This window comes from Schistocerca americana, chromosome 9 (assembly GCF_021461395.2).
Source record: "Schistocerca americana isolate TAMUIC-IGC-003095 chromosome 9, iqSchAmer2.1, whole genome shotgun sequence".
Classification (NCBI taxonomy): domain Eukaryota; kingdom Metazoa; phylum Arthropoda; class Insecta; order Orthoptera; family Acrididae; genus Schistocerca; species Schistocerca americana.
The window spans coordinates 24,239,978-24,384,156 of NC_060127.1; the positions used below are offsets into that span (position 1 = coordinate 24,239,978).

A 144,179-nucleotide genomic window follows, 5' to 3' on the forward strand; every position below is an offset into this window, starting at 1 on the left:
TGTTATAGAACGAGGATACCAGCCACCAACCAACACCCTCTCCTTGCTTCTCATGGTACAGCTCTACAGAGGCAGCGAGACGACATAAAAGCGGCTAGCGAGAATACAACACCGTGTGTTTAAATCTGTAATACAGGGTTATTGTAAATTACGGACCCATTTTCAAAACTTTGTATTTATTCAAGTACAAATCCAAAATGAACAAGCTTTATACCAATGAAAAGAGGAAATTTCAGAGTTTTTTTTTTCATAATGTCTGATATCAATTAAATAAATTTAATAATTTGTAATAATTTTTTATTAATTAGTTTTTATAATTAGAAATGTGGTAAATGTTATAAATGTTCAATGTGGCCACCGCTGGCTGCGCGGAAAATATCGATGCGGTACCCAAACTCGTCCCACATACGTGAAATCATATCTGCTGTTACTGAGTGCACTGCAGCAGTGATCCGATTCCACAGATCACTCACAGTGGTTGGTACAGGCGAGACGTAAACAGCTTCCTTCACATAAACCAGTAAGAAATAGTCTCAGGGTGTGACATCAGGAGATCTCGGTGGCCAGAAGTGCAGAGCCAGGTCCTCAAGTCCCCTGCGACCGATCCAGCGCTGAGGAAGACAGTGGTTCAAAAAGCCTCGTACATTGCGGTGTCAATGGGGCGGAGCTCCATCCTGTTGGAAAATGAAGTCCTCGGAATTTCCAATATGTCCAGGTACGTGATTTCCGTTACAGTTCTTTCCGCGAAGAAAAATGGTCCATAAACCTTTGTACGGGACACGGCACAGAGCACGTTATCTTTGGTCTGTCTCTCTTTCGTGTTGCAATGGTGAATGTGAATTTTCCATACCCCATATGCGAACATTGTGTGTCTGTTGACTTTTCCACTAAGGTGGAAATAACATGCTGTAGTAATGCGTTATCCTCCACTTTTGCTAGCACATAACCATAAAATGCGAGACGCTTTTCTTTGTCATCGGTGTTGACACCCTGCGCAAGTTGTAATCGGTAAATCTTGTACAGCAAACGCCGTCTCAGAACTTTCCATACAGTTGGTTGGGATATTCCAAGTTCCACTGGCTCTATTGCTAGACTTAATGTTACTGCCCACAAAACTTTTTCGAATCCGTCGGACATCATCCTCTGACACAGGCGGCCGGCCTGTGCTTTTTCCTTTGCACACACTCTCAGGCTGTTTAAACTGCTTAAACCAATGGCTAATGCTTCTGCGAGTTGGTGGTTGAACACCGAATGTGGTCCGAAATGCTCGCTGCACTGCAATTTGCGACTCACTTTTCGCGAACTCAAGAACGCAGAAAGCCTTGTGCTCCACAGTCGCCATCTCACTCACAACTGACAGTGAAACAGAACTACGGGGCCGGCCGTCGTGGCAGAGCAGTTCTAGGCGCTTCAGTCTGGAACCGCGCGACCGCTACGGTCGCAGGTTCGAATCCTGCCTCGGGCATGGATGTGTGTGATGTCCTTAGGTTAGTTAGGTTTAAGTAGTTCTAAGTGTAGGGGACTGGCGACCTCAGATGTTAAGTCCCATAGTGCTCAGAGCCATTTGAACCATTTGGATGTGTGGGAACAACAACTTGTTTTCATTAATGATGGTATTTGCACAACGAGGTCATTTAACAGCTTACAAGGATCCCCTGTATTGGATTCAAAATGTTTATTGACCATCTACAAAGCTCAAAGACTCGGATCTTTAAAAATATTAAATATGCCAAACTGCATTCATCAGAAAATATTTCATAAAGAATTACCGCAGGTGAACACTCGTTTTTAATTCGTGTTATTTCAAAGTAAGTCGTAAGCTCTAACCGTTGGTCTGTAATTCTTGTTAGGACAATTATCGCGAAGCACCTGCGTGTGGAATTTTGAGAGACCGTACTCCTTCACTGATTGTCTGGTAAATGTCACGATATAACTGTTGGCGAGTGGAAGAATGCAAAAACCAATTACTTGTGTTTCTAACCAGGAAGTGAAAATTTCATGGTAGCTTTCACACGCATCAGAAATAACAAGGTGAAATGAATGGCATACACGTTACGTAATAATCAAATGCGGAATGTTTTTTCTCAACATCTGAAGAACACCGCCGGCCGCGGTGGTCTCGCGGTTCTAGGCGCTCAGTCCGGAACTGCGCGACTGCTCCGGTCGCAGGTTCGAATCCTGCCTCGGGCATGGATGTGTGTGATGTCCTTAGGTTAGTTAGGTTTAAGTAGTTCTAAGTTCTAGGGGACTGGTGACCTCAGATGTTAAGTCCCATAGTGCTCAGAGCCATTTGAACCATTTGAAGAACACCGTTATTATCACCTACCATTACATTCGAATTGGTGTCTATACCCTGCAACTTCTTTGGATCTAATTTGAATTTCTCAAGCGTGTCTTTATTTGCTGTTACAATAGAATGTGCATTACACTAATTTCAAACATGTTGAAATGATCGCATTGGTTGCAGCATTGTAACACTGTTATTCCTAAAACTTTGGTCACGACAATGCCTGTTTATTCATCAGTTAGAACGCTGTACATGCTGCCACTGATATCTTGCCACGATATAGGGCCTAACTCCATGTTTTATAACTCCATTGCGCTTTGTTCTGTGTACATGAATTTTCTGACAGCATAATTGTCTGTGAATCTAGACTTGCACTAATCGCTTAAGTGATAACATGACGTTACGGGACAAAGGTAGGAAACAAGTAATGGAACGAAACCGTCAGTCTGATTCACTTCTAAAGAGTCTTTCACAGTTCTGGAAAGTATTTTTGTTTGTCTCACGCTAGGAAATTGTGCTGCTGCTGCCGTGTCTTATTTTTATGTCGGCATAACGCGCTAACAAAGTACACTATGTGGTCAAAAGTATCCGGACACCCCCAAAACATGCGTTTCTCATGTTAGGAGCATTGTGCTGCCATCTACTGACAGGCATCGCATATAATCGACCTCAGTAGTCATTAGACATCGTGAGAGAGCAGAATGGGGCGCTCTGCGGAACTCACGGACTTTGAACGTGGTCAGGTGACTGAATGTCACTTGTGTCATACGTGTCTGTACGCGAGATTTACACACTGGTAAACATCCCCTTGTCCACTGTTTCCGATGTGATAGTGAACTGGAAACGTGAAGGGGCACGCACAGCACAAAAGCGTACAATCGGACCTCGTCTGCTGAGTGACAGAGACCGCCGACAGTTGAAGAGGGTCGTAATGTGGCAGATATCTTATCCAGACCATCGCACAGGAATTCCAAACTGCATCATTATCCGCTGCAAGTACTATGACAGTTACGCGGTGGTCACAAAATTTGGATTTCATGGTCGAGCGGCTGCTCATAAGCCACACATCACGCCGGTAAATTCCAAACGATGCCTCGCTTGATGCAAGGAGCATAAACGTTGGACAATTGGTGGGAAAACATTGTGTGGAGTGACGAATCACGGTACACAATGTGGCGATCCGATGGCAGGGCGAATGCCCAGTGAACGTCATCTGGCAACGTGTGCAGTGCCAACAGTAAAATTCGGAGGCGGTGGTGTTATGGTGTGGTCGTGTTTTACATGGAGGGAGCTGGCACCCTTTGTTGTTTTCCGTGGTACTATCAGAGCACATTGATGTTTTAAAAACCTTCTTGCTTCTCACTGTTCGAGAGCAATTCAGGGATGGCGACTGAATCTTTCAACGCGATCGAGCACCTGTTCATAACGCTCGGCCTGTGGCGGAGTGGTTACACGACAATAACATGCCTGTAATGGACTGGCCTGCGCAGAGTCCTGACCTGAATCCTATAGAACACCTTTGGGATGTTTTGAAGTGCCGACTCCATGCCAGGCCTCACCGACTGACATCGATACCTCTTTTCAGTGCAGCACCCCATGAAGCATGGGTTGCCATTCCCCAAGAAACCTTCCAGCACCTGATTGAACGTATGCCTGCGAGAGTGGAAGCTGTCATCAAGGCTAAGGCTGGGCCAACACCATACTGACTTCAAGCATTACCGATTGAGGAAGCCACGAACTAGTAAGTGATTTTCAACCAGGTGTCCGGATACTTTTGATCACATAGTATATTATGAAAACATTTACAATATGCCATTCATCGCCTTGAATTCCTTCTAGACAGTCTGCTAATTTACCATCTCATAACGAAATGTCTGGGTGTGCTGTGCCTTTACTTTGCCCTTGTTTAGCATTAAAATAACATCCACTGATGTAAAAAGCACGACATAAACATCGGCACTACAGGTCTGCATTACGCACGCAATTGCTGATTTATTAATACTAGAGCGCATAATAGTAAGGGCACATACCAATATGGTAACTAAGACGGAATACCGTGTATTATAAATACTGGGATGATATAAATTTATGAGCTACTATAGTAATTAAATACTCTCTCTGATGTGTGATGATTGGGTCAAGTGATATTTTTTTAAATTAATTTTAGCGTAAAACCACCAAAATAATTTTAAATTGTAGTTCCCACTAGTCACTAGACGCAAAATCTGTGTACACAAAACCATCAGATGTAGTGGGAAAACCGCTAACTTGGCAACATTGGCTTTAACCCTTAACTCACTAGGTGTGGACTCTCAGACCGCTCAAAAATGTTCGAACTCACTCTCCAAGTCAGTTTTGGTAGAATCCTTCTATACTCCCTCTACCCTCCTTGAATTAACAAACCTACAATCTTTTGTTGTCGGTTGCGTTATCGTCTTCTGTGTTTATTGACACGTGTTATTGATAGGTGTTGGAGTCTCCTACACCGCGCCTCGTGAACTACGTACCTGCTTTCTTCAGTTCGGTACCGTACAGCTCACACTGGGTTCACACGTATGTGTCTGTTTTAACTTTCCCGAGTTTGATGAAATTGTTCAAATGGCTCAAAATGGTTCAAATGGCTCTGAGCACTATGGGACTTAAGATCTGAGGTCATCAGTCCTCTAGACTTAGAACTACGTAAACCTAACTAACCTAAGGACAGCAAACACCATCTATGCCCGAGGCAGGATTCGAACCTGCGACCGTAGGAGCAGCGCGGTTCCGGACTGAAGCGCCTAGAACCGCTCGGTCACAACGGTCGGCATGAAATTGTTAGTCGGTTTATGGGGGAAGGTGTCAGTGATATAGATCAAGAAACAAACGAACAAGACGAAGATTTCACATTAGCGAGTGATCACAGTTCTGCTATCAAACAAGAGTATCATTCAGAGGAAGAACTTCAGGAAAGTTGTGATGGGAATCTGTCTGTTTCTTCAATGAAATACTTGAAGTGTCTGTTAAAACCGAATGTGTTCTGAGTGGTGATAAGAAAAATATAGTTACCAGCAATCCATGTGAATTTGACAGAGTTTCTTTTTGCAGCTGTCGGGTGGAATCTTTATGCGCAAATTTAAACCCTGGAATTGAGTTCTATATGGAAATTTATTTGCTACATAGATTGAATAATTTTTCAGAATGCAGAATTCAGTTCTCTAACAGTCCATTTATGTGTACTATTTGAGGTAGCCACTCAAAATTATGTGCTTTTATGTAAGAAATAGCAAAATGCTGTAGGCTTTGTTTAATGCAATAAAACAAATTAGAAGCATTTAAATAAGACTTGAATAATTGTGAAAATAAATGTTGTATAGCATAAATTAAAAATTTCATATGATTTTTGCCTTAAATCTGGGTTTAAAAGTAGTGGTCCCAGAAATTCAACCTCGTGGTATACGTTACAGAAAAGTCACCTCGCGAGTTAACGGTTGCACTTGCGGACTTCGGGAAGTGAAATTGAGCAGTCTTTGTTATGTAATTGTGACCAACAATGAGAGGCACATTTGTGCCATTGTCGGCACGGGTTAAGTGAGTGGGAAGGTAGGGATGTTTGTTTAACATTTTACAATAAAAGAGCTTGGGTGAAGGGCGTCTATACCCAGGGGCAAGTGGGAGGGGGGGGGGGGACTAGATCTCGGAGGAAAGAAAAATATGCCGTAGTCATGATTTAAAAGTTTGGATTGTGTAACTGTTTAACAGGGTCGGACATGGAGCTTTTTATGGCTACTTAGAAGTCGCTCTTCCAAAATATTAAAAATACTCCATACACCCAGATCTAGCCCCTACCCTCCCCTGCAAACTATGGGCATGGGCGCTCTTGCTTGGTGCGAGTGATATCCGGCACAGTAAGGCGACGATTCATTTCGCAAATAGTCTCTGATGTCAGTAGTCCAATTATCCGAACGAAACCCGTGACTCAGCGCGCAGCGAGGAAGTCTACGATGCAATTTGCGTGGTCACGTGCGTGTAATCTTATCGCCGCTGGAGACGGTACACACTCACTGCCGGACATAAACAATGAGAGGTCGTTGCCGCTAGATTAAATCAGGCCGGCGGGCTCAGAGGTCAGCTGGATGGAACAACGTGTGACGGGACCCTTGACACTGCCGACCAGCTCACGGCGCAGTTAGGACTCTGCAGTGGCGCTGAGATGCTGTTGCAAGCGTACTTGTTTCTGAGCTGCGTCAGCCTCGTGTGGAATGCGCGGGTATGTATGGCCGAGCTGCTGCGCGGGGTTAACTAGATAGGAGATGGCCCAAACTACGAACTGCATTTTCATTTCGTTATTACGAGGTTCAGCCTATATTTACACCAATATAGCTTACAGATAAATGAAGAGTGGTTCTGCAAAACGTTCCAAGTGCCATATTCTTGCAAAACGCGTTTTCATGTTTGGTAGGGTTCCTGCACTTAACTTAGGCTCCACTTAGCAACTAAATTTACCTTTATTGTAATTTTAATTAACGTGGAAGCCATAAAAAGACCAAACATGGAGGCAAAATGTACGCATCTAAAGGCTACTTAAAAAAAGGAATAAAATCACTTAAATTTGTTTCCACAAGATGAGAATACAACGTCCCAATTCGGACCTCGCTAACACTTACATTTGACTGACATTAAATATAACAAGATAAATAATCATACATGTGACGAGAACAAATGAATAACACTACCAATCTTTACAGGTGAGAATACGACTATATCCACGAAGGTACGCGCCCTGGCAAGGGAGATACTTAACTTCAATATATAAGGTGATTACAGTAAGCCCTAATTCCACCCGAGAAACGTAGTAACGATATAAGCGAGACAAATGTACTGAAGGAGGATAGCCGGATGTGCCGTAGTAAAAAGGGCCACTGTCAACCCCGTCAGGACGCGACCCCCGTGAACACGTCTGTTTCAGTTACCTGCTACATACACAGAGTCATTTGTAGCTTCTCAAAAATAATTAACAAGAAAAGGCACGACGCGTAACACACTAGTAAAATATAAACGACTACTTCACAGAACTAGCTCCTCTTTAGACAAAGCAAACAGCAGAATATTAATAACACGTAAAATACTTCTAACCTATAACAAACTAAGGTGCCACGTAATAGAATATCGTCTTGAGCTCATAGAATACTCAGTTCGACTTGCCTGTTTATAGGTCTTACAACTCAACAGTGTCAGCTTAAGCAAACCCGCGAATACAAAACTCGAAATATGACAGGAATAACGATTGAAGCCACTGACAATGCTATGCTGCCACACAGAGGAGACAATAGTAATTTACAGCGGCACACAACCGACCTTACATCTCCAATTTACTGTAATCAGAATAAACAATTTTGTGTATAATAATTACTTACAGTACCATGACAACCTCCGAATAACACATTACCCGAGGTAGGTGCTGGTATCGAAAGGCACCTTTAGTTCGACTGTATTCACTTATTGGAAGGGTTTCAACTTTACATCCCTTTCCACATAGCTCTCTGTTTACACACTTCTATAACTAAAGACGGGCATATAAATGCACATATAACTGACACAGATTTAAGCAGAATAAAACAGTACCTTCGTATGGCGCAAATGGCTTCATTTGCTTTACACGTGGGATATCTTCACCATTCAGTAATTCCGAAATATATTCAACAACGCGTGAGCGCAAGACGTCGCCGTAGTATCAGCTATTTACTTCACATAATTTCCTGCACAGACACAAGGCAGACGAAGCTTTTTCACATGCAACAGCAGTGAGCATCACACATTTCCTCCGTCATGCCATAAACACATCTCAATTTCAATGGCCAGTAACATGCCCTCGCAGCAGAAAAGCCCAAAAACACAACAGTGCACCACCGCGATACCAAACCCGAGGTCCCATCAAGTCACTGCCGGGATGTCTCGCTGACCCTGCCCATAGCGTACAGGTGTCGTACCACAGGCCTCAGGGTAAACGTCAACAAGCCACATCCGACCCTGCGAATCCAGTCCCCTGTCTCTTTTCTCTCCCGTTGACCACCCGACCACCGGCCAGAATCGCCGAAGGCAAAGATGGTGACCCTATAATCAATGGCAGCGATGCCATTCTAAGTAAGAGAACACTGGCGCGAGCCGCGCCGCGGCTCATTGTTGTGCTCTGTTGTACGTCCCTAACTAACAGGCGACTTACCATGCATTATTACGACTCTTTCAAACATGCATTAGTACGAGGGCGAGCTGAAAAGTAGCGTCTTCGATTTTTTTGTGAAAATTCTTAACGCTTCTTTAAATACACTCAGATGAAAATAGTCATGGGACAGTTATATTCACAGATGCAGATGGCAGTACTATCGCGTAAACAAGTGTATCTGGGCGGTGCGTGGATGGAACTGTCATTACATTTACTAAAGAGACTGCCTACACTACGGTTTCTGTCCTCTTTTAGAATACTGCTGCGCGGTGTGGGAGCCTTACGAGATAGGATTGACGGAGTGCGTCGATAAAGTTCAAAGAAGGGCAGCGCGTTTTGTATTATCGCGAAATAGGGGAGCGACTGTCACTGAAATGATACAGGATCTGGGGTAGACATCATTAAAACAAAGGCGTTTTCCGTTGCGGCGGAATCTTCTCACGAAATTTCAATCGCCAACTTTCTCCTCTGAATGCGAAAATATTCTGTTGCCGCCGATCTACATTCGGAGAAACGGTCACCGTAATAAAATGAGATATGGGTGTTCGTTTTTTCCGCGTGCTGTACGAGATTGGAACAATAAAGAATTTTTGTGTAGGTGGTTCGATGAACCCTCTGTCAGGCAGTTAAATGTGATTTGCAGAGTATCCGTGTAGATGTAGATGTAGATTTGTACTCAAGTGATTCATGTGAAAAGGTTTCCGACATGATTGTGGCCGTACGACGGCAATTAACAGACTTTGAACGCCGGAGGGTAGTTGGAGCTAGACGCATTTCGGAATCGGTAACGAATTTCTAAAATGGTTGGGAGAAGTGGCAACAAAACGACTATTCACGTTGGTGTATAGAATGGATGAGTCAGGCGACATACCAACTGATTTTCGGAAAAATATCATCCACACAATTCCGAAGACTGCAAGAGCTGACAAGTGCGAAAATTATCGCACAATCAGCTTAACAGCTCATGCATCCAAGTTGCTGACAAAAATAATGTACAGAAGAACGTAAAAGAAAATTGAGGACGAGCTAGAAGACGACCAGTTTGGCTGTAGAAAAGGTAAAGGCACGAGAAAGGCAATTATGTGTGGTTAATAATGGAAGCAGAATTAAAGAAAAATCAAGACCTGGAAAAAGCGTTCGACAATGTAAAATCGTGCAAGGTGTTCGGCATTGTGAGAAAAATAGTGGTAACTGTAGGGAGAGATTGGTAATATACAATATGTACAAGAGCCAAGAGGGAATAATAAGAGTGGACGACCAAGAATCAAGCGCTCCGATTAAAATGGGTGTAAGACAGGGACGTGGTCTTTCCCCCCTACTCTTCAATCTGTACATCGAAGAAGCAATGATGGAAATAAAAAGTTCAGGAGTGGAATTAAAATTCAAGGTGAAAGGATATCAATTATACGATTCGGTGAATACATTGCTGTCCTGAGTGAAAGTGAAGAAGAATTACATGATCTGCTGAACGGAATGACCAATCTAATGAGTACAGAATATGGACTGAGAGTAAATCGAAGAAAGACGAAAGTAATCAGAAATAGCAGAAATGAGAACAGCAAGTGAACATCAGGATTGATGGTCACGGAGTAGATGAAGTTAAGGAATTCAGCTACCTAAGCTCTAATATAACCAATGACGGACGGAGCAATGACGACATGAAAATCAGACTAGCAAAGGCAAAAAGGGAATTCCTGGCCAAGAGAAGTCTACTAGTATCAAACATAAGTCTTAATTTGTGGAAGAAATTTTTGAGAACGTATGTCTGGAGTACAGCATTGTATGGTAGTGAAACACGGACTGTGGGAAAACCGGAAGAGAAGAGAATCTAAGCATTTGAGATGTGGTGCTACAGACGAATGTTGAAAATTAGGAGGACTGATAAGTTAAGGAATGAGGAGGTTCTGCACGGAATCGGAGAGGAAAGGAATATGTGGGAAACACTAATGAGGAGAAGGGACAAGACGATGTGACATCTGTTAAGACATGATGGAATGACTTCCATGGTACTAGAGGAAACTGTAAACGGCAAAAACTGTAGGGAAGACAGAGATTGGAATACATCAAGCAAATAATTGAGCACGTAGGTTGCAAGGGCTATTCTGAGTTGAAGAGGTTGGCACTGGAGAGGAATTCGCGGCGGGCGGCATCAAACCAGTGAGAAGACTTATGACCCAAAAAAAGAAAGGAATTCAATATTCCGAAATCCACAGCGTCAAGAGTACGCCGACAATACCAAATTTCAGACGTTACCTCTCATCACAACGCAGTGGGCCTTTACTTAACGACCGAGGGCAGCTGCGTTTGCGTAGAGTTGTCAGTGCTAACACACAAGCAACACTGCGTGATCTAGCCGCAGAAATCAACGTGGGACGTACGACGAACCTATGCGTTAGGACAGCGCGGCGAAATTTGGCGTGAATGGGCTATGGCAGCAGACAACCGGCGCGAGTGCTTTTGTGTGGTGTTCGTACTGTAAGACCTTCGGTACACACACCATCAGATTATTTGTCCTGTCGCTCTAGAGAAGTAGGCGTCAGTAATATGTCTCGTGGTCTTATCGTGGCGTGTTTATCTTCTGCCATTAGCTCATACGATAGAAATGCCACTTGCATGCTTAGAGTGGCAGACTGACGGTGACCAACTTTAAACAGAACTTGATTAATTTTCACACACATTTATTAAAATAATAAAAATTATAAACCTTACTTAATTTGATTCTGGATGCTATTTACAATTGACAATCTGAAGTTCCTTTGGTCTTCGTAAGTTAATCTTATTCTCACATATCTCTGATACTTGGCAAAGTGTCTATACATTTATCTTCACGGCTATGTACAGGAATATGATAATCTTATTAGGCGCAGACTGAAACTTGTCTACAGACTAATGCAGACTGGTGCAGACGAATGCAGAGTGATTAATCGGAGGTCTGTACACTCGTTATAATACCTCGCGCGTTCAGGTAGCACTGCGCGAGTGTGATCCGCGAGGAGAAAAGGTTCTACATTAGCAGCAATCTCTTTGGCTGCATTACGTATTAATACGCAGATCGGCGGAAGCAGAATTTGGTCCGTCTCTATGGCAGCGCCATCTCGTAGTGCGGAGACGGACGAGCACTGCGCCTGCGCTGTTGTGCTTAGCGGGGCGCGCTCTATTGGGAAAGTTGTGTACGCGCTGACTACGCGGAACAATGTACACGACAGAATTCAATATTCCGAGATCCACAGTGTCAAGAGTACGCCGACAATACCAAATTTCAGACGTTACCTCTCATCACAATGCGGTGGGCGACGGCCTTTACTTAACGACCGAGGGCAGCGGCGTTTGCGTAGAGATGTCAGTGCTAACACACAAGCAACCCTGCTTGATCTAGCCGCAGAAATCAACGTGGGACGTACGATGAACCTATGCGTTAGGACAGCGCAGCGAAATTTGGCGTTAATGGGCTATGGCAGCAGACAACCGGCGCGAGTGTCTTTGCTAACGGCACGACATCATCTGCAGTATCTCTCCTGGGCTCGGGATCATATCGCTTGGACCCTTGACGACCGGAAAACATTGGCCTGGTCAGACATGGCCCGATTTCAGTGCGGCACAGACCCCAAGAAGCGCTGGACCCAAGTTGTGAACAAGGTACTGTGCGAGCTTGTGGTGGCTTGATAATGGTGTGGCCTGTGTTGTATGGAATAGACTGGGTCCTCTGGTCCAACTGAAGAGATCATTGTCTGGAAACGGTTATGTTATGCTATTTGGAGACCATTTGCAACCGTTCATGGACTTCACGTTCCCAAATGATGGTAATTTTGTGGATGACAATGCGCCTTGTCACTGAGCCACAATTGTTCGCGATTGGTTTGAAAAACGGTCTGAACAATTCTAGCGAATGCTCTGGCTACCTTGCACTGGGACCACTTTCGAAATTATGGACGGCTATAGAGGCAGCATTTTTTAATATTTCTGCGCGAGAATTCTAGCAACATGTTGAGACCATGCCTCGTCAAACTACTGTACTACGCCGGGGGGAAGGAGGTCCGACACGATATTAAGGGATATAATTTCAATCCCAAAGAAAGCAGGTGTTGACAGATGTGAAAGTTACCGAACTATCAGTTTAATAAGTCACAGCTGCAAAATACTAACACGAATTCTTTACAGACGAATGGAAAAACTGGTAGAAGCCGACCTCGGGGAAGATCAGTTTGGATTCCGTAGAAATATTGAACACGTGAGGCAATACTGACCTTACGACTTATCTTAGAAGAAAGATTAACGAAAGGCAAACCTACGTTTCTAACATTTGTAGACTTAGAGAAAGTTTTAGACAATGTTGACTGGAATACTCTCTTTCAAATTCTGAAGGTGGCAGGGGTAAAATACAGGGAGCGAAAGGCTATTTACAATTTGCACAGAAACCAGATGGCAGTTATAAGAGTCGAGGGGCATGAAAGGGAAGCAGTGGCTGGGAAGAGAGTGAGACGCCGATGCCATTCAATCTTTATATTGAGCTAGCAATAAAGGAAACAAAAGAAAAGTTCGGAGTAGGTATTAAAATCCATGGAGAAGAAATAAAAACTTTGAGGTTCGCCGATGACATTGTAATTCTGTCAGAAACAGCAAAGGACTTGGAAGAGCAGTTGAATGGAATGGACATTGTATTGAAAGGAGGGTATAAGATGAACATCAACAAAAGCAAAACAAGGATAATGGAATGTAGTCGAATTAAGTCGGGAGATGCTGAGGGAATTAGATTAGGAAATGAGATGCTTAAAGTAGTAAAGGAATTTTGCTATTTTGGGAGCAAAATAACTGATGATGGTCGAAGTAGCGAGGATATCAAATGTAGACTGGCAATGGCAAGGAAAGCGTTTGTGAAGAAGAGAAATTTGTTAACATCGAGTATAGATTTAAGTGTCAGGAAGTCGTTTCTGAAAGTATTTGTGTGGAGTGTAGCCATGTATGGAAGTGAGACGTGGACGATAAATAGTTGAGACAAAAAGAGAATAGAAGGTTTCGAAATGTGGTGCTAGAGAAGAATGCTGAAGATTAGATGGGTAGATCACATAACTAATGAGGAGGTATTGAATAGAATTGGGGAGAAGAGAAGTTTGTGGCACAACTTGACCAGAAGAAGGGATCGGTTGGTAGGATATGTTCTTAGGCATCAAGGGATCACCAATTTAGTACTGGAGGACAGCGTGGAGGCTAAAATTCGTAGAGGGAGACCAAGAGATGAATACACTAAGCAGATTCAGAAGGATGTAGGCTGCAGTAGGTACTGGGAGATGAAGCAGCGTGCACAGGATAGAGTAGCATGGAGAGCTGCATCAAACCAGTCTCAGGACTGAAGACCACAACAACAACAACCATGACTTTTGCCAACTCAGTCTTAAAAAAAAAAAAAAAAAAAAAAATCTTTCTTAACATTCTACATCTTTATCCTTCATGTCTACATATTTATTTCTCAACGTAGTCCCTCTAGCAACAAACTCATTTCTCCCAACGAGAGATTAATTTTTTTGGTACCGTTACTGTAGAATGTCTGACTTTGGTGACAGAGCCACGTCCTCACCTCTGCTTGTACTGCTTAATCACTATCAAATTGAAGTGCTGAAGGTACTCTTTAAGTTTTGGAAACACATGCGAAACAGATGGGGCCAAGTCAGCACTATATGGAGGATGATCTATGACAGTCGATCCAAGACGTCGGATCCAACGCTCGTGTGTTGTCATGCTGAAGATGTCGGTGCTCCTTGTGTGGACCAAGTTTTCTCCTGTTAGATACTCAATTAGAGCTCGCTGTTTATCACGCAGCGACGTACTTACGTTAGACACCGCCATGTTGCAATTAATAAAATATTCCGGGATATTATGCCGTGGTCGGAGGGATTTCACTTCCGCGAAATTCCGCACAGTGGCGTGACGTCATATGGTTTGAATACGCGAACGTAACGGGTCGCTGTCGACTGCCGTCGTCCGATGTTGCTGTCTTCCCATGGTGGAAGACTGGTGGACATCTTCGTCAGCAGCGAAATCCAAATTTCATTCAATTTCATGCCCTCTTCCTTCCTATTGAAATTCGTCTCCAAGCACAGAGGAGCCGTGTTATCCATCTAGCCCAAGGAGATTAAAATCACCTGATGGAATGGATTCTAAAATAACTTAACCTCCATGATCCAGTCAAATAGCTGAAGAAGGAGACGGGGCGCATTCTGAACAAGCTGTCGATCGATGCTATCGTGCAATCTCTGACGACGGAGTTTGGCGGTCGTTATAGGTGCCACTGTAAACGCACAACTAGCAGAGCAGCCAACAGAAAATGTGCTATTTCCCGTGGGCCGTCCTGTAAAAAGGAAAAAAATATCCCACGCGCCCTGTTATTACACTGAAGAACGAAAGAAACTGGTACGCCTGCCTAATATCGCGAGCAAGCACAAGTGCCGCAACACGACGTGGCATGGACTCGACTAATGTCTGAAGTAGTGCTGGAAGGAACTGACACCATGAATCCTACAGAGCTATCCATAAATCCGTAAGAGTACTAAGGGTTGGAGAGCTCTTCTGAACAGCACGTAGCAATGGATCCCAAATATGCTGAATAATGTGCATGTCTGGGGAGTTTGGTAGCCAGGGGACGTGTTTAAACTCAGAAGGGTGTTCCAGGAGCCACTCTGTAGCAATCCCGTACGTGTCGAGTGTTGCATTGCCCTGCTGGAATTGCCAAGTCTATCGGAATGCACGATGGACATGAATGGATGCTGGTAATCAGACAGGCTGCTTACGTACGTGTCACCTGTCAGAGACGTATCTAGACGAATCAGTTCCAGTTGCACAAGATCGACACCATTATAGAGCCAGCTTGAACAATTCGCTGATGACATGCAGGGTCCGTGGATTCATAAGGTTGTCTCCATACCCGTACACGTCCATCCGTTCTATACAAATTGAAACGAGACTCTTCCGACCAGGCAACATGTTTCCAGTCATCAACAGTCCATTGTCGGTGCAGAGGGGTCCTGGTGAGGCATAAAGCTTTGTGTCGTGCAAGGGTACAAGAGAAGGCCTTTGGCTCGGAAAGCCCATATCGATGATGGTTTCGTTTGGTTCGCATGCTGACACCAGTGGACGACCAAGAATTGAAATCTGCAGCAATTTGCGGAAGGGTTGCACTTCTGGCACTTTGAACGATTCTCTTCAGTCTCCATTGGTCCCGTTCTTGCAGAATCTTGTTCCGGCCGCAGCGTTGTTGGAGATTTGGCGTTTTACCGAATTCCTGTTATTCACGGTACACCCGTGAAATAGTCGTAAAGGGAAATTCCCCATTTCATCGTTATCTCGGAGATGCTGTGTCCCATCGCTCGTGCACCACCACGTTAAAACTCACTTAAATCTTGGCAACCTGCCACTGTAGCAGCAGTAACCGATCTAATAAGTGCTCCAGACATTTGTTGTCTTATACAAGCGTTACAGACCCCAGCAATGTATTCTGCCTATTTATATATCTCTGTATCTGGATACGCGTGCCTATACCAGTTTCTTTGGCGCATCAGTTTAATACCGTTCTCTTCAATATATTGATTTCTAATACATCTCGTACGGAAGCTCAACTAAAAGTCCCACCGAATATTGTCCTTTAATTCCGGGACACCTCGTTCGGTGTCCAGAGAACCCCGAGCTAATTTTCTCAAATCACGTGCTCTATAGCGTAGCATAAGCTCACACAAAATATTAAAAAAAAAAATGGGTCTTAACAAAGTCACAGCTTCTGTATCCTCAATTCAATCATGTTCCCAGATAGATATGAAATAAAGTTTATTGGGATATGAGGACTGCACCCCATACATTTCCTCTGCTCCCCTCTCTCTCTCCATCTTGTTCTCCTCCTCTATCAAATCCACCCTTTTCTCTCTGCATCTCTTCCTCCCCACACTCTCTATCCATCATCTTCTCTTCCCTTTTCGTCTACAACTCCTCCCTCTCTATCCCCCTTCTGTATGTCCACCTACTCCCCCCCTCTGATTCCGTCACTACCTTACTTGCGATTAGTCTTACGTCGCCATTGCACTTAAAATCGCTCCCTAAGCACAGGTCTACTCACACAAATTTTGTGGAACCTCCATTCCCTTTCTCTGTCCATCTCTTCGAGCCCTCTCCCTGTTCATCTCCTCCTCTCCCCTTCTCCTCATCCCACTCTTTCTGTCCGTCTCCTGCTCCCCGTCTACCATCTCAGAGGTTGTATAATAATTACAGGGTTTATAAATTTGAAAGCATCCAGCTAGAAGTGCAGTTTAAAAAAATTAAATTAAAATTTGCCATTATTTGCTTCGGATTTCTTCCTGATGAATGTTCACTTGGCTGGTACAGACTTCTTGCTGGGTCCTCACTTTGTAATCCACGTTGATTTGGTATACCAAGAGAATTTTTTTTTCTTTACTGTACTTCAATTCCCCATTAGGAGCGGGCTGGCAGCAGCATGTGCGCTGCTCTTCAGCTGAAAGACATTAATTATACAATAGAAGACTTTTAAAATTACAAAGGAGAAAATACGGCGCACATAAACATAAAAAGGGGGAACATAATGGAAGAGAACAGACAAAAAGGGGGCGACTGTAAAATGGAGATAAAAACCTTAAAAAAGTGTTGCACACAGAAAAACCTCACACTGGGACAAAGAACACAAGGCGAAATATGGCTGGAGCATTTAAGTAGCGACGGATGGCGTAGCACATAACGATCACCGACAGTAACACTACGTACAAGTCCAGCACACAACTAAAATCACAGCTCTGGACGCACAGGAGAACAGCACCAAACACAACACTGACTTAGCACACTGAAGACGATGAGCAAACACAGAATCTGCCAGGGGCATGGAGATGAGGAGGAAGGGAAGAAGGGAGAGAGGGAGGGGTGGAGAGGGAGAGATGGGTGGGATGGGGAGGGAAGGACGTGGGAGGGACACAGGAGAGGGTGCAGGGACTCTGGGGGGGGGGGGGGGGGGGGGGGAAGGGAAGAAAATCCGCTCTGGGAGAAGGAGGGGAGAGAAAAACGACTGCTTCTTGATTTCTCAAAAACATAGATGAAATGGTCTTCAGGTTAATATTGTGGTGTCACCGCCAGACACCACACTTGCTAGGTGGCAGCTTTAAATCGGCCGCGGTCCGTTAGTATACGTCGGACCCGCGTGTCGCCACTATCAGTGATCGCAAACCGAGCGCCGCCACACGGCAGGTCTAGAGAGACGTCCTAGCACTCGCCCCAGTTGTACAGCCGACTTTGCTAGTGATGGTTCACTGACTACATACGCTCTCATTTGCCGAGACGACAGTTTAGCATAGCCTTCAGCTACGTCATTTGCTACGACCTAGCAAGGCGCCATATTCAGTTACTAACAGATAATATTGTGAATCACGTACCGTCAAGAGCGACGTTCATCATTAATGGATTAAAGTTAAGTATCAAACTAATTACGTCCGCTTTCTGAATTCTCATTCCTTGTCATGTTCCAGACCTCACGTCAGTATAGTTCTTCCCTGCTCACGCCAGCCTGCGTGAGCTAAAACGCGTGCATTTCGGCCTCCTTCAGCCAACACTACAAATATGACACGAAACGTTGCTACAACTCTTATGGTTATATTTCTGTCCGATGCAACTGCCATTTACGAGGATTGTCCAGAAAGTAATGCAGTGCATTTTTTTTCTCAGCCGAAAAATGCGCTACGAATGCGAAACGTTACGTACGTATTATTTTCAGTCTCCTGAGTGAGCGCGCCAAGTTTCCGTCACTTCCGACAGACAGCGTAGCTGCAGGACAGTTTCAAAATGGCGTCTGCAGGTGATGTACGTTACAGGCAACGTGCCGTCATTGAATTTCTCCCAACAGAGAAAGAAACTGTGGGGAATATTCACAAACGCTTGTTCAAAGTCTGTGGAGCATCTGCTGTCGACAGAAGTACAGTTAATCGCTGGGCACGGAGGGTGAGGTCTTCAGAAGGCGGTTCGGCAGAGCTCCACGATTTGCAGTGGTCGGGGAGACCATCCACGGGTGTCACACTAGCCCCCTCGGACTTCCACTTGTTTCGGCCAGCAAAGGTTGCCATTCTTGGAAGACATTTTGAGGACGATGAGGAGGTGATTCACCGCCACCAGGACAAGGATTGGTATCGTCACGGCACACACTCCCTTGTTTCGCGCTGGAGGAAGGCTATAGAACGGGATGGAGACTATGTGGGAAAATAAAGTGTGTAGATAAAACACCATTCTTTCGTGTGTGTAATTCTCATTATGTTCAATAAAGAATTGTTGAAGAAAAAATGCAGTGCATTATCTTCTGGGCAACCATCGTATTTCTACTACACATTTTGAACTTACCAAATTTATGCACTTGCGCTATGCGAGCGACGACCTAGGTCGCCAATTGTTCCTGCACCTCCTGCATCTTTATGATCAGTATCCTATGGACACATCGTCTTGCAAAATGAAAACAGCTCTGATCCTAAAGTGGCACGCATACAGACTGGAGTTACTGGTACACAAAGATAACACTCGAAATTCAGTTAGACAGTTACTTTCCAAATAACTACAGTATGTTCATCATTCTCGGTGAGTGAGTACTCCTGGTTGTTCCACATGTCCTTGATGAATATGCTGTGGCCACGTCCGTCTTCCAGAGAGACAAGAGTCAGGTTCACATTGCTTCATTAATACGTGCCATGTTGACGAATGAAATGACTAGAAATTAAAATTGCAAAACACTCATTTATTCAACAACACAGTACTCAACTTCAGCAGACCGCTTTATATGACTCGTAGTCTGCGTCAGTCACCTTCAGGGACTAAGTCCAGATCGGTGAACTCCAACGTCTCCTTTCCCATTTTACAAAGAGTACTCTACAGCATTCGCCCCTTACCTAGCTTACCTAGCATTTGTCGTGAAGCTCTCGCCCAGCACAAAGTCCCAAGCGACTGGAAAAAAGCGCAGCTGACTCCAGTGTATAAGAAACGTAAAAGAAAGGTCCCACAACATTATACACCAATATCCCTAACTTCGGACTGCTGCAGAGTCTTCAGTCTGGAACCGCGCGACCGCTACGGTCACAGGTTCTAATCCTGCCTCGGGCGTGGATGTGTGTGATTTCCTTAGGTTTTCCTTAGGCTAGTTAGGTTTAAGTAGTTCTAAGTTCTAGGGAACTGATCACTTCAGATGTTAAGTCCCATAGTGCTCAGAGCCATTTATTTTGCTGCAGAGTCCTTAAACATATTCTCAATTCGTATGTAATAAACTTTCTTAACACTGAGACGCTTATGCCCACGAATCAGCACGGCTTTAGAAAGCATCGCTCCTGCTAAACTCAGCTTGTCCTTTTCTCACAGATACACTGCGAGCTATGGATGAAGGGCAACAGGCACAGTCCATGTTTCTAGATTTCGGGAAAGCATTTGACAAGGTGCCACATTGCAGGCTGTTCAAGAAGGTGAGAGTATATGCAATAAGGTCACAGATATATGAGTGGCTCGAAGACTTCTTAAGTAATAGAACCCAGCATGTTGTCTTCGACAGCGAATGTTCATCAGAGACGAGAGTATCGTCAGGAATGGTCCAGGGAAGTGTGATAGGACCGCTATTATTGTCTGTATACAGAAATGATTTGGCGGACAGGATGGGCAGCAATCTGCCGTTGTTTACTGACGATACTGTGTTGTACGGTATGGTGTCGAAGTTATGTAGGAAGGTAGAAGACGACTTAGATAAAATGACAGCTAGCGCTAGATTTGGAAATAAGTTAAAGCGAAAGAGAAGGAAGAACAAACCTGTAAGGTTCCGTTACAGTATTACTAATGTTGTGCTTGACGCAGTCAAGTCGTTTAAATATATGGGCGTGACGTTACAAAGCGACATGAAAAGGAACGAGCATGTGAGAAGTGTTGTAGGAAAGGTGAACGGTCGACTTCCGTTTATCGGGAGAATTTTGGGAAACAGTAGTTCATCTGTAAAGGAGGCCGCATGTAGGACGCTGCTGCGACTCCTTCTTGAATACTGCTCGAGTCTTTGGGATCCGTACCAGGTCGGATTGAAGGAAGACATCGAAGCGATTCAAAGGCGGGTTGCTAGATTTGCTACCGGTGGGTTCGAACAACATGAAAGTGTTACAGAGATGCTTCGTGAACCCAATTGGGAATCCTTGAAGAGAAGACGACGTTCTTTTCGTGAAACACTACTGAGAAAATGTATCGTGCCGGCATTTGAAGATGACTCTCGAACGATTCTATTGCCGTCAACATACAGTCCGTGTAAGGACCACGAAGATAAATTAGGGCTCATATGGAGGCACATACGAGGGTTGTCCAGAAAGTAAGTTCTGATCGGTTGCTACACGGAAACCACAGTGAAAATCAGAAACATTTTATTTGCAGAGTTAGCTACACTTTCCACATACTTCTCTACATAATCGCTGCTCCAACTTAGACATTTGTCGGAGCACTAAACCAAATTTTCAACAGCATCATCATAGAAGGTGCTTTTCGATCATTCTCTACGCTGGTCTATAGTGCGTAGCTTGCGCCCAGGTGTTGTCTTCGTATCCAGCGTTTCATGTGAACAGAGATGATACTCAGGATGAGCCAATTAAGGCTGTGTTGTGGGTGATCGAACACTTCCCATCGAAAAGGCTGCAGGAGCGTCTTCACTGCCCCTGCAGAGTGCGGCTGAGAATTGCCATGAAGAAGGAAGTGCGTGGCAGTTGTGTTAGGTGGGCTGCATTCATTAAGGCGAAGCCTCTCAGCGGGCCCTCCTACTTGGCGGGAGACATCGTTGTTGTAGGCACCTTTACTCGCTCCCAACTGAAAAGAGCGCCTTGATGCGATCGAAAGTCATACGAGAGACGCTAACCAATCCATCTGTGCAAAGCTTCATCGGGTTTTCACTGTGGTGTCCATTTCGCGACCGATCGGAACTTACTTTCTGGATAACCCTCGTAGACAGTTGGTTTTGCCTCGCTCTGTTTGCGTGTGGAAGAGGAAAGAAAATGACAAGTGGTGGTACAGGTTACCCTCCGCCACGCTCCGTAGGTAGCTTGCGGAGTATCTGTGCAGATGTAAGCACTTTTCTGTGACGGTGTCGTGCGTTGATGATTAGCGGTTGATTCCAAGTCGGATTCGTTGTCGGCATGCTGATGAGCTGGAGCTATAGCTGCGATTGCGACTAGAATTGGAGCAGGAACTCTGCTGGTTAAGCCATGGAGTCTGGCTTGTATCCTGATGCGCAGCATTGCGAAGCTCCGCACTATTTGCTAAACATGCCCCGAGAAGCGTAACGTAACAACAGCTGCAGTATGCCGCTAGAATTTAGTGTGCGGTCTCGCTCCGTCTGTCTGGAACCTTGCATTATTGGCGGGACGTCTATCTTGCAAGACTCGCGACATTCGGTCAGTCTGGTATATCGACTGGCTGCAAAACCGCACGATCTTAACGTCACATAATTTTTCGGTCTATTTACGTAGAACAGCAGGCGATACACAGCAGTCAAATGGTTCAAATGGCTCTGAGCACTATGGGACTTAACATCTATGGTCATCAGTCCCCTAGAACTTAGAACTACTTAAACCTAACTAACCTAAGGACAGCACACAACACCCAGCCATCACGAGGCAGAGAAAATCCCTGCCCCGCCGGGAATCGAACCCGGGAACCCGGGCGTGGGAAGCGAGAACGCTACCGCACGACCACGAGATGCGGGCATACACAGCAGTCAAAATGCCCTTAATTCGGTACATTTGTGGGACATAATCATCAACGAGTGGTTTCAGCTTGATAAAGCGTACCTAAGGAAACTTGTGGCCTCGCCGAATTTAAATTAGTTATCAAATCCGGAGGGGGTACTAAACACTATTAACGAGATGTCTTCTGGAAGAGGCGAATTTTTTAATGAGTTTGCTTTCACAACGAATGTTTTATACAGATTGACGGCTCTGTTTACGACCTCATTACATTTTTAATTACCATGTAACATCTGGTTTTTTTTGCCTTTATTGGCTCCCCTTGTCGTAGGTTCGAGTCCTCCCTTGGTCATGGGTGTGTGTGTTGTCCTTAGTGTCACTTAGTTTAAGTTAGATTAAGTAGTGTGTACGGTGACCTTAGCAGTTTGGTCCCATAGGAACTTACCGCAAATTTTTCCAAAAATTTTGGCCTATGTTTTGAGCGAACTGGTACAACGAAAAGCGAATTTCAGGAAACACGATATCATACCATCGATAGGTATCCTGATTTGCACTAATAATGAAATATATGTCACCAATTAACAAAATGGATTTTTCTTTTAAAGTAAGAATACAGTGACGTGAAATGTTTTATAACAAGTTCAAGATGTGCGTTGTTTTATTGCATGTAATTTCGAGCTGTCACCTAGTCATTGTGATGTAGGAAATTTGTTTGAGCTAGGATTGCTGTGCCTATGCCATTAGTGCCAGTTTTGTTTAGTGCCGCATTGTGTGGCACCAGATTCGGCAATTATCCTTAATTTATGAGCATGAGCGTAGGTAACTCTCGGACGGTACTTGCAGCCCGTTTTCCCCACTCGTTATTTATTCTCTTTATTGAGTAATTGAAACAGCTAACTGTTCGTGTAACCCTCTCAAACACAGCTTTTAATGAGATTTTGGCTTCCTTGTTTGACTTTTTCGACAAAAATTTAAACAAATGAAACCAAATGGTTCCAGAGACGTTTTCAAGTCTCAGACATCTATGGTGTATATATGCAGACTGGAGCGACGAACGAAAATTTGTATCAAGGTGGAATAACAAGCCGGGTCTGTTCTCCGTTCCTCACCAGGCAGATGCGCTAACCACTAACCACTACACCATCCTGGCACAGCCGCTCTGGACAACTGCACGAACTACTCCCAGTCCAAGTTCCCGTTCACACCTCAGCCTGCCTGGTATTCCCCTGAACTCCACCAGTACTGGGGGCGGAGTACCAATCGGGCTGAGGCGTGCATGAGAATCAATTGAAGGCATCAAGTCTGAAAATGAAGCCGTAATAATACTTTGGCACTTTATTTTACAGGTACGTCTTGATCACTCAAACTTTCACACTTCACTATTACCAGTTTCGGCTATTGCTATTTCCAGAAGTGTTACAAACAAAAACAGGATTTAACCAACTAAGTTCAGTTTGCTGACGCTAAATCTATAAAAGCTCTGGGGCTACATAAGAAAGATAAGTGTTTACAGAATCAGCAGCCGTGCATACAAGCCATACATATCACTAAATATTTTGATGTAGTATCAACTTCAAACTAAACATGTAAATACATAGTAAGTGCTGGCGATATTCAGAATGCCTCTGGTATTTAAGCGAAAGAACAGAGGCCAGCAGAAATCACTATAACTGGGCTACATGATTAACCAGTATCGCAATTGTAATGGTTAAAATGTGGTATGCGTAGTCAGTAATTAAAATTACTTCACATGGCAAAACGAGCGTCTCATAATAAAACATGTACTGACATACTTCAAGTGGAATTGGATCCATAGTTAAAATGCACATAAAAAGTGCAAATACTAATAATGTGAAGCTTCTAGCCTGCCAGGGTAAAACATACAGTTGTACGAAGCAAGTATAAAAGGTATAAGATTAAAAACACCTATAAAATAAAATCTTCCAGCCTGACAGATCAATTACCTTAAACGTAATTGTAAAGTAATTAACGAAGCAGTGACTATTAATTAAAAATTAAAAATCGATAGTCGATTAAACATCTGGAGTGTGGTCTCAATGGCGACAAGCCGTGGCTTCTCTGTTTGACGTTCTTGTTTTCTTGCGGCGGAACTTGCGGAGGAGGGCCCAGTCTCCTCGCCGGCGGCGGCCGGCGCACACGACCGCACGCCAATCCGCTGGGACGCTCGACGCTGCTCAACTGGTCAAACCAGTAGTTTTCTGAATAAGCAGTCAGGTTAAACTCATTCTGTTCGTTCAGCGCGCGGCCCCTTCCGCCGGAGGTTCGAGTCCTGCCTCGGGCATGGTGGTGTGTTTTGTTCGTAGCATAAGTTAGTTTCTTCTTCTTTTAGTGTTCAACCCTGAGGTTGGTTTGCAGCGGAGCGCCATTCCTCTCTTCTGCCTTCCTCTTCATTTCCACGTACAGGGTGTTTCAAAAATGACCGGTATATTTGAAACGGCAATAAAAACTAAACGAGCAGCGATAGAAATACACCGTTTGTTGCAATATGCCTGGGACAACAGTACATTTTCAGGCGGACAAACTTTCGAAATTACAGTAGTTACAATTTTCAACAACAGATGGCGCTGCAAGTGATGTGAAAGATATAGAAGACAACGCAGTCTGTGGGTGCGCCATTCTGTACGTCGTCTTTCTGCTGTAAGCGTGTGCTGTTCACAACGTGCAAGTGTGCTGTAGACAACGTGGTTTATTCCTTAGAACAGAGGATTTTTCTGGTGTTGGAATTCCACCGCCTAGAACACAGTGTTGTTGCAACAAGACGAAGTTTTCAACGGAGGTTTAATGTAACCAAAGGACCGAAAAGCGATACAATAAAGGATCTGTTTGAAAAATTTCAGCGGACTGGGAACGTGACGGATGAACGTGCTGGAAAGGTAGGGCGACCGCGTACGGCAACCACAGAGGGCAACGCGCAGCTAGTGCAGCAGGTGATCCGACAGCGGCCTCGGGTTTCCGTTCGCCGTGTTGCAGCTGCGGTCCAAATGACGCCAACGTCCACGTATCGTCTCATGCACCAGAGTTTACACCTCTATCCGTACAAAATTCAAATGCGGCAACCCCTCAGCGCCGCTACCATTGCTGCACGAGAGACATTCGCTAACGATATAGTGCACAGGATTGATGACGGCGATATGCATGTGGGCAGCATTTGGTTTACTGACGAAGCTTATTTTTACCTGGACGGCTTCGTCAATAAACAGAACTGGCGCATATGGGGAACCGAAAAGCCCCATGTTGCAGTCCCATCGTCCCTGCATCCTCAAAAAGTACTGGTCTGGCCCGCCATTTCTTCCAAAGGAATCATTGGCCCATTTTTCAGATCCGAAACGATTACTGCATCACGCTATCTGGACATTCTTCGTGAATTTGTGGCGGTACAAACTGCCTTAGACGACACTGCGAACACCTCATGGTTTATGCAAGATGGTGCCCGGCCACATCGCACGGCCGACGTCTTTAATTTCCTGAATGAATATTTCGATGATCGTGTGATTGCTTTGGGCTATCCGAAACATACAGGAGGCGGCGTGGATTGGCCTCCCTATTCGCCAGACATGAACCCCTGTGACTTCTTTCTGTGGGGACACTTGAAAGACCAGGTGTACTGCCAGAATCCAGAAACAATTGAACAGCTGAAGCAGTACATCTCATCTGCATGTGACGCCATTCCGCCAGACACGTTGTCAAAGGTTTCGGGTAATTTCATTCAGAGACTACGCCATATTATTGCTACGCATGGTGGATATGTGGAAAATATCGTACTATAGAGTTTCCCAGACCGCAGCGCCATCTGTTGTTGAAAATTGTAACTACTGTGATTTCGAAAGTTTGTCTGCCTGAAAATGTACTGTTGTCCCAAGCATATTGCAACAAACGGTGTATTTCTATCGCTGCTCGTTTAGTTTTTATTGCCGTTTCAAATATACCGGTCATTTTTGAAACACCCTGTATGTGTTACATCCAACGTCATTCATGATCTGTTGCATGTATGATATCCTTGGTCGCCACCGCCGATTCCTTCCCTCAATAGCTCCTTCTGCTATTGTTCCAGTGATGTTGTTGTGTTGTAGTATGTGCACTACAAGTTTGTCTCTTCTTGTTTGGATGTGCCTCCACAGAGATCTGGTTTCCTGTACTCTTCTAAGCACCTCTTCATTTGTTACTTTGTCTCTCCAGCTGATCTTCATCATCCTTCTATAGCGCCACATCCCCAGGGCCTCTAGCCGTCTTCTCTCTTCTCTTCCAATTGTCCAAGTTTCACATCCGTATAGGGCTACACTCCAAATGAAACCTTTCATGATACGTTTCCTTATTTTCACACTGATGTTGCTGGTGAGTGAGTTCCTTCTCCGATTAAATTCAATTTTGGTCTTTTGTATTCTGGTCGCAATTTCTTTCCGGCTTCTACCATATCTTGTGATTTTGCTTCCCAGGTCAGTAAATTTCTCTATCACTTCCAGCTCCTCTCTTCCAATTCTCATTCTCAGAGGTTCATATTCTGCTCCTGTATTGTATACCATCACTTTAGTCTTTTTCTTGTTTATTCTCATTCCATACTGACTGAATAGAATTTTTTCCATTGTTCTGAGGACTTCCTCTAGATCTTTTGTCTCCGTGACTATAGCAATATCATCTGCATAAGGTAGCATGTCTATCTTCTGCCCATTAATTTTGATCCACAACACAGTGGTTTCTCGGACTTGGTCTATAGCTTGCTGGATGTAAGCGTTGAATATAAGAGGAGAGAGAGTACATCCTTGCCCTACCCCTTTTCTAATATTTGCTTCTTGTTCATGGTGACAGTTCCTAATCACTGGCACCTCATTCTTATAGAAGCTGAGTATCACACGGATGTCTTTGTACTTTGTTCCACTTTTCCTCAGCACTCTGAACATCTCTTGCCAGATAACGTTATCAAATGCCTTTTCCAGATCTACAGAGGCAATATAAGTTGGTTTATTTTTCCGTAATTGCTTTTCGACAACGAGTCTCAGAGCCAGAATCGCCTCTCTTGTTCCCAATCCCCTTCTGAAACCAAACTGATCTTCACTCAGCATATCCTCCACCTTCTCTTCAATGCTCCTCAGAACTATTTTTATGAGAATTTTTGATGCATGTGATATTAGACTTAGAGTTCGGTACTGTTCGCATTTTGTAGCTGCTGCCTTCTTTGGTATAGGAACAATGACACATTTCTAGAAGTCTGTCGGTATCTCTCCTGTGTTACAGATGGACCTAATAAGTTTAAGCAGCATCATTTTCATGCTGTCACCAGCGTTCTTTATTAGTTCTGCAGGGATGTCATCAATACCCGTTGCTTTGTTGTCCCTTGGTTTTTTTGGAGCTCTGTCAAATTCTTCTTGCAGGATGTCATCTCCCTTGTAATCTTCGTCTGGTTGCTCTTCTCTTCCTATTAATTCCTCTGAAAGAGGTGTTCCGGCATACAACTCCTCTACGTATTCTTTCCATCTCTTCACCATGTCTTCACCAAACAGCATTTTCCCCTCTTTATCTTCTATTGTGCCTGAGACTTTTGTTTTAAGTTTGTTAAAAAATTGATTTGCTGTTCTGTAGGCTAAATCAGTCCTTCCGTTTTGCATATTATCTTCCACTTCTCTGCACATTTCTTCAAGAAAATTTTCTTTTGCTTTCCTAGCATCTCTATTAACTAACTACCTTAGTCTTCTGTATTCAGCCTTCCTTTGTTCATCAGTTGCATTTTTCTATATTCTCCTGTTTTCTATAAGCTCAATAATATCTGCTGTAATCCATTTCCTCTTGTTTTTGGCTTCAGTTCTTCCAACTATCTTTTCTGCTGCTTTGTATATAGCAGGTTTAATTTCATCCCAGTCTTCATTTACTCCACCATGTTGAAAATTCTTAGCTAGGTTGTCTGTTTCATGAGCATAGCGCTTTGCCAGTCCCTCAGTTTTTCTAGATCCCATTTAAGTTTTACTGGCTTTTTCTCTAGTTAAGTTAAGTTAGTTTAAGTAGTGTATAAGTGTAGGGACCGATGACCTAAGCTGTTTGGTCCCTTAGGAATTCACACACATTTGAACATTTGTTCGTTCAGCAGTAATTCCAGTTGCCGTTTTCTGTGTACATAAATCTCCATTTCCTTGAGTAGGTTCAGTAGATGCCCCTTTGGCGCCCTATTCAACACTTTCATATTATTCTCAATGTTTCCTGCCGAATGTTTTGTCTCTGCCTCAATGTGTACCGAAAGTGCTCTTATTTTTATACTGGATTTTACACAATTGTATGTTTTACTTTTCCAAGCTAGGAGCTTCACATTATTAGGATTTGCACTTTTATGTGGATTTTAAGTATGGATCTAATTCCACCTATAGTACGTTAGTACATGTTTTACTGTCAGGGGCTCGTTTGTCATGTGAAGCAATTTTAATTAATGACTGAGCACACTGATTTTTAACCATTAAATTTGTGATACTGGTTAATAACGTTTTCTAGCTGTAGTGCCCTCTGCTAGCTTCAGTTTTTGTATAAACACCTGACGCATTCTGATCTTCACCACGGTTATTATGTACCTTGATGTTTAGTTTGACGTTGATACTACATCAAGATATTTTGTGGTATGTATGGCTTGTATACACGGCTGTTAATAATGTTTAGTTTGCCACGCGGGGTAGCCGCGCCATCAGGGGCGCCTTGTCATGGTCCGAGCGGCTCCCCCCATCGGAGGTTCGAGTCCTCCCTCGGGCATGGGTGTGTGTGTGTGTGTGTGTGTGTGTGTGTGTGTGTGTGTGTGTGTGTGTATGTGTCGTCATTAGCGTAATGTGTAACCTTAGGGACCGATGACCTCAGCAGTTTCGTCCCATAAGACCTTACCACAAATTTCCAAATGTCCATGTGTAGTTTGACGTTCATACTACATCAGGATATTTTGTGGTATGTTTGGCTTGTATGCATGGCTGTTAATCATGTAAACACTTTTATCTTTCTCATGTAGCACCAGGACTTTTGTAGATTTAGCGTCAGCAAACTGAACTTTTTGTTTACACCCTATTTCTGTTTGTAGCACATCTGAAGCTGGCAGTAGACGAAACTGGTAATAGGGAAGTGTAAAAGTTTGAGTGATCAAGACGGATCTGTAAAGTAAAATGCCAAAATATGATAACGGATTCCTTCTCAGACTTTGTCTTCAATTGATTCTCATGCGCACCTCAGCCCACTTTGTATCCCCCGGCCCCTATTACTATTCGTGTTCAGGGGGAATACCAAGTCGGCTGAAGTGTGAGGTGTGAACGAGAAATTGGAGGGGGGGGGGGGGGGGGGAGTGTAGTTGTGCAGAGCCACTACGGTCACAGGTTCGAATCCTGTCTAGGGCATGGATGTTTGTGATGTCCTTAGGTTGGTTAGGTTTAAGTAGTTCTAAGTTCTTGGCGACTGATGACCTCAGAAGTTAAGTCCCATAGTGCTCAGAGCCAAGCCAATTGGCTGTGGGGCCCACCCATTCAGAACTGCAGGGTGGACTCAGCCAGTGCTCAGAACGAGAAAGCGTCTATGTGCAGGTGCCACGTTATTTTGCTTGATCTGCAATCACTCTGATGCACACATTCCACTTTGCAGGCTTCGGCGATGGTAGTCATCACCGCCGAGGGCTACGTGCGCCCCGTGGAGGTGGGGGTGTACTACGAGTCGCTGTGCCCCTGCTGCCAGTCCTTCATCACGGGTCAGCTGGCGTCCGCCTACACAGAGGCGCCCGAGCTGATCAACCTCACCCTGGTCCCGTACGGAAACGCACAGGTGAGTAAACCGTTTGCTGCGTGCACCTATCCTGCCCATAGGTACCTCTGATTGTCGAACCTGAGGAAGGAGATTCGGTTCCACATAGCATCACGAGCATGGTTCTCGCTCTTACTTGCATGAGTAACTCAAATAATTAGGCAGACCTAGGTCCAGGCCGTCGGGTGATGCTGAGGGAATTAGATTAGGAAATGAGACACTTAAAGTAGTAAAGGAGTTTTGCTATTTGGGGAGAAAAATAACTGATGATAGTCGAAGTAGAGAGGATATAAAATGTAGACTCGCAATGGCAAGGAAAGCGTTTCTGAAGAAGAAAAATTTGTTAACGTCGCGTATAGATTTGAATGTCAGGCCGGCCGCGGTGGCTGTGCGGTTCTAGGCGCTTCAGTCCGGAACCGCGGGACTGCTACGGTCGCAGGTTCGAATCCTGCCTCGGGCATGGATGTGTGTGATGTCCTTAGGTTAGTTAGGTTTAAGTAGTTCTAAGTTCTAGGGGACTGATGACCTAAGATGTTAAGTCCCATAGTGCTCAGAGCCATTTAAATGTCAGGAAGTCGTTTCTGAAAGTATTTGTACGGAGTGTAGCCATGTATGGAAATGAAACGTGGGCGATAAATAGTTTAGACAAGAAGAGAATAGCTTTCGAAATGTGGTGCTACAGAAAAATGCTGAAGATTAGATGGGTAGATCACATAACTCTTAAGGAGGTATTGAATAGAATTGGGGAGAAGAGGAGCTTGTGGCACAACTTGACTAGAAGAAGGGATCGGTTGGTAGGACATGTTCTGAGACATCGAGGGATCACCAATTTAGTATTTGAGGGCAGCGTGGAGGGTAAAAATCGTAGAGGGAGACCAAGAGATGAATACACTAAGCAGATTCAGAAGGATGTAGGTTGCAGTAGGTACTGGGAGATGAAGAAGCTTGCACAGGATAGAGTAGCATGGAGAGCTGCATCAAACCAGTCTCAGGACTGAAGACCACAACAACAACAACAGGTCCAGGGGTTCGCTTCTTGGGGGAGCGGGGTTGGGGGTGGTTGATTTTGTAGCTGCCTCTTCTTCCCCCTCCTCCCCTCTCTAGAAACCCATCAGTCTAGTGACACAGCTGGTCTGGTACCCAGCTGGTCTGGTACGCTCTTATTTTGATCATTATGCGGCAGTGGGAACTGTACTGAAAGCCGTCCAGAAATCAAGGAATACGGCATCAACCTGAGAGGATGTTACTGCTTTCTGGATCTCGTGGGAAAATAGAGAGAACTACCACATGATTGTCGTATTCAGAACCCATGTTGATTCTTGCCAAGATTCTCAGTTGCCATAAATTTTACATTATGTGAGCATACAGATTATTCCATAATCATACAACAGATCGACGTCAGAAACAAGACCTACAGTTTTGCCCGTCTGTTTGATGACTCTTCGTGGAAACGGGAAGGACCTGTGTTGTTGTTTTTTTAATTTTTTTTTCACCACTAGGAACGCTTTACCTCTCCAGCGGCGTGCAGTAGGGTAGAGTCTAGTACCTAGAGAATAGTGTAACTAGGAACACACGATGTTTTTTGGTCGGTAGTTCACTCGAGTGACGGATTTTAGAATCACATGGAGTAATATCCAATAAAGACACCATAAGCAGTTTCCGTCGTCTTCAGCAGTTTTTGTTGTTTTCAGACATGAGATTGACTTTAGCGCAACATTTGTACATCTTTCCTGTTTTACACGTTTAAGCCCTATACAGGGTGAAAAGTATTTAAACCGACAAACTCTGGGAGGTTGTAGGGGACATCAATACAAATGTTCTTCCCTAATGTCATTTTTTCCTATAAGGAGTATTTAAACCGCTAGAGGAAGATTTCTCTGGCGACAAATTAATTAAACCAACAAAACCGTCCAGAGGGGACATATCTGGGAATCGAGCAGGCCGTGGTACAGGACCACCTCTACCAATCCACGTTTCTGGGAACCGTCGGTCCAGGAATCGACGCACACGACGACTGAAATGTGCCGGCGCCCCGTCATGTCGGAACCACATGCGTTGTCTTGTAGGGAGCGGGACGTTTTCCAGCAATTCTGGCGAGAAAATTGTAATAGTGCCTGCCATTTAATGGCCTAGGTAGCAGATACGGCCCACTTAAACAGTCCCCAACAACACCGACCCACACGTTAACGAAGACCCGCACTTGATGAGCGCTAGTAACTGTGGCATGTGGGTTATCCTCACTTCAAACATGCGAATTGTGCATGTTGAAGACTCCACCACGCCCGGACGTTGCTTCATCGGTAAACAACACAGAGGATGGAAATGTAGGATGCATTTCACACTGTTCCAAGAACACTACGAAAACTGTGCTCTTGGTGGATAACCAACTGGTTCCAGGTTGTGGACACGCTGTAAGTGAAATGGACGTAACAATTGTTCTCGAAGGACTGTTCTTACATTCGTCTGATTCGTCCCCATGTTACGTGCAGCTGCACGAGTGCTGATTGAAGGATCCCGCTCCACATGCTGCAAGACAGCTTCCTCAAACTGCAGCGTTCTTACCGTGCGACGGCGTCCCTGTCCAGGTAATCTGCTAAATGACCCGGTCTCACGCAGACGTTGGTACACAGCAGCAAAGGTCGTATGATGCGGGATGCGGCGATTAGGATATTGTTGTTGATAAACCCGCTGTGCAGCTCGTCCGTTGTGGTGCGCTACGTAGTACGCACCAAGCATGTCAGTGTACTCACTCCAGGAGTATCGCTCCATTAGTAAACAGAGACAGTGGACTACTACACTGGTGGACAGCAGTTGCCTACAACTGCAGAGCGTAATACGCCCTCTACAACTGAATATCGTAATACGGCCTCTAACAACTGAAGAGCGTAATACGGCCTCCACCGGTTTTTCCTCATAGGAAAAAATGATATTAGGGAAAAATATTTGTTTTGATGTCCTCTAAAACCTCCCAGAGTTTGTCGGTTTAAATGCTTTTCGCCCTGTATTATGTATTAAAACTATTCTGAACATTTTTTAATCCTCCATGCACAGAATTTTACCGATAGTGGAACGCTATACTTTTCGAACTACCGAATAATACTGTACTCTGTACATCTTGTACCTTGAAACAAAAGAAGGTCTTTAATCATGAAATGTGTGATATTTGCTAGTGATCTGAGTTTCTTTAAGTCTTATCTGTTTAACTTGTATCGAAAATGGACATTTGTGTTACTTTCCAATATCTTCCGTTTGAAAACGTATTTGATTGCAATTTGAACTGCATTTTAACCATTTGAATCTGATTCTGCATTTCCTGGTTCAGCGCTTGTTCGTCCACTAATATTTTGAATATCTGTTGTGACGGCTCATGGGCATCACAGTCTGTCCAACCATAGTCAACTGCAGTGGGCATGATCGAGTCCAAGTCGTCACTTTGATTTAGAAGACTTAGCACCTCATCTTTTGTAAACGGGCACTAACGCCGTGTAATTTTTGTCCGATAATGAGGAAAGCACACCACACCAACTAGATAATGTTGCGATACCAATGACCTCTAAACAGAATTCAGTATTCAATAAGTCGTTCGGGTAATTCCCAGTATTCCAACAATTAGATCGCATATACTTCTGCAACAATCATCTCCGACTCTCTGACCGTATAGTAGACGTTATACATATCTATGTCCGCCCCCGGTAGCTGAGTGGTCAGCGTGGCAGACTGTCAATCCTAAGGGCCCGGGTTCGATTCTCGGCTGGGTCGGAGATTTTCTCCGCTCAGGGGCTGGGTGTTGTCTAGTCCTAATCATCATCATTTCATCCCCATCGACGCGCACGTCGCCGAAGTGGCGTCAAATCGAAAGACCTGCACCAGGCGAACGGTCTACTCGACGGGAGGCCCTAGCCACACGACATTTCATTTTACATATCTATATAACTGTGGCAGGGAACAGCTGTAAATATTTTTCATAGCAAGTCGTATATATACGCCTGGAGCACTGAAACAGATTTGGAAACACAGGGTGTTTCCGTAAGAGTGTGCAGAAATTTAACAGGACGTATAGGATGCTCTGCTGAATAATTTGAGGTAGGGAACCCAGAGTTGGAGAAGACAGCTTAAGGAGGTAATAGGAATAAAATCACAGTACTATGTACTTTTTCACTTACATTAGTTACAGTTAACTGAAAATACCATCATTGACACAATGAACGTACCATTTGTACTGTATCTTACAAAATGTTCTGAAACCGACCGTCATCAACCTTAATGCAAGCGAACAAGATTCTGACACACCCTGGTGTGCTTCGAATTACACCACAGACAGCTGCAATTCTGGCAACTAATTCTATCTCTGTATTCACTGGGATCTCATACACAAGTGACTTTAGATTTTAGATATCCCCATAGAAAATAATCAAGGATCTTCAGGTCAGGTGACCTCGCAGGCCATGGAATAGGACCCCCCGCCCCCCCCCCCCCCCCCCCCCCCCCGCCAATCCAGTGACCAGGAAATACTTACTAGTAATCAAACTCATCTTCCTCGTTTCATTGCAGGAAATAAGGAATGCACATGTAAATGAATAGCACAGTACAAGTAAACTTGTACACATGTTAGTTGTAAATAAGGTGGAAAATAGTAATGCTAGACAAAGCGATAGACGAGTTAGTTCTATATTTCCTTAAGCTTGAGTCTCCGAACCCCAGGCCCCCTACCTACAATTGTTCAGTGGAGCATTATCCTCTTAAATTTTTGCACGCACTTACGGAAACATCCGGCTATAGAAGCGCACGCGAGTCCATAGCAGGATATCACCTTCTTCACTATATGCCAAGTTACAGCAACAGCATTCCGAAATCGGGCCTCCACACCCAGCACACACCTACTTCAATCAATGCCCGACACCGAAGCGCTTATCCACGCGAACTTGCCACTTAACAATATATACTCGTATAACTCCGGAAACGAGTCTCCTTTATACATATACTCAGGAAAATCATTTACTGTGGCAAATATTACATACAAAGCTGCCATATCTCATAGTGTAACAACGTTTCATAGGGCTACGTGAATGTGTAAATGAAAGGAATGCTGTTTATTTCTGTCGTGTCCACCGACCTTCGGGAAGTGAGCCTTTCTGTTGTTCCTTTCTTGTTAGTGGAGGCTCTTTCCCTTTTTCTCTCAACTTACTGTGGTTTTCCGCTTCTACCTGAGTATTCGGGAACCGTGTCGAATTTGCCATCGAATGACAGCCTGAGAATAAATGCCTCCAACTAACTGCAGTGTTCCCCAAAGTAAGTCAAACCGCAAGTCCATTCACTTTGGCCAGGAATACTAAAAGTATCCTTTGTTAAAACAGAGCTCATAGTTTCTTTGAGACTTTTAGATTTCATTCTACTCTATTCTCCAAAAGTTAGCTAAGAAACTTGGAAACTTACATATGCGACAACACAAGTGCTTTACTTTTTTGGGGAGGAGGGGAGGGGAGGAGAGGAAGGTTGGTTGGTTGGTTGATTCTAGAGAGGGGACCAAACAGAAAGGTCATCGGTCCCATCGGATTAGGGATGGATGGGGAAGGAAGCGGCCGTGCCCTTCCTAAGGAACCATCCCGACATTTCCCTGAAGCGATTCAGGGAAATCATGGAAAACCTAAACCAGGCTGGCCGGACGCGAGTTTGAACCGCCGTCCTCCCGAGCGTGAGTCCAGTGTGCTGACCACTGCGCCAGCTCGCTCGGTTGGGAGAAAGGTCATGAACAGCTTGACTCCCCTGCCTCCTTGCTTATAAGCCTGACCCAAGGAACGAGAATCCATTCTGCGAAGCCTCCAAAGACGTACCCAATCCTTCTAAGAGGCATGAATCGAACAGTTGGTTGAAACGTTAATTGAACGACGTTAACTATTGGGATATCAGGGAAGACGGATGTAGTAACACACCAGGAAGGAACCAAATTTGAGTCAATAATTGGAATACACTGGCTGAGAAAAAAGTAAGGCAGGCTCCCAGAAGAACAGGAGGAAATGAAATGAAACTTCACGTGTTGAGAGGGTATATGACGTTAATTTGTTGATTAGAAATCAAGCCAAATTTACAAACAACTTAGTAGTATGAGCACACTTATCGGTATAGCGTTGCAAACCCTCTGGTCTGGATGAATGCAATGATTCGGTTGGGAGTGGTGTCATGAAGTTGTATGCTTTCCTGAAGTAAGCTGGCCAACAACTGTTGTAAGTCTCTGTATGTCCGTCATTCCGCAGATGGTCGCGAGACCTCGGCTGTTCAGTGCTGATACCTTTCAGACGTCTAAATTTCCAAATTGTTATTTTATTGGGCTACCAGTTTCGGAAATATATTACGCCATCTTCAGGCCTCCTGACCGACATGTAGGAAGATTCCCAACTTTCTAGTCGAAACAGAGGCCGGCGTTCAAAGACTGATATCCGCAGAGTTTTGATGTTTGAAGTGATCACTGTCTCAAAAATCTATAGATACCAGTCTCCGAACACTGGGCCCTATTTCGACTGGAGCAGAGGTTGGAATCTTCCTGCATGTTGGTCAGGGGGCCAGAACATGGCGTAATAAATCGCCAAAACTGGCAGCCCAATAAAATAACAATTTGGAAATTTAGACGGCTGAAAGGGGTTTGATCTGACATACTGTTGATATCCTGGGTACTGGAATTGGAACGGAGCTGACATCCCAGCTGGTCGCACACATGTTCTATTGGCGACAGATCTGGGGATCTTGCTGGCCACTGGAGTGCCTCAACAGCTCGCAGGCAGCTCATAGAGACGCATGCCATATCTGAACGAGCGTTGTCCTGTTGAAAAATGCTTCGAAGATAATACTGTCACATGAGAGGTGGCGCAGGACGTCTGTGACGTACTGTTGTACTGTCTATCATTACCAACCGTGACCTGATGTCATACCAGACAGCTTTCAACACCATTACTCCGGGAGTAAGGCTGGGTATATACGCGAAGGTTTTTCACTCTCAGAAAGCTTTTTCGGGAAATAAGTGTCGAGTAAACAGCGCCGACTGTCCTCTCGCTCGCAGTGTCCGAGAGTGGGCAAGGTCTCAGCCGCGCTTTGCGGGTTTACACATCCCATGTAGACGGCAATTCCCATCTCTCGAGAGCTGCTTGCGGTACCTCTCAGACAACTGTACTGGCATTGCAGGGAGAGCTCAGAATGCCGAGCAGCTGTATTGCATCCACAATTTGCGCCGTGTTTTACATTTTTTACGCTACCACATCTTGGTAATACACTCATATTTAGGGAAAAAAAACACTTTGAACGACTAGAGATTCACAGGACATGCACATTAATATGTTCTCCAGAAATGATCAGCACTGCAGTCACCTGAGTTCAGCATGTCTTGTTGCCTAGTAGCCACTGGGTCTGCCATGGGCCCTGATAACATGTTCCATGCGTGACGGCGTCGACTCGTATAAGGCTCGAACCGCATCCTGTGGAATAGCCATCCATGCTGCATTCACTTCCTTCCAAAATTCATCCATGATGGTTGGCATTGGGTCACATCGATGCACCAGGCATTTCACCATATCCCACACATTTTTTAATTGGCGACAAGTCTGGTGATCTGGAGGGCCAGAGCAATAGGCTGACATCCAGTGACACCAAGAAAGCACGTGTTCATGCAGCAACATGTGGTGGTGCATTGTCTTGCTGAAAAATGGCGTTGGGGTTGTTGTGCAGAAAGGGTATGGCCACAGGCCGCAGGATGTCATTCATATAGATCACCCTGGTCACAGTGCCCTGGGCACGCACCAACTGTGATTTGTGGTTGTACTCCATAGCACCCCACACCATAAGGCCCCGAATTGGCGCTGTATGTCTTGTGCAAATGTAGTCACTGTGATACCGCTCCCCCGTCTGCGGCGAACTAAAATGCGGCCATTATTTTGAAACAGAACCTGGATTAGTGCGAATACACTATCTGATACCATTCCCGTCACCAGCGACGTCGTTCCATACACCATTGCCGTCTAGCGTGTTTCCACACGATCGTCACAAGTGGGTAGAGAAGTGGATGACGCGCAAGTAACCCATGCCGCAATAAACAGCAATGGACTGTCACCCCCGATAATTTACGATGTGTTACAAAACTAAAAACTAAACCCCTCCTGAACAGGCCATGAAGGTCCAACCTTCTGGAACCGTGCGGCCGCTACGGTCGCAGGTTCGAATCCTGCCTCGGGCATGGATGTGTGTGATGTCCTTAGGTTAGTTAGGTTTAAGTAGTTCTAAGTTCTAGGGGACTGATGACCTTAGAAGTTAAGTCCCATAGTGCTCAGAGCCATTTGAACCATTTGAAGGTCCAACCGCGCCGACCGGCCGCTGAGTCATCCTCAGTCCATAGGCGTCACTGGATGCGGATATGGAGGAGCACGTAGTCAGCACACAGCTCCTCTGGTCATGTGTCAGTTTCCGAGACTGGAGCCGTTACTTCTTAATCAAGCAGCTCCTCAGTTTGCCTCACAAGGGCTGAGTGCACCCCGCTTGCCAACAGCGCTCGGCACATCGGATGGTCACCCATCCAAGTGCTAGCCCAGCCTGATAGCGCTTAACTTCGGTGATCTGACGGGAACCGGTGTTACCACTGCGGCAAGGCTGTTGGCCTTACAATGTGTTACATCGTTCCACTATTGCGCCAGAACCGACGAGGACGCAGATCTATCCTGCAATGCCATTCGGATGAGGTGTCGATCTTCTCGGGGGGTGATCTGTTTGGTGCGACCTGACCCATCTCGTGTTGTTCTATCGCCTTCTGTGAACCATTTTGCACACACCCATTGCAGTGCCTAAACAATTCGTACCACGAGCAGTAGTTTTCCGGATGGATGCACCACATTCTCGCCTGCCCATAATGCGCCCTCTTTCAAACTCACTGATTCGACTGGACAGTTCGTGCGCACGCCTGTGAGTCATCCTGCACGTTGCTCGAGTCACATTGTTCCATTAACTTCGGTTTACAGCGGCAACACAGCCGCAGGCACATTTTACCTGTTGGTGGTGTTGCATTGAGATATCGATGTTGATCTTGAACAACTGGGCCGACATGATTCAAATGCTAACCATTTCTGCACAACATACTGTGGTACATGTGCTATGAATGTGAACGCCCTATCTATAGTCGTTCAAAATGTTCTGTTTCTTCTGAACATGAGTGTACATTTTTCTGTACTCCTGCACACATAAAATGAAAGTACTCACGAAACTGTGAGTTTTGACTCATAATTTGTGGCAGTGGCATGTTTCTGAGCGAAGAAATCACCATTCTACTTCCTAACAGCACAAGCAGTTAGCCTTTTTTCGAAAGTTCTAGACTTAAACAGCGTAACACTGCAAAGAATTTATAAAAAGACCATAAACACATTACATAGAATTAATCAATGGAGAAAAAAATTGTCACCAAGACACTCGATATTACATTAGTGTGGATGACAGTGAAGCGCGTTGTTTGTTGCGCAACATACGCACCATGAGTCCACAAATGATTAATGTGTACCAGCATCATCGGGACAGTTACAGCAAGAAAAGAGATAAAGTAAGTGTCCAGGAAGCGGACTGTCAACGAAGTTGGGCATGTAATTAGTTTGTATGAGGAACACCTAGAGTTATGGAATCTACTTTCTGGACTACAGGAACCGAACTACGAAGTAAAGTTGGTTGGCTGAAATGGCTGCAGTTTTTAACACCCCCACAGGATAACTTATCAGAGTATTCACAATTTAAGGGATCGGATAAAGCAGTTTTATAACTCACATTAATTAACGTAGACAAACAAGTGAAATTACGGTTTGAAAGTAATTGGTTTGGCACAGGGGTAATTGCCATTTAGCTTCAAGTATAAGTCCATATTTTTTACAGCGTGGCATTTATTGATTATATCGTTATATTCATTTACTAGCTGTTGAAAAACGGACTGTCAGGATACTACGAGTGGTTTCTTAAACTAATACCAGTAAAAATGTTCAAACAAATGTATGCCCAGAAACGATTCATTTATCATATATATACGTTATTTGGCTCCTGAACAAGTAACAGTACCAAGATGAAATCTGGTGTAATGTTATTTCATTGTAAAACCAACTACACCAAATAATAAAATAAAATAATAAATAAAATGATGGTTTAATTCGTATTTAATTGGAAGAATGCAGAAGGTTGAAATTAACAATACAGATACTCTGCAAAAGTCAGTGGAGTCCTCTAACTGGGGAGGTATCAAGAACGGTGTCCCACCAGGTTCAGTCTTGGGCCCCTTATTGTTCTTAATATTACTTGCCACTCTATATTCATGAAGATGCAAAGTTAGTTCTTTTTGCTGCTGATACAAGTATGGTAACTACACCCAACAAACAAGAATCAGCTGAGGAAATTGTAAATAATGTCTTTCAGAAAATTATTAAGTCGTTATCCGCAAATGGACTCTCACTAAATTTTGGGAAAACACAGTTTAAACAATTCTGTACTGTAAACAGCATAACACCATTGATAAATATAGATTATGAACAGAAGTCTGTTGATAAGGCAAAATATTCAAAATTTCTGGATGTGTGCACTGATGAGAAATTGAATTGGAAGAAACAAATCGATGATCTGCTGAAATGGTTGGGTTCAGCTACTTATGCTATTAGGGTTATTACAAATTTTGGAGATAAATAAATCAGTAAATTAGCCTATTATGCCTATTTTCATTCACTGCTTTTCATATGGCATCATATTTTGGCGCAATTCATCATTAAGAGAGAAAGTATTGTTGCACAAAAGCGTGTAATCATAATAATAGCTGGAGCCCACCCAAGATCACTTTGCAGACATTTATTTAAGGAACTCAGGATATTCACAATACATAGGCAATACATATATTCACACATGAAATTTGTCATTAATAACCCATCCCAATTAAAAAAACAAAAAAGAGAAGTGCATAGCTACAACAGTACAAGAAAGGATGATCTTCACTATTCTGGATTAAATCTCACTTTGGCACAGAAAGGGGTGAATTATGCTGCCACAAAAATCTTTGGTCATTTGCCAAATAGCATTAAAAGTCTGACAGATAGCCAACCAACATTTAAAAGCAAATTAAAAGAATTTCTTAATGACAACTCGTTCTACTCTATAGGTGAATTTTTAGATATGAAGTAGTAACTGTAAAAAATTTAATTAATTAATTTAGGTGAAGAAAACTTTTGTTAAAGTGACATGTTTCTCATCACTAAATGTCGTATTTATGATCTATGGAACAAGGTTTAATGTATGTATGTATGTAAATAAAAAAATACCTAATAAATTTAGTCTACTCAAGCTGCAGATAGTTTCGATTTCGAAATAATCCAACAATGTTGACACTGTACAAAATTACCAAGAATAAGCTTTATTCTTGCGTTTTTAATGATATTAGTTTCAAACATACAGAAAAATTTATTGACACTTATTAATTTATAACACTGTACTGTTAGTTTTGCCGCAAAATCGTGGATTCAGTCTCACATTGAATTTTAACTGGATGATAAGCAAACAAAATGCGATATGGCTCCATACCAGAACATCTTTAGATGTACTTAAATTGCTTAATTCTGATGGTGGGTATTTATTTCACGCAGGCGCCTCGTCTCATCTATAAAATTTTCGTTGTTTTGATAAGATGTGAAATATATCACTACGTTAACATAAACTTTTATGACCCACTGAATTCCGCGAATACTACTATAAAAATTGCTTCAGTTGTACTTTTCCACTTGTGTAACAATGTCCCGTAAGTGTTCATGTGAAAACTGTTGACATAAAAGATTTGCAAGAACATATACTGGTACCTTATGACCACATGAACCTGGTTCGTTATTAGTAACCCTCTTCTGAAGTTCGTGACGTCGAAAAATAAGAGACTTTTTGTATCGCAGAAAGTAACTACTTTATAAGCTAATTATTTTTTTTATTTCCACAGACGACAAAAACTTCAAGAGGATATGAATTTGTATGTCAGCACGGTCCAACGGAGTGCCAAGGCAACAAAGTGCACTCATGTGCAATAAAATATGTAAAAAACAAAATGCAACTTGTGAACTACGTAGCGTGTATGATGAGCGATGAGAGTGACCCTGAAGCCATTGGCGAAAAGGTGAGTCTCAGAGCGTAATTCCTCTCTCTCTCTCCTATTTGTAACTGCTGCCAACACTACACGAAACTACAGTACCACAGAGAGTGATTGGAAAGCAGAAGGTTAGTGCATGCTTCCATTCACCTGTTCTATAATGAGCCTCTGTTGTATGTCTACAAATCACATTGGTAAAGTAGGTTAACAGGCATAAAGAAGTAATTCCGCTGCTCTCACTAGTAATCTTTATTTTCATATTTGTTCTGCTATTTTTTAAATATTTTAATATATTTATTCCAGAATTTATTTATGCTTATATTTCCACATACGCCGCGTGTTTAAAAAAAACGAACTTTTGAAATAGCGCACCAAACAGCAGAGAGAGCGCGCTGCGGCTAATGAGCGCACCTAGTGGCAGGTTTAGACAACAAACTGCCATTTGCCTCGTGTCTCTCGGACAATCAACAAGCGAACCACATCCGCTGAAGTAAGCACATGTACTGTCTGGTCGTTGGATTAGTGCATTGAAGGAACTTGAAGAACAACGTGTGTATGGGAAATTCTACTACAAACTTGGCAAAACTTCCACAGACACATTTCGAATGCTTAGCGAAGCATACGGGGAGGACTGTATAAGTCGCACGCAGTGCCACGAGTGGTTTAAACGTTATCAACAGGGCAGAATGTCGGTCTGTGACGTGGACGTCCTTCCATACCAACAGATGATGGCCATGTGAATAGCGTTCGTGCTGTCATTCGCGGAAATCGTCGTTTAATGTTTGGGAAGTTGCTGAGGAGGTGGACATCAGCATAGAATTGTGCCATTAAATTTTGAGTGAAAAACTTGAGATGCGTCGTGTCAGTGCAAAATTCGTACCGCTTTTGTTGACTGGAGATTAGGCGATGAGACATGGGTGTACAGCTATGATGCTGAAACGAAAATGCAGTCGTCGCTGTGGGTGGGCAAAGGGTGACCTCGTCCACAAAGAGTATACATGAGTCAGTCAAAGATTAAGGTGATATTGGTCGTGTTTTTTGATTACAAAGGCATTGCCCATCACGAATTTATACCACAGGGTCAGATAGTAAACAAGGAGGTCTACTAGGGAAACCCAGTGTGCATGAGGGATGATGTGCGCAGGGACTGGACATTCATCATTTATGATGGTTTTCATCAACTGAGGAAGGCCGAGCGCTTTACCTAGTCACGTCAACTGTTACTCTGCGGCATTCTGTAACAGTTCTCTATATAATATGACATGTCATTTATATACACCGGAAGATGCGACTTAAAAGCTGCCAAACCGGTTGTGTAGGACTCTAATCGACTTAAATAACTACAGCTGCAGAGGACTACTACACTTTTCATTCAGTTCTATATTTTAAGTTTTAACCCTTGTATTTAAACGTCCTTTGTACCGTAGGAATTGGTCATTCAATCAAGTGTAACTATTTTAGCTCTAAATTACAATGAAATGAACACCCTTAGCTGCTTACAGGCGTTGACATACGTCAACGGGGACAGATGAAAATGTGTGCCCCGACCAGGACTCGAATCCGGGATCTCCTGCTTACATGGCAGACGCTCTATCCATCTGAGCCACAGAGGACACAGAGGATAGCGCGACTGCAGGGATTGATCTCTGGCACGCCTGCCGGGAAACCCACATGTCCGAAAGAACAGATACCATCTTAGTATATATATATAAGGCTCACCGGCCACTTGACCATCTTCTTATTCTGTGCGAATGCACAAACAGCGCCCGAACTCTTACGGGAATCGGCAATGCGCCACGAGTAATGAATATAATGGTCGGGGGCACTACGAATGTAGTGCAGGACAATACGTTGAGAATGTGGGTTTCGCGGGAGGTGTGCCAGAGATCAATCCCTGCAGTCGCGCTATCCTCTGTGTCCTCGGTGGCTCAGATGGATAGAGCGTCTGCCATGTAAGCAGGAGACCCCGGATTCGAGTCCCGGTCGGGGCACACATTTTCATCTGTCCCCGTTGACGTATGTCAACGCCTGTAAGCAACTAAGGGTGTTCATTTCATTGTAATTTCATTCTAACGAGCTGCTTGGCACATCTTAGTGTATATATATATATATATATATATATATATATATATATATATATATATATATTAGCTCTATCTGGCCTAATTTTAAAATTATGTGTAACGATTTCGTCAGGACGATGAAGTCAAGTTATATGTACATTAATAATATGTTTTTTTTATTCAAAAAGAGAACTCTATTACCTTTTGGATGTCACAGATCTCATAAGGAGGAGGAAGGGGAGTTAGCTCAAGAAAAGATGTTTGTAAATCCTACTCGCTAACACGTGCAAAACTGTTGATATACACCCACCTAGATTACTAGGATTGTGAAAATCCACTGAAGAGATAACTTTTGTAACATTACAAGACTCCTTTTACAAGCTGAAACATAGACGCGAACATAATCCAGGAATTATAGGATTTCTTTCTTGAATTCCTGTGAATGACCACAAACATTGATTTCCTTTCAAAGTGGGATCATCGTAAGATATAAACAGAGTTGTGTATTACAATACAGTCAGTGTGACAGCGCTGCAGTTCACATCGTGATTTTTCTCAGCACTGTGGCCTGTCCTGCATTGTATTACTACACCTAACTTTGTTTACATTTCATTACGATACCACTTTGGCTTAATCAGGATAATATAAGACCTCTTGTGTTTTTTTTACGGACCTGGTTATTATCCATAGAAGTCTTACGACAATTTGTCTGTGATCGTTGACTGTAATTAAGGAAAGAAGTTATTACATAACGTTTCGGCTGGACAGCTTCGTAGATAAGACAAATTCTTAACACTGTAGTTGCGAAACTCAGCTCGCTCTGTACCTCCATGAGATGCGCAGTGCTGAAGACAACGGCGCTTAGGCTCTTGGCATCATGCCGCACAGCCGTTTAGTGAAAAAAGAACAAGCCCATCAAGTATCGGACTGGATTTGCAACTGGATTCAAAAGTTCCTTGCAGAGAGAATTCAACACATCGCTCTTAACGGAACGAAATCAACAGATGTAAATGTAATTTCCGAAGTACCTCAGTGAAGTGAGACAGGACCGTTACTGCTCAAAACATAAATAGACGATCTAGTAAAAAGCGTCGGAAGCTCTCTAAGATGGATCACAGATGACGTGGCTGTGCATAAGGAAGTAGCAAAGCCACGATACAGTGCCGAATTGCATAATGACCGGCAGAGAATTGATCCTGAACATAAATAAATATAACATATCGCGCATACATAGGAAAAGAAATCCACTGCTTCACAACTACAATGTTGACAACTAATTGCTGGAAACAGTAACATCCGTAAAATATCTAGGAGTAACTATCCAGAGCGACCTTTAGCGGAATGACCACATAAAACAAATAGTAGGCAAAGCAGATGCCAGAGTGAGATTCACAGGAAGAATGTTAAGAAAATGTAACTCATCCAAGAAGGAAGTGGCTTATAAGGCGCTTGTTTGACCAATTCTTGAGAATTGTTCATCTGTCTGGAATCCTTACCAAGTAGGACCGATAGAAGACATAGTGAAGATCCAACAAAGAGTGGCACGTTTCATCACGGGATCGTTATAGATATGCTCAGACATTACAAGAGAGGCGTTGGGCATCAACAGGGAGATTTACTGTTGAACTTTCGAGACAGCACTTTCCTCGAAGAGTCGGATAATATATTGCTTCCTCTCACATACATCTCGCGAAATAAACGATATGAGAAAATTCGAGAAATTGGAACTAATAGGAGGGGGAGGAGGAGGAGATTTAGTGTTTAACGTCCCGCCGACAACGAGGTCATTAGAGACGGAGCGCAAGCTCGGATTAGGGAAGAATGGGGAAGGAAATCGGCCGTGCCCTTTCAAAGGATCCATCCCGGCACTTGCCTGAAGCGATTTAGGGAAATCACGGAAAACCTAAATCAGGATGGCCGGAGACGGGATTGAACCGTCGTCCTCCCGAATGCGAGTCCAGTGTGCTAACCACTGCGCCACCTCGCTCGGTAATTAGAACTAATACAGAGGCTTCCCGACAATCATTCTTCAAACGCACCATTCGCGAGTGGAACAGGGAACAGGGCATCAAAATGGCTCTGAGCACTATGAGACTTAACTTCTGTGGTCATCAGTCCCCTAGAACTTAGAACTACTTGAACCTAACTAACCTAAGGACATCACACCCATCCATGCTCAAGGCAGGATTCGAACCTGCGACCGTAGCGGTCGCGCGGTTCCAGACTGAAGCGCCTAAAACCGCTCGGCCACAGCGGCCGGCAACAGGGGATCAGTTAGTGGTACCAGAAGTACACTCCGTCAGTACGATGTAGCTGTAGGTGTAGATCACTGTATTAACGAATGTCACCAACCATTGATTGTGTACAACAGCTTCTGCAACAAAAGCAGAGGCGTCATTAAAAATTTACGAACTAGCCAGCTACTGAAGGTATAGAATTATCGATAAGCAATTCAAACTCGATAATTTAGTTAATGTATAAATATTCGTGGACAGCTTAGATTAGATTAGATTAATACTAGTTCCATGGATCATGAATACGATATTTCGTAATGATGTGGAACGAGTCGAATTTTCTAATACATGACATAATTAGGTTAATTTAACAACATACTTATGCTAATATAACAACTTTATTTTTTGTGTTTTTTGTTTTTCTTTATTTTTGATCTTTATTTTTTATTTTTTAAATATTTTTTTTTCTTTTTTTTCTTAATTTATATCTAAAAATTCCTCTATGGAGTAGAAGGAGTTGTCATTCAGAAATTCTTTTAATTTCTTCTTAAATACTTGTTGGTTATCTGTCAGACTTTTGATACTATTTGGTAAGTGACCAAAGACTTTAGTGCCAGTATAATTCACCCCTTTCTGTGCCAAAGTTAGATTTAATCTCGAATAGTGAAGATCATCCTTTCTCCTAGTATTGTAGTTATGCACACTGCTATTACTTTTGAATTGGGTTTGGTTGTTAATAACAAATTTCATAAGAGAGTATATATACTGAGAAGCTACTGTGAATATCCCTAGATCCTTAAATAAATGTCTGCAGGATGATCTTGGGTGGACTCCAGCTATTATTCTGATTACATGCTTTTGTGCAATAAATACTTTATTCCTCAGTGATGAATTCCCCCAAAATATGATGCCATATGAAAGCAATGAGTGAAAATAGGCGTAGTAAGCTAATTTACTAAGATGTTTATCACCAAAATTTGCAATGACCCTTATTGCATAAGTAGCTGAACTCAAACGTTTCAGCAGATCATCAATGTGTTTCTTCCAATTTAATCTCTCATCAATGGACACACCTAAAAATTTGGAATATTCTACCTTAGCTATATGCTTCTGATTAAGGTCTATATTTATTAATGGCGTCATACCATTCCCTGTACGGAACTGTATGTACTGTGTCTTATCAAAATTCAGTGAGAGTCCATTTACAAGGAACCACTTAGTAATTTTCTGAAAGACAGTATTGACAATTTCATCAGTTAATTCTTGTTTGTCAGGTGTGATTACTATACTTGTATCATCAGCAAAGAGAACTAACTTTGCCTCTTCATGAATATAGAATGGCAAGTCATTAATATATAATAAGAACAACAAAAGGACCCAAGACTGACCCTTGTGGAACCCCATTCTTGATAGTTCCCCAGTTTGAGGAATGTGCTGAACTTTGCATGTTACGAGAACTACTTATTTCAACTTTCTGCACTCTTCCAGTTAGGTACGAATTAAACCATTTGTGCACTGTCCCACTCATGCCACAATACGTGAGCTTGTCTAGCAGAATTTCATGATTTACACAATCAAAAGCCTTTGAGAGATCACAAAAAATCCCAATGGGTGGTGTTCGGTTATTCAGATCATTCAAAATTTGACTGGTGAAAGCATATATGGCATTTTCTGTTGAAAAACCTTTCTGGAAACCAAACTGACATTTTGTTAGTACTTCATTTTTACAGATATGTGAAGCTACTCTTGAATACATTACTTTCTCAAAAATTTTGGATAAATCCAAAATTTTGGATAAATCCAAAGTAAAGCCAACACATGTCAAGTGATGCAGACTCACCAGTGTAGAACTAGGCGAGGAGGACTGCGTTTTCAATAAAGATGCAGTAACAGCAGAGAGGTTCCGTCAGTAGAGCTCGATGACTGGACGAGTACTAGTCATCGGATGTCACCTGAGTAACACCTCTTGTGAAATAACTAACATTATTAAATCTTTGAAAAATAAATGTTCTGTTGGAGTAGATGACATCTCTAGTAAGATATTAAAACAAAGTGGAGTAACTACAGGTGATGTTTTGAGTCACATATGTAATGCATCACTAACTCAAGGTATTTTCCCAGACAGGTTGAAATATGCCATTGACTGGCCTCTCTACAAAAATGGGGACACACAGGCGTCAATAATTATCGGCCAGTATCCTTGCTTACAGCATATTCAAAAATCTTCGAGAAAATAATGTACTCAAGATTGGTTAGCCATCTCAACTGTAATGGGATACTTAGTAAATCACAGTTCGGATTTCAAAAATGCTGTTCCACTGAGACAGCAATATACAATTTCACTGTCCACATAGTAGAGTCTTTAAATAGTTAAATGTCACCAATAGGAATTGTCTGTGACTTGTCCAAAACATTTGATTGTGTGAACCATGACATTACTTTACAGAAATTACATTTCTATGGCATAAATGGAATAGCATATGAGTGGTTTAAGTCATACCTACAGAACAGGAAACAAAAAGTTTCTTTATATGGGTCAAGTGATTTAAATAAGTTTTCCACTTCATCTAACTGGCGTGAAATGACATTAGGTGTTCCACAGGGTTCAATCATGGGTCCTCTTCTGTTCTTGATATATGTGAACGAACTCCCTTCTTATCTGAAGCAAGAAGCTGAACTGATACTGTTTGCTGATGATACAAGCATCATTATTAATCCATAAAAGAAACTCCAATTGAAAATGATACAAATAAGTTCTTTGGAAAAGTTATTAATTGGTTTTCTGCAAATGGGCTTGCTCTAAACTTTGAAAAATGCAGTACATCCAATTTTCTGCTGCAAAAAGTACAGTTCCTTCAATAAATATAAAACATCAACAGAAATTAGTAGACAGGGTACAGCATACTAAGTTTTTGGGAGTACATATAAATGAGAATCTTAATTGGAAAATTCATATTTTGGATCTTCTAAAGCAACTAGGTTCAGCAACTTTTGCAAATCAGAATAATTGCCAATTTTGAGGATATAGAAATTAGTAAGCTAACATACTTAGCATATTTTCACTCCCTGATGTCATATGGAATAATATTTTGGGGTATCTCAACGCTTAGACAAAAAATATTCACTGCTCAAAAGAAAATGGTTAGAATAACATGTTGGGTTCATAGTCACACATCTTATAGGCATCTTTTTAAAAGATTGGGAATTTTTACAACAGCCTCACAGTACATTTACTCACTAATGAAATTTGTTCTCAATAATATGGACCAGTTTGAAAACAACAGTGACATTCATGATTACAATACCAGAAAAAAGAAAGACTTAAATATCTTTTACTCAATGTATCTTTGGCACAGAAAGGGGTATAATATGCTGCTATAAAAATTTTCTGACAAATTACCAGATGAAATAAAATCTCTGACAGATAGCAGTAATAGCATCAAAAATAAATTGAAATCATATCTCCTTGACAATTCCATCTGTACCATAGATGAATTCTTGAATAGCTATAAATAAATCTACTAATATAGTATATGCATGTTGTTCCATTTAAGCGAATGGGGTAAATAATAGAAATATTAATCTTTAACACAACTAACTAACTAACAGATCCACAAGAAACATTTCAATCCTTCAGAGACTGCCAAAGTCGACTGTTGGTGGTGTCACTGTGAAATGGAAACGCGAAGGAAGGACCATGGCTAAACCGAGCCCAGGCAGACATCATGTAGTGGTGGACAGGGACCGTCGAGCACTATGAAGGGAGGCTGTAAGAAAATGCATGAAATCAGCGAAAGAAATCACTCGTGAGTTCCAAACTGCTATGAGGCACGGGGAGTTAAAGGAAAAGACTCGTGGTCAAGCAGCTTCTCATAAGCCACACTTCTGCAGTCAACGCTAAGTGAGGCTTGATGCGGTGTAGACTGACGCTACTGGACAGTGGACGATTGAAAAAGAGTGATTTGGAGCGATGAATCACACTGTACCCTGTGGTAAACCGATAGCAGGATGTGGTTTTGTCGAATTCCTGGAGAACATCACCTGCCATCAGGTGTAATGTCAGCTGTGAAGTGTGGAGAAGGCAGTGTTACGGGATGGGGGTATTTTTTGTGGCTAGAATGTGGTCCCCTTACTGAAGGAAACGCTAAATGTGGAAGCTTATGAATACATTTGACAACATTGTGTACAGCGCACAATACAGGAACGGTTTGTGGGCGAGGATTGTCTGTACCAGCATGACATCACCCCTTGTCATAAAGTTGCATTGGTTGAGGCAACTGTTTGTGGATAATGACATACCTGAAATGGATTTTCCTGCCCAGAGTCCCCACCCTACCCCAATGGAACGCCGTTTGGATAAGTTATAACGTCCACTTCAGTCCAGACCATAGTATCCAACACCTCTGAGGTTTTGGCTCCTAAGGAAAATACAAAGATTGGTGTCAAGCAATTGGTGACACGCAAATAATCAGTGTCCCTCAATGTATACAGTTTCCATGCAAGTGAATGACACTGTTCACAAGCGATGGCTCATCTTCCAGTGCGGCTCTTCTAGTGCGGCCGAGGCTAGGCGACTCACCGTTTTTATTCTCCTCGTGTAGAGGCCGCTCCTGTCGTGGTGACGTCATAGTAAGCAGGCTATTGGCTGACGTCGTTTCACAGCCCTCTCTGCTGTATCGTTCTTGATTTTCGTGCCGGCACCTGTCGTTGGGCCGAAACACGTCGGACAAAGACTGTTTATCGACAGTCAAATAAAAGAAATGTGTAATTTACTCATGAGTCCAGTACTTCTTCTCAGCTTCATTGCACACAAAATAATTGTGTCCATACTTAGCAACGTTTTTAAAAGCCAGTAGGAAGACAAATAATCGCGAATCACAACGTGGGAGATCGTTTAGATGAGTCGAAAACAGATGTGCATCCTGAAATCCAGCACTCAGAACTACACTAACTAGCAACGCAAATCCTACAGCTCACAACCTGAACATCGTTCCTATAAAGTTGAGCACTCAACGGAAAACACACTCATATTCAGAAAAAACAGAACACCTTGAACGACTAGAGATAAGACGTTTATATTCACAGGACTTGTACATTAGTATGTTCTGCAGAATGGATTAGCATGTGATCCATGCCGGTCCCATGATTCAAGGTCAACATCGATATCGCGGCGTAACACCACGTACAGGTAGAATGTGCGTGCGGCTCTCCTTGCCGCTATAAACCGGAAGTGATGTAAGAGTGTGACTTGAACAGACGTGCAGGATGCCTCGCTGACGTATGTGCGTACTGTACCGTCAGATCAGTGAGTTTGAAAGAGGGCGCTTTATTGGAATTATAAAATGTCATGCATCCATCCAGGAAAGTGCTGCTTGTGTCAGCACGGTCAAAACGGTAGGGCTCGTCCGGGATTTGAAGCCGGGACCTCATAGTGGGTGTGCAGTACCTGTCCCTTAAGCGAATTGAAAATCCTATTCCCTCTCTTTATTCCCATTTATTTTTAACGACTGTTGCTCCTGATCGCTAGATTGACTCTTTTTGTGCACACAGCCACCGGATCTGTGAACGTCCTTCATAACACGCGCAAATATCGAAGGGTAAACAGCGATGGCACCACGATTTTGCCGGAGCCAGAGTGTTGTGCTGCCTGAAAAATGTCACGCGATATGCTACATGAAATGTCGCGCTGTTCCAGATACTTCCGAGAAGGAGCGAGCAAATTCGAGTGACAGGCCGGGCCTGCACACGTTGCACGCGGGAAGTATGGCACGTCATGGCACGCCCTCATGCAGATATTCCAACTGAACGGAAGAAATGTATATTTGACTTCACTATATTGACCAAAATGACTGATTACGAAATTTTCTCTATTGTAATAAATAATAAAATGTTCATTCAATAATTATCATGCAAAATAAAAATAACAATATTCGAATATACGGTCCAATATATCGAACCAAACACAACCCCGTATAATGTTGTTCATCAGTTGCTACACTGTCTTGCTCATAATTTTCTCAGTGAAGCCCAACAGTTGGCAGCACGTGCAAATGATGGAAAGATTGAATACTCACAAATGTATGCTCCAGGTTACCATTGGTAAAAAATACTTCTGTTGCAGCTAGGACACAGTAACATTTAATGTGCACAATTATAGTCCGAGGGTCCGAAAAGGTTAATTATAACCATCCCGTCTGCCCCCATTAGCTGAGTGGTCAGCGAGGCGGCCAAGGGGCCCGATTCCCGGCTGGGGCAGGAGATTTTTCTCCGCTCAGGGACTGGATGTTGTATGGTCCTCATCATCATTTCATCCCCGTCTCTGAAGTGCAAGTCGCCCAATGTGGCGTCGAATGTAATAAGTACTTGCCCTGAATGGGGGACTGCCGGCCCACAATGCCGTACGCTCATTGCATTTTTCATAACCATCCTGCATATCTGCCGAACGCCGTTGCTGGCGCGCACTATCCGCCAAAGGAATTAAAAGGTGATTACATCAAATCACGCCACGTTGTGTCTTGGGGAGGAAATATTTAGATGAAGATTTTGGATCTTTTCTGTCGATGCGGTGTCAAATTGAAGCTTTCACTGGTCACTTTTTTTTTTCTTTTGTCCTTTATGTTTATTTCAGCAAATAGTTCTTGTTCTGCCATTATTAAATTTCCAAAATCTACAAACCCTTCGTTTTTCACTGGTTCCAGTGCGCCCAATTGACGGATATTCCGTGGAAGCCGATACTGAAGTGTTCGAGGGGAAGAGAGGGGACTGAATTGCTGAAGGCCAATGGTGACTTGACAGAGGCCCTAGGCCCTGAGATGGAAGGTGTACCAGCCATCACATTCAACGGGGTAAGTGGGACTGTTGTCCCATCGCAAGACTCAATGCATTAAAGCGCTACAGTGCACCACATGAGTTTCTTTTGCCAGTTTTATCATGCTGGACTACTTGAGTACAAACAGAGTGTATTCAGCTAATAAATGCCTACTGCTGTGTCTTCTTAATAAAAAACACTCTAGTTGAAATATATCATGTTACTGAACATAATCCATCAGTCCAAAAAGTTACGAGATCCCCCTCCCTGTTTCTGTCCTTTTCCCAGGCTTCCTCTCCCCCCCCCTTCCATCCTGTTTTTCCCCTCCTGTCCTCTCTCTGCCTCCCTTCTCTCCCCCGAGTCCTTTTGCATTCCCCTCCTCTGCCTTTCCCCACTCCCTCTCGCGTCTGCCCTACCCCCTTATGAGTCCTCTCCCTCCGTCGGTTCCCCCCCCCCCCCCACTTCGTTTTTCCTCTCCTCACCCTTCTTTTCCACTCGTCTTGTCCAGGTCCCCCCCCATCTGCCCTTGGCTGTGGTGTGTCATCTTCGTGCCAACTTTTAAGTGCAGTGTTTCAAGTGAGTGTTAAGTGTTCTGCGTCTTTTCCAAAGTGTTACAAACGGAAATCATACTGTCGCTGGGTGTGATTTTTATATCTCTTGCGAACTGAAACCAGACTGTCGCCGTGTTTTTTTTTAATTGTCTGTCTACTATTTTACCTGTTACTTCCTGTGTATTTTATTAGCATTGCCAACCCTTTGTTTTATGTTTTAACTTCCACAATTTTTCGCAATTTTACAATTTAAGTCATCGTTTTTATCGCCTGCTTTTATTGTTTATTATCTTCTTCTTATGTTTTAAAAATTCTGTAGGCTGAAGAGCGGCGTACTAAGCTGCTGCCAGCCCGCCCCCTTCGGGGGGAATCAAAACTCAATAAAGGGGGGAAAAAAGCTATGAGACAAGTTTAGTGAAAAATAGAGAAAAGCTCCACGTGTTGTAAGTAATTTCCTCACAGTTGAGTGGAACACAGAGAACGTTCACACGATCATGCGAAACGTCAGATGTCGTCCGACTCGCACGCCACATTCGCTCAAATGTCAGTTTTGTCATCAAAGCGTTGAGCCTTCATGTGAATATCCACACTATGTCGTTATGTGGTAATTCTATATTAGTAACATGACAACAACAAGTCTCTTCACCCATGATGACTTTTTCCAAAAAAAAAAAAACAATGTTCGTGTTTTCGGTTCAGTCAAGTAGTGGTTGGCGCCCACACGTCGCTATTTTTGAATGGAAGTCAAGGTGTGCGGGGTTAGCTTTTCACACACTTTTCTCTTCTTCAAAACGTTATGGAGAATGTCTTCTATTCTGTACTTAGGCATGTTCTGTTCCTTGCCCCCCGGCGATTTAGAACACATCATCACTGGCACACTACAGCCGCACGTCCACCACTTAACAATGCCATCTCGAAACTGAATAGTCGAATACATATGTCTGTTGCTTACAGTTGTTAGTTCCAACTGCCACCGTAGTCACTGCGCTGACGTCTCCTCTACACCAGTGAAAAAATCAGTGTCTGGACTTTATGGACAGACGGTGCATAGATGAGGTGTACTTTTTGTTTTATTGCTGGGCTAGTAACGACCACATGACCACCTACAGCTGATTCTTATTGTATATATTGTCTAATTATGACATTGCAAAGGCATTTTCTGAAAAGGTTCATGTTAATTACCCAATTTGTATTCTTCTTCTTGTCCTCCTCTTGCATGCTTCTCTTTTCTCCCAGAGTCTATCGTCTCCTTCCAGGCCTCCACCTGGTCTCTTCATCTTGTTCGTGGTCTTCCATTTGGTCTTTGTCCAGATTCTGTCCATTCTAGGGCTCTTCTCCGAAGCCTTTCTGGTCCCATTCTTTTCATGTGACCAAACCATTTAACGCTATTACTCCTCCTGGTTCCTCTTATGGCCTTGATCTGCAGGGTGTTTCGTATTATTTCATTCCTTATCCTGTCCCTTCTCGTCTTACCCAGGATCTCTGGTGGGATGTACATCTCTGTCACTTGCATTCACCTGAGATATTTCTTTGTCCAAATGCAACATTCTGATCTGCAGCTCAAAACTGGCAAATAATATGACTTGTACATCATGATCTTTGCTTTGGCATAATAAAATTTCGAATAATTTTCTATTCTCTCCGAAATTTCATCCTCGATGTTTTCTTTCTGGTTTAATTTATTTCCTAGATGCTCTAAAGCATATTTTTTCTCAATAATTTTTCCATTGCAAGTTACATCCTTCCTTTTCTCTTTTTACCTGACAATTTTTATTACTTCACTTATTGTTAAGCTTATTTCCATGCCTGCCTCTTCAATTACTCTCTGTCGTGCGTTTAGTTGTTCTTCCTATTTCTGCTCATTTTCTTCATCATCACATTATATGCATATGTTATGATTTTCATACCATCTGCTGTTGGCCCTTGGTTAACTTTCCTTATGATGTTGCCCTTGACTACATTAAAAAGCACTGGTGAGAGAATACGTCCTTGCTGAACGCCCATTTCTTTACTACTGTCTATTATAACATAACTAAGACATTTTTTGTGCATGTTTGTGATTCTCAGTTGCATTCCATTTGACAGTTCCAGTCTACTCAGACCGTCTATTCTAAGAGTATCATAAAACTTTTTTATATCTATGAATGAAACTTCTATGTCCCAAATTCCCATTTCTTTTCTGCAACCTGTCTGGCTACATGTATGGCATCTACAGTTGATCTTTTAGGTCGAAATCCTTGTTGTTATTCTTGTCTTAATTGTGGTTCTATCTTATTCCTCATTTTCTGTAAAATTATCTTATCATAAATCTTCATGCAGGAGCACAGTAGTGCAAGCCTCTGTAATTCTCACAGAGCGCCTTGTTACCCATCTTAGAAGTATGTACAATAATTGTCATTGTCCAGCCATCAGGATTCCTTCCATGTCCATACTATTCTCCTCATCTACAGGGTGTTACAAAAAGGTACGGCCAAACTTTCAGGAAACATTCCTCACACACAAAAAAAGAAAATATGTTATGTGGACATGTGTCCGGAAACACTTACTTTCCATGTTAGAACTCATTTTATTACTTCTCTTCAAATCACATTAATCATGGAATGGAAACACACAGCAACAGAACGTACCAGCGAGACTTCAAACACTTTGTTACAGGAAATGTTCAAAATGTCCTCCGTTAACGAAGATACATGCATCCACCCTCCATCGCATGGAATCCCTGATGCGCTGATGCAGCCCTGGAGAATGGCGTATTGTATCACAGCCGTCCACAATACGAGCACGAAGAATCTCTACATTTGGTACCGGGGTTGCGTAGACAAGAGCTTTCAAATGCCCTCATAAATGAAGGTCAAGAGGGTTGAGGTCGAGATCGTGGAGGCCATGGAATTGGTCCGCCTCTACCAATCCATCGGTCACCGAAACTGTTGTTGAGAAGCGTACGAACACTTCGACTGAAATGTGCAGGAGCTCCATCGTGTATGAACCACATGTTGTGTCGTACTTGTAAAGGCACATTTTCTAGCAGCACAGGTAGAGTACCCCGTATGAAATCGTGATAACGTGCTCCACTGAGCGTAGGTGGAAGAACATGGGGCCCAATCAAGACATCACCAACAATGCCTGCCCAAACGTTCACAGAACATCTGTGTTGATGACGTGATTGCACAATTGCGTGCGGATTCTCGTCAGCCCACACATGTTCATTGTGAAAATTTACAATTTGATCACGTTGCAATGAAGCCTCATCCGTAAAGAGAACATTTGCACTGAAATGAGGATTGACACATTGTTGGATGAACCATTCACAGAAGTGTACCCGTGGAGGCCAATCAGCTGCTGATAGTGCCTGCACACGCTGTACATGGTACGGAAACAACTGGTTCTCCCGTAGCACGTGGTCAACGTTACCTTGTACAGCAGCAACTTCTCTGACGCTGACATTAGGGTTATCGTCAACTGCTCGAAGAATTGCCTCGTTCATTGCAGGTGTCCTCGTCGTTCTAGGTCTTCCCCAGTCGCGCGCGAGTCATAGGCTTGAATGTTCCGTGCTCCCTAAGACACCGATCAATTGCTTCGAACGGCTTCCTGTCGGGACACCTTCGTTCTGGAAATCTGTGTCAATACAAACGTACCGCGCCACGGCTATTGCCCCGTGCTAATCCATACATCAAATGGGCATCTGCCAACTCCGCATTTGTAAACATTGCACTGACTGCAAAACCACGTTCGTGATGAACACTAACCTGTTGATGCTACGTACTGATGTGCATGATGCTAGTACTGTAGAGCAATGAGTCGCATGTCAACACAAGCACCAAAGTCAACATTACCTTCCTTCAATTGGGCCAACTGGCGGTGAATCGAGGAAGTACAGTACATACTGACGAAACTAAAATGAGCTCTAACATGGAAATTAAGCGTTTCCGGAGACATGTCCACATAACATCTTTTCTTTATTTGTGTGTGAGGAATGTTTCCTGAAAGTTTGGCCGTACCTTTTTGTAACACCCTGTATAGCCTCTGAATTCCGACAGGTCGTGCGGCCTTGATCATTTCCACTGTAACATCATCTACTCCAGGAACTTTGCAAATTTTCATTTCTAATATAATTTCCTCTACGTCCATCTGCAGATCTTCTCTTTCTGTTTCCTCTATGATGGTTACATTTCTTTCATCTCCCTCTGTCTTATGAAGTGTATTTGTTTCATCCTGTCCTTCATATAATTTTTGAAAATATTCGGTCTAGACTTTCAAAGCTTTCTTTTCCCTCCATGTGGGTTTTCCTTCTTTGTTGATAACGTTTGGAGTATTTTCTGTTTTGCATCGTTGTGTTACCTAATATGCAGTGTAATATCTTCTTGTCATCCTTAAAATTCTCTTCTATTTCTTTTGTGAATTTTTTCCAAGACATCTTACCAAGTTTTCCCTTGCTGCTCTGCTCAGTCGTTTCCATTTGCCTGTGTTATGTTCCGTTCCGATATTGAACCACTCGCTCCATTCGTTATTCTTCATCTTGACAGCTTCTGCCGTTCTCTCACTAGACCCTGGAGATCCTTCGTGTCTGACTCGTATTGATGTCCTTCCACACTGTAGTCAGCATAGAATCTTTTATGTTGCGCAATTTTCTTTTCCTCGATTTCGCTAATTAGGCGTCAAGTGACAATAGTAATTTCCTGTTATCTGCTATTCTTTCTTTTCCTACAGTAGTCTTTAATCTTTTTACCATTTCCCTTTTTTCTTTCTCCAAACCATTTCTCACGTCTTCACGTACGTATTGTGCCTGGAAAGCCTTCAAAATTTAAGACTTTCCCTCTGCAAACATTTTTCTGCTGCTTCTTATGCTTTGGTGGTGTGTATTTGTAAATCTTTATTGTTATTTCCTTTTCCCAGAAAAAAGAAGGCAGTTAATATCCCGTCGACATCGAGGTCATTAGACACGGAGTTCATGCTCGGAATGTTCCAAGAACGGGGAAGAATATCGACCCTATCCTTCGAAAGGAACCATCACGGCGTTTGCCTGGAATGGTTTAGGGGACACATGGAAAACGTAAAGCTGGTTGGACGGACAGGTATTCGAACCGTCGTTCTCCTGGTTGCGGGTCCAGTGTGCTGAAACTGCGCCACCTCGCTCGGTCCGTTTCCAAAAGATACTTGAAGATTGGTCTTGTCAGCCTATTGTGATTCATCCTGTACAAACTGCAAAAAATACCAGTGTTCTTTCCCTTACTGTTTTCACAGCTTCTGCTCTATCTTGATGTATTTCGTTATTGCTTCTTATAATTTCCATGCATCTGTGCTTATTAGCCTAAAATTTTCCTCGCCATTCTTCTCTCTAATATTTGTAGTTTTTCTAATTCATAATTAAGTACTAGAAGCATTACTTGCATGTTGTAATACCCTACTTAAACATTTCTTCATATACACTTGCTATTATAAATATGTATTGTAGTTCTTTATCCTTATTTCCATTCCAATGGGTTTTGTATCTCTTGTTCTTTTTTGGCATATGCTAATGACGTGCGCTGATTATGTTCATGTGACTATACAATTATATGCTGATTACCATGCTCGCATAATTGAATAATTACATGAACGTTACCAGCAAACGTCCTTGGCATGTGCTACAAAATTACCGTTCTCTAGAGCACGTTGTTTTGAAACCATGTACAACTTTTGCTTATCATTCTATAAGAGTGGTTTGACCTTCGATCTATTTTCAGAAACTGGGCGATCAGTTAGCTGCAGTAAACGACTTCTGGGGCGAACTTTGCAAACATTTCCCGGTGAGTATGAAGTTTTCATTATTGGAACAATGCGTCTATCTGTCATGTCTACTTCTAAGCATTCTTACGTGACGAATTTCTTTGTTTGCGAGATTTTCTTTCCATGCATTTGTACTCCTGTGAACGCAAAGCGACCAGAGTTCGGAAGATAAAAACTCTGGATGATTTACATCTATTGACCTATACGAAATAAAATCGTCATAACTCCTGAACGGTTTGGGTTAGGAGGTTCAAACTGTACTGTTGACCGCAGAGTATGATGGGAGTTAGTATGGGCATGCATGGTTTGTTTTAGCGACGAAGCCCACTTTCATTTGGAGGGGCTCTTCAATAATCAAAATTAGCGCATTTGGGGGACTGAGAATCCCGCACTTCGCGATCGAGAAGTCTCTTCGCCCTCCACAGGTGACTGCGTGGTGTGCAGTGTCCAGTCACGGAATAATCGGTGCGATATTCAAATGGCTCTGAGCGCTATGGGACTCAACTGCTGAGGTCGTAAGTCCCCTAGAACTTAGAACTACTTAAACCTAACTAAACTAAGGACATCACACACATCCATGCCCGAGGCAGGATTCGAACCTGCGACCGTAGCGGTCGCGCGGTTCCAGACTGTAGCGCCTAGAACCGCTCGGCCACTACGGCCGGCTGGTGCGATATTCCTTGATGGCACGGTGACTGCTGCACGACACGTGAGGGTTTTGGAAGACGATTTCTCTCCATTATCCGAACAGACCTTGATTTCGACAAGATGTGGTTCATACAAGACGGGGCTCGACCCCATCGAAGCAGGAGAGTGTTTGATGTCCTGGAGGAGCACTTTGGAGACCGCATTCTGGCTCTGGTGTACCCAGAGGCCACTGGCATGGGCCTCAACTGGCCACCGTATTCTCCGGATCTGGACACGTGCGATTCCTTTTTGTAGGGCAATATTAAAGACAAGGTCTACAGCAATGACCACAAAACTACTGCTGAGCTGAAAACAGCCATTCAGGAGGTCATCGACACCATCGATGTTCCGACACTTCAGCGAGTCACACAGAATTTCAATTTTCGTCTGCGCCACGTCATCACCAATGATGGCAGGCATATCGAACATGTTGTTGTTGTTGTTGTGGTCTTCAGTCCTGAGACTGGTTTGATGCAGCTCTCATAGTAAAGCTGCATGCCCTCGGGAAAAATTACGGCTGTAGTTTCCCCTTGCTTTCAGCCGTTCGCAGTTCCAGCACAGCAAGGCCGTTTTGGTTATTGTTACCAGGCCAGATCAGTCAATCATCCAGACTGTTGCCCCTGCAACTACTGAAAAGGCTGCTGCCCCTCTTCAGGAACCACAAGTTTGTCTGGCCTCTCAACAGATACCCCTCCGTTGTGGTTGCACCTACGGTACGGCTATCTGTATCGCTGAGGCACGCAAGCCTCCCCACCAACGGCAAGGTCCATGGTTCATGGGGGGGATATCGAACATGTCATAATATAAATCCGAATATCTGTAGTAACGTTTACATGTTCAATAAAGTGTGTGCACGCCGCAGTTTGTAACTAATTTGCGTTTTTCTTCATATAGTTCAGTAATTGTCACTGCGTATGTACTGTGCTTTGTTATGCCAGTTTTTTTCAATAAAAAAGCACGCAACGGTCCTGTGCCATATATTCCAGGTGGAATAAAAACGAACAGGTAAACATTCAGTACATGTTCCTGATTCATAAAACAAGATAATGTATTATCTGCAATGGTTCATAAACACATTACATCCATTTCCAGAATGAATCACACTTTGCGAATCAAAAATGCATGGTAGGCCGGACTCGAACCTGCCACCTTCGCCTCCAGAGGCAAGTGCGCTATCGGCTGAGTTACCCAAGCACAGCCCTACTTCTGCTAGTCCCTCGTCTCCTGTCATCCAAACTTCACAGAACTTTTCCTGTATACTTTGTTGCAGCGGCAGCCCATTTTTAGCGGAGTGAGCAGGAGAACTTTTGCGAGGCTCCAGATATAGCAGAAGAGGTACTGCCAGAAGTAGGCCAGTGAGGACGGGTCGAGAGTCGTGATTCATGAGTGCAGACTTACTGTTTTGTGTAATAATGGAGTTTTTTTCTTTTTGACGAAGGCGAAGAAAATAAATGCAGTTGCACTTCAGAGTCTTAATTTTACTCTGAACAGAATTTAGTGAACAAAACCTTGGACATATGTTTCATGCACAAGAAATTTTAACAACATATCATCAACATAAATATCACATCTGCACCTTGTTGTAGTACACGTAATTTTCTGATTTTGGATAACGTTTGTACTGTGGCAACTGTTACAGTACTGCTTCGTAATTTCTGTAATTTACATATGACGACGAGAATCGAGAGAAAATGTTCTGCAACAAGAACTAAACATCATTTTATATTGTTTAAAGTATTAAACATTTTAATGACTCTGATCCAGCAACCGTACGCTATTTTAATTACGGACGTATATACAGCCACTTCGGTTGCACAAAATTTTGTCAATTGACCACGTTTTCGATTTCACTAGGGAAATCTTGATCAGCATAAAAAAGCTACATGGAATATCTAAAAATATAATGACATGGACTGAAATAATATACACTTAATACTGTTACTTTCATAAATTACGTACAAACACAATGAACTTACATATAGTCACACCATGGTTTAAAACGTCGGAGCAAAAGTGCCCTCGTCAGTCAGAAATGTCATAAGAATAAAAACTAAACTGTACAGGTATAACATAATTGTCGAACAGATAAAATACTCCGTGGAATATGACAACCGCAAGGATCAAGAGCCGCATAATACGACCGCTACGGTCAGACTAAACGGCTAACACGCCGAGGCAGCCACGAGGTGGACATGAAAACAGATTCGCGCCATCTAGCAGGAAGTAATCGAAATATAGACAGTTTAAGAGCAAATGAGGCATTGCAAGGACAATTTGAAACACTACTGGTAACAAACAGGACTCGGTGTATGAAAGTTGCAACAAAACGTAACAATTTTTTTTGCACAAAACACAGTTCAGGTAACATACGAATAAAACATAAGATTGGAAGGAAGAACGATGTTTAGGAGACTACATAGAGGAAAGTTTCGTCATTCAGACAGTTTTAATGAACGGCTCTATACCTTAAAAAAAGTTTTTGTTGCGTAATTGCAGCTGTTCGTTAAGAATGAGACCGTCCTTTAGAGACAGATGTTTAAAAATTTGTAGCTCTTCTAAGATGTTAAACTTAAAGCCTTTTCTCTCTGAGTGCAAGATCTGGACGTCTTTTACATCTTTAGGATTATTCCCTGTGACTAATAAATGATTGCAGCGTCAGAACTGCGTGGTGAAGCTAAACGTTGCAGTTTCTGTTGGTGGCACCGAGCGCCGATTACGTCAGCATTTCCCCTCACACGGCTCCGCCTACCGCAAAGACCAACCTCTCATTCAGATTTTTGTTCATCATTTTGAGTAACTGTTTTCGAAGAATGCCCATGTGAAAAAATAGAACAGCGCTATTGTTTCACATCGGAACTACTCCATTCACCCCCCCCCCCCCCCCCACACACACACACACACGGTGTAATAATCGAACTGATTGGCGACTCCATGGAGTGTCCTGTGCACCACGACCATGTAATGGGTATACTTGGAAGGAGAGACAGCATTGGTCGTATTTTTTTGTTTTTGTTTTATTAAACGCAAAATCGATTTTCGGTCACTTAGTGACCATCTTCAGTGCTGTAATATATAAATTTAAATTGGTAGGCACTGGTGTCAACAAGCTTACAGCGATCACATAAACTGATCAGTTAAACTGATCACATAAACTGATCAGTTTATGTGATCGCTGTAAGCTTGTTGACACCAGCGCCTGCCAATTTAAATTTATATCTTACAGCACTGAAGATGGTCACTAAGTGGCCGAAAATCGATTTTGCGTTTAATAAAACAAAAAAAAAAAAAAACAAAAAAATACGACCAATGCTGTCTCTCCTTCCAAGTATAATAATCGAACTACTTCTTTTGTGCCACATATACTTGCTTCACACAGCCAAACAGAAACATTGGACGTGACGAAAGCTCGAAAAGTACTGAAACTCATTCACAAAGTGAAATTAAAATATTTACCAAAGATTTTGAAAAAATATATAATATAAAATAAATATATCGACACTCGATACTGCCATTCTGATATCTGTATGTCTATATATAGATGAAATATATCGATATTTTTGGAAAATGTATCGCTACATCGACATTTAATCATCGGCCCTACTTCCTCTATCCACCTCTGCATTGTGCGTCAGTTCGTAAGTTTGCGAGTTTAAGTTACGAATTCCGTCAGAGGATGCCTCTACTGACTCATTTTGCTTCGTGTTAACCCCACGAGCTTTCTCCTGAAAAATCTGGAAATATTTTGCTTGTGATAGAGTCTGGTAAGCCCTACGGCCAGCAGGTTCGTCTTTTCCTTAGGATTTCACACCATACGACATACGTCTAAGCGTCATCCGTTAACCGTGACTTAACTGTAGAGGGACAGGTCGCATTGGACCAATTCCCTAACGGAGCTGCTTCTTCACATCATCCAGAAAGGCTGGGATGCTTTCCCAGGAAAAGGTGTAATGGGATTAGTGTTGCCATAGGATCCACGGATGGGACAGGAACGTTTACACTGAAGTGACAAATATCGTGGGATACCCGCTAATATCATGTCCGACCTCTTTTTGCCCGGTGTAGTGCAGCAACTCAACGTGGCACCGAGTCAACAAGTCGTTGGAAGCCCCCCAGCAGAAATGATGAACGATGGTCCCTCTATACCCGTCCATGACAGTGAAGGCGTTGCCAGTACAGGATACTGTGCACGAACTCACCTCTCGATTATATCTCATAAATATTCCATGGGATTCACGTCGGGCGATCTGGGTGGCCACAAATCATTCGCTAGAATTGTCCAGAATGATCTTCAAACCAACTGCGATCAGTTGTGGCCTGGCAGAATGGCGCATTGTCATCCATAAAAATTCCATCGTCGTTTGGGACCATGAAGTCGATGAATGGCTGAAAATGCTCTCCAGGTAGCGGAACATAACCATTTCCGATCAATGATCGGTTCACTTGGACCAGCGGACCAAGTCCATTCCATATAAACACAGCCTACACGACTGTGGAGCGAGCCACCACCACCTTGCACAGTGCCTTGTGGACAACCTGGGTCCACGACTTCGTGGAGTCTATGCCACACTCGAACCCTACCATCAGCTCTTACCAGCTGAAATCGGGACTCATCTTACCAGGTCACGTTTTTCCAGTCGTCTAGGGTCCAACCGAAGTGCTCACGAGTCCATAAGAGGAGCTGCAGGCGATGTCGTGCTGTTAGCAAAGGTACTCGCATCGGTCGTCTGCTACCGTAGCCCATTAACGCCAGATTTCGCCGCACTGCCCTAATGGATACGTTCATCGCTCCTCCCACATTGATTTCTGTGTTTATCTCACGCAGTGTTGCTTGTCTGTTAGCACTGACGACTCCATGTAAACGCCGCTGCTCTCAGTCGTTAGGTGAAGGCCGTCAGAAACTGCGTCGCAGTGATGAGAGGCAATGTCTGAAATTTGGTTTTGTCGGCACTCTCTAAATATTGAATTCCCAGATGATTTTCGAAATGGAATGTCCCAGGCGTGTACCTCCAAGTACCATTCCTCATTCAAAGTCTGTTAATTCCTGTCTTGTGGCCATTATGGATTTCGAAACCTTTTCACGTGAGCCACATTAGCACAAATGGCTGCGCCGCCAAAACACTGCTCTTTTATGCCTTGTGTACGTGATATTACTGCCATCTATACAGGGTGTTACAAAAAGGTACGGCCAAACTTTCAGGAAACATTCCTCACACACAAAGAAAGAAAATATGTTATGTGGACATGTGTCCGGAAACGCTTACTTTCCATGCTAGACCTCATTTTATTACTTCTCTTCAAATCACATTAATCATGGAATGGAAACACTTTGCTACAGGAAATGTTCAAAATGTCCTCCGTTAGCGAGGATACATGCATCCACCCTCCGCCGCAAGGAATCCCTGATGCGCTGATGCAGCCCTGGAGAATGGCGTATTGTATCACAGCCGTCCACAATACGAGCACGAAGAGTCTCTACATTTGGTACCGGGGTTGCGTAGACAAGAGCTTTCAAATGCCCCCATAAATGAAAGTCAAGAGGGTTGAGGTCAGGAGAGCGTGGAGGCCTTGGAATTGGTCCGCCTCTACCAATCCATCGGTCACCGAAACTGTTGTTGAGAAGCGTACGAACACTTCGACTGAAATGTGCAGGAGCTTCATTGTGCATGAACCACATGTTGTGTCGTACTTGTAAAGGCACATGTTCTAGCAGCACAGGTAGAGTATCCCGTATGAAATCATGATAACGTGCTCCATTGAGCGTAGGTGGAAGAACATGGGGCCCAAGCAAGACATCACCAACAATGCCTGCCCAAACGTTCACAGAAAATCTGTGTTGATGACGTGATTGCACAATTGCGTGCGGATTCTCGTCAGCCCACGCATGTTGATTGTGAAAATTTACAATTTGATCACGTTGCAATGAAGCCTCATCCGTAAAGAGAACATTTGCACTGAAATGAGGATTGACACATTGTTGGATGAACCATTCGCAGAAGTGTACCCGTGGAGGCCAATCAGCTGCTGATAGTGCCTGCACACGCTGTACATGGTACAGAAACAACTGGTTCTCCCGTAGCACTCTCCATGCAGTGACGTGTCAACGTTACCTTGTACAGCAGCAACTTCTCTGACGCTGACATTAGGGTTATCGTCAACTGCACGAAGAATTGCCTCGTTCATTGCAGGTGTCCTCGTCGTTCTAGGTCTTCCCCAGTCGCGCGCGAGTCATAGGCTGAAATGTTCCGTGCTCCCTAAGACGCCGATCAATTGCTTCGAACGTCTTCCTGTCGGGACACCTTCCTTCTGGAAATATGTCTCGATACAAACGTACCTCGCCACGGCTATTGCCCCGTGCTAATCCATACATCAAATGGGCATCTGCCAACTCCGCATTTGTAAACATTGCACTGACTGCAAAACCACGTTCGTGATGAACACTAACCTGTTGATGCTACGTACTGATGTGCTTGATGCTAGTACCGTAGAGCAATGAGTCGCATGTCAACACAAGCACATAAGTCAACATTACCTTCCTTCAATTGGGCCAACTGGCGGTGAATCGAGGACGTACAGTGCATACTGACGAAACTAAAATGAGCTCTAACATCGAAATTAAGCGTTTCCGGACACATGTCCACATAACAACTTTTCTTTATTTGTGTGTGAGGAATGTTTCGTGAAGGTTTGGCCGTACCTTTTTGTAACACCCTGTATATAAGTGCATATCGCTATCCAATGAATTTTGTCACCTCAGTGTTCCGTCCGCCCCCGGTAGCTGAGTGGTCAGCGCGACAGAATGTCAATCCTGAGGGTCCGGGTACGATTCCCGGTTGGATCGGAGATTTTCTCCGCTCAGCGACTGGTTGTTGTGTTGTCCTATTCATCATCATTTCATCCCCATCGACGCGCAAGTCGCCGAAGTGGTGTCAAATCGAAAGACTTGCACCCGACGAAATGTCTATCCGACGGGAGGCCCTAGTTATATGACATTTACATTTACGTCAGTGTTCTACGGTCTTCGTACACGTCCCCGTGATTGCATCAGCCCATGCATGGCATGTAGTGTTACTTCTTGTCTCGTCATCGTTCTGTTTTATTCTCGAATAATGAGGTTACATTGCGTTTCAAAACTTTAACGGTTTGACTCAAAGTTATTAATGCGTTTCTGGTCGTTTTGTTACTTCCATTTCGACATACGGGGTGTTCAAAAAGTCTCTCCGCAGTGCCGTATGATTGTTAGCCGCCCATGCCGTATGCCGCAGTGAATATACCGAAATGAAACTCAGTGAAATACAAGTTATTAATTTATTGAATATTAATTTTTACTTACAAATTTTCACATTAAATGTTGAAAGGGTCCCTCCTGTTGTTGAATACACAATTCATTTCGTCTAATCATGTTTGCAAACACACGCTGTAACATTTCTCCTATAACAGAAGCAGTGAAAGTGGATATTGCAGTTTTCAATTCATCGGTGGATTTTGGACGGTTTTTATAGACAGTTGCTTTCGCTGCAAAAATGGCTCTGAGCACTATGGGACTTAACGTCTGAGGTCATCTGTCCCCTAGAACTTAGAACTAGTTAAACCTAACTAACCTAAGGACATCACACACATTCATGCCCGAGGCAGGATTCGAACCTGCGACCGTAGCGGTCGCGCGGTTCCAGACTGAAGCGCCTAGAACCGCTCGGTCAATCCGGCCGGCTGCTTTCGCTGCACCCCAGAAGAAAAAGTCAGGTGGTGTTAGGTCAGGCGATCGTGGGGGCCAAAGTCCCTGTGAAATTATGCGATTACCAAAAACATCAGCAAGCAGTGACATTGAAATGCGAGCTGTATGCGCGGTTGCGCTATCTGTTGAAAATAAGCGTTCAGTATTTCACTTTACACAAGTTCTCTTATGAATGGGTACAGAATATCACTGCAGTATCGTTGTGCGTTTATTGTTTCGTTAAAAAATATGGGACCTACAATCCGACGTCTAGAAATTGGAATCCAAACTTCTATTTTCACAGAATTTAGTGGTTCCTCATTAATACACAATGGATTTGCAGTACATACGAGAATTTTGAGAGTTCATGTACCCGGATGAATAAAACCACGCCTCATCAGTGAAAAACGTTTCATTAAGAATATACCTTCCATTTTGTTCAATGAAATTTTTGAACCAATGACAATAATGCAGTCTCTTGCCATGATCAGTATTTTTGAGTTCTTGCACGACTGTCGCTTTGTATGGGAAAAGTTCTACTTTTTTCCTTACAGCTGTATAGGCCGTTCCGACACTAGCATCGATTTCCTGGGCGAGTTTTCTTACTGGCTTGTTCGGACTCACGGAGATTTTATCGGAAATATCGAGTAGTTTATCCTCAGGCAAAACGCTAGGACGACCACTTCTCGGTGCATCTGTCACTGAACCCGTACTTCGAAATTTGTTAATCAAATCTCGCACAGTATGGCGATGTGGGAGTGTTGTCTCCGTGCAAACTGAATTAAATGTTTCACGAACTGAAACTGTGTACTTACCGCCAGCTTTGAACACATATTCGACTAAAAACACACGTTCTTTATTGGTTAGCATTTTAACAGTGACAAAAACGAGACAAACGAACAAAGGAATTAAACTTCAAACGTTCACGTCAACACGTAACGACAAAGACCAACGATACTACTGCCACCGGCTGAAATAAACGAAACAGTGGAATTTTGGTAGAGTCCACGTGAAGGGAAGTAACCCAGGCAGGCGAACAATCATACGGCACGCGCGGGTAACAATCATACGGCACTGCGGAGAGACTGAAACCTAGTATTACGACACAATATGAACCAAAACCAACTATATTAACCTTACGTATCATAGCCCAACGTGACTCATTGCACCGCCGGGCTTCATGACCATGACTTCTACAAGTTTCACGCTTTATTGGCACTGCCTTAGTACATAGTAATTCTTGTGCTGATAGATTAGTCAGCCGTAAGTACCGTTGGCTATAAGTTACCCCAAAACTGTGAAAGATCTGCAGAATCTTGTTGCCTATAAAGTGTGACTTTAAATTTCATATGCAGATCCTTCCTACTCAACTTAGCCCCCAAAAATAAAAGAAAGAGGCCAACAAAAATTGGTCACTGAAAGCACCGAATAGTGACAGGTTTCGATGGCTGCTGGTATACAGGTACGGCTCCCTGATGGTATCGAAGCTGTCATCAGCACCTCTGGCGTACAGCGTGTTGAACTGCAGTTTATTCTGGCACTAAATTTCTGCTGACTCCAAATTTGTAGGTGCCTGTCAGATGCGTGGCGTGGGATAGAGGAGCGGTGGTGCGGTTGTGGAGTCATGTGCATTGCCAGGGCGCTGATGAGACATCATTAAGTTCACAGTCGTCTGTTAGCAAATGGTAGCCATGCTGAACGCGCGTTGCTCGGCGGTGCAGTATGGTATATAAGTGCCCGGCAAAGGAATCAGGAGACTCAGACGTCTGGAGTCAGTGCTGTGGTCCCGTCATTGTAAGATCCAGTGGCCAACGATTTGCTACAGCCAGAATGCCTGTGGACGTCTGTCAGAGCCTCAGCACTCTCCTTGAGTGAAGCTGCATGCTCTTGTTGCCTGTTGTATAGAGGAAAGTCCCAGCAGCAACATAGAGGGCAGCTCGAGATACGGTCCCAACACACAGCCAGTGAGGTGGTACTTACACCGCCCATGAGTGACAGCACAGGCGCCCCATCCCCAAGTTGAACAGCTTGTGATGCACCGATTGGTTCTTCATTCATGGAAGAGTGGACCAGCCCTCATCTTTAGTCAGTCACCATTGTGTCCAGCAGGAGCGTAGCTCACATAGTTGAAGTTCCCCCAATGGCTAGATGGTTGCGGATCCGTAGCGGTTGACTCTAAGACGGCAGCAGCTGTAGACAGACACTTCTTAGTTTTTACCAGCGCTTCCTGAAACTTGCGAGGTTCACCTTCCTTCGGTATCTGTGATGCACGTAGAATGGCCTGCTTCTGAGAATGAGTGGAAGGAAGGTGAGGGTTTTATAGCAGTCGATAAACTGATGCCCCTCTGTGCATGACCGAACATTCTCCCATTTTCTTATCTTGACAGCGCTCTTACAAGGGGAGGCCGCCAATTGTGAAGTTCAGATTCGATTCATACTGTGCATAATAAAAGCTCATGGCCAGAGGTGTAATGTGGCAAAGCACCAAGATGCACTTCTCAGCCGTTGTCGAGAAAATCGACAATTAAATGAAACCGTTGCGGTGAAATACTCTCTATGATTAATGGTTTTCTACAGCGTCGTGGCGCAGCGGTAAGCGCTCGGGTTTGTAATCCGAAGGTTGCCGGATCGAATCTCGCGCCATGCAATTTTTTTTATTATTAGTTTTTTGTAATTCAAATATATATAAACTATTAATGAATTGCTTATGCATGTTGGTGAAGGCGGATTGCTCTCCAATTGTACCGCCTCCATTTTTCCGTTTTTTTTAACAGGGTGTACCAAAACTCTCCCGTCCGCAGTGATTTTCGACGATGTTATAAGTTGCGCTAGGGACCGCATCTACCTTCTTTCGAAGTTAGCAGGCAACTACGCTGTTAAGCGGCGGCTCGTTTCGGCCCATTCAACATCTGTCCTTCAAGTGTAACGAGCGAGTAACGGAGTTTATATTTCATACCTGCCACAGCGAATTTGTGTTCGTGGGATCTCATTTCTAATTCGAACGTTTGACTTACGTTATACGTATTCGTTTCGAAATATCGTTTCTACGTCTTCCATTAACTATACGTGGTTAACATTATGAAGACAATTAATAACACTCGTGAAATACAACTTTGTTTGCGGAAAACATAATGATGTTCGAAGTCGCCAGTTTTTCCACGACAAACGACTTTCAACAACTTATTATATGCATAATTGTTGCAACTGATTGCCGGGAAATATATATATATATATCTGAATTACAAAAAACAAATACTAAAAAAAAAAAAGTTCCATGGTGCGAGATTCGAGCCGGCGACCTTCGAATTACAAACCCGAGCGCTTACCGCTGTGCCACGACGCTGTATAAAACTATTAACCGTAGAGAGTATTTCACCGCAACGGTTTCTTTTAACTGTCGATTTTCTCGACAACGGCTGAGAAGTGCATCTTGGTGCTTTGCCACAATATACCTCTGGCCATGAGCTTTTATTATGCGCAGTATGAATCGAATCTGAATTTCGCAACTGGCGGCCTCCCCTTGTTAGCTGGCCTATTGTTTAACTTCGGGGTTTCAGAGCGTCCCCTCCCATTTTCTTATCTTGACAGCGCTCTTAGCTGGCCTATTGTTTAACTTCGGGGTTTCAGAGCGTCCCCTTACGCAAGGTTTGTAGCCCGAAAGACGTTCTTGTGTCGTGTCTAGGTGAAGTTGCTACATGTAGCCCCGTTACAGAAGAGCATTGCGTCTGAAACTGTTGTCTAATTAATGAATCAGGGTCTCCTGGAGTTCTCTCTCGCATATTATGGGCTATAAGCTCTTTGTCTGTTTGTACTTCAGTCCTTCCAGATGTTTACATTCGTTGTGCCACCGTTGCGTGCCTGGTGGATATGTTCCACTTAGAATCGTGCCAACTGATCTTAACAAAATTTTATTTGTACACTTCATTGCTATTCTGTACTGCAATTGTACTTTGTCATTTGATTAACTGGGCAGTGTCTCACCAAACGAGTTTCTATCTTCTTCCGCCGGCCGGTGTGGCCGAGCGGTTCTGGGTGCTTCAGTCTGGAACTACGCGACCGCTACGGTCGCAGGTTTGAATCTTGCCTCGGGGATGGATGTGTGTGATGTCCTTAGATTAGTTACGTTTAAGTAGTTCTAAGTTCTAGGGGACGACCTCAGATGTTAAGTCCCATAGTGCTCAGAGCCATTTCCTACCTTCTTCCCATCGGTGGTGCTCAACTTATAAATTTTTTGTGTACTTTTGGACAGTTACTAATAAAACACTCACTGAAATTGCAGTTTTTTTGTGTTTTTCCAAGCTTATAAACACTTTTCTTGACAACAATAGCTGTATCACTATGGATGAACACTGCTGTTTTATGTTCCCGTATTATGATTTTACTAATTATAACTTCCTTTTCAGGAACCTAAGCCAACAAAGTGTCTAACTCCTTCCTACAAGACGTTCTCACTGCATGAAAGACTTCGGGATGGCACAGGCGGAAAAGAACACAGCTCTGAGGAATTGTGGAAAAAGCGATCTCCTTTTGAATGGAACACAAAATACCCAAACTGCCCCGAGTAATTTGAGAAAATTACGGCAAACAGTTTATGGGAATAACCTGAAACAGTCGACACAGTAAAGGTTACTGAGCTAACTTATTTGTTATAAAACAACATACTGCTCTGTTTTGAGAAGGTGATGGAATGGCATTTAGAAAATGCAATCAGCTGTGTGGTGACAACACTATGTAATTGGATTTTCCCATTCACTAACTGCATGTGGCAAGCCGTTCTTGCGTCACAAAATTTCCCTGATGGAAAAAGGCAAATTATTAAAAATGAGTCAGAATGATGATCTACCACACCCATATCCCAATAATTAAATATAAAATTTCATTTATCTGGATTTCTATTTTAGAAACAATCTAAACATTACATATTTGTAATAAACAAATATATGCACAAAACACAAGGTAATAAATGATGAACTGCAAGTCAAGTAGATATAACACTGAGTAATAAAGATGGGCGCCATTGGTAAGCATTTTTACGAAAAATGTGAAAGACAGGGCTATAAAACATTTGAAAGAAAAATTGCAATAACAAGTTGTTAATGGTAAATCCAAAATAAAAAGTTTCATATTTCAATATTACACACTTCTAAATAATGTACTTTTAATTATTATTTAACTGTCTTTACGTCTCTCTATTGTACAGACATTGTCAGACAAAGTTTGCTATTTCTATTTAATTCCTTTAATATGCTTGCAGTTATTTTCTCATGTTAAACTGCTTTGTTTTTCCTTTACTTTCGTGTTAACGATAAAGCCACTTTGTTTCATTATCGTACACTGGGAATATGTAGTATAGGACTTGTTTTAAATTTGTTGTCGCAGAGAAATGTACAAGAGGAGCAATGAACATAATGTTATACTACATATTTCATATATTATACTTGATACCCATCCACCAGTTTTTGACTTTTCAGTGTTTGTAGATAAGATCTGTAGGGGATATGTTAATGTTGCAGGCATTTTTTGCTGTAAATGAATTTAAATATTGTACATAAATAATTGTTACCACTGACAGCTGTTACTAACTTGTATGCTCTGAGGCTGGCTGTATGATGATGAAACCAAAATCCAATAAATAAATAATGTAAACAACTCTTTAAATGTGTTGTTCATTTGTATCCTGCAACATGTATCAAACAATAATGAATACAAATTTATTAAGCTATAGTACTTGACATATCTTAGCTGCACATCTCACTTTATACACTCCTGGAAATTGAAATAAGAACACCGTGAATTCATTGTCCCAGGAAGGGGAAACTTTATTGACACATTCCTGGGGTCAGATACATCACATGATCACACTAACAGAACCACAGGCACATAGACACAGGCAACAGAGCATGCACAATGTCGGCACTAGTGCAGTGTATATCCACCTTTCGCAGCAATGCAGGCTGCTATTCTCCCATGGAGACGATCGTAGAGATGCTGGATGTAGTCCTGTGGAACGGCTTGCCATGCCATTTCCACCTGGCGCCTCAGTTGGACCAGCGTTCGTGCTGGACGTGCAGACCGCGTGAGACGGCGCTTCATCCAGTCCCAAACATGCTCAATGGGGGACAGATCCGGAGATCTTGCTGGCCAGGGTAGTTGACTTACAACTTCTAGAGCACGTTGGGTGGCACGGGATACATGCGGACGTGCATTGTCCTGTTGGAACAGCACGTTCCCTTGCCGGTCTAGGAATGGTAGAACGATGGGTTCGATGACGGTTTGGATGTACCGTGCACTATTCAGTGTCCCCTCGACGATCACCAGTGGTGTATGGCCAGTGTAGGAGATCGCTCCCCACACCATGATGCCGGGTGTTGGCCCTGTGTGCCTCGGTCGTATGCAGTCCTGATTGTGGCGTTCACCTGCACGGCGCCAAACACGCATACGACCATCATTGGCACCAAGGCAGAAGCGACTCTCATCGCTGAAGACGACACGTCTCCATTCGTCCCTCCATTCACGCCTGTCGCAACACCACTGGAGGCGGGCTGCACGATGTTGGGGCGTGAGCGGAAGACGGCCTAACGGTGTGCGGGACCGTAGCCCAGCTTCATGGAGACGGTTGCGAATGGTCCTCGCCGATACCCCAGGAGCAACAGTGTCCCTAATTTGCTGGGAAGTGGCGGTGCGGTCCCCTACGGCACTGCGTAGGATCCTACGGTCTTGGCGTGCATCCGTGCGTCGCTGCGGTCCGGTCCCAGGTCGACGGGCACGTGCACCTTCCGCCGACCACTGGCGACAACATCGATGTACTGTGGAGACCTCACGCCCCACGTGTTGAGCAATTCGGCGGTACGTCCACCCGGCCTCCCGCATGCCCACTATACGCCCTCGCTCAAAGTCCGTCAACTGCACATACGGTTCACGTCCACGCTGTCGCGGCATGCTACCAGTGTTAAAGACTGCGATGGAGCTCCGTATGGCACGGCAAACTGGCTGACACTGATGGCGGCGGTGCACAAATGCTGCGCAGCTAGCGCCATTCGACGGCCAACACCGCGGTTCCTGGTGTGTCCGCTGTGCCGTGCGTGTGATCATTGCTTGTACAGCCCTCTCGCAGTGTCCGGAGCAAGTATGGTGGGTCTGACACACCGGTGTCAATGTGTTCTTTTTTCCATTTCCAGGAGTGTATGTGCTGCGAAAATTATGGTAAACAGTGGAGTTTCGATGAACTGACAGGTAATTCTAAATAACGCTAAACCAAAGAGCAAGATTTCCTACTTTAGAGCGGATGAATGGACGAATGTACTTCAAGCATTTAGTACCTGAAAAATTATAATACAAATTTGAGAACTCACCCCAGACACAAAGTAAGTTTGATGACATGTAAAGGCTGTCAGGGGTGTAAGTATTAGTGTTCAAACAGTTACTAGTGATAGTTACAAGTTACACATGAGTGACCTACACAGCACATAAAAGGGATATAAAAGTTGAATTCTTTGTACAAAGGTTTTTTCACACGGAATGTCGTGTCCTGACATACGATAGAGGGAAGGTGGGATCTGAGGTCAGTCTGCAATTTCCGAGCGCTGAGGAGCAAATGTAGAAAAACAAATTCCCAGTGAAGGCAGGCTGATGACTTGGACCAGCGTCAAACGCTGTCACAGGACAGCTACGAAAGATGCGGATTTTGGGACTCGACAGAATGCTTGTAGCAGGAGACTTATGAAATTCAGGAGTCTAGTTAACTCTATAAAATTGCGATCAGAGTAACTACTACACAAAAGGCTAATTCTAAACATTAGGCAAAGCAAAGGAGGCAATTGATTGCACAACAGAAGTCAGTGTCTGGAGCCACGGGAGCAGGTGCTAACAGGAGTAGCGGGCACCAGCTGTTAAGGTGCAAACTTGAGAGCAGTACTCCAAGAAAGAGGCATGTCGGAGCTTACCAAGGCTGACCACGAGCAACACGGAGTCGGGGCCCCAGCGATCTGACTGAGAGCTCCCTCTGGGTACAGAAACATGGGTTCTCAAAGAATCGTGGCGGCGCACTATTTCTCCCTTCCTATCGTCGGCCCTCCAATCCACCAGCACGCAACAAGCTTCGGCCAATCTGGCGAGTCGCTCTGCACCTCCTGGCCAACCACATTTAGATTCCTCCCCTACTCTTACTCGGTAGGTAGGGATGCTTCTCGATTTTACATTAACAAACTCCAAGTTTGGTATGAACAGCGCCGCGCGGGGTTAGCCGAGCGGTCTACGGCGCTGCGGTCATGGACTGTGCGGCTGGTCCCGGCGGAGGTTCGAGTCCTCCCTCGGGCATGGGTGTGTGTGTTTGTCCTTAGGATAATTTAGGTTAAGTAGTGTGTAAGCTTAGGGACTGATGACCTTAGCAGTTAAGTCCCGTAAGATTTCACACAGATTTGATCATTTTTTATGTACAGCGTTCAGCTGAAAGCTGAACGTCACAGTCACTCCTATTATGGCCATCAAGACTCGTATTTGATGTCAGTTGGCCACACTCTCCGCCCTTCTGTGAGTAGGGACTCCTGTAGTAGCACCCTAACCTGTGTAAACCCACTGACGTTGCAGCTCTCAGGAGCCGGTATCAAGCTTGCTGTCTCTGCTAAGACGTGTCTTCGTGGCCATCTTCGAAAGTGACGCCTTACGACGGCGTATAGGCGGTGTATGGAGTCACCAGTTAATTCTCCGCAGTGAAACTTCACCACTGGGACAGCTGCCCAGAGCATCTGAAATCTGCACGGCTCTAGCGTTCCTACTCGTATTTATCTCCGGTAACCTAAACGCATTTGTAGACTTAGAGAAAGCTTTTGACAATGTTGACTGGAATACTCTCTTTCACATTCTAAAGGTGGCAGGGGTAAAATACAGGGAGCGAAAGGCTATTTACAATTTGTACAGAAACCAGGCGGCAGTTAAAGAGTCGAGGGGCATGAAAGGGAAGCAGTGGTTGGGAAGGGAGTGAGACAGGGTTGTAGCCTCTCCCCGATGTTATTCAATCTGGGTATTGAGCAAGCAGTAAACGAAACAAAAGAAAAATTCGGAGTAGGTATTAAAATTCATGGAGAAGAAGTAAAAACTTTGAGGTTCGCCGATGACATTGTAATTCTGTCAGAGACAGCAAAGGACTTGGAAGAGCAGTTGAACGGAATGGACAGTGTCTTGAAAGGAGGATATAACATGAACATCAACAAAAGCAAAACGAGGATAATGGAATGTAGTCAAATTAAATCGGGTGATGCTGAGGGAATTAGATTAGGAAATGAGACACTTAAAGTAGTAAAGGAGTTTTGCTATTTAGGGAGTAAAATAACTGATGATGGTCGTAGTAGAGAGGATATAAAATGTAGACTGGCAATGGCACGGAAATCGTTTCTGAAGAAGAGAAATTTGTTAACATCGAGTATAGATTTAAGTGTCAGGAAGTCGTTTCTGAAAGTATTTGTATGGAGTGTAGCCATGTATGGAAGTGAAACATGGACGATAACTAGTATGGACAAGAAGAGAATAGAAGCTTTTGAAATGTGGTGCTACAGAAGAATGCTGAAGATAAGGTGGGTAGATCACGTAACTAATGAGGAGGTATTGAATAGGATTGGGGAGACGAGAAGTTTGTGGCACAACTTGACTAGAAGAAGGGATCGGTTGGTAGGACATGTTTTGAGGCATCAAGGGATCACAAATTTAGCATTGGAGGGCAGCGTGGAGGGTAAAAATCGTAGAGGGAGACCAAGAGATGAATACACTAAGCAGATTCAGGAGGATGTAGGTTGCAGTAGGTACTGGGAGATGAAGAAGCTTGCACAGGATAGAGTAGCGTGGAGAGCTGCATCAAACCAGTCTCAGGACTGAAGACCACAACAACAACAACCTAAACGCTACCACTTTTGCCTGCTTTCTGCATTGTGTCTCTGATTTCCTACCTTGAAGTGCCCTTGATGGCTCCAAATAGCCTTGAGTGCAACAACGTACAAGTCATTATGCCGTCAATATGTGACAACAAACGATGGATAGATACTAAACGGGATTATGAGCTCTTGCTAAGATTAGACTCCTAGCCATAGGAACAACGTATGACTAGCTTACATAAACTTTGGATTTACTGTTTGAAAAACTGGGGGACTCTGAGGTCTGCTCAGATATTCCGAATTTGATCAACTATTCGTGGTCGATACCCAACTGAGCGGGGAAACGTGAATCAAGACAAGGGAATTAGTTACTGACTTTTATACACATCAGTTAGAAATATATAATTACGTTCATCAATTCATCTGCCGGGATCAATATAATCATATGGAACGTTCTTTCTGAATGAGAGGAAACGAGAGGTTAAGCCTCAGTATAACACAATAAACTCTCATTGAAAACATGAAAATCTGAGACCTGCAAGAAGTGTTGCACTTCGGGAACGCCAGGCTGAATGCACTACGGTTATTGTAAAGAGAAACAATCGTTAAGCTATAAACTTAATTTATTTTCACATAAGCAAACTTAAAGGTTGAACAAGAAATAAAATTTAAGTTTGCCGTTACTTGTATTTATGTAGCGAAACCATTTCAATAAACTGCGTTCTGGATACTGAGGGATATGGTCAGGAGACTTCATGTAAAATTAAAAGATGGACAACATAAATTCACGCACGCACACGGTATTCACACTGAAAGAACAAGGATCAAATGAAGTTTGTCCTTCACCATGTAACTAATGACCAAGAGATTCTTGCCTTTCGACGTAGTGTTGCAGTAAATAAACTAGCAAGGAGTGTCTACACTCGTGCAAATCTATGCAAAAAGGGGAACAACATGGATGCCAGACTCAATAAAGTGAGACATTCACAAACTGTTCAAATATTTAAGAATAAATCAATTAAACAGATATGTGTTACGATTAGAAAATATGATTGCAGTGGAAACGAGGAATCGATGAATACACGCAACTGATAGCTCAACTGATTCATCTGAGTGCTTTGTCGACACGAACAAAGCAAATATTCAAGACTTGAATTTAATAATAAAAAAAGTAGATAGTGCTGAAGGTTCATAGAAGGAATTTACTGCCACGTGGTGTACAACACAAGTCCAAGTTACAAAATTGCTATGAAAACCAAAAAGATTGACATTGCGACAATAAATTAAAATATATTCTCATGACGTTACAAGCATATTCACTCTTAGGAAAAACCATTGCATAGAAACCTAAAGCATTTCCTAGTGTAAGCATTTCCACACCAAAAGTTCTAGCAGAACAAAGTAAGTTCCAGAAAAAGTTGATAAAACCTATAGATAACGCCATTTGCTACTCTGTCTATACTGTGAAACATAGAGGCCCAAGCCGTAAAAGTAACCCATTCAGAATCCTTAAGATAGCCAGAACACTTACACAACTTGTAACCCTACTTCCCTAATCTAACTCTTAAGGCTACGATGCACACTCACCAACAGCCCAACGCCAAGTGCAGAAGAGTGGGACTCTCCAAGTAACCAGACCTGACCAAAGATGTCTCTTCCGCCACTAGTCTAACTATAGTCGGATGGATACTTAGAGGACACGAACTTCTGTGTCTCGCCGGAACACACTGACTGCTTTGTGACTATAGAAGATGGTAAGGTGCTTCCCTACTAAATACCATTGAACTAATAAAATAAAAAGCACTCACATTCACTCACGCTTTCACACAGAGGATAATTAACGAAGGGAAATGTAGAAGCACAAAATATAAGCAATGTAAATAGGAGCGAGGGCTTGCATGGGAACATAAATACGCATATGTAAATACCTTTAAAGACATGCAGAACACAGACTGTCTGGATCGTTCAGTTAATTTAGAATGAAATAAACATGTCCCAATGCACAATTTTCTCATGGTTTGAGAAAGAATACTGAATGGAAATAGCATGTAACAGAAGAAAGAGTACAGGAATCGTTTCTGACAGAGAGTTTTCATAACCACCAGGAACCACGAGAAAGACTGTGCAGGGAATGTTCCTGCCACGCTAGGGCGTTCCCAAGCAGTCTTTAAGAATAAAAGACGCAATGCCGCAAACCACCACAAAAACCAACAAATTACGGCAACTGACAAACAAGCATTTAAAGGAAAAGGAACATCATGAATTATCTAAAGCTAAAAATAAGTATGTGAAATTGAAGTTGAACTGTGGCACTTAAATTTAGTGAAGATAAAACATGGTTCTCATTTGGTCACAATAATTAATGTAATGATCACTGCGTCACTTAACAAAAGTTAGACTTAAGGAAAAGTTGATTGTTTTATCTTATGAAGTCCGCCACTTCATCCTCAGTGCAAGAGCCAAGCCAAAGCACAGGTTAACCAGACTCAAAACTTGAGAACACAAAACGTAATCGTGAAAAGAATGCGCAACAAAATTGTTTAGAAAACGTGTACAGAATATAGCAGAAATCACAATATTCAATACACCAAAAAGTTTAGGAATAACGCACAGTACACCAGCAAGGTAGACAAAGACAGTTAAAACAACAATAAAACACGTAAATTGGTCACATAACCATATAGTAAAACGCATTATTATTAAAACCAAGAACACACCAATATTATGAAAAATAAACAGTTATGATGAAAATATTTAAAACTGAATGGAAGTCTCATGAATTAAGAGTTCGTGTTCGAAGTACTCTTTACATTTGTAAAGGAAATGCTCAAAGAACCACTGAGTACAATTCAATAATTAATTACATGGAAATAAACTTAGATATGAGATACAAAGCAAAAGTCAGACAAAAAATAATAGCAAAGTTATGAAAACATAATGAGTGAGCCAGAAGTTCAATTGCAATTAGAAATGAGACATGCCTGATTTAAAAGTTCACTCTCTATAGCATTTCTTACAAGAGTCTTTGAAAATGTTTATAGCATAACAGTGCACAAATAAATAGTTGAGAACATGAACTGAAACTTAGAATTTCTCTTGAAGCTTGCTAAAGAGTCAAGTGGTCAACAAACGTGATGAAGAAATGGTTCATGAATTACCAAACTTAAGGCATATGTCAGCTATGTCTATTCTGAAGAATACATGCACAGGTTCTTACATTGCATCGAAAGCAGAAATAACCAAGGCACTGTTTTGCCACACACAGTTGTCACAGTTTTGAGTCCCAAAAGGAGAGGGGCTTGTCATACAGAGTTTCTGTAAGGTACTCGCCAACAGTTTCAGTGCACAATCTCGCCACCTCCGCCGTCTCAGCCATCTCTTTGTAGTGAACAGTTTCGTCTCTTCCATCTAGTCATCACGTTTTTCATAGTCCAGTGGTGTGACATTTCCAGACGTCACCTGAATCCCCCCCCCCCTTACTGTGCTGCGTAGACTATTGTTTGTGATGTCTCTGTGCAAGGGTTGCATGTAATGGGGAGTACCCCTAACCAGCACAGATATTGATCAAGGTGCATGGCATGTGACAGCAGTGGCCGATCACACCCAGTGATTTTCCTCTATGTTCGTCTGATCAATTTATCTGGTGTAACAGCTGACATTCATTACAGCGCCACACACCCTCGGCCAGCCATCAGGTTCTCATAATTGATGCAGGAGCTCCATGTCTCATTAACTGCCGGATTTATTTTGACCAGAGGCACGCTCCTGCATGGTTCGGAATGTTTTGGTGAATCTGCCACTGCTCGTGTGCATGTCAACATGGCCAATTGCTTGCACGCCCATATGCGGAGCACGCTGAGTTTGGATAAGTGTGTCTGCTTGCTGCGATCACGCCACTTACAGACACTGATCCAGCAGTGAACAGCAGTCACTAGGTCAGATGGTGCCATCGGGTATCAGAGAGGGTGTGCAGCGCCATCCTCCCATGTTTGTCTACCTGTCCCACAGATGCCTTTGGGATTTCTGCCTGCAGTAGCTAAAATTTGGCCCTCAGTGACAGAGCTGCTGGCCACAGGCACTGAGTTGCGATACTCATTTTAACTACAATCAAGAAAGTATGTCCCCCAACAGCTTTACATTAGTCATGTTTTACAAAGTACCCACATAAATTTTTATTGCTACCTTAAAAGTTTACGTGAACATACTGCCCCAAAATTACTTTATAAGGTGAGCTCCTAAAAGTGGCTAAACTGGTGATTTTCATTTACAAAAAGTTTGTATCTTGTGTTGCCCAAAATGACTGTATAAGGAGGGCTTTAAAAATTTAAATAACCAAAAAAAGACAATGAATCTTAATAGGTTACTTAACTCACCCTGCCAGTATATCCACATAGTTCCCCCATAATAGACTTCCTTCATTTAGCTCACCCTTCCTGGGCTGCCCAGATAGTAATAGACTTCTTTCAAGGTGTACCAAATGCATCAAACCCAGCCTTAGCTCTCGCAACATCTGAAGAGCCCCAGAGGCTCAAATTATCACCAACTGCAGCAGAAGAAGGTCACATGGGTGTTACAGATATTTCAACAGAAGTCGAGCAATACATTACAGCAGATTATTGTTCTAGACTAGCACATGATTAGCCCCATTCCATCAGACACATTCACATCCACCGTGGAAGATACAGTGTGGCTGTGTGTTAAGTGGCTCCACACAGTGCAGCTCAATCTACAAGTCTGGAAGAGATTTGTGCAGTTTACCAGTAACGGAATTAATGGTAGTAGAAGTGCAGTAACTTTCCCATCATTTATTAATTTGCCACCAAGCGAAAGGAACAAATTACACAGAAATATTATTAAAAGAATATAATTAAACATTTGTTGACTGAGATCGAATATATCATTAATCAATTGCTCTTGTGTATAGTCATCCAGAATATTAAAATAATTGTGGCAACAACCACCTTTTAAAGTTTCTTTCATATTTTTGGTATAAATTTACTGAATTAGGATTATAATTAAGTCTTAACATTTCTTCAGAATTTGGATGTCTATCTCCAGTTCTGTATAACTACTTTTGTAAATTTTTTCGTTATGCTCAAATAACATAATAAATATATTTACAGTTTTCATCAAATAATTTTAAAAGAGTAAAAGTAGGCCTTAAATTTCCATTAAGTGTTTCAGGTATGACACGAGGAAACAATTATCTATTTCTCTGTGTCTTTGTTGTATTGTTTCTCAACTATTATCAACTATTCCATTTAAGTTTTGGAAATGATCTTCTCGAATTTTGCTTAAATTTTCCAATTGACCTTTATGACCTTTATACATTTCTTTCACTTCGTTTTTGATCTTATATTCTCCATGTTTCCGAAATGATGGTAAAACAACTTCATAAATGTTATCTTGAAAAACTATTGCATAAGGCATTTTGAAACTCATAACTAAAGAATATAGACTGGTTTCATTGATAAATTTTGTTGAATTTTGTACATATTAAGATAGCACCAAAATGACACTGCTAAAATTTTCACATGTTTTCCAATATTTTTGTTTAACATGGTCTTTAACTGCTTTCCTAGTATGTTCATGTATTAAAAGATCAGCAACCTGATTTGGATAAAACGATGAATCATTCTGATCATCAATAATAATAAACAATAGCCTATTAGGAACCCCTAGTTTAAGGAAACCATATCATGGCTCAAAGATTCATCGTTCACCTAGCTCTGGAAAACATTTAGTGAGCAGTTGAAGGCCAATCACAAGAAGAGACAAATTGTGTTTGACATAGGTCAGAAGATTCTCTTGAAGTGTCACCGACTGCCATAAAAGGAACCCTTTGTGCAAGAAGCTTTTTGCTGTCGACCAGGGTCCATGTCAAATACTTCACCTGAGTGCTACTGAAGTAGAAGGTTGAAGAACCTGCAAGACATGCAGGCTCCACCATATCAGAGGCATAAAGCTATGGAAAAAATAACATAGGGAAGTGCAAAAGGAAGGTACTCTGATCCATTCAGGTGATGTATGTATGAGGCATGTGGTAAGTGGTCTCAATTTTCTTATGGTGTATATATACAAGGTGAATATTGTGAGGTGACCAAGAGCCTTGTGGTTAAAACCAATAGGGTAATGCTACAAATCTGTAATCATATTAGATGTTGTATTATGTTTACAAATTCTATTGATGTAGAAACTATGTGAATGTTATCTTGGTTTTGTGAGTTTTAGCTGAATATAACTGAAGGAATGCAGTTGAGAGTGAATTAAAACACATAAGAGAATTATGTCCTGGGAGATTCAAATAAAAGAAAATGGGTGGAAAAGAAATGAGAGAATAGTTTTGTAGTTGGCTTATAACACAAACAGAAAGAAGAAATCTTGGGTGATGTTCCAGGTTATCAGATCAAGAAAAGGTTGACAGGTAGGCATGAGTAAGGAAATTGGTAAATCTGCTGATATTTATAAGTGATTATTGAAAAAGCATCCCTTGGGTCTTATCAAGTGAGTTATATTAACTTTTGTCAATGATATATTTGATATACTGTTTTACATGCTTTCAATGTGTATGATGTAGTTAGTGTAGGTACTAATCATTTCACATTAGGGAAGACAAGTATGACTGCTAGACACTAGGGTGTCTATAGTATTGCATAGTGCAGATTTATTTTGGGATAGCAAATAGATTTTTGTGAATGTGAACTTCAGTATCACTTTGTGGTACAATGGTTCCAATCATTTAGATTTGGTATCATGGCAGAAAAGCTATGAACGCTTGGAACGTCTTGACCCTCTGTACTCCGTTGATTTGTACTGGAATGTGAGTGCTAGTATGCAGTGAATGTGAAATGTACTCGGATGAATGTGAATGACAGTTTCATATCTGTTTTTTTTTACAGCAATCTCAGGTGTGTATGAACATTTACTATTACTCTATGTGTATCCTCTTTATATTTGTACTGGTAGTTTAAACAACATTTATTTTGCCCAGCAAGATGTGGACCATTACTTAGAATGTACGTTACCTTAATTTTCTAGAAATCTTAAATATTTTTGCAGTTTCATTGTCAGTTAACACCCTTGCAAATTTGTAAACCTCTGGTGTGTATAATTTTTCCTTTCATTAATGAGTATTGCTTTAGATTCTAGGAAACTATCAATATTCTTATGATTTCATTATCAGTTAGGCAATACTCAAATTTATAAAGTTCTGTCGTGGATGGTTTATGCTTTGCATTAATGTGTATTGTTTTACAGCCTAGGAAATACGAGGTGCGACAATAAAGTAATAAGGCGCTGTGAAAAAAATGTTGGTTACCGTTTTAGTCAAGTTTAATGTTGCCTCCTACAAAGTAGTTCCCTTCTGATTACACACACTTTTTCCAACGCTTCGTACATATATACTGTTATGATTTCATTGTCAATTAGGAACCGTGCAAATCTATAAGGTTCTGTTGTGGTTGAACCTTTTCTCTTATGTTATTGTACCATTACTACGAATTCAAAAGACTAAGTCTCTGCCATTTTACTGTCATAATTTTGCGTATTATTATAAAGTTTTGGCGTGGCCAGTTTTCCTTTTGTCTACAGTCAAGTATACACCATTAACTGTTGGAGCAACAAATGGAACAATTATGGAGACACTTTATAATTATCACCATGCAACCCAAGTGATCCTCTGTTGTAACAGACAGAAGTGACGCGGTTGGAGTTACTGAGGTGACGAGAACATTTCCCTCTCCTCTTAACTCACTCAACGACTGATGCAGCTACTGGCTTGCAAACTGGGCAGCATCTGGGGTCAGTCTACCCGACTGACATGACACACCGAGCGAGGTGGTGCAGTGGTTAGCACACTGGACCCGCATTCGGGAAGACGATGGTTAAGTCCCGCGTGCAGCCATCCTGATTTAGGTTTTCCATGATTTCCCTAAATCGCCTCAGGCCAATGTCGGGATGGTTCCTTTGGCAGGGCATGACCGACTTACTTCCCCACCCTTCCCTAATCCGATGAGACCGATGACATCGCTGTTTGGTCTCTTCCCCCAAATCAACCCAACCCTCAACTCCAACTGACATGACACAACCACCTCACCTGCTCAGTGGCACACTGCAGTTTCTGTGGGGGGCCATGCCTGCTCTACAGCCGTCAGTTGTCATTCACCCAGGTCAGCTGACACAAGTGAACTTGGTCCCTTAGTATTGCTACCTGCACGCAGCATCCAACCCAGCCTCTGCCCCCCCCCCTCTCCACCCCACTGAGCCACTGGATGTCAACAAACTTCCGCTCAACAAGGAGGACTGGGTGACTCGCTACGCGCCACTCGCATTCAGATTCTCATTGATGGACGTGATTCAACAAAGGCGAACCTTGCTGTGAAGCAGAGTCGCTAGTATGAGTTGTTACAAAGATGCAGCCAGGTATTTGATAAAATATAGTTGAATATGCTTGTTACATGGATAGCGCTACGTTCCAAAATGCCAAATGAACATTACAGGTACTAATACAGGCTCCAAACACGTGTATTCTGGATGTGACTCTTCAGGCTTTCCAGGTGGATATGTTGCAGATAGTCTTCACGGGTGTGCCGCCGGATTACGTTGTGCAAATCCCACAATATTTCTTCGGAGCAACTGTCAGACATCATCAGGTGGTTGAACCTCGCTGGTGGCTAGGTACGACTGACAAGATCCGCATGTCGACGCAGCTGTATACAGAGGAAGACTTTGGAACTCATCAGGAAGAGCTCGATCTCAGCGCAATTCGCTAAGGTTTTACGTCAACAAGCTGCAGTCCCTCCTAGACTCTATGCCCTACCCAAGATCCATAAGATTGGGGTGCCTCTGCGCCCTATCGTGAGCAACATCGGAGCACCTACTTATTTTGTTGCCAAATATCTGACGTCGCTACTGGGGCCTCTCGTAGGCAAGTGCGACCATCATATTCGCAACTCTGAGGATTTCATAGGTCGCTTGAAAACCCCTAGACTACGATCACCGGATCTCTTAGTAAGTTTCGATGTTGTGTATTTATTTACAAAGGTGCCCTTGCAGGACTGTTTAGAGCTCATTAGTAACAAGTTTGAGGAGGACATAGTGGCAACATTTAAACATGTGCTTACTTCAACATACTTCTTATTTCAAGACCAGTATTTTGAACAAGTGGACGGAGTCGCCATGGGGAGCCCTCTTTCTCCTGTGGTGGCCAATTATTTTATGAAGGACTTTGAAGATACAGCCACTCTCAAACCCTCTGGTTTTCTGCGGTATTTTCACGATACGTTTGTGGCTGGCCACACGGACTTGATACTCTACCTACGTTTCTTCAACATTTAAATTCGCTGCATCCGAATATTAACTTCACTATGGAAGTGGAAAAAGATGGCACTTTACCTTTTCTTGATGTTTTGGTACGAAGGAAAGCAGATGGAACCTTGGGACACAGCGTATACCGCAAGCCAACGCATACAGATCTATATTTGCAGGCTACAAGCTGCCATCATCCAGCACAATGCGGTAGTGCACTATGTACGCTAGTTCATAGAGTGCGTGTGGTATCTGACTCTGAAAGCCTGCCAAGTGAGATGCAACATTTGAAGACAGTCTTGCGTAAAACGGTTATTCTGAGAGACAGATACGTAATGCATTCAGGCCCAAGCGGGTTCAATCTACGGAGCAGAATGAAGATACGAAGACACCCACCACCTTGGCCTTGTTGCCCTACTTTGGTGCCATGTCTTCAATAATCGGAAGAGTCCTCGAAAGATATGACATCAAGTGTGTTTTCCGACCATTTGCAAAACTGAGGAACCTGTTAGGTTCGGTTAAGGATGATCTCTGTCTGAGGAAACGTGGTGTGTACAAGATTCCTTGTCAGTGTGGGGCGGCATATATAGGCCAGACATGTCGCACAGTACAAGAACGTTGCGATGAACATCAGCGTCATACACGCCTACGCCAACCGGAGAAGTCGGCAATTGCAGAACACTGTCTGAACACGGGACATCACATGAGTTATGAACAGACGGAAGTTTTATCCCCAGCATCCTCTTTCTGGGATTGCGTCATTAAGGAAGCAATACATATCCGTACAGCTGATAACCTTATCAACAGGGATGCGGGATTTCAATTGAGTACAGCCTGGAACCCCGCATTGGCCGTTGTTAAATCACGAGGAGAAAGCAAAGAGCTTTCGATAACAGACACGTCATAACTTTGCCATCATGTTAGTAAACATAGCGTCAGCGCTCGCGCAGAACGGCCGCTCTGCGATTCCCGGCAGAGGGCGTTTGAGTTTGGCGCCATCTATCTGCAAATTTTTGCGTATGCGTGGTTGCGCGCGCCTGCGCACTCTTCACGCGCGTGATCTATATACAGCGGTGTCGACATGCGGATCTTGTCAGTCGTACCTAGTCATCAGCGAGGTTCAACCACCTGATGATGTCTGACAGTTGCTCCAAAGAAATAATGTGGGATTTGCATAACGTCATCCGGCGGCACACCCGTGAAGACTATTTGCACCAGTATTCTGGATTCTTCAGTTTCTCCCAGTGTATTTCTTGATCGATCAGTCCATGGGTGTTCTCCCAGTTCATAGAGTCCAACAGCCACAATATTTCAGTGACCACACATGTCCCATCATCAGGTGCGCTGACGAACTGATCTCCTGAAAGCGTGTGGCCCTCCCCTGCTATCCGCTCAGTCCGCGGTCAGCGCCAGCGGCTGCGCGTCGGCGGTCGCAGATACGCTGTCGTCGGCGTCTGCTATAGCGTTGGTTTAAGTTCTCTGTCCACCCTGGTCGTCAAATCGATTTATTCGCTGAGTATTCTTCATCAAACTCAGTGCTGATTCTCAAGCCTTGCTAATACTATAGTCGCAATCTCGATTGATACGATCGTCCTTTGTGAGTATTTCTACGGCCTCTATATCAACGCTGTCCTAATATTTGGAAGTCTGCACCAAGATCCTTCTACGTTCTTCCGATAGACACCGTGGCCCAGGGAGCCATCAGCTCCTCTTGATCATGATGTCCAGGAATGGTAATCTTCCTTCTACTTCGGTCTCTATTGTGAATTTGGTTTTGGGATGTATGAAGTTCAAATGTTTAAAGAAGTCAAGGAGTTTGTCCATTACATGAGGCTAGACGACGAACGTGTCATCCACATAACGGAAAAAACATGTGGCTTTCCATTCGCATGATTCAAGGGCTTCTTCCTCGAAGTACTCAATATACAAATTCATGACCACAGGCGAAAATAGGCTGCCCATTGCAGCCCCTTCCGATTGTTCACAGTACTCACCATTAGACAGAAAATACGCGGAGCTCAGGTGACTCGTAGCGGGTAGCCTGACGAATCACGAAACGTCAAAATTCACCAGGATATCTGAGTCTTTCACCCTGAAGTTGGCGAAACGTTTTACAAAATGCACACCCAACTGCGGATATGATAAGTGTATTTACCCCCATCAGTGCTTAATATTTCCATCAACAATTTTGCCAACATATATGTAGCTGTCCTAATGTTACTGACAGTGGTGCGCAATGGCACCCCATCCTTGTTGAACTTAGGGAGTGCATGAAGCACTGGTGGTGCAGGTTCTTGAGGTACGTTTCTTGGCGACTCCTCTGTTAAATCGGCGTCCTTGAGAAGAGCCCTAGCCTTGTTCTCCGCCTTCTTTATGGGACCAGCGTTGACCTTCCTCTAGGAATCATTTATCAGACTCTGCGTAGTGTCATTGCCGTTTCAGATCTGAAGAAGGTCCTAGATGAACCGAATAAACATTTTTGCAAGCAAGACGGATTATAAGTAACATTGTATAACCAGTGATTGCGGTATCCCAGCAGACATTAATCTGTTTTTGCTAAGCAGAACTTCCTGGGGAGCTGATTGGACCACCCTCCACCATTTTATCGATTCCTTCTTCATTTGAAACTAGGCTAAGGGTGTCTCGTTTATTCATCTGCACATCCGTCCATCTTTCAGCGTCTTAACGCAGTCCACCATCGTGGAATCCGTTTGGCCACTGGCGCCTTTTACAATAGCCCACTTGATTCTCTATGCAGAAGCTGCTGAGCTACCGCTGTCATACCGGCGTGTTATTCTCCTCAGCCAATACGCATGCCGTTTGTCTGCCATGCCTGGCCATCCATCCCATTCGTCCTTTTTCGACGACTCCCTTGGCCGCCAGTATGGGGCGCGCTTTTCTTCTCTGTTGCCTCCTGGACTTCGTTTATGGTTACTGCTCCAGCAGTTTAACTGCACGCTACCTGCCACACTCCTGACGGGTGTGGATCCTTCACCACCTTGGCTTCTTGCAGTGACCCGTGTCCATCTTGGAGTTCACTTGATTCCCAAGCAAACTACTCTGGATCTAACCTATCATTGTTAAGTTTCTCGACCTTCACACGCAACTTAGCGACAGAACCTTCTGACGGCTCCAAGACTGACGTGGTGTTGGGTTTGCCATTGCCATTGGCACCGACCATTTTCGGTATCGGCTTCCAGAACACTGCTCACTATTTACACCAGAGCTCTTCGCCCTCCATCAGGCTACCCAGTACATCTGGTGATACAGGAGTCTTTGTGTGCTGTACAGTCCATCCCTCAGTGCAACAGGTCCAAGAAAGTTTCCACTTGCTCACTGTTGAGAGAGCTGCTGTCATGTTCATGTGGATTGCTGGTCACGTCGGCTGACGGTTAATGAGGCTGCTGACGCTGCTCCGAGGCTGCAGTCCTGCTGCCTTGGCCTGCTAGCTCTCCCGTTCCTTTGAATGATCCCCATGTTGCCGTCTGTTGGCAGGTGGTGTCACTTTGACATCACCACTGGTCATCTCTTCATGGGAGCAATCTCCAGGGAATTAAACTTCTCCCAGCGGTTTGGCCGAACTCCTCTCTGCCTTCTCGCCACGAATGTGGGGCACTGTCATTTAGCCCTCGCCATTCATTAATTGGTGATATTCCACCACTTTGTGTTCATTGTCGTCAACCTTTGACGGTTCACCATTTCCTGGCCAAATGCCCTTTTTTTTAACTGCTTACGTTGTAATGTGTGGCTGCCGACTGAGTTGTCGGCTATTTTAGCGAATAACATGCGGGCTGTCGACCGCGTTTTACTTTTTATCCGTCGTAGCAATATGATGAAGGACATTTAACCTTTGGTTCGAGACCTTCTCTGTCTATACGGCGTATTTTGCGGATCTTTCTCCAAGAGGAAGTCCTTGTTCTTAGCCCTCTTTCGTACCATCCATTGGGCTTAACATGTAGCAGCTTTTAACGTTTTCGTATGAATGTTGTAAGATTATGACATGGGCGCTTATGACTTCAGTTGTTTTTGCCCCATTAAACAAAACCAAAACAGGCTATCTTAGGCAGTTTCGGTCGCAATATAATAAAATCAAAGTAAGAGAGTACTCAAAATCCTCATTTAGGCGTGTACACTAATCTGAGGGGAGGTACAGTAGACGTATAAGATAAACAGCAGTTGCACCAGGATTCTAACCACGTCCGTGTATGCAGATGAGGAGATATTACAGAGGGCGAAGTGCAGACACCTCTGCATGAAGTCAGTGTAGCTGTTGGGAACCTTAGCAGTCGGCGACGCTAGTGAAACTTTATTGGAGTTCAGTTACGTATTCCAATGTTTAGAAGTCGTCGTTCTTTCGCACCAGTGATTGCATGCCCAGTAGATGATTATGGCGACTGGCGCTGCGGTGGGTTGCCTGTGGGCAGGCGCACGCACAGCCTAGCACGAAGTGATTCTCGAGGGGGCTGCTGTAGTGTGCTTGGTCTTACTCCGAATTTTACAGCGACCCTTGATGACCCATCCGCAATGTACCTGGTGTCAGTAGTTGTAAGGTCGGTTATCTCCTCCCTACCATTGGTAGGTTTCAGCATTGAGAGGCGCTCGAGTGTTGACACAGGGATGCGGACTACAAGGGACCCTGTTTTTGGCTTCAACGCAATGTTGAAGTTCCAGAGGCAACACTCTGCAACGTGGTGTTGTCGGAAGAATCAGTACTCCAACAGTAGGTGGTAGATGGCGAGCAGCACGAACTCCATCAGGTGAGGAAGCTAGTTCATAGACTGTGCTGAAGCTTCTAGAACATAGATTCACTACAATATTGTAATTATAGAATCGAGTGCTGATAGTGTGAATGCCACTGGTCCCAATGATCAACTTATGATGAGAGCTGGATTATACAAGCGGAGCTAGTGTAAAGCTATGACAGAAGGATCGGTTCGTAATGACTGCACATCTCCTCTTATTGTGCTATATTCCCTTAACAGGCTCTTGGCCGCTGTGTCAGTTCCTCGCTATATGCTTTTCTTGCAGTATGTCATACGAGCTAAAGAATATGCTTTTCCCGTTACATTTGGCTTTGTCAGTCTTTCTGATGAATAAGTTTTCTCACTCAGCAGACAGTGTCATTGAACAATGATTTATTTTCAAAGAATATTCTTAAGAATTTATTTTATTTACTAGCGATTCATCAAGAACATTAATACATTTAATCACACTATGTAAGCATGGAAGTAGTTGCCAGGGAGTATCTGATGAAATGATAATCTAATTCCTTTCAAAAAAAGGGAATTTTACTCACTTTAATAGTGCCTAAAAGCATTTTTTAAAGGAAACAGATTTAAAATTATAATCAGAAAGCGCCCTCTAAATATCAAAGCTACAATTTGTTCAGAGGCAGAAAGAAACAAGTTTTGGCTGTATGAGCTTTCGGGCAGAGAACCTTGCCGCTCCCTTTTGACACAGCTGTAGTTACAACTGCTCACAACAGCCTCTGAAAGACTACACTGGTGCAAATCTGCAACACACCAGATTACATTAAACTAAGAGTTTTAACAATTTACACAAGCACACAAACTATGCACCCCCCCCCCCCCGTAGGAGGGATGGAAATGGTACAAAGCACTAACAATTAAAATACCAATCTTGCCACCAAAGGTGCAACTTGATTTTAACTTCGAAGAAAAGTCTTATGGTGAAAGGGTGGCAACTTTATATACTAAAATGATCATTTAAATAAAAGCCCATGAAATGCAATCTTATATAAAATTTTACAAGGTTGGCCAAACAATAGTTGAGATGCTCTACAGTACACAGATACCGCCTCTCAAGATCATATGCAATAATATCAAAGTTTCCAAAGATCAAAACATATTTCAGGTATTAGCCCGTTACACTCCAAGCAATAACTTAGTTAACACACCAAATCCGACAAACATGACAGAGGTAGCTACTAACGTACGGTAGATTGATAGGGAGATTACCAAACAACCCAAACCGCAGGTTGCTCTAACCCACCCCTACTCCACAAGGGAAAAACCGACCACCCAATTTATAAACAACCACCTTCCCACGGGTGGGCAAATGGAGAAGAATGGTGGGAGACCCCAAAGCAAAACGGCTGGTGACCTCATCAAGAAAACAAGTAGAATTTAACAAGAGTAAATCAAACAACATATCACCAATCACTTAACTTCCAAAAAATTACGATTTCTCGAGAAGACCTGGCGCAGCACCACCAAATCGCTCTCCCGAACCGTCCACTGCCAGCAGTTTCAACGGACGCAGGAAGGCGCGCCAATCTCCCGTCCCACGGCGTCGCAGCTCATACCAGCCAGGCTGATGTCGTGGGTTGACTCCTGTTGCTCTCGTGTCAACTGCGAAGTCACTACCCCTCGCTATACGCCGCGGCCCACTGGACTAACGCGGCAACCTCACACCCACTGACGCTCAAGACGGACAAGTCATCTTGTGTCTCAGTGCGCGACCGACCAACCGATCGATCCAACCGCCAATGACCATTGCCTGAGCAAACTCGAGCTGACTGGCGGCCTAAGGCACAGACTCAGATGCAGGAACTAAGCCCCCCACCGGGTGACCACTCGCTGAGTTCTCTTACTGGCAGAGTGCAAAGACTCTCATTTCGCCGGTTTTACAGGTTGATCCGAACGACAGACATACTAGCACTCTGAACGACAGACAGACACTAACTGCCTAACAAATGCGGATGATGACAGACTAGCAAGCTGGGGACGAGAGACTGACCCAGACTGACCGACTGGCGCGCTCGTAGCGCCCCTTAAATGCATGTGAACAGGCAACCTTTCCCCTTTCCCACCAGAGGGAGACACCAAAGCTGCGATTGCCACAGCGGCGCCACTGCCAGAAACGGAGGGCAACTGCTCCACACTACACACTGTGGCGCACTCTTCAAAACAGCAATTTTTACCATGGCTCAGTCATATTGCGTTGTAGACCTGACTTACTTGGGGCCCACTTGGGGGCTTCTTGAAGCCCATTTGATTTCTAGTCCCTTCTGTCTCTGGCATGATTTACGTTGCCTATGGCAATGTGAGTGAGTTTTAGTAACATTTTTATAATTTCTACTCCTTACTATTCGCTGCCAAAACAATGCCACAATACCTATTATTGTATTAGATTCAGAATTAGCTTCCTATTGAAAAACGTTGTCAGGATCATTTTTGTATGTAAATGATTGTTTCTGTTTGTTTCACGTCGTGAGGAAGAGTGCAGCTATAAGCCAACAGTAGCATCTACGTCACTGTCACCAGGGATGATATGGTGACCAGTGAAACATACTAAGCCACAGCCAAAACATAGAAGATCCTGCCTCTTCTGTCCTCAATTGAATTACTGAATGAAAATATTGTAATTGTCTTATACAGGGCCAGAGTAATCCAGCGTGGCACTCATAGAAAATTCTAAGAAACACTTGGTATGATTAGACCTCAAAGTTTAGCATACATAATAAAACTACTTCACAAAAAAAATTTCTGTATTTAATTTGGGCAAATTGAGAGATCGCTAGTCAAATCAGCATCTTAAGCAACTGACATTCTATGTTAAGGTGAGACTGTTTGCCCTGTGGTGTCCCTTAACTCATTTTTAATGCTCCTTAATGTTGCAAAGAACGTTCACACTGCAGTTGCTCGTCAGACATAAGATTATTTCCACATCTGGTTGGAAAGATTTTAATGAATTTTCCATTAAAAGTTTATAAAACTGTAGTTTCAGGGGCTCATGCTTTTTGCTGCCAATAGCAGCAGCCACATCTCTTTTGTGCAGCTCAGCAAACTGCACCTGATCATCATTAGACTTTTTTCCAAATCATCTGAGCAAGCACTTAGGATAACTGTATTTCTTTTCTAGATCTCCTCGGCTGTTAAAGACTTAAATTACAAAAGAAGTCCAAATACCTTAGTCACTTGATGGAATACTTGCATTTTTGAATGACATTTCCATCATTTGACTGTATAAACTTCATTTTATATATGGTATTATAATGATTTAGAACTTAAGCCATTATTGAGTACAACACCGAGCAAGTTTTTGTACAAATGCATAGAAAGTGGGGACTAAAATTTAACATCATTATGCTACTCCAATGACAGATCAAAAATTGACAAAATAGTACTACTTGCATGTTGGATACAATTAGACTTGAAGTGAAGTCATCATCAAGACTTATTGAACTGGATGTCCCTGTGTGTAGATAAGTACAACATTGCAAAAATGTATGAAACAAAGGTAACAAACATATTTTCCAATGACGGAATGACTGAACCACAGAATGAACGTCAATAGTCACATGTGCTGTGAACATAATCTGAAAATATACTGTGGGAGTTACTGATTGCCTGGTGGTCAAAGGTTGTAAGTCTATTATGGTTATTCCAAGGAAGAGTACAAATCACTTTTTTCATGACATACAAAGTCACAGATGACATGTCTACAACAATTCAGTAATGGCATATAGACATAGAAGACAGAGGGAAGTTAAGGGGCAGCATTAGAGGGAACATCATATAATATGGAATGTATAGCTAGGCATAAAATAACCATAATAAATTATTTCAATATAGCTAGGGACAAACATGGAGAAAATAATAATGCAATACAAAGTACTGAAAATTTATATAACTCATGTAACAATATATCATAAATCCTGAAGTATGAAAATACCTGAAAATTACAATCATTGTATAAATTCCTCGCAAAGAGAGAACATACGCCTAGTCACTGACAGGTACAAATATCAACAAACTTTTCGACAGGAGAACAAAGCAATTGAAGTTATAAGATTAATTATCTTTTTTTTTTAAAAATCGAAAATTAAACCATCCTAAAATTAATTTGTTTGTTTATTTTCTTTTACATCTAGAGATAAAAGTAACCTACTCTTTAGAATGTTTTAGTTGAGTGATGTCTGTGTTAACATGTACCTGAAAACATGTGCAATGCATAAAACACCAGTATAGCACCTGTTTATATTTTGCAGTTTCCCTACAGGCACCATTTTGAAGTCGCTGTGTGCAGTGAATCTAAAACACTAAACTGGCGATTGCTGGTGAATCGTATAAGTTAATATGTGATGTCATTGTGTTTCATTCACATATTTTTGAGATCTACATTTTAGTATCATGTCATTTTGATGTAACGTTTAAGGTTTAGCCAGCATGTTGTAAAACATTCGATGGGGGACAAAATTTTCTCAGAATTCGTTCATTTACATTGAGACGAGTTTAGAAGGTGAGCATTTTGTAAACAACATAAAAATTCTATTAAATAAAAACTAAAGAATCTGAGCAGGCCATATAGCCTATGTGAGCAAAGCAGCAGAAGCTAAGCTACTGACTTCCGAAATGTATCAATGAATTGTGTCCACATTGTTTGAAGGCAAAGTGACAAATTTCTCATTACCACCTTTTATGTGAAAGTCACAATAATATCTTATGGCCAACAAACCTTCAAACAGTGATGAACTTTAAATTCCAACGGATTATTTTGAGACATCAAGAGAATCTACTCAGAAATTTCTCGATCCTACATACAAATAGGTGAACAAACCAAAATATCTGTCTGGACTACTGTCAACATGATTCCAGACCTCCTGAGCATGTCATTTAACAGCCAAACTTCTTACACAAAGGAGTCACATTCTGTCAACTTGTAAGTAGTTGAGAGCAAAAGAACCTATTTGTTGTCAAGTAATGATGATGCATTGCCTATTTAACTAATTTGAACTGAATCCTGGAAGCGAGACACTGTTAAACCATTTTTTTCTTTTGGGTCATCAGTCTTCCAGCTGGTTTGGTGTGGCCCAGCACGAATTCCTCTCCTGTGCCAACCTCTTCATCACTGAGTAGCACTTGCGCCCTTCCACAGTTTAGGAGGCAGTGAAGCAGCTGTTATAAAACGACATTTCACTCTTTATTTTTTTTAAGAAACTTTCAAGTTGCAAAACTCTTGTGTCATGAGAAATATATATAATGTCAATGATTAACTAACAGTTGTTAATGAAAAATTCCAAGACTGTGTGTATGAAATGGAAACAGGAAATCTCTGTAAGAAAAACTTCGTTTGTTTTTCCAAAGAAACAAATGATTCTGAAAGGAAGTGGAGACTTCCTCTTCTTATGATTCACTTCTGTTTTGACATTCGATGTACTAAGATGTACATATGTTGTCAAATGCCCTGAGTTTAAATTTTTGTGGACTAATAATATTTTCGTTCATAAATATCGATATTTGCATTTATTGTAGCGAACCTGTTAATATCCACTTACTGAATTTGTTTTATGGTTTATATTTTTCAGGTCGATGTAGCAGTAAATTGTGCTCACATTGCTTGAAGGCAAAGCGACTGACTGCTCATTGCATCATGTCATTTATATATTTTATTCTCCTGAAGCCGAATCTGCAGCTCAACTTTATATGAAGCCATAATAATATTTTTTGTTCAATGAGCCTCCAAACAGTGATGGGGCCCAACAACCAACAGAGCCTGCTACATCAAATGTAACACCGATGAGCACTTACCTAATAGGAGTTATGTCTACCTTTGGCATGGATAACAGCAGTGATGCATCATCATATAGAAGCAATGAGACCTTGGTAGGTCGCTGGAGGGAGTTGGCACCACATATGCACACACAAGTCACCTAATTCCTTTAAATTCCAAGGAGGGAGGTGATGAGCTCTGACACCACATTCAGTCACACCCCACATTTGTTTGATCAGGTTCAGATCTGGCGAAATGGGGGGCCAGCACGTCCATTGGAATTCACCACTGTGTTCTTTGAATCACTCCTTGGCCATCATGGTACCTTGCACGAGATCCACTGGACTCATGGATGCCCACGTGTTCCTCCGAGCATAATGGACCTTCTGCCAGCTTGTTTCCATCACACAGTATAGGTTTCAAGCAGCTGTTTCCCTGTAAGGCGGCTGATTAGCGCCCTTCTGTCGGCATGATGAAGAAGATATCAAGGTTCATCAGACCATGCAACAGTCTGCTAATGCACCTACATCCACTGCTGATTGTCACTTGCCCATTTCATTCATAGTTACTGATACCACGGTGTTAACATTGGCACATGAATGAGTCGTCGGCTGCAGAGACCCCTTGTTAGGAGTGTAAACTGCACTGTATGTTCAGGCACACTTTTATTCTGCCCAGCATTAAATTCTTATGTTAGTTCCGCCACAGCTCGCCACCTATCCTGTTTTAACAGTCAGCCCAACCTACGGTGTCCGACGTCGTTAATGAGGAGCGGCCGCCCAACTCCATGAGGTCTGGAGATGGTTTCATGTTGGTTTCGCCGCACGTTGAAAACGCTCACGACAGCATTTCTCAAACACCTGATAAATCGTATAGTTTCTGAAATGCTGGTGCCATGCATCCAGACCATCACAATCTCCCCACAGTCAAACTCAGATTGATTGTGTGTCCTCCAAATTCTACACATGGAAAGCATGCTCATTGCTACTATATGCGCAGGTTGTGGGTCTGGTTAGCAGTCATTCTTCGCTAGATGACACTGCTATTGCCTGGACGCATTTGCATTGACAGCAGGTCATAGGTCAATGTTCTGGCTGATCAGTGTATATGCATGAGTAAGATTAATAACTGCATTTTTGTCTTTGTCCTGGCTCATACTTATGGACAACGATTTTTTTGTTAAATTAAATAATTCTCTCACTTTTACCTGCCAGAAAGGAACGAAATGTTACGCAATGACAAATAATTCTTTATTGTTTTTGGAAGAAAATGAATTATAACGCTAATATTTTACTATCAGGCTCAACACCAATAATTGGTACCTACACGGTTATATATATTGCACACAAGATCTACTTGCCTTTTGTAACTTGGTAATTTACATAACCAAAACAAATAAGCTTACATTATTCTTCAGTGATTCTCGTTTTCCTGTCAGCAAATTTCGCAACCACTATATAAAAATTTATTTCAGTCTTTTAAAGTCTTCCCCTGTTGCTAAACAGTAGTGTCGTTAGTCCATAGTGACCAGCAAAGTATCTACAACACAAAAGAAATGCAGGAACCTACAACACGTTATACAACAATAGACCACAAATAAGCGAGCAACCTTCACTCTACATAGCTCATATGAAAAACATTGTTAAGACTTTGTACGCAGCGATAAATAGCGATGGACTACAGAGTAAGGCAACAACTGTCGTTGTAGGAAAGCTGGACAGGAGTAGAAATGATTAGTGAACAAGTTAAGCACAACAAATAGAACATGTACTCAACTTGGATTTCTCCAAGTGTGCAAAGATTCATTACAAATAATAGGGCAATAATGAGAGTCCAGCTATTACAATGTCAGCCAGGATGAGTCTCGCTGTATCAAGCACGAACGGTAATGTCGTTGTGATGATGCTCCATTTTGTGGCGGTGTTCGTAGCGACAAGCAATTCGCTGTAGAAACGGCTTACGAAGTCACCGCCACACTTTTAATAGCGGGCCGACCGGTCCGCTGGAACAGTGAACAGAAAGATGAAAACCCAAACACTGATTAAATAAAAGTCGGTACTTATCTTTATTAATGAAGATACAGAAACAGTAGTGAACTCCGTGTCTACAGAGATCTGTCTAGTTCGAGTCGGAACGGCTAGGTCAGCGTCGGCTGACGACAAACAACAACTCTGCTGCGATGAACACACAACTGACTAGCAAGTACACAAATCGGTGGCGAGTATACAACTGAGCGGCGAATACAGAACTGTCCTAGCGCTCGCGACTCCAGCGCTTAAGAAGCCAGAAGCCAGCGGTGGCGCGCGCAGACTTGCGGCGATTTCCTGTCTCACTGGCGCTGCTTATGCGGACGGCGTCCGGACTTTGATGCTGCCAACCTTTTGGCAGCGGGCTCGGGTGGCATTACTGGCTAGGATATAACACTCCAAGTGAAAGTTGGTTAAGTGGCTGCTGTGGGCCATCCTATATCACAGCAGCGGGGGGCACTTGTAGTACAGAGCTGCTGAAGGTGTGATACAGTAGGCACAATCCATTGGTTCTGCCATATTCTTCATGACTGTTATCAATGTCAGATGGAAACTTGCAATTCTGTTATCAACTGTGAAATCCTGGTAGGATGGTATCGATACCACAAAAAGTACTGTAAGAAAAATATACACAATGTAGAAGGAATGAACGACTGTAATAGTGGACTTACAAAAATATGATATCCATCAATTACAAAACTTTCTAATTGGCTATCTATAGAATCCTATTCTAATTCATTGGGTTATTTTGACTTGCTCAGACAACAGGGAATTCCCTGTAAGTCTTGGGGTGTTGTCAACTTACAATACATAATGTTTCATATAGCCGGCGTTCGCTTTTAGAAATGAGATAAAACTGTTACTACTCATTGTAGATTTGGACACTATCATCTTTCCATTGGACAGTCAGTAGAATACCATTCATCACCAACTTGATAGACTTTTTACACCCAGGTGCAGGGCCCCTAATGCGCAGGGCCCACACCATTTGCTAATTCTTGCTACATGCCTAATCTAGTACTGGTCTTGCGTCATGCTAAGCCAGAAATATGCTATAACCTATCAGCACGGTTTTTTACTTCCTTTGCTAGAACTGCTATTATATTAATTTTACCAAATATGGATTTTAAAAATGGTACAAAACATGTGTGATCAGTAATGACAGCTTGTCTCACTTTCACACATTCTCATACATGGCACTTCAGCATCCCTCCAGCAGGCATCAACAGCTGCTTCTCGATAGTGTGTACATCAGAAATTCGTATTTAATAGAGGATCAAGATCTTCTTTCAGGAGTTTTATAGGCTAATGTGTATCGCTGTTTGAAATCTTAATTATTTCCATCAAAAAATATTTCCATGAGTTTAAGATTATGAAGTTTATTTTCTAGGCTCCACATTATTTTTTTGAATAAAAGTGTGGGCAGCCAGTCTACCATACTGCATATAATCATGTCCAAATAGCATATGAAACTGGATCAGTAACTATGTAAGCTACTACCGTGTGAATAGTAATTTGTTATTACTCCAGTGTGCACTCCGCATCTAATCCTGAAGTTCTCATCGAAATCAATTTGGAGAAAACAAATTCTGTCTGAAAGATTTTAAACCTTTGTCATTTGAAAGAAGAATCTTCACTTATTTTATATAAAACTTTAGTAGTCTGTTCTCCAAACTTTTGAAAAACCATCTATAAAACTTTTCTACACCACTTTAACTACTCTTCTTGACTCATTGTTACTCTATTGTTACCAACTTTGAATTCATCTGAGCAACGAGGCAATGAGTTAAGGAATTCTTCATATGTACTTCTTTGAACTTCCTCATTTCTGAAATGTGGCAACACTGTTTTGAAAAACATTTTGCAATTCTTTGTTTCATTAGAGTTAGATCTCGTTAGAGAGCTACACTTGTAACAGCATTTCTGCCAACTGTGATGTTATAAAATATTTTTTCTCTTTAATTTTACCTTTCATCATAATTAATATATATAAATATTACTTGTTTCATTAAATATAAAATCATGGGTGTAGGGAAAACATTTCAGTTTATTGTTATGGGTGTAACAGTGAATAAGGTCTCTAAAGTCAGTAAAGTTTTTGACATTATTAGAAATAAATGTTTTATTGAAAAAAATGAAGTATCAAAATATAGTCTACCAAAAGTCATGAATTTTTCTCCAGTATATCTGAGTAAACCATTAGCATTTCTGTTTCAGGAAAAATATAATCTAAACAGCATATGGTGTGAACTATATTTCAGTTTCAGAAATTGTAAATGCTGAGTTTTAAATGTATTTACTGCACACCGGAAGTTTCCATCAAATTTCACTTTTCATAGACTTACCCGTATAACTTTACAGTCATGTTACAGTAGATACAGATTTTTCAGTTCATTAAGCACGATAGATTGTAAAAGAAAAGCAAACCTCTGTCATAAAATATGTAAACGGGGGGATTCATGGAAAAGGAAATGTAAAACGTGGAAAGAAGTCAACACTTCCATCTGACGATGGCCTCAGGCCCGAAACTAGTAATGGTAATACAAAATCATCTTTAATAAAAACTTATAGCTGTTTGCAGTACGGAAACGGCTGCTGTGTTCTTTAAGCAATACGGATAAAATAAGAAACAGAGAAATAGAATACCAATTTCCTAAATCTATCGATAGTGTTAACAGAGTAGTTTCACTGTATCAGCTGCTGCAACAATATCCTTGACTTGCTCCAAGGTAGTTGATGACAACAGAGCTTCCTCTTCCGTAAAAACCAGCCATGGCGTCTGGGGTGAGTTTGGTTGGGGCTCGCTTTATTTAGTTGAAATGAGTGCATCGTACGTGTAATTTTTTTGTATTGCTTCAAATCATGTACTTTGTAATTAACTAGTTAATTTAGTATACTTATTTTTTCAGACATTGTATACTTACCCGGAGAATTTTCGAGCGTATAAAGTGTTGATAGCGGCACAGTATGCTGGCAGCAATGTGAAAGTTGCTCCTGGCTTTGTTTTTGGAGAAACTAACAAGACTGAATCATTTTTAAAGAAGTTTCCACTAGGAAAGGTAATTTTAATTATATATTTTCTATTAAGAAACCTCTGACTGCAAGTGAAGTACACGTGATCACTGTTGCCATTGCCGGCATGTGTTGAAATATTAAGAAGTTGCTTTTTGTGTGAATCTACGCTTCGTGTATTAATTTTAGATGAATTGGTTGCAACAAATACCGAAATATTAATAATTCGTTTTGTGAACAGTGCTGTGAGTGTGACTTATAACGGACGGTATTTCTTGACACGTAACAAGTGAGCAGTGAATCAACGGTATCAGAGATTTTAAAATTGAGCTACTAACTGCTGGTTATAGTGAGGCATTCTTTTTTATCCAACTGTGAAAAGTAATTTCCGTACAGTGTGTGATACGTCACCCATTGTAAGTTCAGTGACTGTTTTTTTGAAATCTTTTTGTTGATTTCCGTATTCTGGAATTTGTAGGTAGTTTAGTGGCAGCATCTTATAGTGCCGTGACTTCGATGTTGAAATATTTTGCTTGGAAGTAACCTGTGTGCAATGAGTCTTCTAAAGTTTTGCTTCCACAACTTATTTTTATTTTGGGTGATCTGTATCGAATATTGTCGTCCTAAGGTAGGGTACAAGTTGGGAATTAGTGGTATGGCATACTTTTAGAAGTGAAGTTTATAGATCCATTTATTTTGAAGTCTGTGACTATTATGTATGACTTGTTAATGATTTGGAAGACCTGTAACTATTTTATCCATCAGTAAAAATTGAATTGTTTTTCATATGGTTGAGGTATAGGATTTTATGGGGCCTGGTCAATTTTAGCCCACTCCTGAGATATTAAGTCGTTTTTAAGATGTCATCTGCTTGTAGTGTTTAAACATACATTGTGCTGGATTGTTTGTGCATTGTGATATGGAAGTGACATATTGTGTAATTTTTCTTCACACAACCAGGAATCGTGATTTGTGATAACTGCACGTTTTGTATTGCAATGCAATATTGCCATCAATATGTATCACATTTTTCGGAGAATATGCATGTGGGATCTCTCTCTCCACCACCACCACCACTGTCAGATTACTAGGTTTTTTGTTATATGACTTGTGTGGTGTGCATATATCTTTCGTGAGTTAGTGTCGTATTTATTATGTGAAGGCATTTGTTTTCAGATACGTGGTTTTTAGAGGACAGTTTTGTAAAAGTTTAGTTACAAGCTTCCTGTAAGTTTTTTGAGGCCACTGGATCCTAATTTTCGAAGTTCACAAAATTTCTCCACAGAAATGGGTCAAAGTGGGACTCTTGGCAGTTTTGCTTCTGACATGGAAATAATGATGTACAGCAAAGTTGACTATGAAAGTAGAGGATAAAATTTACCTCAGATTAGGTCCAAGTGACTTAACCCTCTCCCAGACCAAACATACAACATGAGCACATGTTTAAGTTAGCATGGTTTTAGGCGCTGCCACCAAACCCAATTCCTTATCCCTCAATATGCTATGTTTCTGTAAATGGTAAAATGAACTGCTATAATTAGATGTTCAATTAAATAAATGTTAATGATAGTTTGGCTTTGTTTGGCAATTTGTAATAATTGATATTATGATTTAAAATAAGTTTCTAAGGCATTATCGTTTTCATGCCCTTCTCTACATGATTTGTTTGCAGTCTGAAAATATGTGGGTATGTTATAACTGCATAAGATAAGATGACTAATTTCATACCAGATAATAGACAAATAATTAGGGTTGAAACCAGTGTACAGTGTTTCTTACAATAATGAGATGATGAGTTTTCAGTGAGAAATAAGAAATGTGGTGTACCTTTTTAGAAGTGTGGTGTCACTGCCAGACACCACATTTGCTAGGTGGTAGCCTTTAAATCGGCCGCGGTCTGTTAGTATATGTCGGACCCGCGTGTCGCCACTATCAGTGATTGCAGACCAAGCACCGCCACACGGCAGGTCTAGTCTAGAGACTTCCTAGCACTCGCCCCAGTTGTACAGCTGACTGCTAGCAATGGTTCACTGTCTACTTACGCTCTCATTTGCAGAGACGACAGTTTAGCATAGCCTTCAGCTACGTCATTTGCTACGACCTAGCGAGGTGCCATGTTCAGTTACTATGAGTGTATTCTGAACAGATAATATTGTGAATCATGTACTGGCAAGAGCGACATTCATCATTAATGGATTAAAGTTAAGTATCAGACTAATTACGTCCGCTTTCTGAATTCTAATTCCTATTCATGTTCCAGGCCTCACATCAGTATAGTTCTTCCCTCCTCACGCCAGCCTGTGTGAGCTAAAACGCGTGCATTTCGGCCTCCACTAGTAACATGGTGTTGGCTCTTCTGCCAAGACAAGTAGTAGTCCTTGTTTACGTCCTTGACCTTAACATGGATTCTAGGTCTTGCGAATTGAAGTGGCTGACATTCTCGCAACTACTGCATTTGATGCGAAGCTTTGAGAAGTGGTGGCCTGATTTTTGGCAGCTATGAGAGTAGTCGTGACACCCAGTTTTGAATTTCCTTGTGATATAGTTGGCTAAAGCATAGTGGTGGGAACCAGGTGATCCATGGATCTTTGGATTTCTATTTTTGCCCAACAGCTATTGTACCAGGTGTTAAGCTTAGAGAAGATGCTGATGAGCAGTCTCCTCGATTGATAGCAGGGAAGGGAAATTGACAGTTTTGAATCTTGATTTGATGTAGCTCCTGTATTTGAACTGGTTCACACCCCTTTGCTTACACCACCACATTAATTGAGGAATAGTTTACTACTCTCCACTTTGGTCTCCCTGTATATGTTCAGATCTTTAAATATTTGTCTGTTCTGTTGCAATTCACTGTTTTTCTTTAGTGTCGTGGTGCATTTCACTTTGCTCTGATTGTAAAAAGCAATATTATCACAGCCACTGACTGTATACAAAGCAGGTTATGTTTTCAAGCCAGGTAGCCAATTACCTGAGGAGAGTAAAACTACTGTTGGATTTTCCCTCTCCTAAGTTTCATCAGTAGTATATTACTTCATTGATGGAGACATGTTAGAATGACAAAGGCACGCCTTTCCCAACAAACATGATATTTGAATGTGTGGGGGCCAAAGTGAGCATCTTCCACAGCTTGCAAGGAGACTATGCCTGCTTTGGCAAACTTATCCATTAATGAAACTCTCCTGGCAGATTAAAACTGTGTGCCGGACTGAGGCTCTAACTCGGGACCTTTGCCTTTCGTGGGCAAGTGTTCTTACCATCTGAGCTACCCAAGCACCACTCACGCCCTGTCCCCACAACTTTACGTCCGCCAGTACCTTGTCTCCTACTTTCCCGACTTCACAGAAGCTCTTCTGCGAACCTTGCAGAACTAGCACTCCTGGAAGAAAGGATATTGTGGAGACATGGCTTAGTCACAGCCTGGGGTATGTTTCCAGAATGGCAAAGGTCCCGAGTTCGATTTTCGGTCCGGCACACTGTTTTAATCTGCCAGGAAAGTTTCATAACAGCGCACACTCCACTGCAGAGTGAAAATCTCTTTCTTGTCCATTAATGTTGATATTAGGTGGTCCTTGATCTTCAGTTTTGAGGAAGTTTTCCTTTGAGAGAGGGAAATGTAGTTGGCACAAATATCTGAGAATTACAGTCCACTGTGCCAAACAACTCGGTGCCACAGGTATCCCCCATCAGGAGGGGGAGGTCAATACCATATCATGAATGTTTTACTCTTTGACCACAGGAAGCATCAACCACAAACCACTCCAATATCACCGTCACACTACTGGAGAGGGGGGGGGGGGTTGAAATTCAGCAATGGTTGTGCGTTAGGACTAGGCTAAGGATGTTGGATTGTAGGTTCTCAGATAGCACACCTCCTCAGCTTTGAACTCGCACTTCGACACATGCCATTTGGTTATTCTGATGAGTCACTTCGGCCTGTTTGTGGGAAATTTTATTCTTTTTGGTTTCACAAAGTCGACATTGCCGAAAATTGTTTCAATTCAGATAAAAGCGAAAAACCCAAAGTATTTTTTGCAAATTTTCTATTTCCAGGCCAAATTTTTGGTGGTGCTATAAGAATTTGGATTCAGTACCCTCAAAAACACAGAAATTTTGTTTAAACAACTTTCTGCTGTTTGGCCTTTCTTGAGCACCATTTGATTTGATTACACACAAACAGGAACAAATTGTGTCAAAATGGGCTTATCACATGTGATGAATGCATGTGCTCTATGATGTCATAATATTGTAGTCAAATTTTGCTGCAGGAAGACATTGGGCGTTCAGATATTTCAGATAACTGTTTTCACGCAGCCAAATAATTGTCAGCGTCTTATTCCCATGTCAGTTCTTAAAGCATGTTTGATATTGCATTTCAAATTTATTAGTTTTTCAGGTATTAAATTGCCTATCATCATCAATAAGATTATTTCATGAATTGGGGTTTTGAATTTAAGCAAGCAGATAAAATGCAACGTTGATTTTAATAAATGTTCCCTTCACAAGTGCTTAATGTGCAGGGCTACTGTGCATTACAGTCCGGTGAACGATTTGGAAGCTGTGCGCTCTGACAAGTCATTTGCTTTCAACCACACATGCAAAATCTGACTTGTTACTGAAAGTGTTAAGTGCATGCAGGAAGTTCAACAGACTCTCGTTACAAGATTTGTGTTTACGTTAACTGTGTTTATATATATATATATATCTCCTGCAAGTGGTGCTCTGAATCTCTTTGTGTTATGCTGACCAGCCCTTTATGGCTTGTTGATTTAATGATGATACTGCCATACCTGAAAATGACATTTAAGAAATCTTCATCTCTCTTCATTTTTCAAGGGGCATGCAGTTCAACGATTTTGACTGTTGGCTAACTCATCAAAAATGAACTTGGGGTAGTATATCAGAAACTAACAAGTTTTTCTAATGGAAGAGAGCTAGGCCTACTTGCTAATATATTACAGATCTTAAGAGGGATTTAGTTTGGTAGCAAGTATTGGTTTGACATTCCTTTAAAATTGGAGTTGATAATATACTGGTAAGTTGAACTGGCAGATACGGGATGTGGGCTTTACGCTGTTAGTATGTGGTATGTGAAGTCGCACATCCACTGTCAGGAAGAGTACATAATGGTGCAAGTATTTTTTGTTTCTGTTTCTTGGGAAACAAGTTGTGATAACAGTTCCCTATAATGTAGCCAGCGGTTACATTTACTAGTAAGTTTGGCTGCTAACTTCAGATAATCTGGATACTTTAAGAATGTGTATGAAAATTCATTTCATGTTATATCTACAAAATGGTGATGAACTTCAAATTGTTGGTTTACTTGTTTTATGTTAAATATTCAACAGCTTTAAAAATTACATTTAATTTACCTTACAGGTTCCAGCTTTTGAATCCTCTGATGGCCACTACTTGACTGAAAGCAATGCTATTGCTTACTATGGTAAGTTATTTTATACAGTCATTATGTAATTAAATTAAATATTTGTGAAATGAATGGAGGCATAAATAATTGTAGTTATTAATGTAAGCCCCTATTACTAATGGCACGCCCTGAGAGGTTGAGGCTAGTTAAATTTTTGTAATTTTGACTGGTAAGAACTGATACCTTACAATGAGTTTTATTTTAGCCTGCTATTGTAAAATAATACTGCAGCAATAAAATGAAGTTGCAAAGAAAATGTGCCATTTACAATAACAAAACACAGTGCACACTTTTTTAAGTGTGCCGACAGCAAAATGTCAAATTCTTTGGGAAGAAGCCTATACAATACGTCGTAACAACAAGCTGCATTCAATGAGTGTGGTGTCATAACTTTTTTAAATTACGTTCGTTTGAGCTGTTGCCAACGGGCTTAGGTATGTGCAAAGCTAGAATTGCATATGAGCAGTGCCTTCTCCAGGTTCTCACTACAGAAGTCTGGCAGTTAGATGTATAAGCAGTAGCTGCCAGATTCTCACATGCCAGGGTATTCTCCATATGACCTCCATTTATGTTTCGTGATTTTGCTGTTATCTTCATTTATAGATTAAAATACATTCTCATTTATGGAAGACTAAAGTATGTTATTAGTTTCAGGTTTCTGATTTTATTTTATCTTGTTGTTATTGGCAAACGTGCACTAATTACTTTGCAGAGCAGAGAGGTTATTTTTGTCTGTTTGCTAAAGAAATGTTCTGCAGAGGCAGTCAGTTAATTTGAAACAAAATGCTTCTTCCATGCTGTTAGCTATTTCATCCGTTCACTGGATTTTAAGTGCACATTTTTGTCTTCTGGCACATATGGTGTTATGCCATAATAAAGAACTAAACATGAGACTATACAATAATAGTACTCAAAGAAAATTGGCTTCCTGAAAACCCCACTGAAAAGCTTTAGCAGGATTTTACATATCTGCCTTCCAGGAAACGCATTGCTTTTCAATTGCAAGACATGTTTGAACACTTAATCTAGTACCTCCTTTAGGCTTGATGTTAATTGTTATTCACATCTCAAATTTACAGAACACCATTCTTCAGTAAATTATGAGACTGGCAGCACACTGTGTTTTTTATCATTTTAACTCCAAACAAGGCGGGGAGTTCGTTCTGTTACATAATTTTTTCAAGAAATATGTATTCCTTCTTACTAGCTTCTTGTAGTGCTGTGTGGATGTAAACATTGGAAATGCTACATTACAGTATTGCAGAGTTTGGATTAAAAAATCTGTTAGTTACTACATAGCAAAAGATTACAGTGCTTTGAGTTTTAGTCTAGTAGTGCCACGAATATTGTGCCAAGGACTGCTTTCTAATTTTGCATTCTGTATCTGGATAGGATACGATGAAAAAATTGCCATAAGTAAAACAATTCCTTATGTTCTCTATGAACAACATCCCTCACATCTCCACACGATGCCCTGCTACACACGAAATTCTAAACAGAAATGCAATGGCCAGAGCAAACACCAAGGCCCACCTCCCCTCACCAAGGGAGGCTCACTGCTCTTCGGCTAGGTTGTACATGGCTGCCTCAGCCATTGCAGCATCTTTTCCTTTCCATGCTGCATGTCTATCCTCATGCTGTTCTTTTCCCTCCCTTGGGAATGTGTGGGGTGTTTTTGGATTGTTCTGTATTTTCAGTGCTGTACACTGTTTCATAGGACCCCTTTTTCACCTCCTCCTATGTTTCCTCTGCTTCGGTATTTGAGGTTCTCCGCCTCCATGTGCACTGCTGAAGGCCAGCCCACGTGACATGTAACAGGTGGGTAATGCATAATTCCCAGCCCCGGGTCTGCAGGTAGGGTTCGCACATACCCCCTGACACAGGCCAGGCCCAGAGAGGAACATTGCCTGAGCTGCTACCTTCCCAGATTGCTTATTGGTCCCTCTGTCGGGTGTTTGGGAGATGTGACATTAGGTGTGAAAAATCACCTAAGGTGTGCCTACTTCTGAAGGGGGCCCACTGTTGGAAGAAGCATGCCATTGGAGACGCTGGCGATCATGGGGATTCACAGTGTGCCAATCATGTTCAGTCAATGGCTACGAAATGGAATGAGGCTGACAATTCACACTCTCCCAGCTGCACCAAGGTTCCTTGAGATTTCCCGTGCTGAAGAGTCAGTCTGATGCAACGGTAAATCCGTTTATTATTCAGAAAGGTGTTCAGGAAGAGTGGAAGGAATACTCTCGTGAAGACTTCCTACGTCCCTCCAGCCAAAAAACATCTCTCTCTTCCTCTGCTAAGTGGAAAGACTCGAAGAAGTCAAGTTTCAGTTTTCTCCTTTGCCAACTTGACGTTCCTCTTAAACAGTATTGTCACGCAATACCCTCGCCCTGCAGGCCTTGTGTTGCCAGTGCGCACTGCCAACTGTTTTGCTGCACTGAACTTCGCAGGCCGACAGGAGGAATATACCGATGCTTCTGTAAACCTGAAGGAGCAGGATCCTCCTGTCTCTGCCCTGTAGCAACAAGTCTTCAACACTTGGCAGTCACCAAGCTGACACATCTTCATTTTTTCTTCATCATGACTCTCCTCCAATGGAACATTCGTGGTCTTTGATCCAACAAGAGATTTATGGCATCTTTTAGCATCGCAGCGTTCACTTGTTTTGTCTCCAGGAAACAAAATTATCCCCTCATGACAGCTTTGAGCTTTTGCATTTCTTAATGGTTCGCTTTGACTCCCCCTCTCTGAGGTCGGCATTCCGTGTCGTGGGGAGTCTTGCTGGTCATACTGGATGACATTCATAGTCAACCCATCATCATGACTGCCCACCTTCAAGCTGTTGCAATACTCCTTTTCCTTCCTCACATGACCTTATCCCTTCGTACCTTTTACATCCCTCCATCATTGAGGTGTCATCAGGGCAGACTTTCTCCACCTTATTGGGCAGCTACCACGCCCCTTTTGGCTACTTGGTGACTGTATGTACCATCTGCTTTTGGATCTTAATGAGCCTGTCTGTGAGGTGCCCTCTTGACTGACTTTAATCACCTTATCCTCTTTTGTCTTAACACAGGAGCTACCCACATTCTTTTCAGACCCCACACCTATTCCCATTTGGAACTATTCTTCTGCCCTGCCCAGCTTGTCCTTCGTCTCTAGTGGTCCTTTCTTGCTGACACATACTTGAGTGACCATTTCCCATGTGCTATCCGTTTGCTGACACCTACTCCACATACGTGCACACTCAAGTGGCAGCTCACTAAGGCCGACTGAAGGCTTTACGCCTCCCTGGCAACTTTCGACAAACATTTCCCCAGTTGTGATGACGGGTGGAATATCTTACAAATGTTATCCTTTACTGTTTCAGAACATTCCATTCCTAGCACCTCCTCTTTACTATGCTTTGTTCTGGTCCCTAGGTTGGACTGAGACATGCTGCGATGCGATTTGCACACAGAGACATGCGCTCCACATTTTTAACAGTCATCTTACAATGGAAAACTGCAATTCATTATAAACAGTTGCATGCACAGTGTCGTCGCGTTCTTCGGCATAGCAAAGATGCTAGCTGGATTTCATTCACTGTTTCTCTTAACAGTTCCACTCCCTTTTCCATCGTGTGGGCTGACCTCCAACGGCTGTCTGGGACCAAGATAAATTTCCAGCCTGACAGTAGCAGACGATGTCATCGTGGACCCTATTGCTATCTCCAACACCTTGGACCCCCATTTTGCAGATTTCAAGCTCCTCCCCCTATAACTCTGCTTTCCTCCATCGGAAACTTGCAGAGGGACTCAGGTGAAACCCTTCTCTTCAAACAGTGAGTGCTACAATGCTGCTTTTACTGTGAGGGAGCTAGATCTTGCTCTCACTTCATCCCGCTCCTCCGCCCCCGGGCCAGGCAACGTTCATTCAGATGTTGCAGATCCTTTCTCTAGCAGGCAAGAACACTTTGTTCAACATGAACAACCACATCTGGGCAGAGGGCACATTACCCAGATGCTGGTGTCAAGCCACTATCATACCCATACTTAAGCCCACTAAGGACAAACACCTTCCTTCCAGCTACTGCCCCATTTCTCTCACCAGCTGTATTTGCAAGGTAAAGGAACGTAGGGTTCCTGCCCGGCTGGTATGGTGGCTCGAGTCTCACAATTCACTAACCACTGCACAGTTTGGATTTCAAGCACAGCGTTCTGCAGTTGACCTACAGCACCCGTTAGAGGACGAGTATCTTTTGCACTCCCTACATGTGGGGATTCTGTGACTGCCTACCGTGTTTCCTTGAGAAATTTTTAAAGGGCAGAGTTTTCAAGGTATGTATGGGTTCTGCTGTGTCGGATACCTTTCTTCCAGAAAAAAGTGTGCCTCAACATTCCATCCTTAGTGTCCTATTTGCTGTTTCCATTAACCCTATCGTGGCCCGTCTCTGGCTCCCTTTCCATTGTCAATTTTGCCATCTGTTGCAGTTCTCCACAGCCTTGTCATTGAGCGGCATCATCAGAGATATTTCAATCGCCTACACTCGTGGAGCATTGACAATGGCTTTCATTTTTGCAATGACAAAACAGTGTGTGAATTTCTGGCGGCGCAATTGCTTTCTTCCGCTGTTTTCACGTCGTGGTCGTGTTGCTCTTCTGTTTGTTGAAACTATGAAATTCCTGGACTTTCTGGGTCCTCCCAAGTGTCTTACCCAGCAGCCAGCTGTATGTGGTTTCTCAATGCCCTACGTGTCCTAAGTGGTACTTTCTTGGGAGCAGATCAAACCCCCCTCCTTTTGCACTGGCCCCTTGCCCATTCAAAACTAGACTATGGGTGTTTCATTCATGCATCTGCATGTCCGTCCTTCTCTCACCATCTTAATACTATCCACCGTCGTCACATCCATTTGGCCACTGGTGCCTGTTAGATTAGCCCGGTTGAGTCTGTATGCAGAAGTTATTGAACCACTGATGTCCACCACCATGACTTTCTCCGTAGCAGATAGGCATGCTGTTTGTCTGCTATGCGTTGCCACCCATCCTATGCCTTCTTCAGTGACTCCTTTTATACCAGTATTGGGCGCATGCCTATTCTATTACCTCCTGGGGTTCGCTTTCAGCTCTTGTTCCGGCAGCTTAACTTCACGCTACCTGCAACTTTCCCTTTGGGTGTGAACCCTTCACCATCTTGGCTTCGTGTGGTGGCCCATGATCACCTTGGCCGTCATTTGCTTCCTAAGGACACTACTCCAGCCGGGCTGTGTGGCCTTCAGTTTCACGACCTTTGCACAGTCTTTCGCAATAGTACCTTTGTGTACACTGATGATGCCCTGACTGGTGTCGGGTGTACCTTCGTCATTGGTCCGGACATTTTTGGGTATCAGCTTCCAGAACACCGCTCGGTATTTACAACAGAGTTCATCATTCTGTATCAGGCCACCCAGTACATCTCGTGATGCAGGATTTTAAATTGCATTATCTGCTCACTATCTCTGTGCCCTTAAAAGCTTCTGTGTGTTGCACACCATGCACCCATTAGTGCACCGGGTCCAGGAAAGCTGTTACTTGCTCTCTTGAAAGAGCCACTCTGATGTTTATGTGGGTTCCTGGTCATGTGACTCTGACAGGAAACGTAGCCACTGATGCTGTTGCCAATCCTGCAGTCCTCATACTTCAGCCTGCTGGTTCTTATATTCCCTCAGATCTGTGTTGCCATGTATTAGCAGGTGGGTTCACTTTGGTGTCACCAGTGGTCTGGTCCTCTTGTCATGGAAGTAAATTCCAGGCTAGTAACTATCTCCCAGAGGCTTGAACGACGAATGACCTCTTCTTCGCACTCTCTCTTTAGCTGTTGCCACTTATTCAGTGGTGCTCCCCCACCACTTTCTGTACATTGCGCCCAACTTTTAACTGTTGGTCTTTTCCTGGCGGAATGCCCTTTTTCTTTAATCACTTATGATCCCATTTATGTTTGTCGTGTGAGTTACTATCAGTTTTAGTGAATGACGCACTGGCTGTCGACCATGTTTTACTTTTTATCTGTCATAGCAATATGGTGAAGGACATTTAGTTTTTAGTTCTGGACCTCTGTTTTTCTATGGTGTGTTTTATAAACCTTTCTCCACATCCCAGTTTTTAGCTGTCTTTTTATGTTGGTTGCGATTGATGTGGAGTCAGTTTTAACTCCTCTCTGTCTTCGTGTTCTATAGTTTCGGCAAGGGCACATATTATCCAAGTTTTTGTGCCCTAAAACAAAACAAAACCAAGCAAGGGCTTTGTATGTTGTCATACCTGCAAATACACAGTAACGCCTGTTTCCTGGTGCTCTCTAACAAGTGCTCTAATGAACCTATTTCTAACAGGTGGGAAAACATTGCAATTAGTGGTTTGAGAAGCACTGGTTTCAAAATGTTCAAATGGCTCTGAGCACTATGGGACTTAACATCTATGGTCATCAGTCCCCTCACTGGTTTCAAAACAAATACTTTTTACACAAGATGAATTGTTATGTGTGTGAGAGACGAATTTCTTAAATCATTGAGTGTTTGGCTCAGTCCATCTATAATGAGTGCAAAATTGAGGTTACTAAGGTGGTGTGCACATTGTAACGCAGGTGGCTGGTGTCTTCTGCGCTTACTGAAAATACTTTGCAATGGCTTTGATTTGGTTTCTCTGATAGCACATGCAGTAGTTGCCCTACTCCAAGGCTTAGGTGAATGTTGTATGGGGACACTGGTTCTGTATATTCAAGGGATGCTGTCACTACCAATTGTCTTGCTTATGTTCTCATATGTAGACACTAGACTTATAAAGTGGTCATCACCAGACTTGGGCAAAATGAGTTTGGCATGTACACTGAAGCACCTGCAGCACACAGAATTTTGAGACTGTCATGTAGTGTATACATCTTGCTACTGAATGTGTCACCACCACCGTGTTATTAAATACAGACTACGCAAGTGTACCCTTTTAGTTTTTTGAGGTTAAGATATGTTTCACCTTCTCTGGGCCCTGCTACATGTTTATGGAGCAGACATGTATATTTAAAATTCGCTTTCTGGATGTAACAAACATACTGTTGCTAGTTTGAGGAAAACTATAATTAGAATATTTGACTCAACCTTTTCGAGTAAGGCGAAGTGAACTGTTACTGGTTCATTTCGTAAGTAGAAAAGGAAGAGAAATAGACAACATCCACCCTGCATGCCTTGTGCTAAGCAGAACTAAGGCTGTCTCACAAACTTGAAAATGTCAAGGCTATGACATGCCAGGGAAATTTAATCAAACCTTTGTTAGCAGACAATAGGGATTAAGCAGAAGCCATTGCCAGTTGTATACAAAAACATTTGTTGAAAATCTGAGGTCATAAATAGCATTTGACTTCTGACTCTGCCCATTAGCTTAAATTATATGACCATTAATTTACATTCCTTAGGTCCACTAAATGATTTGTTCAGTTTCATATGACCATTACACTGCTTAAACAATTTAATGTCCAGGTTAGAATATTGACAATATTATGAAAAAGGGAAGATTGCTGCTCACCATAAAGATGAAACATTGAGTTGCAGACAGGCATGAAGAAAAGTATGTAATGTATGAGCTTTCTGCACACTTTCACACAAGCAACCATACCTCACACACAACTGCTACCTCAGCCTGATCTTTTCATAATATTGTTCACATCACACTATTTAGAAAGCAAATGAAACAATTTTATGTCCAGGAAAATAGTCGTTTCAGTTTTCATGCAGTTTCTTCACTCTTGTAAATTATCAAGAACCTCATTTGTTTGCACATATGTCCTGTGCTGTGTGTGTGTGTGTGTGTGTGTGTGTGTGTGTGTGTGTGTGTACAGAATGTAGGCTTGTAATTATTTTTAGTGGGATAAATGTTCAGAGGAGATCAGTGGATATTGTAAAATGAAATGAACTGTTCATATTAATTTATGCACAAAAGGGATGGCATGCAGCCTGTAGGCCATTTGCTAAACAGAACTGGGCTGTCAGTCTGTCTTTCAAATGTTGGTTGGGGAAGAAAATGGAAATAAATTACAACTCATTATGTTGGTACTGAGTCAACGACACTCTTCTAAAATATTCTCGGTGCCTTGTCTGATGAACAACAATCTATCCTTTTCATATTTTTATTTGTTCCTGGATTTTTCTTTGCTTGTTTTTTGGTATACTGAAAGGAAGATACTAGTAAATGTGACCCCTTACATACAGCAGATGTGTGAGAAATTGTAAACTAAACAATGCAACCATTGTAGGAATTGGGTGCTCTATACCAGATGATGTCTGTCAGTATGAAATGTGCAATTTTTCCAATAACTGACTGCATAGAATAACTTTGTTAATCATTACATATGAAATGTTGGAGCCAACTGCAGACTTCTTCGCAGTATCTTCGCAGTATGTTTGTTTAGTTCCATGTCTCCTTTCTCAAAGGCAGCTGCGCATTGTTGTGTAAGCTGTAACTCAGAAAGGTAAAAAAAAGTTACACATTTTGCATTGTTTATTTGATTAATAGATCAACAATTTTCAAGTGTACTACATTTGTGTAAGTTACTCATTGTACTGTAAATGGCATAGAATGAGGTTGTCACATTCTTTACGGAATATTTGGCCCTGTGTGTAATGATAATCTATCCTAAATCCCTCAGACAAAAAAAACAATGCCCAGTAGTTGGAAGAAAGCACACGGTACACCTGTGTGCGAGTAGGGTAGCAAGTGATTCACATCAGTACATCACAAGTCACCATAAGGTGCATGGCAGTGTCTACCATTCAGTATGCTGACATCCATTCATTGTAAAATCTTAGAATATATTCTGAACTTGAACATAATGAGGTATCTTTGAAAGAATGACCTCTCCACGTTTACAAACATGGTTTCAAATGACATTGATCGTGTGTAACCCAATTCGCGTTTTTCTCACATGTCTTCTTGGAAACAGTGGATCAAGACAGGTAGATGCTGTATTTCTTTACTTCCAAAGGCCTTGAACCCAATACCACACATGCTTATAGTTAAAAGTAGTCATATGGGGCATCTAATAAAATTTGTGACTGAATTGAGGATTTTTTGGTAGGGAGGACACTGCATGTTATCTTGGAGTCAACATATGTAGAAATAAATTCAGATTCCCAGGGAAGAGTTTTGGGCTATTTGCTGTTCATTTGTTTATAACTGACATGGTTGATGCATTGATGGTAACCTCACATGTGTTTGCAGATGATGCAGTTGTATGTAATGAAGGTACTATCTAAAACAGATGCAGCGATATTCAATAGTGCATTGATTAGATTTCAAAGAAGTGCTAAGATTGTCAGTTTCCTTTAGATGTTCATAAATGTAAAATTTTGCACTCAACAAAATGAAAATAGGTATAGCTTCTGAATACAAAAACAGCTAGCAATTTGAATAAGTTATTTATCACAAATATCTGGTTGTAAGAACTTGTTGTAAGACCTTTTAAGGGTGTATAATGGAACAATCGCATAGGCTTAGCGTAGATAAAACAAGTGGCAAAATTTTGTTCATTGTTAAATACTATGGAAGTGCAATGATTATACAAAGGAGATTATGTTCCATCATCTTTCGGGCATGCACTCGGGACAGCGACAATTCTTCTTGCGATATTTCGGCTAGAAATCTCCCAGCCATCTTCAAGGCGAGTCGGAGACTGAGTTCATAGCGTTTGCGCGTGCCTATTGATACGGAGAGTCACGTGATACAAAGCTGCTGAGGATTGAAAGTGCATGCGTCGCCACTACTGTGCTAGTCATAGATAAGATGTGTATGGCAAAGATAAACATATAAGCGCCGAGTGCAAACAAAATAGTGCTGCTGCGAATCCACCGTGCTTGTAAATAAATAATTAATCTTTAAAAGTGGTAACATCTGTCGGAAGTGAAGATGCAGAAATTCTTTCCGAACGAAGGTGTGAAATAAGCGGTTTCCAAGCATTGTCAAGATGAAATCCTTGGTCACAGTTTAGCAGGTTGTCGGCTAGTTGTATTTCTACAGTTTCCTTAACAACTGAGTCCCAGAAAGATGAAGCAGTAGATCAGATCTTAACATCTTTATAATCCATGGCATGGCCAGTAGAAATGCAACGTTCGGCAACTGCTGATTCGTTGGACTGAAGAAGACATGTGTACTGCTGGTGTTAGACGCATCGTTCCTGTACAGTGCGCGTGGTTTGCCCTGTATAACGTTTGCCACACTCACAAGGGATTTCATAAACTCCCGCCTTTCGCAAGAGCAGATCATCCTTAACGGATCCCAACAAGGCTGCAGTCTTAGCTGGTGGGTGGAATATCACATCCACTTTGTTTCAAGATTCTAGTGATTTTAGAAGAAACATTACCCACGTATGGGAGAAAGGCTGTAGATTTCACCTCCCTTTCCACTTCTTTATCCTTTTCCTGTGATTTTTCTGCAGTTTTTATTTGCAGGGCTTTCTTAATCTGCTGTTGCGAATAGCCATTTCTCCTAAAAACTGCCTCTAGGTGTACAAGCTCATCCTGCAGGCTGTCAACATCAGTTACTAAATGAGCCCTGCGGACCAAAGTTTTCAGAACACTCATAATTTGCGACAGATGGTGGCAGCTAGACGCCTGCAAATACAGGTCTGTGTGTGTGGGCTTACGGTATACGCAATGACCTAGGGATCTTCTTCAAAATCGCCCATAAACAAATTATCGCAAAAAGATTTGTCGCTGTCCCAAGTGCACGCCCGAAAGATGATGGAACATTATGTCCGCCGGGAAAACTTCAAGAATCAAAGGAGATTATGTACAAAGCCCTTCTGCAACTCTTTCTCAAGTGTGTCGAGTCCATACCATATAGGAATTGGACTATTGAATGTATACCAAGAAGGGCAGCATGAATGTTCAAAAGTTTGTTCGACCTGTGGTTGAGTGGCATGTAAATGCTGATTGACAGAACAGGCAGGAGCTTGAAGATAGATGCAGACTATCCTGAGAAAGCATTGTGTCAAGAACCAGCTTTAAATGATTTGCACAAATTACTACATTGCATCTGTTGGGTGGAAAGCACAAACTGAGACTGACCATAGCATGCACAGAGGCAGAGCAGTGATTCTGTCTGTGCTCTGTATACAAATTGAATGGGAAGAAGCTCTAATATGTTCTACAGTGGAATGTACCCTCTACCGTACACTTCAGTGGTTTTCAAATTGTGGATGTAAATATTAATAAAATGTGTAGTTATCCATGTTTCAGTTATTACCCTTTTGAAAATTACCTACAGTGTTCATTTCTTGGAACCCATAGCTAAATAAGTCTTGTATGTTTTTCGGAATATCGCTTAATCTAACGGTTGGAAACTAGTAGAACACTTGTGCACTAGCTTTGCTGTTGGCCGAATAGGATTGCTTGGGTAGAAAGGGTAACTTTGTGTTTGTGTAATTGAAGTGTATATTTGATTAGTTGGGCATACTGAATGGGTTGGTAATTCCACACTCAATTTTTGGGATTAACATAGCTGGAGAGCCTTTTTTAAAAGCAGTGTGTCCTTCTCTTAACTGCCAGGATTGAAGAGCAGCTGAGCTGCTTTTTAGATTTCACCCAGCCCCCACCCATCACACATCAGCAGAGAAGTGGTGTCAATCATGGTTGCCCAACCTTTATATTGTCAATTCAACTTTTCGCTTTAAATGAACTGTACATTTAAATTCATTACATAACCAGGAAATGAACAATAGAGCAGAGCTAAGATTCTCTCACATTTGGCTTAGCAAGGAAAAGAGAGCATCTAAAACTTCACTTCTATTACTACTTAAGGGATACAAAATGCAATGGAGTTGAAGGCCCAAATTTTCTATTTTCAGGAAGTCTTCAAACAATTAACACCCATTACTTTACTCTAAATGCTTACAGCAACCAAGCCGTTAATTTTATTCTTTCGGGAGGTACAACAAACCATATTTTGAAAATAAAAGAAACACTGTTAATGACTGCATGTGTTGTATATTTCTACATTTATTGCAGTTGCTTGTATGAATTTGTTTTCTAGAAGAACAGTCATTTTTCTGAAAAAATTTAAAATGTTAATCCAACCTTTTCTTGTATGACAGAATGAAATGTTCAGTTACATTTTGTAAACAGAAAAGGAAGAGAAAGGGACAACATCCACCCTGCAGGCCTTGTGCTACGCAGAACTAAGGTTGTCTGACAGTATTACAGGTCTTAGTCAAATAGGACTGCTTAGCAGGGAAGTGGTACAAGAAATTAAAAATGTCGTTTTGCATACGAAAAAAAGTGTTGTTTATTTAACGGTAACAGTATTAAACACCTCATCGCAACTGTCTCATTAACTGTAGCAACACAACCACATATTTAGTCAGTACTATCTACAGGGGATACTTTGACCACAAAAAAATTAAAATAATACGAATTTCATTTTTAACAACATGCTTTTTAAATATTCATTTAGGTGTATGTAGGGTCCAGAACCTGAAAATATTGACACACATCCATTGTCAAAAGTCGTATCTACTACTATTACTAAGGTTTTTGGATTAAGTTTGAATGCAAAAAAATTGTAGAATGTGGTAGAAGAATTATTGAAAACAAATTGGCATTGTGTTAGTTACACATTTTCAGAATAGTTCATTATAATAGACTGGAAATGACACCAGTGGTTAAGGGGACATGACCCTGAACAGACAGCATTTTTAGCATTATCTTCACCCTCATAGTGCAATTGATCTATGAATGAGGTAGCTCAAAATTGTTAGACACATAGTCATTAGTCAAAGCATTTCCCAAATTATAGAGATATTTGTTATTATATTTTGGTACTGACAACAATATAATAGTATATTTAAAAAAAACAGAACACTATCTCAGTGTGGTACCAGTTACTTTGGAACCACTGACTGCCCAGCTTGGAAAAAGAGTACAGACAATATTCACATGAGTGTTTTATGCCTCCAGTTTCCTTCCCAGATGCTGATCTGTAAAGACAAGCAATTTATTTTACTACAACAAGAATATTTAATTTCAGGGAATAGTAGGGAAGGTAGGTAGAAGAGGTCAATCTAAATATCTGTACCAATTTTTGTGCATTTAACTTCAGTCATTTAGGATAAAAGTGTACCTGAATCATTAAAATTCAAGTTTTTGGTAAATCGCAAAATATGATTTACAGATTCATTAATTTACCACCATGCTCATTTAGAACATTTCAGCTGCACACTCCAGTTGACCTCCTGTTTCGTTACCCTCCATACTCTTTTATTTTATTCTTTTCTTTATCCTTGACTCCTGGTAACAGCTTCTGTAGGTATCTCTGCTTCGATTACCTGCTGCTTATCAATAGCAGTTAGAGCTGAAGCCATATTCCTTCCTGTCTGGATGCTCAAATTCTTCATAACAGTGATCCTTGAAATTGCACCATCATTGAATGTTGTTATTGCATGCATTACACCAATTCTCAGCACTGTCAGCCCAACAAATACAGTTTTGGGTATTCTCTCCCATAGACAGCTGTTGAAGCTTTCATTGGGATTCTGAGAGAGACCTTGCATACATTTCCTTAGATTTTTATTTGCCAGACTCTATATATAGACCTAATTGTTTCAGTTACAGCAAGTGGTAAGGAATGCTTATTGGTATACTATATGCTTATAGCATTGCTAAAGTAGTACTTGCCCCATGAATCTTCCCCTTTTGGACACAAACCATGCTGTGTGGTTTCATCTGTTGACACTCTGTGAAACCATGTTGCCCAAACAGCTCGTCTCGTTCTCCGAATCTCCTTAGTCTATAATATTGAGTCAAAGAATCAATTTTAGTTTTTCTAAAATGACCTGGACTGCCTATGTGTTTTCTGTCTAACAGTTTTTTTTTTTTCCCACTGAAGTCTTTACATAATTTTCTCAGCCAAGCTCTCATTTTTGATATGTGCCCAACACATTCAAGCTTTCCTATCACTGTGTCCCCTTATGGTCTGTCAGTAGTGTCCTTTACAGTCCCCATCCCCAAGGTAGCCTACATACCTCGCACCACGACTGACCTCTGATCTTCTATAGATGTATAGAACTCCTTTCATTCCCATGTTTCCACTTGTGCCATCAAAGTTCTTTTCACAGACATGGGTGCCAATAAATTTACTTGAACAACCATGGCAGTGCTTTGTTAGACATTCATAATCTAGTATCTTACCAGTTTCAATAAATGACAGTTTCAATCCCATTCAGAGGAGTATGACCTCTCTTCTGCCAAGATGCATCAAATACTGCTACAATGTCTGTATTCTCAGACAAGGCTACAGCTTCTTCTGCTGCTGTCCTCATTGTTCACTTGCACCACATAAAGCATTATGTATTAATTTATTATATCTGTCATACCTCAGTAGAGGTAGAGGCAAATCCATCACTGCACAAAAAGTCTGGGCAGCTCTCCTACCCCTTACAATACATCACATTGCATAAGCAAGCTGAATATTTAAACTGTCATGTCTACTATCAGTTGCTTGCGATGTCATAGTATCACTGTGCATCTTACATGAGTTACAGCCAATCACTAATAGAATTGAAAGACCTTTCCTTGCTCAAATGTCCACAGAAACGTCAATACTATCTTCACAATTGCAGTACTTACATTTCACAACTCTTCAAAAGTCTTGTTATTGCTGCTGACAATACTACTAGGCTTTTTCGTATTACATTCAGAAAGTGAGTGTACGTCTAGAAGCACTGCCTGTAGGCACAGTTTCCGCGGATGACTTTCAAAGCAACTGATTTATTGTTCAGTTGTGTTTGGAACTGGTTGCTGCAAAACTTTCATTTGGGGCTAAATTTTTTTACTCAATGTTTTTAGCAGAGGGGACACACACACACACACACACACACACACACACACACACACACACAAAACTACTACTACTACAAAACCACATGTGTATGAAATTCCAAAATCATATATTCTCAGATCTTTGTTTACATTCAGACCATAGCCTTCTAGACATGCATGCACTTTGGTTCCAGTAGTCAGTACCTTCTGGAATACACCTGTGTTGACAATCTGTAACTAATGACAGAAAAAATGTAAGAACAAAATAATGCATCACGTATTCTGACACACTTCAAACTGACAGATGGGTGTGGCCCCTGTGCAACATTACTTTAAACCTCAAGTTTAGATCGAATGGAAAATAATGCCCATAAACTGTACATTTTTGAAATCAGTGTGAAATGCTCTTTCTTATAGACAAAGAATTGTTTCAAATTTTTGGTCATTTTCACGAGCATGTCCTCTTAAAGGCTGTGTGTGTGGGGGAGGGGGGGGCTGTCTGTGTGTGGGGCTGTGTGTTTCACTAGATCTTGCATTATGCTGTAATTTTGCTACAACCAATTTCCATTATGAAGTTTTTAAAATCTGTATGACCTTGGAGGTGCTAAAACGACACATTGAGTGCTTGAAATTTGAATATTCAGGGATTATTACTGGACTGTTTCCGTGATTGCAATGTCAAATCTGAATTCAGGCAGTTTCAGTATAGCCAGGCAAATAATTACCAGCCTCCTTTTGCTAAGACTGTGTGATATAATTCGAGAATTTAAAAAGTTGCAAGTTAGGCTTTATCAATCATCTGAATAGAATATTTATCACATTAATAGATTAGTTACAGATGCCTGCTTTATCAGGTATATCTACAACTCTTGCATTTATTGCAGTGGCGAATGCGCAGCTTAGGGGTCAGTCTGACCTGGAGCGTGCTCAGGTGTTGCAGTGGCTGGGTTTTGCAGACAGTGAAATCCTCCCTGCCTCCTGTACATGGGTGTTCCCATGCATTGGTATCATGCAGTACAACAAGCAGGTAGGTTACAAGACGCGCGTTTTTCTGTCTGGGTAAATAACTTTATATTTAAGACTTGCATTTAATTTAGGTGGTTGTGGAGGAACAGTGATGAGGGGTAGCTAAAGGCAAGCATATTTACTTGTATTAGAGAATATGAAGATCACATTATTTTGCAACAGTGAAGTCCCCTTCCAGCACAGTCAATACAGCGGAACAAAAATGTCGCTTCCGAAATATAAAATGATAAAACTATTTTTCAAATGCCTGTGAGATATGTTACACACATGAAACATCAGAGGAATGTATTTACCATTTGATGGAACAGATGCTGGTGAAATCTGTTTCTGATGCTAGTCTACATCTACATGGATACTCTGAAAATCACATTAAAGTGCCTGGCAGAGGGTTCATCGAACCACCTTCATAATTGTTATTCCAGTCTCGTATAGCGTGCGGAAAGAATGAACACACATCTTTCTGTACAAGCTCTGATTTCCCTTATTTTATCCTGGTGATCGTTCCTCACTATGTAGATCGGTGTCGACAAAATATTTTTGCATTTGGAGGAGAAAGTTGGTGATTGGAATTTCGTGACAACTTTGTTGACATATTTTTGCTTATGAAAAAATTTGGTGGGGGGGGGGCAGATTCTAAGTTTATACAAGGTTAATTAAAACAGCAGTTAATAGCTTTATTTTCCTGTTTCCTTGTGCCAAGCCTCATATTCAGAGCATCCTAGTGTGCAGCATGATGCTCCATTATTTCGTAGATATGGTCTTCCCAAAAATGTGTGCTGCCAGGTGGTTTCCATCAGTTAACTTCTTTTCCACCAATCTAGCATTTTTAAACAAATGCTCAAGACACTTTAATGATTTTATATGAATCTTAATCAGTGTTTCATTTCTCCTCATTCCACTTCTCTAAGTGTCATAACTTTAGATGATGGTGGTAGTGTAGCTACTGGCAGGCCATCAGGCCAGACAGGCTTTAACATAAGTCAGTGCACCAGCATCCCATTTTCTGTTGCAAAAATTTAAGGCTCAAGAAGCTAAAGTGAAATGTCCAGTCAGAAGTATTGTTACAAAACTTGGAGGATTCCTCATATCAAAACAAAACAAAATACTCTAGGCACATCTGAAACTTGGAGTTTATGAAGGAATATTTTCATAGATCAAAAGTTTGTAACAAATGTTCAATAACACTCCTTTGCCTGGATCAGACACACCCTTCAAACTTTCTGGGTGGTGCTGAATGGTTTTGCAGGCTTATGTGACACATTGATGAAAGATCTTGGTATTTGGAATTTCTGCTGCACAAACCATTGGCAGCCGTATTTGCAATTTCTGCTGAATTAACTAGTGGCTGCAGGAGGATTCCAAGAGAACAATTGATGCTGGGGTACATGCATGTCATAGAAAAAGTTCCTTCCTTATCCATAGATTGCATCCAAAACACTGATCTGGGGTCGGATCTCTCCAAACTACGTGCCTCATCTTATGTAGAGCCACGTACTGGAATGTGATCACATGACTCCCATGGATCCTAATTGCAGGAGTACATCCTGTAGCAAATATTCTGAATAAGGTCTTCGTAGATTGCACTTGTTAATGGTTTCTCACTCCTCTCCCCCTCCCCACCCCCACCCCCCCTTTTCCTCTGCTGTTGGATTGGCCAACAGAAAACACTTATTTCTGTATTGTCCTTTTTGGTTTAGTGTTTCTAAATTATTTTGCCTCACATGTCAAACTTGTCCCACAAAATTTTAGTATCTGTTTGGTTAAGAGTGTCTTATTTTCTCATTTCTTCTCCTATATTTTCCATGTTTCAATAAATTTCTTTATTACTACATAATTTACAACCTTCCATAGTTATCTAAATTATTGGTAAATGCTTGGACATTCACTTGCATTCCATCTTAACTATTGTATTTAATTTTTTTAGACTGGCATTTTTTGTTGAAAAAGTTTTTATTTGCTTACCTCATGCCCTTCCCCTTTTATATATCCTTCCCTCTAAAGCAGCTTTTTCCAAACCATTTTGTCAAATAATCTCACTCTCAAGATTTGTAACATTTTCAGTTTGACCTTGTCTCGATTTCAGTGTTTCCGTGCACTTTTAATGTTAGTAAAAAGTTTTTTCACAGAAATTCGTATCTACTGGCTATTTCTTCCTAAAGATGATTTTGTGTTATAGGAGGCAACACATTTGCAGGAAGTATTTTTAGATTCCTTATAAGCAGGTTTGTGGAAAGACATTTGAGTTATATGTTTGTTTCCACTAAACCTTTGTATTCACTTGTAAGTGCAATTTAGGTTTCATGTGTTCTTCGAGTATGTTCATTTATCCATTGTTGATAAATGATTGATAAACTTCAAATTCTATATGTAAATGATAAAAATTGATAGCATCCACCCTTTCGGGACCTGTAGATATATTTATTTAAAATTGAAATATTCTCTTACTGCTCACTGTTGGGCATATTGGATTTAAGGGATTGTGTGTGGCATAACATCCTGTAGCTTAAATCATTTTAGGAGGTATGTGGATCTGAAGTGATGAAGCAGTAATGTCACAGCTTTGGGGAAAGGGGTAAGAACATAAATTTGTACACACACTTTGATTTTCAGTTAACAAAGTAGCAAAATATAGATTGCTACTTCCTGTAAAAATGACACATTGTTGCAGACAGGCTCACTTGCTTTTGGCCACTGCCTTCATCATAAAAACGCACAGAAGCAAGCATACCTCGTGCACCCATGACCATCTCCAGCAGCTGGGACCAAAATATTAGAATGAATTCTGGTCCGAACTGCCAGAGATACGATAGTAATGTGTGTGTTAGGTGTGCTTGCTTATATGCATGAATTTGTGTGCCTTTCTTTCTCTGACTAAGGCTGTGGGCAAAAACGAATGTTTGTCTCTTGTCCTCAACTCAGTGTGGGCCCTTTACAGTAAACAATACATAGGTATATTGCAGTGGAACCCTACTTTTGAAAATGTAAAATTTAGGTAACCGCCTATTAAGTGGTAAAAGTAATGTGCAAGATCCCCCTTGCATTTTCTCATTTTATGTATGATATGTACATAGGATAAATATGCTTGTAAGGGACATTATTGCCTAGTAAATGTATATTATCTAATAAAATATGCTGCTGTAACTGGAGTTGGTGACTGACTGGGACATAGAAAGATTTGACTTAATTTCATGCATAATAATTGATGATTTTCGAAGCTGCCACTCATGTAAATAATCCAACATTGAATCAGTTTCTTCTTTTTTTGTGCGTCGCATGACATGTTTCGAGAATTTGTCTTATTGTAGAGTGCAAGTATTTACTTAAGTGGTTTTTTGTGATGTTTGCATACGTGTTGTGTCCCCCTTGCATGGCAGTCATGTTTTTGAGGTATTAAGTGCTGTACCTCCTCAGTTAAGTAGAGAACCACACACACTATCACTCACATTGTTTGTGAAACCTGACAAAAAATAAATTTGTAAATATTGCACTTACCAAGAAACACTTAACAGGAACACATTCTTCAAACACATCTTGCTATGCCTGAAAAAAAAAATAATTGTAGATGTGTTTAAATCAAAAATATTAATACACATTGAGTGAAGGTGTCAAGATTACAATCGCAAAGCTATGCATGCATATTAGAGACAGTTTGGAAATAGTTGTAATTGACCATGATACAACAAACCTTTACCCCCATCAGCCATCACACCAAGTAGAGCTTGGCAGTGGCAAGAGATACGGCAAGAGTGGTTCAGTCTTTTACCATTTACCAGTTCTGCTGAGTGGAGAACCCTGGTGTCAAGAAACTTAGCCATGGAACATTTGTAAACACTTATTTCACAGCCAGTGCCATGTCAGCATTATTTTACAATTACATCAGTTTTTCCTCCACAGACATTTCTTCATAAAGTGTAAATCGTGGGAAAATTATAAGCATGTTAACAAATAATTGGGTCCTAATTAATATAGAGGATGTCAGAAATTTGACTGGAGTGGTACAAATGGCGTAAATGGCAGGAAAAATGTTAATTCTGGGAACATAAAAGGAGGGTTCTGTGAGTATATCTAAAATTCGAAAGGTCTTTATATATAACATTAACTGCATGGAAGTACCACTGGTTCACATCCCTTATTTTTAATGTCATGTGATTCTTATTTTTAAAAGCATTCTTGACATAATTAACGTATTGATGTAGTTCCATCGTATTATTAGTTTCCTTGCACAGTCATAAGTATTTGTATATCATCTTACCAGAATATACTTATCCTGTCATCCTTGCTTATCAAGTGATTTACTTTTAATTTTGTTTTGTATAATGTAATGGTGTATAAAATTTTTGTAGTTTAGTAAATAGTGGTAATTGTTGACTGCTGCAGGCAACAGAACGTTCAAAGGAGGATGTGAAGGAAGCACTTAGAACTCTGAACAATCACCTCCTGACACGTACCTTCCTAGTTGGGGAGCGCATATCCCTTGCAGACATTTGTGTTGCCTGTACGCTGCTGCACTTGTATCAGTATGTTCTGGACCCTGCCTTTAGGTGAGACCATTTTCTGTTTTTAATGTATGGGTTTTGTGTTTGATAGCTGGCTCATGTGAAGTGTAACTGTTGATAATCTTGCGTTCACTGGTGTAAAAACTATGTAGAGAAAAAAGATAATTGACTGACTTCATAGCATCTAGACATAAACAAAACTTCGATTTGAAACATAGCTTTATTTAAATAGGCGAGGCTCAGCGTATTACACAGAAGATATTTGTGGAAATTCAAGAATATATGGCTGTTGGAACTGGCTTGAGCAATTAGGTTTGTGGGGGTTTTCTAAGATGCATTTACACGTGCCATATTTTACAGCAATATTTTACCATAATAATAGTACAGTGTGGCTGCAATTTTGCCAAGCACTATTCCCAGTGTTGGAGGTAATGGCCAAGGTTTGTCAGCATTGTCCACCAAGGGAAGGGAATGTTCATTGTTGCAGGACAGTACGTAAGTCTGTCTTTGCATCTGAAGGCTCCCCTCCCACTCTAACCTTTCTTTCCTTCTCTCACAGACTGTGGTGCAGTCATTTGTCTGAGAAAAAGTTTGCACACCTACATATAGTGGTTTTCTATGCTGTGTACTGCTATGTGGACAAACAACAAAATAATCAATTTTGTAAATGTAATTAGTCTGCAGCCAAACCTATAGGATATGGAAAGTAATGCAAACAAAGGTTGCAATCTGAAAAAGGATATCGGGCAAGTTATTGCCAGTGAGCTCGGAATTTCACCTGATGAAGTGTGCAAAAGATGCACTGGGGTCATTTGGGCGGGAGATCACGGTGAAGTCAGTTCAGCCACAATTCGGCAGTGACCATTCTTGCTGGTAGACTGTCGTTAATTGCCATCCCTACATCAAATACAGTGTAGTAATTATAGTTAGGATCTTTGATATACAACATTGCTGTCTCACATGCCCTATCTTTTGTACGATATGCAGTACTGGCCGTTAAAATTGCTACACCACGAAGATGACGTGCTATAGACGCGAAATTTAACCGACAAGAAGAAGATGCTGTGATATGCAAATGATTAGCATTTCAGAGCATTCACACAAGGTTGGCGCCGGTGGCGACACCTACAACATGCTGACATGAGGAAAGTTTCCAACCGATTTCTCATACACAAACAGCAGTTGACCGGCGTTGCCTGGTCAAACGTTGTTGTGATGCCTCGTGTAAGGAGGAGAAATGCGTACCATCATGTTTCCGACTTTGATAAAGGTCATATTGTAGCCTATCGCGATTGCAGTTTATCGTATCGCGACATTGCTGCTCGTGTTGGTTGAGATCCGAATGTCTGTTACCAGAATATGGAATAGGTAGGTTCAGGAGGGTAATAGGGAACGCCGTGCTGGATCCCAACGGCCTCGTATCACTAGCAGTCGAGATGACAGGCATCTTATCCGCATGGCTGTAATGGATCGTGCAGCCACGTCTCGATCCCTGAGTCAACACATGGGGACGTTTGCAAGACAACCACCATCTACACAAACAGTTAGACGACGTTTGCAGCAGCATGTACTATCAGCTCGGAGACAAAGACCATAGATACGGTTACCCATGAAGCTGCATCACAGACAGGCTGCGTCACAAACAGGAGTGCCTGCGAAAGTGTAGTCGATGAACCTGGGTGCACGAAAGGCAAAACGTCATTTTTTCAGATGAGTCTAGGTTCTGTTTATAGCATCATGATGGCCGCATTCGTGTTTGGCGACATCGCGGTGAGCGCACATTGGAAGCGTGTATTCATCGCCATACTGGCGTATCACCTGGCTTGATGGTATGGGGTGCCATTGGTTACACGTCTCGGTCACCTCTTGTTCACGTTGATGACACTTCGAACAGTGAACGTTACATTTGAGATGTTACGACTCGTGGCTCTACCCTTCATTCGATCCCTGCAAAACCTACATTTTAGCAGGATAATGCACGACCGGATGTTGCAGGTCCTGTACAGGCGTTTGTGGATACAGAAAATGTTGGACTGCTGCCCTGGCCAGCACATTCTCCAGATCTCTCACCAATTGAAAATGTCTGGTCAGTGGTGGCCGAGCAACTGGCTTGTCACAATATGCCAATCACTACTCTTGATCAACTGTGGTATTATGTTGAAGCTGCATGGGCAGCTGTACCTGTATGCACCATCAAAGCTCTGTTTGGCTCAGTGCCCAGGTGTATCAAGGCCATTACTACGGCCAGAGGTGGTTGTTTGGGGTACTGATTTCTCGGGATGTATGCACCCAAATTGCATGGAAAATGTAATCACATGTTAGTTCTAGTATAATTTATTTGTCCAATGAAAACCCATTTATCATCTGCATTTCTTCTTGGTGTAGGACTTTTAATGGCCAGTAGTGTAAATAGCCTGTAATTGGACTGTGGTTCGAAGATGTCGAGGACGTGACTTGAGCTTGTTCTCTGCAGGGGAATGACTTTCGTAGCCCTCTTGTATAGGATATAAATTGCCTGTGACCTGACTGTGGTTCATAGGTGTCAAGGGCATGAGCTTGGTTTCTGTGTTGGGGCATGATCTATCATTGGCATAAGGGTGGACCTGAGATGTGGCATACTTTTGGTGGACGATGGACTAACACTTCAAATGAAGAGGGTAGGATGTTCCTATTGGTAAAGGGATTATTGTTAAAGGATAAAACATATCGATTTTTGCTTGACAGGGCATCCACGTCTGTTGTTCATTGTCAGCGATGAAATCTGACAGTTCTAAAAATTAATTAATTCTACAAATGCAACTACTGTGTGCTTTCAGGTCATATGTCCCTTTGTCACGCGCATCTGCAAAATATTAAAGGAATAACATGTATTCACGTGGTTAAGACAATCAAAGCAAAACAGAACCAACAGAAATTCTTAGAAAAAGCTTTTGTTAAAATGAGTCCATGAAGGATGCATAACTAAGGTTAAAAGATGTTAAACTAGTGCATCTGCGGTACATGGTATTCAAGAAAATGGCCTTTTCAATCCTAAGTGTGCCATAAATCTTCTCGCAGAGGAGGGACTACATAAAAGGGTAAAGGCCCCCAATTAAAGGCAGAGACCATTGTTCAATATAATAAATCATAAAAAGAATTAATGGCTCAACATGCCAAATCCCCCATTACAAAACTTAACAATGATCCATGCTTAGGGGTGCACCAGACATGGATCCACATGAAGACAGGTAGACAGTATTTTGAATGCTGGATGCCCAGAAAAGATGTTATAGACTGTGCACTTGTGGGTACATAAGGAAAAGTACATAACCCCCTAAGTAAAGTTTGCGACCTAGCAGTGCTGTTTAGGCACCATCAGACCAGTACATAGCACAACCCAAAGTTGAAATACCAGTGGGAGCAGTTATGTACATGGATTGTTAGTATGTGGACTGCTCGTGCTGTCTGGTCTACAAAATTTAAATTAATGTACATGCCAACAACAGGTTTAAGGAAACGCAAACTATTATTTACTGTGGTGTTTGAGCAGTTCGCTTGGACTTTACAGGTACGCAGCTGTTCCCTCCTGCATTTCAACTTTGGGCCGTGCTTCGTACTGGTCTGATGGCTGCCTATGCAGCACTGCTGAGTTGCAAACTTTACTCAGGGGATTACATTGTTTTCCTTGCACATCTGCCAGTGTGCAGTCTATATAACCCCTTTTTTGACACCTGAGTGCTCGAAAGACCACCTATCGGACTTCATACAGAACCACATGTAGTGTGCCTGTAAAACTGGACCGCTATAAGTTTGTAATGGGGGATTTGGGGTGTCAGGCCTTCAGTTCTTTATATAATTTATTCCATTTAATGGTGCTTTCCTTCTTCCAATCAATCTTTACCTTTTGTGCGTAGGCCTCGCTCTGCGAGAGGCTTTCTGGCAGACTTAGGATTAAGGGGGATGTTATCTAGAATGTGACGTGCCGGGAATGAACTTCCTAACTTTAGTTATGCATGCTGTCTGGAGTCATATTTTAATGGGTGTATAGGGGTTTCTCTAAGAATTTCTATTGATTCCGTTTAGCTTTATCTTTACCATGTGGGTGGGTGTTGTTATTCATTGAAAATACTACAGGTGCACCTGAAGATGGGACATAAGTCTTGAAATAGGGTAGTGTTTTCCTTTTTAGAAATATTTAATTTTTACAACTGTAGCAGATTTTCATTGAAGTACCCCAAATTATCATATTCTGTTACCTGTAGTCTTCAGTGATTCTTTCAGGACAGCAAAGGACTTCTTTGCACTTTGTTTTTGTTACAACAGTGTGATGGCTTTGTACGTAGAGCCACTCTATGTAAAGAACGTAGTTTTATTTATGTGACTCTTCATAACCTCCTAAAGAAATTCTCTCGTAAAGGCAATGCAGCTAAATGAGTTCTTCATGTTAAATGTTTAGCAAGTTTCTTGCATCTTTCAGAAATGTGGCACATCAGGAAAAGTTTGGTGCTTGAAAAGCTGTACACTTTTAATTGGAACACTGGTGGAGTGCTGTGAGTAGGTTTATTTCCATTAAGGTCACTTTACTTTGAGAAAGTGGAACCCTTTGTAAACATGTAAGGCCAGTACTCATGTGGTCCAGAATTTTTCTCGCAGGTTTTGGAGAGTTTTTACACATGTCCTGAAATCTGCTTCCTCAGAAGACATTTTGGAATTGTGCTTAAAAAGTGTAATCAGTTTTTGCACACTTTCATCAAATGCGAATTCTGTGGCACTTGCGGATATAATGCTGGAAAAATAGTTACAGGTATTGATGCTCCAATTGACTGTCCTGCAGGTCACTGTTCAGAAATATTCAAGTCCTGTGAAAGCTGTCCTTAGCCTTGAATTAAAAGACAAAATAGCATGGAGGGTTGGAGTGCCAGGTTTGTTATACTAACTAGCAATGAGCATAGTGGTAGGAAAGTGATAGATCAAGGTGTTAGAAAAGAAATAGTTGCTACTTTCTTCACACCAAAGACTTGTATAGCTAGTTAGTTTCATGTCCCATGTATCATTTGCAGCATCCCTGTCCTATACACCTTGTACACCAATGACACACCCAAGCAAGTGGGATGTGAAATAGCACTCTACACTGATGACACAGCCATATACAAGAGCAACAGCAAACTTTAAATCATTCACTGTAAATTAGAAGAGCACGTAGACGAAAGTCACAGTGGTGCAATGTCTGGAAAGTGAAAATTAAACCCACCAAATGGCAAGTCATAGCTTGTTGCAAAGTGATATGAAATGGAATGAGCGTGTGAGAACTGGTGTGGGAGCTGGTTGGTAGACTGTAGTTTCTTGGGAGAATTTTAGGAAAGAGTAGTTCTCTTATAAAGGAGACAGCAAATAGGACACTGGTGCGACTTATTCTTGAGTATTGCTCAGTTGTCGGGATCCGTACCAGGTTGGATTGGTGGAGGCCATTGAAGAAATTGAGGCAGACTGCTAGCTTTATCAGTAGGTTTGTCCAACATGCGAGTGTTAGAGGTGCTTCGAGAACTCAAATGGAAATCCCTGCAGGGAATGAGACATTCTTTTCAAAAACACTATTGAGAAAATTTAGAAAACTGGCATTTGAAACTGACTGTTGAACGATTCTAATGCTACAAAAAATGTTGTGCGTCAGGATCACAAAAGAAATATCTAAGCTCATATGAAGGCGTGTAGAAAGTCGTTTTACTCTTGCCCTTTTTGCGATTGGAAAAGGAAAGGAAATGACAAGTAGTGGTACAGGGTACCATCTGCACCCATATTACAGTGGCCTGTAGAGTCACAGTGTAGATTTATGATCGGTGGATGGGACCTGCCCAGGTGTGACTCAATCATGTATCTGGGCCTCAAAATAGGCAGGTGCCTCACATGGTGCAAGCACATTACAAAAATTAGGAAAAAGGTTGCACTCTTTTGCATTTTGTATCAAAGGGTGAATAATTGACCATGGAATGCAAAGTCCTCTGGCATTGGCGCATCCTTCCAGCCATCCTTTATGGCTTGTAAATGTGATCTGTGGCACCAGACACCACCCACTAAGCCTCCAACATCTCAAGAACAAGAGCATCAACAACTCAGGTGCTTGCAGATATGTCCCAAACACACATGTTAGAGACCTGTCAAACTAGCCCACTATTTGCTCAATCATTAATGCTAGATCAGTGAAATTTTAGAAAGAAACAGATTTTACCTCGCCTCCTCATACAACATTTAGGTTAAGAACCACATGAAGCTTTGCACAAATGCCCAAAATTTACACTTTTGTGCCTGCCACTTTAGTGAGTACTGACAGACACAAACACCAGACATACATTTACATTAATACACATCCACACGTCTCCAATCCCCATTTTCTAGAATCCCAAGCGCACTAAGATGTCAAACCAGTACAGCCCAGTGACTCTTCAAAATTCAGGTCCCACACATTGCCTTCAGGAAGGATAATTCGTAAAGTCAATCTGTATTCACATCACAAATTAATTTGTAAGTGTGGCTATTGCTGAACATTTATACTTTTTAGCATACAAATGAGTAATTCCTGCTATATCACTGGGTAAGTTATCCAAAACAGACTTCAGGAGGGGACAAATTTACTGTAAAGCAGTGGTCAGAATGCCAAAGTCCTTAAACTGATGTCTAAGAGATAATCATGGGTGAGCATTACATATTATTCTTACATTATGTTTTTGAACAATGAAGACTTGGTCATAAAGATGTCTTAACACCAGAACATTATTCCCTATGACATTACTAAATGAAAATGTCAACTGATTTCTCTCCCCCAACAAAATTGATGATTCTAAGTGCAAATGTAGCTGAACTACATTGTTTTAGGAGTTCCAAAATGTGCTTTTTTTCCAGTTTAATTTTTCATAAGTGTGGACAAGTAAGGATTGTGAAGTTTCCACTCTTATTTCCTCAGTTGTGTGTTTCACTTATCATTGATGTGGTACCTGTAGATTGCAAAACAGAATGTTTTCTTTAAGGTTGAGGGTCAGACTATTCACAGATACTTCTAAGAATCTAGTTTGCCATTTCTTCTGCTGCTGTACATATACTTGGATTGGTTACTATACTAGTGTCACCTGCTAAAAGAACTAATTCTGCTTGTAGTATGTTAGATGAAAGATGTTCACACATTAGGAACAAAGGCAGCCCTCAGATTGAGCCTTGAGGAACCCCATGCCACAGTTGGTAATTCCATTTAATTACCTATGTGCTATTAAGAGTTTCTTTTCTGATTGTGCTGAAACTCTGTTTCAGAGCTGTGAATGAGCATGTTCACTATCTCCTCCAGAATTACCCCCATCACATGAAAATACTTTTAAGATATTTTATTACAATTGTGTGTGAAGTGTCAGCATCTACAAAGGACAAAAATCAATCTTATTTTTGTTACTTATTACTGTCAGTAATATTGTCCCATTACCTATTCTCAGTTGCAAGAGTTGGTGAAATTAATTGTAGACTGCATAATTGTCATGACTCGCAAATTTATGAAATATTTCCAAATATCGTAAACCAGAGCTTGTCAATGTGTAATGATTGTTGAAAGTAAGCAAATTGAATTTTTGTAATGTTAACATTATCTAAATTTTAATCCTACAAATTTAAGTCAGTCATGTTGTTTTTGCTTAGTCTGAAAAAAATGTGTGAAAATGAGTCTTTATATTTTAAATTCAGGTGTGTTGTATGAGTGTGGAATCTTGGAATGGTGCTGCTCCTTTAATTGTTCACTTGATAGTTAAGTTTCCCTTTCTAGTCTTGTCTATTTAAAAAGGCTGTCACTGATATGATGTTCTCTCTTTGAGTGCAGGTTGTGTTTCCTGTGACACAATTTGTAATTAAGGGAGATACAGTGAAAATATGCCATGTTCCACCCTGATCTGCATTGTCATACAGAATTCAGAACTAATAATGGCACACACTTGACATTAAACATTGTTTTAAAATTTCTCAATGTTATCTGTGACAATACTGTAAATTTATGTAAACGTGACATAATAAGTGGAGATTGTTTACCAGAAACTTCTATTTTTTTCTCAAGGAAGCCGTATCAAAATGTAAACAGATGGTTCAATACCATTATCAACCAACCACAAGTTAAAGCTGTTATTGGTGAATTCAAACTGTGTGAGAAGATGGCAGAATTCGATCCAAAGAAATTTGCTGAATTCCAAGGTAATTTGCTAGATAAATTTCATTATTATAATTTCACAGCTTGATTGATTTCCGTAAATGTAGTTACTACATAATTTTAGCTCATCATTTACTCAAATGTTGAGATGCTTATAATGGTTTTTGGCCAGGCACAGTTACTGTTAAAACATCATACTTTTAAACAGATAATGCATTAGCCTATTAGATGTACAACTGTTGTCTGATTAAAGAAGCTTTTTGAATTTTCTGTGTGAATAACATTAGATGCATAGGTGAGGAGTCTTTTCTTGTGAAAGATAAGTACTACCTCCTGATTGGTCATTTCCTTTACAGCCAAGAATGTTTAATAACAGCCTGCGGTGTATTGACATAAAAACAGTATTTCAGTTAAGGTTCAAAACTTGGATTTAGATGTCTGATCACCCTGCTTTGGGATTTCTGTAAACTGACAGCAAATGCTGAGATTGCACTTTCTAACAAGCTCTTGCCTGATGTTTTCCCTGACATTTTTCGTTTAGGATAGCATGCTCACTGATTTAGGTATTGTCGGTATATTATACATTTTGTAAAATATTTATAATGTGTCAAATAATCTTTTAAAACAGCTCAGGATTGATGTGAAGTGGTAGTTGACAAATACCCCCTCCCTTAAAAAAAAAAAGGCCAAGAGAAAAATACTTCTTTTCTGCTATTCCACCAGCCTTTCTCCTCCCCCTACAAGCAATCCTACCTCTTGCCATGGGGAAAAAGTTTGTAATTCAAGGAAAGATTTCTCTATAATTAGTTTCGCTATCAGATATCAAACTTGCCTTAAATAATGGTATTAGTAAATAATGAACAATTTACTTCCTGCTGCACTGAGTTGGTTGGATTCAAAACTCACCTTATCAGATAGCTTGCAGAGTTTGCGAACAGGTTCTTTTGTATGAAATGATTCATATGGTCATTGGCTCTCATTCACTGGTAAGGCTGAATGCAAACTCTACTATTCTAAGAGTGTCACATGACACAGATGCTTAGTAAGTTTGTAGCTGAAAAGTTTAATTTTTTGTTGAAATCTTATCCACTTGTGAGGATTGAAAGCTCTTGGATTGCAGTAAACAAAATATTTAATTTTCCCATTAATTACATATTGTCTTCTGCCAGTGCCTTTTCTTGTTTACACAATTGACTGCGTGGTTGATATTCTCCCTGTTGTGCATGGTAAAGTCGACAAAATGCCTGTCAGATGTTAGATGATACCTATACATTATGCCTTTGTGTAGAAGTGAGATCTGTGACTGTCTTGGTGAGTGGAGGGGGATGTACCTACTGTGGCAGAGCGTTTAGCCAGCAAATTAATGTCCTGTTAAAGGTCAGAAATGAAAACATCTGAAGGGGTTAATCAGGGTGTATACAATCCAGGACAACTGGGAGATCTGGGGAAAACCTGGGAATTTTTTAGAATTCCGGGAATTTTCCATTGTTTTTGTTTTCAGTTAAACTTTTTGACTGTGAAGAACCAATACTGTAACAAAGGATATTACTGTATCCCGTTACTGCAGAATAATACTGCAGCTATAAAACATAACGAGAGAATAAAACGAAGATAAAACTTAAATTGCAAAGGAAATGCGCCATATACAGTGACAACACACAGTGCTCATACAAGTGTCTGCCAACAGCAAAATGAGTCAAAGGCTTTAGGAAGACTATGCAATGCTTTGTAACAACAAATTGCCTCCAATGAGCGTGATGTCACAACTGTTTACATTAGATTCGTTTTAGCAGCAACGAGCGGGATCGTGCGCATGTGCAGTTGAGTAGTACCTTCTCCTGCTTTTGGTTACAGAAATATGGCTGTTAGTTGTTAAGCAGTCGCAGCAAGCATCTAGATGCTACCGGGAAATATTTTACTGGAGCGCTCAAGCTGCCAGATTTATGCATGTGCAGCAGGCCCAGATCTAGGAAGGGGGGAGGCAAATTCACGCATTCCTGTCAGTTTTTGAACACATTCTAAGTTGATTTCTGAATGAATCATAAGTTGGTTTGTGCTTAGTGTACATGATGTCTGTGTCAGGGGAATCCTCGTCGCATGTACAAACTCCTTTTCCTACAGACAAAAGGGGCTATAAGAGCTGAGTGGAGTAAGGCCGAATGGATGAATGCCAACCACTGTCTGATTGTGTGGTTGATTGGGTTTGCGAATGATGAGCATTGTTATAATTACTAGCGACATCCATAGATTCAGACTACAGGAGTGGAAATAAACGAATAACAGGTAAGAAAGATTACATATTACTTTCTTGGTGTATCCAAGAAAATGAAATTTTGTCCAGATTGCTGTACTAGCAAGGGCCAGTTTTACAGTCTCTGGCTAGCAGCCTCTTTAAGGTCTGTTCTGGAAGTAGGGCGGAAAACGTGTTGTACGAACACGTAACGATGCCTAACCGGAGAATAATCGCGGGATAACTGAACTGGTGATTCTGGCAGAGTTAGTGAAGTTAACCTGCGAATAAGCTTGGACATTGGCAGGAATAGTTACAGAATTAGTGATAACAAGACTGTTTGTTAAAAAGAGGAAGGAGAAGAAACAGGTACATTACACAAATTATGGAACAATATGATGATTCCAAGTCTGTATAAAATTTCATTACTACTTCTTATCGATTTCATACTTCAGCAAATGGAGTGTATGAATGAAGTGTGAAACTATTTCCTAGCATAAATTTTTGCTTGTAGTAGGTCTAATAGGCATTTGATATTGGTATATTGTGAATTATATTCTGTCGTTACAAAAAAAGACTGTTTGTGTCAAAACAGTCTCGTTTATTTGATGTGTGTTACAATTGTTGCAGTATTACAAAGGCCTATTTTATCTAGTAGACAGTGACTAAATAGACATAATCAGATTGGGAAACCATACCAGCCTTGTGTCCTATTTGTATTAACAGCTTTTTCAGTATTAGACAACGACATTTCGACTTTTCATGTAGCAAAACGTTTGGCGAACTTTGTGGTAATAGATTCTTTCGCAGAAAGGAAAGCACGCTATGTAAAGCTGTAGAAAGATTAGAGAGAGAGGGGGGGGGGGGGGGGGGGAAGGGGGGGAACAGAATGTCAAAGCAGCCGAAAGTAAGCAGGAGAGGCATCACAGGACATTTTAATTTCCACTGTCCTGAATATGGTTTGATGGCATCCATTACAAGATATACACGTTTCAATTCCATAGAGCAAAGTACAGTGACGTGCAATAGAAGAATGCTGTGTGAGGCGGCGAGGCACTGCACTTTGGTACACTTATGACCAAATAACATGTGTTGCATATCTCGAACACACGTTTTATCCATTAGTTTTCAGAAAGGTGTGCACTACAAAATGAACATATTTTTGAAAATTCGAATTTTTAAATTTTTGATGTCCCATCTCAAACACTCAAGTGAGTGGTGGGGTATTGCCTCGGTTTGGAAATATCGTAGATCCGGGGCTCTACGTAGGCTCTGCGCAGAGCAGTCTGAGTTACAGTGGGGAAGTGGGTAGTCTCCACATCTAGTGATTTTGCAGTTTCCTCTTCGTTTACTGCTCTTGTGTCAAATGAAAACAAAACAGATTTCTGTGGCTGGGAGCTGTCAAGTGAATTAAAATACATTCACATAATTACGGAAGGCTAAAATTTGTTAGTAGTTGCAGATTTTATTTCCACATTTCTGACAGTCAAGCATTAATTGCCTTTTGTTGGTTTGCTAAAGAAATTTTCTTTCATAAATCTTTTCCGCTGAGGCAGACAAATATTTGAAACGAAGTGTTTAATTCTACACACTGTTCACTGAATTTAAAGTCACATTTTCAAGTTGTGGCCTACTTCACTGGGAATCTGGACGTACGAATGTGCACTTTAAATGTGCTTATTTTAGTATGGGTCACGAAATTCCGATGCTGCTGGAGTGTCCTCTGATGTATTGCTTCTTTTATGACATAATGTAAGATCTTTTAATGTTTACATGTACGAACATACGGGCTCCCTACGACATCGTAGCTGCGCAAGCGCGGTGATGGCCGTCATCTGGCAGAAACAAACCTATTTCTAACAGGTCACGGGAAAATATTCCGAATGGTGGTTTGAAAAGCATTACCATCAAAGTACCATTCTGGCAGTTACACCAGAACTCTATGTGAGAATGTACGATGAATTTCTTAAATTGCAGAGCGTTTCACTCTTTTAAAAATAAACTCTTCGATGACGAGCCATTTAGACGAATTTCGAGCCCAGATGATCAGAAATTTGTCGTTAATAAAAATTTTGCTGGCACATTTGTGTGATATATCTTAAATTGTAATGCGCGCATAAAAGATCAACATTATATGTGAAAGTTTAGCTTCTCTTGCAGCGTATTAAGCTTATAGACCAATATTACATGTGAAAGCTTTGAATTTTGTGTATATTAATTTAAACCATTAATTTTTTTTGTTTGTGTGTTCGCGCTTCTTAAGTGACGTTGCTATTGACTGACTAAGTCACGTGTCCTAAGCTCTGAATAACCAGTCATCAGCTGGCGAGATCATGTGACATGAGATGTTACTGGCTTACAAAAGCGCACCGCAATCTCAATTTCAATGCGTCGGAAAGTAACATGCGGTGTTTGGTGGAATTCAAATTTATACTTTCGTAATACGAAAATATGCAGCGTACATGTTGCTGCATATCAAATATCTTTCCAAAACATGTTTTTTTCCCTGTGTTTAGTTTTCGATAGCGCCGGGAAATTCTACGCTTGTGTATAAAACCATAATCATTTGAAGGACTAATAAGTTAATACAGTTCCAAAATAAAATATACTGTCAGTTAACAGGGAAAAAGTATGCTTTCACCCAGGAGAAAGTGTTTTTATCTGGGAGAATTCCAGGAATTTTTTTCCTTGTCCGCATATACAGCCTGTTAATGTCACTATAAGTTTGTGTGGGAGATTATATATTAGAATTTAGGGAATGGTGGTCATTTCAGTAAAGTTTTTCTGCAAACAAGATTAGTCATAAACATTTATACCACTTGACAGTTGTAGCACACAGTTCCAATGAAACTGACATTTTGGTTACGTATAACGGGTGTGCGGTTAAGGAGTCAGAACAATCCAAATTCCTTGGTGTTCAGATAGATGGCGAGCTATGATGAAAAGCTCATGTTCAGGAATGGTGCTGCTCCTTTAATTGTTCACTTGATAGTTAAGTTTCCCTTTCTAGTCTTGTCTATTTAAAAAGGCTGTCACTGATATGATGTTCTCTCTTTGAGTGCAGGTTGTGTTTCCTGTGACACAATTTGTAATTAAGGGAGATATAGTGAAAATATGCCATGTTCCACCCTGATCTGCATTGTCATACAGAATTCAGAACTAATAATGGCACACACTTGACATTCAACAGTGTTTTAATATTTCTCAATGTTACCTGTGACAATACTGTAAAATTATGTAAATGTGATGTAATGACCAAGTGGAGATTGATTAGTACGAGAAACTTGTATTGTTTTCTCAAGAATGTAAACAGATGGTTCAATACCATTATCAACTAAACACAAGTTGTTGTTTTCTTGGCATTCTGAACTGCTGCCCTGGAACTGTTTTCATCAACTGTGCCGGACCAGCTTGATGGACTTAGTTACCTTTCCAGTTGCACATGCTTGTGTGTGGACACTTACGTGCACTAGAATTTGATAAACATAAAGTTTCAACTCCCTATGATGGAATAGGATTTAATTCTTCTAACAGAGGCTTATATTGCATCCCAGTCTAAATCATTTACCTTATTACAACATTTAGCAAAAAGGAACATTGCTTGCGTGTACAGTTACAGATCATACATTGACCAAAAGGATTTTTGACAGACCTGTAGATGGCTTCCTTTATGTCAAGAGATCCTACTGTATTGTCTCAGTGCACTCCTTATTCAACTGCACACCACACTACTTCAAATTGGGATGCTAGTTCATGAAGCTTACACACACCCCACACAGGTGCTGTAACTCTTGAATATAACTGTGATAGCTGTTCCACCTTGAAGATGCGTGGCGTCCATCCGTATAAGCGTTAGATGCAATTGTGATGACAAAAACCTACAGAGAGCTTTCTGTTTATAATTATTTAACTGTTGTGTGGTTTCGCATATCGAGGCCATCATTTATTGGCTAAGTCGACATAAGGTTACACATGAATCTGCCAGAGTGATAAGTTACACTACATAATAAACCACAACAATATTAGCAGTTATCCTCACACTTTAAAGTCCAAATGAAGAATTTTATCATGGCTAACTTCTGTTCTGTCGGAAAGTTCCCACAAAAAATTAAAGCAAAGTCCTGTGTTACATTGTTCATTACACTAACATGTACTCGGTAGCTTTTCAGCAAAGGAGTCATGTCAGTTTTATTCTAGCTATTAACTTCCGTGATTTTAATTTCATTTGGTGACTTATTCCATGACCATGGAGATAGGCTCCTCAATTTGGTCTTGCAGAATTATACCTGTAAAATAAGATGCAAATTTGCTTCCTCTCTCCAGCTGCCACCAAACAGCAGCAGCCGGGCAGTGCAAAAAAAGAGAAAAAGCAGAAAGGCCAGGGGGAGGGTCAGCAGCAGCAACCGAAGGAAAAGGAAAGCAAGAAGAAAGAGGAACCTGACCCTGCAGAGGAGATGGATGCAGCTGACTTAGCTGTTGCTTCAGAGCCGAAGGCCAAGGACCCCCTGGAAGCCCTTCCCAAAGGGTAAAACTGCTTTTTAACACAGTAACTTTGCTACTCACTTCATTAAATGGCAAGCCTCTGATTGTTCGGATGCAACTTATCCAGCTCATAGATTGTCGTTGCATAAATACTTTATGGAAAATGAAACCTTAATATTGTGTTAAAATAGTTTTGTGAAGACGTAGGTGATATATACATCTGGGGGGGGGTAAATAGTAATTTCAGCAGCTATGCGACAAGAATATGGCAAACACAGTGAAGACAAGGCAATTGATGAACCCATTATTCCGTATGCTGAGGCACTGAAATGTGTTGATTTATTGTTAGTGTTTGCTGGACAACATTCATTTAACTGTTGATGTTTTGACTCTGAGAAAGAGAAATGCATATTGACCCAGGGGAACTTCCTGTATTCACATGGGACAGCCTTTAAATATGAATTCAGATACTTTCTACTCATTTCTACTGCCTTCGTATGAATAAATTATTCCAAAATTATTTTAATTTGTACAAATTTATGTAAGGGCTTAAAAATTTATATTTGAGTCTTAGGCGTGAACAATAAAAAATGTGAAGTCGGGAGCCTTTGCGGTAGGTTCTCCTTAGCGGGGCTCTCATGATGATTTCCATTTCATTGATTTCTGACACCTCTTATCTGAAAATCTTTGATTATGTATTTGGATTCTGAAGAGCCAGTATCCGTTATTGAGAATTTACTGTAGATTGTAGCATTGTTAATAAATAATAATGCATAAGAAATTAAATAGGTGGTGAAGTCTCGGTTTTATTATTTTCCAAAGAACAAAATTTAGAGAGAATCTGGAAGATACTGTGACTTCAAACAGTTAAGTGTTTAGTCTGTAAGTAGGTGTTGCAACTTACTCAATATATCTGTGAGGGATGAGGTA

At 41.8% G+C, this 144,179-nt stretch overlaps 2 protein-coding genes and 1 pseudogene across 2 annotated transcripts in view; 2 read left to right on the forward strand and 1 right to left on the reverse strand.

Moving 5' to 3' along the window:
* The first annotated feature begins 6,445 nt into the window (after positions 1 to 6,445).
* LOC124551112 (gamma-interferon-inducible lysosomal thiol reductase-like) lies at positions 6,446 to 73,558 on the forward strand. The gene is made up of 6 exons (XM_047126051.1): positions 6,446 to 6,533; positions 29,813 to 29,989; positions 41,940 to 42,113; positions 53,082 to 53,228; positions 59,466 to 59,528; positions 72,310 to 73,558. The coding sequence occupies exons 1-6, from the start codon at positions 6,477 to 6,479 to the stop codon at positions 72,469 to 72,471; spliced, it is 780 nt and encodes a 259-aa protein (XP_046982007.1). The 5' UTR covers positions 6,446 to 6,476; the 3' UTR covers positions 72,472 to 73,558.
* LOC124551393 lies at positions 38,487 to 38,604 on the reverse strand (annotated as a pseudogene).
* Positions 73,559 to 102,329: 28,771 nt separating the features above from the next.
* The window catches only part of LOC124550860 (elongation factor 1-gamma), a 47,029-nt gene continuing 5,179 nt past the window's right edge, over positions 102,330 to 144,179 (forward strand). The window contains exons 1-7 of the mRNA XM_047125599.1: positions 102,330 to 102,401; positions 102,527 to 102,676; positions 108,006 to 108,069; positions 123,748 to 123,890; positions 128,267 to 128,430; positions 136,448 to 136,581; positions 143,091 to 143,292. Coding sequence (XP_046981555.1) covers positions 102,390 to 102,401; positions 102,527 to 102,676; positions 108,006 to 108,069; positions 123,748 to 123,890; positions 128,267 to 128,430; positions 136,448 to 136,581; positions 143,091 to 143,292 — 869 coding nt within the window. The 5' untranslated portion in view covers positions 102,330 to 102,389. The remainder of the gene's footprint in view (positions 102,402 to 102,526; positions 102,677 to 108,005; positions 108,070 to 123,747; positions 123,891 to 128,266; positions 128,431 to 136,447; positions 136,582 to 143,090; positions 143,293 to 144,179) is intronic.

Excerpts from the sequence above, each read along its gene's own strand:
- LOC124551112 (XM_047126051.1), top strand. The coding sequence starts at position 6,477 with ATGCTGTTGCAAGCGTACTTGTTTCTGAGCTGCGTCAGCCTCGTGTGG. Across the intron at positions 29,990-41,939 it reads TCCCGTACGGAAACGCACAG|ACGACAAAAACTTCAAGAGG; the intron begins GTGAGTAAACCG and ends TTATTTCCACAG. Across the intron at positions 53,229-59,465 it reads CAGCCATCACATTCAACGGG|AAACTGGGCGATCAGTTAGC; the intron begins GTAAGTGGGACT and ends ATCTATTTTCAG.